The sequence below is a fragment of the Phaseolus vulgaris genome, chromosome 4, assembly GCF_000499845.2.
Source record: "Phaseolus vulgaris cultivar G19833 chromosome 4, P. vulgaris v2.0, whole genome shotgun sequence".
Lineage (NCBI taxonomy): Eukaryota > Viridiplantae > Streptophyta > Magnoliopsida > Fabales > Fabaceae > Phaseolus > Phaseolus vulgaris.
The window spans coordinates 2,483,625-2,585,188 of record NC_023756.2 but is presented as its reverse complement, the minus strand read 5'-3'; the positions used below and the strand labels follow the sequence as shown (position 1 = coordinate 2,585,188).

General features: G+C 30.2%; 11 protein-coding genes across 13 annotated transcripts; 3 read left to right on the top strand and 8 right to left on the bottom strand.

Moving 5' to 3' along the window:
- Positions 1-5,460: 5,460 nt before the first annotated feature.
- Positions 5,461-12,146, top strand: LOC137836837 (alpha-mannosidase 2). The gene is made up of 4 exons (XM_068645596.1): positions 5,461-6,387; positions 7,531-7,680; positions 8,013-8,045; positions 8,954-12,146. The coding sequence occupies exons 1-4, from the start codon at positions 5,845-5,847 to the stop codon at positions 11,684-11,686; spliced, it is 3,459 nt and encodes a 1,152-aa protein (XP_068501697.1). The 5' UTR covers positions 5,461-5,844; the 3' UTR covers positions 11,687-12,146.
- Positions 12,147-14,291: 2,145 nt separating this feature from the next.
- On the bottom strand, positions 14,292-19,548 carry LOC137836836 (uncharacterized). Of its 2 annotated transcripts, XM_068645595.1 has the most exons (16): positions 19,159-19,548; positions 18,952-19,049; positions 18,210-18,310; positions 18,030-18,108; positions 17,860-17,920; positions 17,735-17,781; positions 17,432-17,524; positions 17,196-17,286; positions 16,666-16,714; positions 16,251-16,367; positions 16,014-16,161; positions 15,333-15,425; positions 15,192-15,260; positions 14,962-15,004; positions 14,570-14,679; positions 14,292-14,481 (listed from the first exon to the last, which is right to left on the bottom strand). In XM_068645595.1, exons 1-15 carry the CDS (start codon positions 19,211-19,213, stop codon positions 14,579-14,581), a joined length of 1,245 nt encoding a protein of 414 aa, XP_068501696.1. In that variant the 5' UTR covers positions 19,214-19,548; the 3' UTR covers positions 14,292-14,481; positions 14,570-14,578. The 2 variants fall into 2 exon arrangements, with proteins under 2 accessions (XP_068501696.1, XP_068501695.1); XM_068645594.1 differs by having other exon boundaries at positions 14,292-14,679.
- A 4,379-nt stretch (positions 19,549-23,927) lies between these two features.
- On the top strand, positions 23,928-35,700 carry LOC137836835 (protein NRT1/ PTR FAMILY 5.8). The gene is made up of 5 exons (XM_068645593.1): positions 23,928-24,123; positions 30,995-31,623; positions 32,111-32,328; positions 33,860-34,377; positions 34,760-35,700. The coding sequence occupies exons 2-5, from the start codon at positions 31,569-31,571 to the stop codon at positions 35,592-35,594; spliced, it is 1,626 nt and encodes a 541-aa protein (XP_068501694.1). The 5' UTR covers positions 23,928-24,123; positions 30,995-31,568; the 3' UTR covers positions 35,595-35,700.
- A 2,379-nt stretch (positions 35,701-38,079) lies between these two features.
- Positions 38,080-40,960, top strand: LOC137836597 (GDSL esterase/lipase At3g27950-like). Its single transcript, XM_068645259.1, has 5 exons — positions 38,080-38,341; positions 38,725-38,925; positions 39,629-39,801; positions 39,945-40,215; positions 40,698-40,960. The coding sequence occupies exons 1-5, from the start codon at positions 38,080-38,082 to the stop codon at positions 40,949-40,951; spliced, it is 1,161 nt and encodes a 386-aa protein (XP_068501360.1). The 3' UTR covers positions 40,952-40,960.
- An 8,438-nt stretch (positions 40,961-49,398) lies between these two features.
- Positions 49,399-50,772, bottom strand: LOC137836834 (uncharacterized). 2 transcript variants are annotated; one of them, XM_068645591.1, is made up of 3 exons: positions 50,650-50,772; positions 50,349-50,470; positions 49,399-50,032 (listed from the first exon to the last, which is right to left on the bottom strand). In XM_068645591.1, exons 2-3 carry the CDS (start codon positions 50,455-50,457, stop codon positions 49,824-49,826), a joined length of 318 nt encoding a protein of 105 aa, XP_068501692.1. In that variant the 5' UTR covers positions 50,458-50,470; positions 50,650-50,772; the 3' UTR covers positions 49,399-49,823. The 2 variants fall into 2 exon arrangements, with proteins under 2 accessions (XP_068501692.1, XP_068501693.1); XM_068645592.1 differs by lacking the exon at positions 50,650-50,772 and having other exon boundaries at positions 50,349-50,600.
- A 3,222-nt stretch (positions 50,773-53,994) lies between these two features.
- On the bottom strand, positions 53,995-57,306 carry LOC137836831 (cytochrome P450 82A4-like). The gene is made up of 2 exons (XM_068645588.1): positions 55,412-57,306; positions 53,995-54,682 (listed from the first exon to the last, which is right to left on the bottom strand). The coding sequence occupies exons 1-2, from the start codon at positions 56,402-56,404 to the stop codon at positions 54,041-54,043; spliced, it is 1,635 nt and encodes a 544-aa protein (XP_068501689.1). The 5' UTR covers positions 56,405-57,306; the 3' UTR covers positions 53,995-54,040.
- A 9,032-nt stretch (positions 57,307-66,338) lies between these two features.
- Positions 66,339-69,370, bottom strand: LOC137836829 (cytochrome P450 82A4-like). The gene is made up of 2 exons (XM_068645585.1): positions 68,332-69,370; positions 66,339-67,147 (listed from the first exon to the last, which is right to left on the bottom strand). Exons 1-2 carry the CDS (start codon positions 69,325-69,327, stop codon positions 66,506-66,508), a joined length of 1,638 nt encoding a protein of 545 aa, XP_068501686.1. The 5' UTR covers positions 69,328-69,370; the 3' UTR covers positions 66,339-66,505.
- A 1,755-nt stretch (positions 69,371-71,125) lies between these two features.
- On the bottom strand, positions 71,126-73,741 carry LOC137836830 (cytochrome P450 82A4-like). The gene is made up of 2 exons (XM_068645587.1): positions 72,786-73,741; positions 71,126-71,883 (listed from the first exon to the last, which is right to left on the bottom strand). The coding sequence occupies exons 1-2, from the start codon at positions 73,728-73,730 to the stop codon at positions 71,254-71,256; spliced, it is 1,575 nt and encodes a 524-aa protein (XP_068501688.1). The 5' UTR covers positions 73,731-73,741; the 3' UTR covers positions 71,126-71,253.
- A 5,459-nt stretch (positions 73,742-79,200) lies between these two features.
- On the bottom strand, positions 79,201-81,879 carry LOC137836828 (cytochrome P450 82A4-like). Its single transcript, XM_068645584.1, has 2 exons — positions 80,894-81,879; positions 79,201-80,023 (listed from the first exon to the last, which is right to left on the bottom strand). The coding sequence occupies exons 1-2, from the start codon at positions 81,836-81,838 to the stop codon at positions 79,394-79,396; spliced, it is 1,575 nt and encodes a 524-aa protein (XP_068501685.1). The 5' UTR covers positions 81,839-81,879; the 3' UTR covers positions 79,201-79,393.
- Positions 81,880-87,461: 5,582 nt separating this feature from the next.
- On the bottom strand, positions 87,462-90,018 carry LOC137836827 (cytochrome P450 82A4-like). Its single transcript, XM_068645583.1, has 2 exons — positions 88,999-90,018; positions 87,462-88,286 (listed from the first exon to the last, which is right to left on the bottom strand). Exons 1-2 carry the CDS (start codon positions 89,968-89,970, stop codon positions 87,645-87,647), a joined length of 1,614 nt encoding a protein of 537 aa, XP_068501684.1. The 5' UTR covers positions 89,971-90,018; the 3' UTR covers positions 87,462-87,644.
- Positions 90,019-93,098: 3,080 nt separating this feature from the next.
- LOC137836825 (cytochrome P450 82A4-like) lies at positions 93,099-96,712 on the bottom strand. Its single transcript, XM_068645582.1, has 2 exons — positions 95,694-96,712; positions 93,099-93,951 (listed from the first exon to the last, which is right to left on the bottom strand). Exons 1-2 carry the CDS (start codon positions 96,621-96,623, stop codon positions 93,322-93,324), a joined length of 1,560 nt encoding a protein of 519 aa, XP_068501683.1. The 5' UTR covers positions 96,624-96,712; the 3' UTR covers positions 93,099-93,321.
- Between the last annotated feature and the right edge of the window lie 4,852 nt (positions 96,713-101,564).

Sequence of the window (101,564 nt, the reverse complement as noted above, 5' to 3'; positions counted from 1 at the left end):
TAACTGAGTGTAAATTTTATTTTATGAATCGATTTTATAAAGTTAAGTTATATTTAAAATTCATTACTTAATATAGTATTAGAGTCATTTGTCATCTATCTTACTAAAAGTTTAATGTGCTTATAAGGTCATCCGCTATCGACCTGTTCGGATCATTCGAATATATAGTTTCATGCACAAATTGACAAGTTTCGTCGTGAGGGAATGTTGACAGGTTTCGTCGTGAAGGAATGTTGAGAAATCTCTACATGATATATGTGTTAGACATTTCACTTTATGAGCTGATTTTAACAAGATTGAGTTATTTTCTCAAATATTTTTAAAATAATTCTTTTGTAATTCATAACCAGCATTATTTCTTTTTTTTCTTTTTTCTTCATAATTTACAAACTTCAAATCACATTATCAATATTTCTTTATGCTGTATTTATAATTTTTATGACAATGCAACAAGTGATTAAGGCCACTAAAAGGTTGCTATTACACTTTAATTTTAGCACATTCAGCAGTGTTCTGATAAAATATAATAACATGATGGGACAATAAGTTCATGTATTACCGTTGATAATAAAGCGTTCAACTAAATAATTGTAAGTAGTTGATTATCAATTATAAATTTGATAATTAAAAGATCAAAATTTTAATATACATTAGTGGAATGTCTGTATTATTGAGTTCCTTTAAATCACCTTAAAATATTATAAAATTAGTACACTAGATGACTGAAATATGTTGATTTAATACTTCAAAGTATTTTATTTCTAATCTTTTTAATGAATTACTTTTACATAATTCAAAATTTTCAGTGATTAATTTTGTTTTTAAAATTCGTTATAGATAGGTATATTCTACATATGTATCGTTTTTGTTAAGATGTGAATTTTGATATAGTTCTCTTATATAATAATAATAATACTTTTTTTATGGGATGACGAACGATGATTGTTTGTTGAAGTGTCAGTCTAGTTTAGATGTCAAGTTGCATAATAATGTTTAATATAAAAAAATTTATATAATTTTTGTGTGTATTTACTATTACACTCAAAGTTTTTGTTTGATAGAAATTATTTTAGAATATATATTTATATTAAGAATATAAATTAAATTATTAACTATTTAGTCATTTATTTAAAAAAATTACTATGTTTTTTAATTTTTATCATTTTATTTTCAGTTTCCTCTTTACTTTTCTTAGATTGATTTAATTATTCTTTTCATTATCAAATAGAATCATTGAGAGGGTGGTCGGATGAGAATGTTTAGTTTTGTCTGTGAATATTTTATAAGATAAAAAGATGATATTTTATTAAAATTATTTTTATTTTTTATGGTGTGGATATTTTTTTTTGGGTGATTGAAGCTTATAGGAATATATTCTCATCCTTTCTTATATTAAGGCATCTTTTATAACTATGATAGCAGACGCTTATTAGTTTAGTGGATGATTAATTATTTTATATCTAACCATTTAATTATAAAAAAATTAAATATATTTTTCTATAACACGAAATTGATTTTTATTTCTGATATAAATTTTAAATTATTTAGGTGTTTGTAATCTAAAAATAATTGAAACAAATTTTTTTTATATGTCAAATTTATTTAATTAATGTTACTTATCAATAGTAATTATAGTAATTATTACTAATCGAAATAACAACTAATTTAAAAAAATTAATAATTTAAAAAAATAAAACTAACAATCATTATATATATATATATATAAAAACTCATTTAATTTGTTATAAATAGTTTAAAGTTTGAGTGAGGGGAAAAACTAATTTTTTATTATAATATAATAACAAACATATATTTAATTAATTATAAAATAGGTTAGAAATAAATAAATTACAAATCTTAATATATTTAACCAATTTTGATCACTAGTTTTTTTAATTTCTTAAATTACAAATATTATATCTATAAATTCTAAACACTGAGACTGGAATAATTTTTAAAATCTTAAAAAAAAATCCATTAAACTATATTTTAGAAGGGGTTAAAGTAGAAATTAAAAGACTAAAGTAAGTTTTATTCTATATTTAAGACACAAAAAACAAACTTAAGTTAAAATACAAGGAAATATCTTCACAAACAATATATAGATTCAAGAAATATCTTCTTATCTATGCATTCTGGTCTACATTTTATTTTCTTCTTAACCGTTGAATTTGTAATGATTAAAATATAATTTGTGGTCAATGATCAAATAATAGAAATTTGGACTTTTTTTATTATCAAATTCACAAAATAAAATTATATGAGAAACACATTAAGACTGTAAAAAGCTGCTTTTATTTTAGCTTTTAAGTATTAGTGTCATTCACAATCTTCATTTAATAGATTTAATTTAGATTTAAGCTAAATTGACAATAAAATTAGATGGTCTTTTTAAGATAACACAAACTTGAGGCAATTGCTTCATCCAATAGTTTTTAATCTCTAACTAATTAACTTTTGAAATTTCAAAATTTTCATTCATTCAATAATAAGATGCAGGTTCAAATTTGTTGGTGTAGGAAGTAATTGCCCAAACTTGATTGCGTTGTTCATATGTTTAGGTGGGCCTCGCCCAAGCTAGTCATAATTTATGGGCCTTTTTCTAAATGCACTCACTTTTGCTAAACAGACATCTAAAATTTTCATTCCACTTTTATCTTCATTTGGAAAAATAAATTTAATTTTAATATGTAAAAGGCATGAGCCTTTATTTATTGTTTTATAAGAATAAATAAATAGTTTTAATATTTAAAAAATATATATTTATATAATAAAATAAAAAATTGTATAACCTAATTTATATGTTAAGTTTCATGATATTCAACATGAAAATTTTTTTATAAAAAAAAAATTGTGTATAAAACAAAAAAAAAATAAAGGAAAGCAAAAACAACTTGGAACAATATACCCTTTAGATATAGTGAGAATTCACCTTGTATGTAATTTTAACTCCATCCTCGAAATAAGACAAATCCTTTTTGTTTTACATGAAGATATATCTCATGTATTGATAGAGAAATTGGAATAGGAAAATATTTTTCTCAATGAAAATATTTGTTTGTGCGTGTAAAAAGAAGACTTCATGAAGAGTAGGATGTGATATGTGAAGGAATGTAAACCAAGCTCTCTTCTTAAATCTTATCTTTCTTTGTATTGACTAGACTTTGCATCTAATTCCAAGTATTCGAGTTACCTTTCTTTAAAAAATATTGTGATATTCTGAAAGTATAATAAACCAAAAATATGTTAAAAGATTAATAATTTTCTTCTTCTTATTTTTCCTTTCTATGTTTGAGAAATTTGTGTAAACATATTAAAAGTTTCAAAAACTAATAGATTGTATATTAAAAGTAAATTGTAATTCTAAACATATTTCGCTTATGTTGTCCAAAGTTTCAATTTTAGTTACGACATTTTTTAGTTTGGAATTACATACACCATGTAACAATCAAATTAAATTATCATGACTTTGTATATAAATAGATATACATACATCAAATAAAATAATTACCTAAATATATGGGATTTGCAAAGTATAATATATGTATGAATATACATATGTATTTTATAAAGGAGAAATATTGTTTCAGAATCAGATTAACCTATTTAACTCTTATACTAAATTTTCTTTGTTCTTATTAGTCTCGACAAAGTAATTTCTTTGCGATGATAATCTTACTTAAGTCAAGTCAATATTTGAAAGAAATTGTGTATAGTAGATAAGGTTATTCTAAAGAGATAAAAGAATGTATGTTTATCTTAGGGTATTTACTTATTTATACTATTTATATTGGGCTTTTACTTATACGGTAATTAAGGGAGACCAAATATAGGTCTAAATATTCTTTTAATCATGGTTTAGGGGTTGAGCTTCAATTATCGCAGTTAATCACTTGATTAAACCATAATCTTAAATGTCATATGATTTTATGGTATCTTAACTGGGATGTCAAGGTATCGAGAAATAACCACTACTAGAAAATTGTTGAATAGTGACAAAAATTAATTATAAAAAATTGCGGTCACTATTAGTGACTCAATCATTGACCAAATTAGTGATCAAAGTTGTTTTTATGATTTAATGATCAAAATAGTGACTACAATTTTAGTCACAAAAATTCGGTTACAAAATCGGTCATAGAAAATCAGTTATTAAATTAGCCACTAAATCGCTCACTATGCATCAGTGACAAAGAAAATAGTGACGAAATTTTTTTTGTCGTTGTTTTGGTTAGTGATTGATTTGGTCATTTAGTGACTGGTTTCGTGTCACTATTTATGATTTTTCTTGTAGTGAACGTGGGAGGTTTAGAGTATGCATTTTGGGAGTTGTCGACCTCTTACGTCTTTGGTGGATTATTCTGGTTCGACCCCTACGAGTCTTAGTAAACTTATTATGTGAAAATATGCATAGCTTTGCTACCCCAAGCTCCTGTCTCATTTGGACATTCTCGCTCCTTAGCGCGTCTATCTCTTTGACATTCTTTCTCTTTAGCATCTCAAGTTCCTTTCGCAGCTCCACCATCAATTCCATTTGGGCGGCATGATTGTTCGAGGTCTCTTTTGAATGTGTTTATTATTGTTCATCATGTTTCATGTGTTAACCATGTAACTTCTTTGCAAGGTTTTTTTCAATCCCCCGATGGATGCTAAAATATTCATGCAGAGTCGGATTAAATCCTTATAGTTGATGTGCTCTCACCTTCTCATCCTGCTTAGGCATCCTTGATCTTTGGTCTTGGTTCTCGATCAATATGAAAAAAAATAAAAAAAAAATAATGAAAGATTAATTACCTTTTATCTTATGATGTCATTTATACCAATTGTATTAGAACTCCTACCTATATAAACAATTAGAGTTAGCCTAAATAAACACAAGTAAACAAGTAGACTTTAATATCTTGTTAATCATAATTTATAAATTGTTTATTTTGTAATACTTGCTAATTAGACAATTAAACTCTAATCTAAGTATGATTGAAGATAAGATATTAGATAACCTTTTCATTTTCTTTATATTGTGAAATTTGTAGCTTTAGTCTCTATTTTTGAATTAAGAAGAATTTTATATTAGATGAAGTAAAATTAAATATTAAACAAAATTAAATTCATCACACTGATAAAGGTTATATATATATATATAAACAACTTATATAATGTTTTCTATACTTCTAAATACTATCGTATATCTATCTTGAAATAAATACAAAAAAACAAAATATAATTATTTTAAAAACTGAAAAAATTAAAACTAAAAAATATTTCAGGGATACAAAAATAGAATTTACTTATTTATAAGTTGTTTTAAAAATAAGAAAGTTAAAAGCTGGTCTCCTCATAAGTTAGAATAATTATCTTAAACAAAACTATTTTAACTTGTGATTCTTGAAGAAAAGTTATTTGAGATAATTTGTTCAAAAGGAGAGAGTTTTCTTATTCTCTTATTTCTTTCGAAATATTAGATTTGGTGTCTTAAATTTGATTATTCGTGTCTTGACGAGCCGAGTGCATAGCTTTGGAAAGTTGCCAAAGTGTTGCAGTAGCAGAACACAACATAACACAACATTCGCACCTTCCAAAACCAAAACATATTGACAATTCCAAAGTGCCTCCATCAAAATATTCTAATGAATACCATTTCCATTTCCATTTCCTTTTCCACACACTTCACTCCACAACACAAACACGACCAAAAAACCACACTCCCAGGTCGAAAACTCCCATGATTTGAATTCCTTTCGTTCCAAACCCTTCTTCCTTCATTGTTTTCTCACAGATCGCCACCAAAACCAAACCAAAACCTCCTTTTTTGCACAACCCAATTTCCAATTTCGCATACCAAACATGCCCTCTTCCTCTCGCCGCGGAGCTGCCTGGGCCTCCTCGATCCTCCCATCTTCCAACCCCAAATCAAAGGCACCCAGAAAGGGAAGGCGACGCACGGTGCTCAAAGACTTCATCTTTTCGAATTTCTTCTCCATTGGGCTCGTTATCTCCCTCTCCTTGTTCCTCCTCATCCTCCTCCGATTCGGGGTCCCCAAACCCATTGCGACGCACTTCCGCACGCGCTCCTCACGCGCCCGGAAGTCCTTTGGACGGAGGCCCCTTCCCACCGTCTTCAACACCAGCGCGCTCGCTGGCGCCGGCGCTGTTGATATCACCACCAAGGCGCTGTACGACAAGATTGAGTTTTTGGATGTTGACGGCGGCGCGTGGAAGCAGGGGTGGAGCGTGACGTACCGGGGGAACGAGTGGGACGCGGAGAAGCTGAAGGTGTTCGTGGTGCCCCACTCGCACAACGATCCTGGGTGGAAGCTCACTGTGGAGGAGTACTATGATAGGCAATCAAGACACATACTTGATACCATTGTGCAAACACTGACCAAGGTCAAGTCATATCTTATCCTTGCTTTTTATGAACTTTGGAGTTTGTATTTTTTGAATTATAAATGATTGATTAAGTTACAATGTTTTTCAAATATCAAAGAGGTGTAAGTGTAGCGTTTTTTAAACAATCCATGAGAGTTTTGTGTTGGGTTATAAAAAGGAGGGGTGTGGAGAGGAATTTGACTAAAATTCAAGAGTATTAGTATTGATCCTGCATACACTGTCTTTTTCAAGTACACGCTGGCTTTATTGATTTGTAGAGTAAGCTATTTAGCGACAGTGTAAAGAGTTTTTATGTCGACCACTTAACTGAGATCATCATGTATGATAGGTTTGTTAACTGTGTATACATTGTCATTCAATTACAAATCGTTGTGTGTGACAAGGTTGTTTACTTTCATAATAGAGTGAATTGTAGTGTCTGTGGAAATAAGCTTGTTCACACTTTATACATTATGATCCAATTACAGATTGTCATGTTTGACAAGTCTGCTGACTTTCATAACTGAGTGAATTTGAAGGTCATACTAAGGATGGTTTCTGATTAGTTTGCGATTTAAAAACATTTTCCTTAAAGAAGCTCGATTGTTACACTCTTTATGTGGGTGACTGCAGTTGGTTAAGGTTGGTGTTTGGTTCATGAGAAGTGATGTGAGTGAGGTGCGTATGTGTGGATAGCTTTAGTTTATTTGTTGAGTGATTTGCCATGATTGAGTGAATTTTGTGTTAGTGGGTTGTGACTTATGTTGCGAGTTAAACCGGGGGAGGTTATATGGTACAATTTTTGGTATGTGTTGAAATTAAAGATTTTAATATTATTATTTAAATGTTTATTTAGATGATACAAGTGATTAAGCTAGAGTGAACAACAGAATAGTTGAGTAAATTTGTGTTGCTGGATTGAAGAGTCAACTTGCTGCTTTGAAACTGCAGATTATGCACTGGGTGGTGCATGTGATAACAAAAGTGGTAGACCTTGAAATTTGATAACATTTGCATGTTAGGATGTAGTGCAGGAGAATATAAGCATCAATGAAATGGAGCTTATAAACCTGTCAGTTCCATAGGTAGCTCTTTCTATTTTATTCTTGTGTTTTAGAGAAAGTTATGCTATGATATTGACTGGATGATCGGGGTATGTAGGATTCTCGCCGGAAGTTCATATGGGAGGAAATGTCGTACTTAGAGAGATGGTGGAGGGATGCATCCGATGAGATGAAGGAATCCTTCATCAATTTGGTGAAAAATGGACAGTTAGAAATTGTTGGAGGCGGCTGGGTGATGAATGATGAGGTAATGTTATGTTGATTCTGACACTTTTCTTGTTTACAGTGAAGAGCATACATGTAGTCGTTGATACTTCATTCCTGTTGAGGTAATTATTAAGTCATGAGAATTTGTGGAAGGTAGGTTTTGTGATGCTTGTCATCATATTGTTTTGTTTAAGTTTTTAGAATTTAAGGACCTTCATGTTTGCTCTCCTTTTAATGAAGTTTATGCTCTGGGAACATACATGTCTATGGAATAATTATGTCGAAATGAAAATTCCTGTAAACAAAGAAGATTACCAGAAGCCTTATTGTTTATGGAAAATTGACCTTTTAACGGTTTTCTCATTCCTGCAGGCCAATTCCCATTACTTTGCTATAATTGAACAGGTATGTCGAAAGTTTTGTCTATTTCTGCAATTGTATATATATATATATATATTAGTTATTTCTTAGTTGTTTTGCTATAATTTTTATGTGGTTGATAATTAATTAAGATGAAAGGGCAGTCCAATTATGTTTAGGTTTTCCTGTTGTCAGGCATCATTATGCATGGTATTTGGCTGGCATGCTGATGGATGTAAATGCTTCTAGGTCTTTTCAGTTAATCAGTAAATTTACTTAAAAAACTGACTGGTTATATGAATGTAAAGTTGTGATGTATTTTGTCTTAAAAGTAGATTTGTTCTTGTAAAGATTGTATGTATTTTGTAATGTTATTATTTTAAAACTAGAACTTTTAGTTAGTTTGTCGGAATGCATTTTATCATTTACCTAATAATATAGAGGTAATCAAAATTTAAAATCATTGTTTTGCTCATTTTGTAAGTAACTTAATCAGGTCTTGTAATGTGCCATGTAGTTGATGCAAAAGTATGTCATATATATAACTAAACATGTTTATTTTTACGTGCAATATTCTGTTATATGAGCTATATTTCATGAATTTAGTTTATTATTATAATTGTTATATCAGGCATCAAGTTAGTGCTTGCAAACAGTGATGTCAAATAAGTTTCAACAAACACATAAAGCCTAGGGTACTTTGCATACTATAAATCGCTAAAGAGCATTCCTTTTCTTAATACAACCAAACTAATTATTTATCATTGGACTGCATTCTCAAGTTTGGGCAGTGATGCACTCGGTATTCATTCATTAGAAGAGAAAATTATGTTTCCTTGTTTCGGCTTGTCCATGTGATGTGATTTCATGTGCATATCAAACTATGATCTTTTTACTCTAGTGATTTGTGTATTATTGTGTTTGTGCTTAATCTTTGGACAATTATGTAACAGATAGCAGAGGGAAATATGTGGTTGAATGACACCATTGGTTTTGTTCCAAAAAATTCTTGGGCTATAGATCCATTTGGTTACTCATCTACCATGGCATATCTTCTCCGTCGCATGGGTTTTGACAATATGCTTATCCAGAGAACCCATTATGAGGTGAAGAAGGAGCTTGCGTGGCATAAAAAGTTAGAATACATCTGGCGCCAAAGCTGGGATGCAGATGAAACCACCGATATATTTGTCCACATGATGCCCTTTTATTCATATGATATACCTCATACATGTGGCCCAGAACCTGCTATTTGTTGTCAGTTTGATTTTGCACGCATGCAGGGTTTTGTTTATGAACAATGCCCATGGGGGCAATATCCTGTGGAGACCACTCTGGAAAATGTTCAGGAAAGAGCTCTTAAATTGCTGGATCAATACAGGAAAAAGTCAACTTTGTACCGAACCAATACACTTCTTGTTCCTCTTGGAGATGATTTTCGGTATATTAATGTCGAAGAAGCAGAAGCCCAATTCAGAAATTACCAAATGTTGTTTGATTATATCAATTCAAACCCCAGTTTGAATGCAGAGGCAAAGTTTGGTACTTTGGAAGACTACTTTGTAACGCTGCGCGAGGAAGCAGAGAGAATAAATTACTCATTTCCTGGTGAAATAGGATCTGGTCTAGTTGAAGGTTTTCCTTCTCTATCAGGTGATTTTTTCACTTATTCTGATCGGCAACAAGACTACTGGAGTGGTTATTATGTTTCACGACCCTTCTTCAAGGCCGTTGATAGGGTACTAGAACAGACGCTCCGTGCCACTGAAATCATGGTAGCTCTAATACTTGGCTGCTGTCGGAGATCACACTGTGAAAAGTTTGCAATGGGGTTTTCCTATAAGTTGACAGCTGCTAGAAGGAACTTGGCTCTTTTTCAGCATCATGATGGGGTAACTGGTACCGCAAAAGATCACGTGGTTATGGACTATGGAATGCGCATGCATACTTCTTTACTGGACTTGCAGATTTTTATGTCCAAGGCAGTTGAGGCTCTTCTTGGAATCCGCTATGATAAATTAGACCACAGTCCTTCCCAATTTGAGCCAGCAATAGTGAGATCCAAATATGATGCTCAACCATTGCATAAAGTGATTGGTGTTCACGACGGTACTTACCAATCAGTGGTCTTTTTTAATCCTTTGGAGCAAACTAGCCAAGAAGTTGTGATGTTGGTTGTTGACAGTCCTGATGTTACTGTTGTTGACTCTAACTGGAGTTGTGTTCAGAGCCAAATTTTGCCTGAGCTGCAGCATCATAATAGCAAAATCTTTACTGGGAAGCATCGACTTTACTGGGAAGTCTCTGTTCCTGCTCTGGGATTGGAAACTTATTATATCTCCAATGGTTTCGATGAGTGTGAAAAGGCCAAGCCTGCAAAGTTGAAAATCTTCTCTAAGTCTAACTCGATTGCCTGTCCTACACCCTATTCTTGTGTCAAAATAGAGTCTGATGTGGCTGAAATTGAGAATCAGAATCAAAAACTAACTTTTGATGTAAAATATGGTTTGTTACAGAAGATAATTTCAAAAAATAGTTCCCCAAATATTGTAAAAGAGGAAATTGGTTTGTATTCTAGTTCTGGTGGGGCATACTTGTTCAAGCCCAATGGTGATGCTCAGCCCTTTATTGAAGAAGGTGGGCAGTTGCTGATCTCAGAGGGCCCTTTGATGCAGGAAGTATACTCTTATCCAAGAACAACTTGGGAGAAAGCCCCCATTTCTCATAGCACCCGAATATATAGTGGAGAGAGCACAGTCCAAGGGTTTATCATTGAAAAGGAGTACCATGTTGAGCTTCTTGGCCATGATTTCAATGATAAGGAGTTGATAGTTAGATATAAAACAGATATTGATAACAAGAAGATTTTTTATTCAGATTTAAATGGATTTCAGATGAGCAGAAGAGAAACCTACGATAAGATTCCTCTGCAAGGCAACTACTACCCCCTGCCCTCTCTTGCATTTATACAGGGATCAAATGGTCATCGGTTTTCGGTCCATTCCAGGCAATCATTAGGTGTGGCAAGCCTTAAAAATGGATGGCTAGAGATAATGCTCGACCGTCGGTTGGTAAGAGACGATGGTCGTGGTCTGGGACAAGGAGTGATGGATAACCGGGTGATGAATGTTGTCTTCCACCTAACCATGGAAACCAATGTTTCTGCCACATCAAATTTGGTTTCCACCCCATTCGCTTACAGCCCTTCTCTTTTATCTCACTGTGTTGGTTCTCATCTGAACTATCCATTGCATGCATTCATTTCCAAGAAACCACAGGACAAGTCTGCAAAGCCACCACCTAGATCCTTTTCTCCTCTTGCTGCTCCCTTGCCGTGTGACTTGCACATAGTGAACTTTAAGGTTCCCAAGCCTTTAAAGTTTTTGCAGCAACCAGCTGAAGGTCCTAGATTTGCTCTAATTTTTCACAGACGACATTGGGATTCTTCGTACTGCCGGAAGGGAAGATCACAATGCACTAATCTGGGTGATGTCACTGTGAATCTGTTCAGCATGTTCCAGGATCTTACAGTCTCAAAAGTCAAAGCAACTTCCTTGAATCTCTTGCACGAAGACCCTGAAGTAATGGGATTCTCAGAGCAATTTGGAGATCTTGCACAAGAGGGGCATGTGGCCATATCTCCAATGGAAATACAAGCTTACAAGTTGGAATTGAGGCCACAATAGAGTACTCATTACTGAGTGGCTACTTCTGATTTAAGCTGAACCACAGGGAATTCTTGGACTCATTTAAGATGAATTTATGCTGAGTTTTTTAACTGCACTGCCCCATTGATGGTAGGGATGGATTATTCTTGGACTGCTTTCTCACTGGTGCAGGTAAGAGAATGTCCAAGCAAAGAGGAGCTACATTGGTTGAAGAAGCGTGACAGTGGACTTTTGTAGAGTGCTGTTATGATAACATGATGAAATGAGAGATTGTAGTATCTGCGGCTCCTTGTCTGTTTTGTGCTTTGCTGTAGCATTTGTTTACCTTTTTTCATGGACTTGAAAGATGAGTTTTGCTTTGTCCACTTATGTTATTGTATAACATGTCTCTAACAGACTACGTACATGTACAGATTTATACCTGTGTTGGGGAGAGTGTAACCTTTTTTGGAGTTGAGCTCAACAATTTGCAAAAACATACTTATTGTCCTTCACAACTATTAAAATAATTTGCTGAAAAGATGAAATAACCATTAAGGTTTTTTTTTTTAATAATATTTTTTTCATGTTATGACAGATAATTATTGTTACTTGAAGTGTCAGTCTAGCTGAGATATCAAGTTTCATAATGATGTTTAACATGAGAGCCTAGCTGAAATATTAAGTTAATATGAGAGTTTCTTTACGATGTGTAACATGAGAGCTTCTATATGATATTTAACGTAAAGAGTTTCTATAGAAAAAGAAATAACCATTAGAAAAAGAAATAATCATTAAGAAGTTAGGTCTTGTTATCTGGTGTTGGTCTAGGAATCAATAATAGAAAGTTTTTCTTCAATGTTACATTGCATTAACAATTATGGTAGGGTTTGCTAATATTTTTTAGGTTTTTCTTTTTCATTTGGGTGTTCTTAATTAGTATTTTATGACATTGGTATTGAGTTTGATCTTTTAGTATATTTGGAGTCAAAAGGCATCATTTCTCATGCTTGATAGGTTAAGTCCAATTTTTTTGAGAAAATATCTATTAATTATGTTCTAAAATTTATTAAATTATAATTGAATATGGTTTTCACCAATATGATAATAGCCTATAATTATTGATAAATAGTATTTTTTAAAATTAATCATAGCATTGCACTATTTTATTTTATTTTTACATAAATGTGATAAAATCTAATATTTTTTTAGAATATTTATTTAGCAACATGTTTGGATACATATATTTTAGCCAAGATATAGGAACATCATAAATCTATCTTTCAAAAGTTAAAGACAAAAGTATAAAAGAAATGAAAAGAATGAATTAAATAAGTTTAAGGTTCCTAATATATAATCGATTTTTAATTTCAGTTCCTAATAGTTTTCTTTTAGATTTGGCTACCTAATAAATTATGGATACCGGTTTTTATAAAGTAACAAGTTAAGGGACTAAAACAAAAATTTCACTGATTACTTCAAAGGAGACAACATAATATTGGAAACAAAATATAGAGAAATATTTTTTAGGAACCTAAAACAAATTTAATAATTTATTAGATACGTAATTTGAAAAAAAAAACAATTTATTAGGTACTAAAAAAAAGTAATATATTAGAGACCTATAACTTATTTAAGCTTAAAAGAACATATATAAAAAGTGTGGCAGAAAAGATGATAAGAGAGAATATTTGTTTGTGTTTAAAATCTTAAACTATTAATTATTTATATGGTATTCATACTTAAGAGTTTAATAAATATTGTTTAATTCCCAAATCATTCATTTATAAAATCATGTAATAAAAACTATTAGAATAATAAAAATTGTATGCAAAAAAGGGTGTGACTGTCATTAATTATTTCCACAACAATAATATATTTTTTTCCGAATGTTTCCCAAAGGTGTTGTTTGAAAGTTTTTTAATTTTCAGAAATAATTTTCTAGAATGTGAGGCTTTTGAAAAAAAAATCATTTATTTTACATTACACTAAAAAAAGTGCACAAAAGAAAATATGGGTGTGGAGGAAGCAATTATCATCCTGTTATATCACGAGATTCTTGTTTATATTTTAGATGTTTGGGTCAATCAATGAACTATAATAAAAGACAATTACTTTCTGCACCTGATCAAATAATAAAAAGGCATCCAAATTTGGATTTTCACAACACTTTTCTAAATTCTGAAAATCTTTTGAATGCATTTTTTTATTTACCTTTTCAGAACGGAAAGATTTTAATTTTCAAATTCTATTCCAGAATTTCATTTACAGAACACAATAATCTATTCCAGATTTATTTTATCATAAAGTATTTTTTGAATTTCAGATTTTCAAATCCAAAATGAAGGATAATTACTATTGGGTGAACTTGTCAGATATAACTGTAAATTTAATCAAGATATGAAACTAAACCAGTTAAGACTATGCTTTGTATTCTGTTTGATGTGTTCCAAGTAAATTCAGTTTGTGACATGTTTGGTTACCTTCAAAACTACATTTCTACATTAAAGTTTTACTCAAAATCTCAATTTTATAGAAACAACTTGAGTTGCTTTTACAAACTTAAGTTTAATCCAACTTTGTAAAGTTTAAGCCAAACATGTACTAACTGTTTGCTTCAGTCTAATTTAGCAATGGATTGATGTAACAGTGTAAGCCTTTAGGCTTTGATTTCACCTAAAATTGGTGTAGTTCAGATATTTTGTGGTACCTGCTCCTACAAGATTCTAGTTTAAAGTGTGATTTACACATATTCCATTTGTGTACATAACTCCATAATTAAGCCAAAATTCCATACACTTCTTGTATGTTGTATCTAAGCTTAACTTGCATTCCTAGACCAAACAAATTGGAGAAAGAAATGTTAAAACCAAAATGCTCCAAGTCTTTTTTTTTTTTTTTGGAGTAACCAGTAAAACTCACTTCTTCAGATTACAAGATGATTTCTTCTTGCACACTCACATTGAGAGTCTTATTGGGAAGAACAATGCAGTTGAACACTACCACTTCATCTTCAACAGTTACAGCTTCCCCTAAATGATCATTATCACAAAGGAGAAAAGGAAAAAGGTCACAACTGAAATGGTGTTTATAGGATATAGTTCTTTAAATACTTTTGGCATTGTTTTCTAATCCAAGTTAGAGTTTTACCTCAATAATTTGCAAAATGGAAGTTTTCATTAGGATCAACACAGATTAATAAGGTAAAACTTCAGTTTTATATGTTTAACTGAAGAACATCACCAAAAGTACCAAGATAGCTGTATCATTTTTCTTCATAAACAAAAGGCAATTAAGCAGGCAGGAACTTGTACCTAGGATGGTTGTGCCAAGTCTTGCATCGTAGTTACCATCAGCCTGAACCATTCAATTCACTATAGGTGAGACACAGTAAGCAAGAGTGGTGTAATCATTAAATTTTCAATTGTCTCAGACATGTTGATGGCTTAAATGAAACTTTTCCTTTTGTTTAAAAATTCTCTATATTTTTGCTTTATGCTCTTTTGCATTTGCACCAGTTTAATTAAAAATGTACTGAACTTGCCTGCACATGTGACCATCTTCCAAGTGATGACTTCCATCCAATAATTGAGTTTGTGACAAAAGCATTTTCCTGTCAGGAGAACAAATACATTTGCTTATACATTATAAATACTTATACACATCTAACCTTTGAGTTCCTTACCTTAATTTCAACATCATCCAAGATGATACAACCGCTTAACCTGACGCCAGCACCTACACGAACATTTGCTGAGATAGAAACATTGGGACCAATCTGTTCAAGAAAGAGAACAAAAACATACTTTATATTTCATGCCAAGTATTTGTTCTGGATCCAATTGCAAGGTATGAGACTTAAGTCCCACTAGAAAAGTATTGGCTTTATAAGACTTTGGGGTTCTCCAACTATTGCTACAGTACTACTAGCTTTTGTGGTGTCCTTCTCCTAAGGTTCTTATCACTATTCAGGTCCATATAAACAGAAATTTTGGTTTTCTCCACAATTTTGTTTTTATTTTACTTGCAGCTAACATTTTTATAATTGCAATAATGCAATGTGCACTGTTCATTCAATCTTGGATTGAAAGTCAGAATAAAATTCTTTCCAGCATAACAGTTACCCTAACAAATAAATTCCTAACTTGTATTATGGAATCAATGCACCCTTAAAACAAGTACTTGGAAATATTGCACAAATTCAAGTCAAGTAGTTTTTCCCTTCAAGAACAGATCTATCTTGCAGGTAATTACTGTTTTAGACTTTAGGAGTTTTCAGCAGAAATGCATAAAGGTACTAGAGCTAATTTAATTGTTGTCTACAAAGGTAAAAGTATGTACAATTTTGAGAAGGAAATGAAACTACCTTTGCAGAAGGATGAACTTTTGCAGATGGATGAATATATACATCACCAGAAACTGTTGCACTCTTATTACCATCTCCACTGGCCAAAAGATCAGGTGAAGTATACCGGAATTGGGCAAGATACAATTCTGAGCATTTCAATGACATTCTGTACGTGTAAGCGTATACTTTAAGTTAAACCTAATAATGGTCCAATATTAAATCTTGAGACAGTGTTAAGATACAATGCAACCCTACCCTGGAGTTTTAATTTGCTCCCAGAAATCCATTGTCTCATATGTATATAATTGCTTCTTCCCAGCTAGAGGTGATAATATATCTTGATCCAGTCTTACAAAATCTACAGGAATAGTCCTGAAGGGAAAATGCGTCCATGAGCATCAGAAGATATTGCAGTTTTCAAAGAGGAAAAGATGTGCAACGAAAAGGGTGAATCCTTTGGAACCAATGTGATAAGTGGAGGAAGAAAAGCAATGAGGGTTAGATATTAGTATTACTCTTAAGCAATAATTTAATCCCTAAAAGAGAAAATTGTAGTCAAGTGTAGACTCTTTCACATTTAACTAGCTTCTGAACCAATATCCATGCACCCATTAAAAATAGTTTTGAATTATTTTCAAAATAAAACAACAAATAGTGGTAATCAATCAACCTTGTGGCAGATTGGAGTGTATCAAAGCTGGAGAGACGGCGTAGATTAGCTGCAAAGGTGTCAATAAATCAAGTCAATTTCCAATGGTGCAGCCTTACTGCAAATAGTAAACAAAGTTGATAGATATAGTGAAAAAACCAAAATGCATGCAAGATTTTCAAGTTTCAAGGCATGAATGGCATAAATAGATGTTAGAAATATGTAAAGTTACAAATACACCAAAATATTTTGTAGTTACAAATAGATGTTAGAAATATGTAAAGTTACAAATACACCAAGTTAAATCTTCTGTATCAGGAATCAATTAATGAAACACAAGCCTTTTATGACGGAAGCTTTTCTAAACTGCAATTAACAGAGATCATCCTATGCCTTCTTGGTTCATAATATATACCACTTCCATGCAACACTCATTAGTTAAAATTCTAAAGGTTGAGCCGAGTTAAATCTTATGTTTCAGAGAATCAATTTACGCAACACAATTCTTTTAAGATTCAAAACTATTTAAAAGGTGATTGAAAGAGACCAACCTCTGCCTTCTCGATTAATATATACATCGTCGATGGCAGTAAATATATCAGGGGTGAAAACGTACACACCACAATTTATCAAATTGCTGACCTGCAATTACACAGTGATTAGTTTTGTTTAGGTGTAGTTATAAGCAACACACACACACATATATTATACCAATCAAGATCAAAATTAATTGTGCTTTTTTTCAAAGTAAAAAAATGAAGAGAAACAAACGAAACTGAATACTCACAAATGTCTCAGGTTTCTCAGTATAATGCAGCAACTCATTAGTGGTTGGATCAGCAACCAACTCACCGAATTGGTTAGCAGATTCAGCTGAAACCTGCACAAGATATCCACAACCCCAAAAAGAGAATGAAAGTGGTTTTTTGTGAAGAAATACAGCAATGATCTTTATATATATATATATTGTGTGTATAGAAAAAGCATTGATCTCTAAATCCTTTGTCTGTCTCTGCCTCTATTGATAGGGACATTTTACCACTTTTTTTGAACAGTAAGTGCTATTATACCCATTATCTTATGCACCAACCTTGATCACCAACATTGTCCCCATCCCACCATATCTTTTATGTGCATCTGCAAAAAGAAAAAAGAAATATTTCAGTAGCGACATACTTCTGAAGAACTACATCAGTTTAACAGCAACATACTTACCAAGCATTGCTGGTAGTGGGAAATTGCAGCAAACATCACAGTTTAACAGAAATATATGTGACTGCAATAAAAATGTAGCCACTCTGTTAGAATTTATACATTTATCATTCCAAAGTTAATCAACAATATAACATAAAATGGTAAAAACAGGGAAGAGCATTGTTTCTAACTGGGCTGTCTTCCATGATAATATCTCTGAAGTAGTAAAGGCCACCTGCTGAACCACGCGGTTTATCCTCTTTCAAATATCTAGATTGATATTAGTAACAAACCAAGATCAGGTCCAGAATTTAAAAAAGTTAAGAAACATACTTTCTCTTATTAAAGCTGCATATAAATGCACTAGTCACCTTACTGGTAATTTCAGCCCATTCGAGATTGAAGAGACATATAGAGCGAATTCTCGCTCCTCATAGAATCCAATAAGATATATTTGAGCCAAATTGGGTATCTGTAGGAGACAACACTAGTAAGTCACATGTCCCTTCTCCTTTCCTTTTCATCAGTTTTTAACCAATGGATTCAACCAATGGAAACCAATGTATAGTTTATACACACAAAAAAAAATTATGCAAGTCAACATTGAAACTGAAGTTCCTTCTAGATTTTTTCCCCTCCAAATTTGATTTTTAGACTAATGGAGAACACACACATTGAAATTGGAGTTCATTGTGGTTTTTTATTCTCAATCTGATCAAATTTGAGTACACACAAATGGACTGCATAACAACAATAGAGTCTTGTCTCATTAGGCAAGATTGGCCACATGGATCATACACGGGCGTGCGTGAGCACACACACACAGAAATTGAAGTTCCTTCAAGTTTATTCTATTTATTTTCCATCTTGATCAAATTCGAATTTTAGAGTTTAGACTAACGGTACCATATGCACACACACACAACCAAAACCATATACACACACATTTGAACTTTAGAGTTTAAACTAATGGAGAACATGTGTATTCACTCACACACACACACAAACAGGTATGCAAATCAACATTGACACTGAAGTCCTTTTAATTTATTTTCCCCTCAATTTGATGAGAAACAGTGAGAAGGGTAATTGAGGTGAGGCAAAGAAGCAAACCCTTTTGCAAGCAGAAATAGGATGGTGAACCATTGGCTGGCCAGCCAGAGGGAAAAGGGGTTTGGGAATATTGAAGGAAAGAGGCCGAAATCTGGTCCCTGCAGACACAATTTAGCAAAGCCATGTAAGAAACATAGAGAATCCCAAAATTCCAAACTGGAAAAAGACACTAACTTTGATCAGAAAACATGCAAAGATTTCAAATACCTTTGGTGGGCCCACCCACCATGATCACAGCCACCACCTTCTCCGAGTTCTCCATGGTCAAAACACAGATCTTTACACTCAAAATCCGAGCTTGAGACTGATAACAACAATGGGGTAGGTTGAATTATGGGATTCGAAACACAGGTGACAGTGTTGGATCCAAGGTTGTGCTGTGACTCAAATTTCCATAGTTTGGACTTTTGACTATGAATGAACTCAGATCAGATCCACATAGAATTATGATTATAACTGAACTATGAATACATTGAAATTGAGGTTTGATTTAGTTAAACATTTTGAGAGCTAGACAAAACAAACACGCACGAAACTTTTGTTTCAGAAGTTACTTTGCTGTTATTCTTAATATCTTAAATTTACACAATTTAAATTATAAGATAAAGTTGCGTTTAACTATTGATGTTTTCTTAAAAAGATATCTATTGAAATCCAATTTAGAGATAAAAAAAAATATAATAGATTGAAAGTGATAAGCAATCAAGAAGATTAAATATATAGATAACAAAAAATAATTTGATAGTTGAGAGAAATAAAGTTAGTACGAATTATATACCTTGAAAAAATAAAAATAAAAATGTCTGAAATATTGTAGCCTGAAATAATAATATATATATTTTTAAAAATGATCCTTATGTTTATATTTATTATTAGTTTTAATTGTAATTTATAATTTCTATAATAATATAATAAAGTACAATATCTGAAAAATAAATCACTTCTTAAAATTTCAAACTTTGATTTCGTTATATTAACTATTAACTTAAAATGAGTTTTGAATATTAAAAGGAACAAAAAAATAATAACTTTTTATTATTTTTTAAAAGGTTTATCCGATATGATGAATCTTACAAGGATAAAATTAATGTTGTTGCAATCACTTAATTTCGAAAGAATGATTTTCTTTTTACTTTCTTGTTTTTTTTTTATTTCCTAGAAATTATTTTAAAATACATTTCGAAAATTAAATTATGAATATACGAAAAGGAAAAAATATATGAAGTGTTGTAAAAAAGGAAAAAAGAAGAGTGTAAATAAATCGGCCTTGTAATATTGACTATTGGTCCAGCCCAAAACATACTGTCAGCCCAAAAAGAAATATAAGTCTTAGGCCCTCACAGAGTGCTTATGTAGGGAACTACTATTTGCACTTACCCTTGTTACTAATACACTCCTTACATTAATGTGGAGAAAATCATAGATGAAGCTATCTTATATAAAATTATTCAAAAATATAAACATAAACTTTTATGAGTGGTTATAAATTGATTAAATTCAATTGAAATATAAAATTGATTAAAATTTGAATAAACTGAAAATAGAAAAACTGATTTTTTTTTTGGATCATATTGTAGATTTTATTTTGATAACTAATAAGATCTAATCGAAACTTATATATAAACGTAGTTTTCTATTTTATAAATATAATAATCATGTCTATTTTTTTTAGTTTCTTATATATTTGTAAAATTATCACAACTTTCTCTTATTTGTGAAGAATACATTTAATTAAAGAAGGATATTAGGTTGCGTAAATTTATTTTACGAATATATTTGAAGATTTTTACTACTATTATTTTTTAGATAATTAAACAAATCTAAAATAATTACGTATCTCAATTTTCATTTAGTTTATTCACATTATATTATCTATCAACAAAAAATATACTTTTTACTTGTAAAATTATTCTTTATCACTTATGAGAAAAATTACATATAACATTGAAATGGTTTTTTCCCAAACATTCTGAAATGAGAACTCACTAGTAATAACGTTAATATTAGGGTATTGACAAAAAATTTGTATAAATAATTTTTTAACACAGTAATCATAATTGTTGTAAGGTTATTAACAAAATTTTGAAATGAGTTTGAACAAAATTTATATTTTCTAGATATTCAATTTGATGACTCAATCAGTTTGTGTTCAAATAGATTAGGTTATGGTCTTAAAAAATCTTAATTGACCAATCATTTTTAATAGGTTTAAATTTGAAAATTTTCCAAACAAACCCTAACATTCATTTTTAATAGGTTAAAATCTCACAAAAAATATTTTATAACTAGTAGCTAATAAGTTAACTCGTATTTGACTAATAAGCGCATACTTTATTGGTCAAAAGTTTAAGAAATATACTGAACATATAGTGGTTGGTTTGGGATCTGATAAGTGTTATAATTGAGTAATATTTCATACAAAAAGATAGTAGTTATAATTCAACTCCTAATTTATGAATTTGAATCTCGTTACATATTTTTTTATTATAAGAGGAATGTGAACAATTTATTTTCAAATTTGTGTTAATTACAAGATTCTACGGGAGAACGAAGATAAAATGGCTAAAGGTGAATATACAAGTTAAAGATAAGATGAAAAGACAAAATTGGAAAATTGAAAACTCGTCCAAATAAGATCACACAAGAGAAACTCGCTCAAGACTCACCCAATACCCGTTACATCATCAACTAAGTAAAAGTTAAAATTCAATACACGTTAAAATCATGATTCATGTTAGTTATTGCGAAATATTTCAAAAATAAATAACATCATCATAATTCAAACATGTATATTATTTGATCCAAAATTTAGTTCATAAATAATATAAAATTACACAAAGAAAAAATAAGGAGATGATAGATTTTTGTTCTATTACCAATGGGGTAGGAATCATTGAACTTTTATCCCCACATGCATAAAGATATGTTAATGGGTGATTTTGGAAGGTGAGATTGAGTGTTGTCATACTTTTGAACCAAGAACATCATCACACAACTTTGGAACACAATGATTCTAAAGCAAATTGCATCAATCTTTTCTATTGCATGTTAGAAAATGATTTTAAGAAAATAAGCAATTTTGTTTTGTTCCTTTAGAAGTCCTAAAGGAAAAGGGAAAACAACTTGAAAATGAGAAAGAAAGCACCACATTCTCCATCGTACTTAAAAATGTATTGTTAGAATAAAAAAAATATAGAGATTCAGGGGGAAGGTGTGAAGGTGCAGAGAGAATTGACCCCTATCCTATAACGAGACAAGTTACCAGTTTCAGTTTCTATAACTTAGATAGACCAACCTGATCCGCTTTATTTTTGACAAATCAATAGTGAGTCTACCCAAAATGACTTGAACTAGCCCATTTTACCACTTCTAAAAATAGAATAGTTGCTATTACTTATTCTAAATAAAATAAAATACAATACGTTAAAATAAAACACGATCATGAAATAATTGTGTGAAATATGATATACATATAATTATTTGGTTGGATTATTGTAAGTTTTCATTTTATTTTTATTTCAAGTGTTAATTTCAAAATAAAGTAGAATTAAATAAGATATGACAAAAAATATTTTTAGTTCTCTTTTAACAAAAAAATTAATTATGATATTTAGTTATAAAATATCATAATTTTTTTTTAATTTAACACAACATCCTCGTTATAATATATATGTATACTCATAAATCATCACTTATCAATAATAATAATAATAATGAGTAGTTATTCACTATCTCTATTATTTTCATAATCAGTAATTCTATAGCAAATTTTCAAATAAATGGTATAATCTTATATGGGTTATTCCTACCACTAACACTATTTTTATCACTAATCCTTTTTTATCATGGTCACTAACACTATTACTAATTAGTGATCATTATTATGACTTCTAATACTATTATCATAGTTATCATTATTCGTACTATCACCTCTCTATTATTGGTATAGATATACTTTTATCATCGCAAACTAATATTGTGATTGCTATACATTTGTTACCATTATCCTCTTTCAGTATATTCTTTTAATATATAAACCAATCATTATTTTTTCTAAATGATCACAAATGAAAGCATATAAAACACTTGAGTGCATGCACATCTCTTAGCTAATAATAATTTTACTTTCCCTATAAAAAATGAAATTTCATTTAAAAGTTTCAAATTGTAAATTCAAAATTAAAAAATGATAAAAAAGTGGAATAAATATTAAAAAATATCACTAAATAACAAAAAAATTTAAAAACAATAAATAACTAATAATATCTATATTAATTTTATTTTTCATAAAAATTTATAAATTAATTTCTAAATTATTAGATATTAATTTTAAAATTATTTTATAAATTTCTATTAATAATAGAAATTACTTTAAATACTAATAATTTATAGATAATTAATATAATTGATATAATGAGTAATTATTTTTTATTTTAAAAATTAATAATTTAGTTATTATTAAACAACTATTTTAAATATTTTTTAAAGCATAGAACTAGTTACCATCTCAAGCAACTAGGAATATTTAGTGATCATTCCCCATTATGTTATCTTGTAAATTTACTGAAACAATTACAAATTTAAGAATTTCTGCCAAATTCAAATAAAAAAGCACATTATTATAATAAACTGTCACTCTTTCCATATATCAATACTCAACAATTTTTTTTCATTAAATTAACTCTTTTGGTTGAATTAATAACTAATGTCAATTAGGGCCAATAACATCTCTGGCTACTCTGGTACACCAAAGCTTAAAAATTGTAAAATTAATTATTAATAAGTAACACCATTTTAAATATTCCCTAGTATTTACATATATAATATTACAATGCCTGCAATATGCACATCACACGTTGAACTTTTATGGACATAAGCCAACACATTTTATTTTATTTTATTTTTTATTTCTATATTTTTGTGGAAGTATTCTGGTATGGTACACCATTAATTAAGCAGAAAAAAAGGAAAATTGAAGTTAGAAGAGTTAAATCAGATCTCTGAATTCCATTGACATACCAAGAAGCTTGTGTTGTTGAATATCAGAAAATTTTGTATGATGAATCTTTGTGCTTGTGCAGAAACCAGAGGAGAATTTGCATGGATCTTTTTTATTTCTCAGCATAATTCTGGGGATTCAAAAAGAAGAACATTCTTTCAAGTACTCTAGAGGTAACAATCATCTCTTCATTTTTAACAAACACTCATCAATGTCATTCATTACCTGTGTTCAATCACTCAACATTAGGTAATAGTTTCACCATTTTTGTTTTCTTGTTGGAGTTAATGTTTTCACATCTAAGATATTTACTCCCCCAAATGAAACCCATCTTTGTAAGGATTGAAAAAACGACAATATGTGTAGTAATTTGACATGTAGAAAGTTAATTGCGTTAGTTTTTCATGAAAGGACAGTGGTGATGTAATTAGTTGTTGGAGATCTACATTCATATTAAAAATTAAAAAGTGAACTATTTATAATTTCGTATTATTATGCAACTTGACATTTCAACTAGGTTTTATAAAAGTTTTTGTATTACTATACAACTTGACATTTCAACTAGGTTAACACCTTAAGTAACAATAATCATCTGTCGTCACAAGACAAATGTATTATTATAAAAATATGAAAAACTAGATCAAAACTCATATATTAACAAAAATAATACATAGACTATAAATGTTCGTAAAGAATTCTAAGAACAGATTAAATAGAAGTCTATTATATCAATAAATGCTGATTTCACTTAGAAAAAATGGAATCAACCTAGATATGTTAACAAAAACGATATATAGATAGACTATATCTATTCATAAGAATTATAAAAACAGATTAAATGGAAGTCTATTATACCAATGAAATGATTGTAACTTTAGTTTTGAAGGGTGGTTTCACTCACACAAAACACAAAGTGGAATCAACTAGAGAGTCTGATCCTTTTGATTATTTCATAAATACCCTAATTTGGAACACATTGCCAAATTAAAGACCTCTTGATTGATTGTCCCTTTTGGTGGAAATTAAAGTTGGTGTAGCCTAGAACACCACCTTTTTGAACATATCTTGATAACACCCTTCACAATTATTTGATAAAAAATCCTAAGAGGGCATCACTTTCTGTCCCAAAAGCCTTTCCATTACATGCTTGTTGCATGCATCCTAGTCTGCTTTGTCAGAAAAGAAAGCAATGCACTGCTCTCATTGCTCTTTGTGCAGAGGTACAAGGCTTTGTCAATGGCTTTCATGCTGCATAAGCAATTTCATTCATTCACGACACAGTGTTTGCATTGTTCAATACTTCAGACAATGTCCAATGACATCAAGAGTATGTGTGTTTCCTTTTCCGAATGTTTTTCTCTGTGGATAACACTGGTCTTAGGGATTAGATTAGATCTACCAGAGAAATAAAGCATTTGTTTGTGCATGCAACATACTTGGAAAACTTGTTTGGACTATATGCAGCTTTTTCTTTTGTTTTTCCAACACCTTTTGCTTTATGGAAAATAATACAAGTAATGGAGCAGTTGCGTAATATATGTCAATTAGTGTTGCATTTTCTCTTGTGATTGAAAGACCATGAAAGATATTATAGAATTTTTCATTGACTCAGAATAAAAAAGACACATACATAGTTTACATATTCTGTGTCTCTGTACAAAAAGTCTGGCTGAGTTTGTCTGAAAAACCTAACAAAAAAACGAGTCTTACATTTTACCAATTACTTGATGTTGGTGAAGGTGGCTTTTGGGAGAATGATTGGGAAAAAATGAATAAATATAATGGAGCTATTTTAGAGATATCTCAACCATTCACTACAAGAAAATCATGAAATAGAAACCAATTTTTAGAGACCAAAATAATTAGTTGCAATAGTAACTAAATTAGAGACCATTTTGAAAACTAAAACAAAAATTAGTTTCTAAATTAGTTTCTATTATTTTCTATTAATGTTAAATAGTTTCTAAATTGGTCTCTAATTAGCAACCAAGGTTTTAGAGACTAAATTTAGAAATTAAATAATTGGTAGATAAAACCTTTGTTGCTAATTAGAGACCAATTTAGAAACTATTTAACATTAATAGAAAATAATAGAAACTAATTTAGAAACCAATTTTTGTTTTAGTTTCCAAAATGGTCTCTAATTTAGTTACTATTGCAACTAATTATTTTGGTTTCTAAAAATTGGTTTCTATTTGATGATTTTATTGTAATGATTATACAAAGTCAGCCTAAATCTTATCCTTAACTTTTTACATAAATCAAAACACATAAAACAGAGGAGTAAAACCGATAACATTAAAGAATCCTTATAAAACCCCATCACATATAAGAAAAACCACCTAACATTTTCTGACAGATCTCATGCATATCAAAAACTCAAGACACCAATCAAAATACGAAAAACTTACCTACAGATTTTGTAATTCACTCATAATCAAACCTTTAGTTAGAACAATGATTATGATGTGTTTTTTAGAATTCTCTTTTTTTTTAAGTTACACAAATATATAATAGGTCTAAAGTATTCTTCAAATAACTCATATTTATTTATTATATAAAAAAAATATATACATAAGGTAAGCTATTCAAACTTGTGTACTTTTGATACATATAAATCCTATCCATTACCAATCTCAAGGAACATTCCTTGGCACATTCATAAGATATACTCGTGATGTGTTTAAAAATTATAAAATATGCTGAAACATTAAAAGCAAAGGGAAACTGAGTGGTGGTTTGAATTCTATAGTTGCAGAAGCATATGGTTTGGTATAATATTCACAATTTGCAACCTCAATTTCATCAATAAATTAAAACTTTGATATATAAAGTGACATAAGAATGAGACTCATCATTGATTGGGCAAGAAAAAGAAATGGCATATTTTTATATCTTGTTGCCTTCAGTTTGGTGAAGGAAAAAAATGGGTAAGCGCACTCATGGCAACATAGTGTTTATTTCCTAGGTGTCAACTAAGAAATTTCTGCTCAAACAACAGTAGCAGAAACATGGTGCCATGGTCAAACAAAATTTGGTTTCTAAATTTTGAGTAAAAATTCTATCATATCAATTTTATTTTAATTTATATATACGTCTAATCTAACTTTAGTTGAAACAGAAATTTTATTTATTTATTTTTTATTTTTAAAAATATTTATGAAAAATAAAATTGACAACGGAACGGATTAATTTTTTAAACATGTTATTCTTATTTGGTTCGACTTATCACTATAAGAAAATCAATGGATAGAAACTATTTTTAGAGATGAAAAATATTTAGTTACTTTATTGACTAAATTAGAGACTATTTTTTTTTTAAATTAGTTTCTATTATTATTATTAAATAGTTTTTAAATTAGTATTTAATTAACTACTAAAATTTTAACTACAAACTATTTAGATTTTAAATTTAATTTTTATTTCATAATTTTTTTATAATGTATTTAACATACTGACTTAACCCATCTTGTCATTCCTATGAAAAATAATATCTAAATACCCCCTTATATGTGAGTAAAATAAATTTATTAACTTTGATAAAGACTATCTACAATTATACAAAATAACTAATTGATTAATAGTATAATTAATTTCATATATATATATATTGTTCTCTTTTTTTGCTTTAGAAATTATTATAATTTTGTCTTATCCAACTCAATGTGTCTGAGTTGATTACCACACCCTAAGTTTATGGAAATAATATAAGTTTTGATTTTTATACAACATGTCCTATGAAAAGGATATATAGAAAGCATTAAATGTGGCTAGTTCTAGATTAAGGGTTAACTCTAAAAAATTGAAGCTTGAAAAAATATCTAAAAAGTCTAAAAAAAAGCAAAAACTTAGTTAGGGTGTTAAAGAAAAATCCTAATGCAATAGAATTTAGCAAGGAAAATAATGAACTTAATTAATAAAAGCTCCAAATAGCACTAAAATACCCTAGGAGCATCTAATGTTTTTTGTTTAGCTTCTTTTGACGAGTTTAATTATGTTAAATCAATTTTAAGAATTTTAGTTTTTCTTTTCTTTTCACTTTAGAACAATTCTTTATGATCCTCACACGAGTTTCACAACTAAGATACTCCACAATTTTTTTAATATGTTTCACAAGAAATTAAAGAAAAATGGTGATTTTGTAAGAATTAGTTCTTAAGTTTGAGAATCCTTGAAGTAATAAACTTTGGTTAGAAATATTCTTAGTACTATAGAATAATCTAAATTCTGAGTTCCCAAAGTGTGTTTCTATAGTCCATATATTCATTGAAGTATGGTGAATTTGGCATAACAAGATGGATAACGACTTGAAGGTTATGTAGAAATCAATCAATAATCTTTCAACTTGTGAAGACAATGATGTACTAAAAGAAACCTTACTTTACCTTTAATGGAAATTCATTTCGTATGAGTCTGATAGAATTGATTTTTGAAAAGGAAAAAAAAAGGAGAGAACAAAATTTAAATTTTTAATAATTATTATTAAAAAATAAACTTTAATACTAATCCAATCTTATAAAATTATTTAAATTGACGTTCTCACATATTTATATATTATAAAAAAGTTATTATCTCTAGTCGATGTAGAATCCCTAACATACTTCTTCACACCGAAACCTACGCACTATATATTATGGATGATCTTATAGTGACCCAATAACCGGTGATCTAATAAACCCAACAAACTCTCACTAGGATAGATTTTAAATGACCGAAACCTGCTAACTTGTGTGTGAGACTATATGGATGATTCGATAAAGTGACATGATAAGTCCAACAAACTTTTACTAGGGTACACTTTAAAAGCCTCTGATATTTTTTTATCTGTAAAGAATAAATAAAATAAAATGAGACACTTCAGTGTCTAAACCTTTATACAGAAAGTGGTCAAGGTCAACCTACATAAAATGACTCTGATATTAAAAAGTGAATTTTAAACATAATTCAACCTTGTAAAATTTGTTTACAAAGTAAGATTATCATCCAATTATATATTATGATTTTTTTTATCTCTATGGGGATCTTTAACAGTTATTCTCTAATTTTAAAATTTTAAAAAATTTTAACTACTAATTATATCTTATAATATAGTTATGAAAACTTTAACTCTTAGATTTATGTTTTTTTTTTCAAAAACTGAATTAATTTGCAAACTTTGGTTGGACCAAACATTTTGCTTGCATCATGTGAAGGTGGAAGGTATAAACACACAGTGTGTGCCCAATCCCCACTACAGTTTCGTATCATAATTAAACAAAGTGGTGTCCATCTCACTAAAGCACCAACGTTAAAGACACGAAGAGAGATAGAATGCATGACCATGTTATATCTTCTGTCTGTTTCAAAGCCTAGTTATTTAAATGTATAAATCTTTTGGATATACTTCTCACTAACCTAATTTTTTTTAAACAAATATAAATACAAACAAAAAGTATGATATTATAAATAATTTCATATTAAAAAATAATTTTACTTGCACCAATCTTAAATAATAATAATAAAATTTAATTATAAGTTTTAAAAATAAAATAATAAATAAATAAATCAAGAATGCTTTAATAATTTAAGAAACTGATAAATATAAAAAGAGACACAACAATGGAATATATGTTTACGTCAAATATTTCCTAGCAATATTGGAATAAGAAAAATACCCTACTTTTTTAATTTACCCTCCCATATACCCCTTATATGATCATGGTGCATGTACTGTTTGGTCCCTCATGAATATTGTGTGTGGATATCTTAACATTTTTTTACTTGATAAAGGGTAATTATTACATAATTTAGAACTTTCTGATTCAATCACTTTTTATATATAACATTATATATATATATATATTAATTAGATAAAAGTATTAATGCCATATCAAATGAAGATTGGTTGGATTATTTTTATTAGGATCTGGTATATGAATAATAAATAAACTTAGTATTTATATTTATGAGTATTATCTGAATAAATGAATTTATTTTCTTAAATTATAAAAAAATTATATATCATAGTAAGTCTTTGTTTTCTGTTCTTGTTTTAATAAGCAAAATGATCATCATTTAATAATTTTAGTAAGTGAAGTGTTGTTTCTAATTTTAATAGAATTGAATTGGCTGGTATTTCAAAATTTAGAAATTAATGTAATGCAATAATTATGAGTTTAATGACAATTCATTCAATCAATCAACGAAAAACCACAATTGATACTTACCATAATTTGGAATGCAATTTACTTCAAAAAAAAAAAAATTCTGATACCATATTAAGAAGTGTATCATTTGTATCTTTTTGTACTATGAGATGTTCTTATTTTTAGTCGTATTAGACATCATTTAGGTAGCATAAAAAGTAGGCACACCATTTAGGAATCTTTCTTTCTTTTTGTTTAATATAAGATTGATGATGATTGAGACATGTTTACACGGAATATAATATATGCTTTCATGCATTGCCATTTCTCTAACATTCCTTGAATATGTATACTTGTTCAAGTGATGTAATTGTAGCAAATATAAAGAAAAAAGGGTAGGCCAAACATTGATTGGATTCAGGATAAAAACTAAAGAAGAATAAAATGTTCTTTCACGTATGTTTTACCCGATTTGAAAAATATGTTTTGTTAAGAACATATTTAACTAAAATTTACATTTCACAAATCCTTTTAAATTTACATTCCTCATAAAAGCTAAATCAGATCAAAATGAAAATGAATATGGAAATTCTTTCTAAGCAAATGCTGTCTTATATATTTAGCAAATAAGTCAAATCTATTATCCATCATCTCTTCATTGTTTCCATGCCTACATATATATAAGATTTATTTGGCCATCAAAATCGAAAACTCATTCTGAACAATTCTGCATTAGTAGTTAGAATACTTGAAAAATAAAAGTATACTATTCTGTGGAAGATGACAAAAATAGATTCCAAAGAGATTACTATGGTTAATTCTAAGTCATTTCCCACGTGGAATAGACACCATCATAGGTTGTTACATGTTATAACATAAAATATTTCACACTATTTCATTGTTTGGTTACGTGGATTAGGAAGAGTGGGTTTGGACGTGTTGAAGCATGCAGCAGTCACGTGTCAGAGAAGAGAAGAGTGTGTGTTTGGAAGAATCCACCTGATTATAAGCACGATTGGTTCAAACCCTTTAAAGCAATCATAACGCCATATTCTCAAAACTGAAAATACTTTAACTTTTTCTTATCTGCTGTGTACATGACGGTTAAAAAAAACCAGCTACATGGAACAAATCAACAAAGAAGTAACGTTTTGATGTGGCATGCGTTTTGGTGTGGCATGCTAGGTGTAGCTGCAAAGTGAAAAGCCTAGTGTCCCATTACAAGGAGCTAAAGACAACAATGATCTATCTCCATCTGCTATATATATATGTATAAATATGTGTGATACAATCTCCAAAGGAGTTTAAAGCTGTGTGGTGGTGGGGGTTTGAGCTGAGTGCACAGTGATTTGTGACTGAGTGCCAAAACATGATCATGAGGAAGCACAACGCACTTTGGTTTGTGGTGCTCTTGTTGCTCTCTTAGGCTCTTTTGGTGAAGTTCAGAGAGCAGGTTTGGTTGGTTGGTGCATTATTTGGTGTATCTCTTTCTCATGGCGGGTGCACAGAGACAGCAGAGGCTCAGTAGGTCATGCATTCTTCTCATAGGTAAGCACTTTTTTTGTGTGTCTGCTTTGGTGTTTTCAACCATCTTATTGCACTTGAATTTGCTTAAGATGATTAAGTATGGTAGTTGCTGTTGAGAATCATGCTTGGATGAGAAGAGGGGAGTATCCTAATTCCACTAATGACTTTGTCTCTTGTTCTAAATAAATGTGTCTTATTTACCATCTTTTGAGAATAACTTCCTGAGATGGACCTTAATACTTAAAGGGATTGGTTTGTGATTCTTGTCTTGGGATACTATATTCTCCCATAAAAGGGTATGTGAAAAGGGAAAACGTCCCCTGAAAACTTAGAAGCATAGGAAAGGAGTTGTGTTCTAGCATCTTATAAAATATCAGAAAAAAGACAGAGTCAAGAATCTAGCAAATATTATAATTCTAGTGTTCATGCTCTTTCTGACCTTCTATCAGACCATTTTTGTTTGGGGTTAAAATTTAACTTTGACATGTTTGTTGGTGCACTTTGACAGCCATTGCAGGAATAGAGAGGTTTGCATTCAAGGGGGTGGCATCCAATCTTGTGACATATCTAACTGATGTTGTGAACTTGAGCAACTCATCTGCAGCAAAGATGGTTAACAGTTGGGTAGGCTTTACTTCCATAATGCCATTGCTGGTGGCACCCATTGCAGACGCATATTGGCACAAATATTCCACCATAATGGTCTCATCTTTCCTGTACTTTGTGGTGAGTCACCCTCCACAAATTTGCTTCACCCTTTCACATTTTTATGCATTTGTTAAATTAGTAGGAGGACAAACCTTAAATGCAATTATCTAGGTGCTTTTATGTTTGTTTTATAATTACAGTTAAACTTTCACTTTAAAAGTTTGCATAATAAAGGTTTTGAATTAAAGAACAACACAAGTCACTGAGGTGCAATTTTAATTCTGAGTAGAGAACAGTGTGCAATTTTGTCCTTAGTTTTTTATTCTTTTGCCTCCTAACTTTATTGGCCACTTCGGAATTTAAATATGAAACATGTATGTGGCTGGTAATTTAGAGGACCTACTTTGTGTAACATGTGATTTGGATATCCATTGAGTATGTAAATTGGATTCTGAGTCACGAGCACTCTTGTCACACGAGGATATTTGAGACTAATGACTTCAGTGTTTTGTGGACCAATTAGAGAGTTCAGCAGCCTGAGAAAAGTTATCAGTGTTTTGGACCCTTCTCAAGTAATAAACATTTCACCCTATGTGAACCTTAGTGCCACACATTTTGCTACCTTTGAAATCTGATTCTCTACACCCCACCAAAATATCTTTTCAAACTTTGATTAAAAAATAAAACTGATGTAGAACAAAATTCACACCTGACATAAATTATCAGACACTAAAAATGTCTGATGGAAAATTCCAAGCCTTAGCTTGAACAAAATTTTATAGCTCTGCAAGCTGCAGCATACAATCATAAGTACTGAATTTGTTATGTTTAGCCACATGTGGTTGATAAATGTCCATTTATAGTAATTCAAAACAATGGTATACGTGCAGAATCTTGTTTTGTGTGCATCCACTGTTGGGAAATAAATATAATATTCATGTTACCTTCACTGTAGTAACTCAAAGTTGATACAGTATGTTCTTATTTAGAAGGTTATCATTTTTATGTCCTCTATTGACTTATGAGGACATCTCCATAATTAAAATAATTATTCATTTTTGGACTACCTTCATTTCTGATCTAATAGGAATCAATGACATGCAACTTCATGGAAGTAACTAAGTGAAGTTGTCACCAAATTTCCACTACACAATTAACACAAGGCAACGATAATTATATTATTATAACTGATTTTTGTCTTACTTTAGCTTTAGAGAAAAGCATACCACTACTCCTTTTTTAAGTTATTAAATTAAGAATTATAGCACCACTAGCTAAAAGGAGATCATTATTGAAAAAAATCCTCGGTAAAATAACTTAAAAGTTATTTACCAATTATAGTGCCATGGAGAATTGATTTGATGTCTTGAATTCATATCAGTAGGGTAATTTATTCATCAGAAAGCATAAGTAAGACCAGAGTAAACAGTGAATTTTGAAGGGCTTGACAATTTTTCATATTATTAGTGTGTTGTTTGGTTTTGTTATATTATTATATACATGTATAGTGAAATAGGAAGCATTTTGTGGATGCTTCTGCTAGTAAATTTGAATTTTCAATGTTTGCTTCTTTCTGTTAACTATATTTTGGTTTGTGTTGTCTTCTTAGGGACTTTTAGCATTGACAACAACAGCATTAGCAAGGTCATGGCATCACAGAAACAGGACAATGTCTTCTTCATTTCTCTCTCTTTCTCTCTACTTAATTTCATTAGGCCAAGGTGGATATAACCCATCTCTGCAAGCCTTTGGAGCAGATCAACTTGGTGATGAGGAAGAATTGCCTTGTAGCAAAGATGATAAAAGTTACAACAAAAAGACTCTATTCTTCCAGTGGTGGTATTTTGGTATTTGCAGTGGAAGCCTTTTGGGTGTTACAGTAATGTCCTACATCCAAGACACCTTTGGATGGGTGCTAGGATTTGCCATCCCTGCTATTTCAATGATTATGTCCATTTTGATTTTCTCTGGTGGAAGCCCTATATATCTATATAAACATCATGATGTCGTCCTTCAAGCTAAGAAGCCCCTCATGAACATTTTTCAAACCATAAAAGCTTCTGCATTGAGATGTTTCCATTGGGGAATTACCCTACCAAATGACAAGTCTGAAGTGGTGGAGCTAGAGTAAGTTCCACTTTCACAGAAAGTCACATTTAGACTTAATTGCACTGTTAGTTCCTTGTTATCACTGAAATTCAATTTGATCTACCTATTTCATGATGCAAATTTGGTCATCTACTGTTTTAGTGGTACTATTTTGGTTCATCCTTTAACTTTTTTAATGGTACAATTTTGGTTGATCCAATATTTTATAGAAATGTAGACGTGGCAATGCACATTTATACTAAATATTAGACATTAACAGATGAATTAAAATTGCAGAACTAAAGGACAAAAATTGAATTTCATTAATAATAGGAGTAGCAGAAGTACAATCAAGCTTTACATTTACTACTGTGGCATACTCAATGTGCTTACACATGAATACTTATTTTTCTTGTGTTAGGCTTCAAGAGAAACCCCTTTGTCCTGAAAACTTGGAAAGCCTTAAGGATTTGAATAATGGTCCTCAAAGTGGCATGTATTTGCTAAAAAATGCCAAGGTTATGGTGAGGCTTTTGCCCATATGGACAATGCTGCTCATGTTTGCAGTGATTTTCCAGCAGCCTGCAACATTTTTCACAAAACAAGGCATGACAATGAAGAGGAACATTGGTGCAGATTTCAAGATCCCACCAGCCACACTCCAAAGTGCTATAACATTGTCCATAATATTACTGATGCCATTGTACGACAAAATATTCATACCAATGACTCAGGTGATTACTAGGCAGGACAAGGGTATAAGTGTGTTGCAAAGGATGGGAATTGGAATGGTTCTCTCAATCATAGCCATGATTATTGCAGCTGTAGTTGAGACGAAAAGGCTTGAGATTGGAAGGCAAATGAGAAGTGCAGGATTACATTCAGAGACAGTGCCTCTAAGCATTTTCTGGCTGCTACCACAGTACATTCTTCTTGGCATCTCAGACATTTTCACTGTTGTTGGCATGCAAGAGTTCTTTTATGGTGAAGTTCCCAGGACAATGAGAACAATGGGAATTGCCTTGTACACCAGTGTTTTTGGGGTTGGAAGCTTTGTGAGTGCACTGTTGATTACAACAGTAGAAGTGTATACAAGTTCAAAGGGAATACCAAGCTGGTTCTGTGATGATATGGTTGAAGCACGCTTGGACAGTTACTATTGGCTTCTAGCATGGTTAAGTGCAGTGAGTCTTCTATTGTATCTACTCTTGTGTAAATATTACCATAAGAAGAGTGATTCAGATAGTGAATATTGAGGGGGTCTTTTTTCCTTCCTCTTTACTTTTCAGGTCTTATCTTCCTTTTCAGCTATAGTTTGTTGAACTACTTCACCTCATATTGAATAACAGTAATGTTATGATCCCTGTGTGTTTTCTGTTACCAAGTGTTACCAAGAGTGAAAAAGATAAAAAAATTTGCTGAACTTTTGAAGTTTTGAATGTGAAAAGTAGAAACTCTCCTTACAAAATCCCCAATCAAACTCTTCGATTTTCAGGTCACTCAGTCCTTTGTTTCGGTTCGTGGTCCTCTCGTATGGTTAAGATATCTGCAAATACACTTCGACGCTCAAGTCAGATACAATTATATTCGGATTGCAAGTTCAAAATTAAAATAGTCATTACCTTTTACCTTAACTTTTTTATGAAAAAGGATTAAAGAAAGTTCAATATTCCTCTAATTATAATTTTAATGTGTAATTTGGTTTTACTTCCTAATTACATGTTCTACATGATCAAGAAGTCCAACACCCAAGATAAATAGTACAAAAACTATTGAACATGAACATAAACCATGGATGTGTATTATAACTTGATGCAATGCCAAATTATGATATTTACATGCATGTTCTTATTTTGACAAACTCAAGTGAAGTCATTGATAACTATGATGGTTTGTCGCATCAATAATTATTGACATAGTAAATGCAACAACTTGATCATTAGATGTGGATCAACTTATCAAAAGTTTTGCACTTCATAATACTTTCACCATTTTATCTTTTTCATCATTTAAAGTTTTTCACATAAATTAAAAAAATGTTTCATTTTTTACAAATTTGGACTACATTATTCATATTTCTTATTCATAATTTTCTAGACCATTTACAACTACTTCATTTATATTCTTATTGAATAATCTTCGGTAATACTTTCACTAGAAAATAACATTAGTATTAAACTAAAAGTTTCTTAACAAAGTAAAATAAATAAATATATAGTCTCTCAATTACTTAACTACATAAAATAATATAATTGAAAAAAAAAATGAAATTCTAAAACAAAATTTTGAAACATAAAAAGGTAAAAACAATCAAAGTTTTAAAAGAGAGGAAACCTAACTGATTCATTCAATTACCAATTTTTTACTGACACTTATTTTTTAATTTTGTGAGAGTTAACTCATTCATAACTACAATCACATAATTGATATCATGACACCTTTAATAACAAAAATAAAAAATATATTGATATTTTAATTATATATATTTTTTAAAATGTAATAAAAGATTTTATATGAAAAGACAAAACCTATTTTAGTGTTTTTTTTTTACTTTAAAAGAGTCTCCAATTATTACTATCAACTAATTACAAATTACAAATTACCATAGATTTTTTAAGTACAATAACTATGTGAAGTTAAAATTTAAGATCCATGTAAACTCTACCAAACCTCTCCATTACTGTATTAGATTTCATGCATGATTGAAACAACTATAGTGTTTGGATATGTTTTGAAAGTAAAATAATAATAATAATAATATATTATTATTATTATTATAAAAATGGTAAGTGGGTGGGAGGACATGTACCCCACAATGTCCTAATGTGGATTATCCAATGTCCATAATGGCCAAAGTTAGGATTCTCTTTATTGGTCAATGTTCCTAAAGATTTGCATATAATATAAACTATTCATTCAAAGGAAGGTTCCTTAAGTACACATGTCCTCTGATCAAGGATGTTTGACCATGTTCTTTTGTTGTGGATTCCTTCAAAGCTTCCACAATTAATTATTTAAAGCCTTTAAATTTTGGATTCTATCACTTTTCTTATTACTCTCTTAATATTAAATATTAAAGTAAATGCATATTTTGTGTTTATCTTTAATAGATAAATATTCATACTTTCTCTATTTCACAAATAAATAAATATTTCTTTTAAATCTCATAAATAAAAACTAATTTTAAAAATTACTGTATTAATTAAAAAAAATTAATTTAGGATTTTAGGGTTTCATAGATATAAGGGTTGAACCACTATTTATTAAATCTTTATTGTTGATAAAAAATTATATTAATTTTTTTTATCAGCAATGAATTAATGAAATTAATGGGACAGAGTATTTCAACCCTTGTAGATAAAAAAAAATTATTAGTATCTAAAATAATTTTTATTATTTATAAAAATTATAAATTAACTACTATTTAGTTATTAATTACTTTAGATTTTAGCTAAAAGATAGAATTAACAATTACACTATTTAGTTGACAGCAAAATACATTTATACAAAGATAAACAAAATTTAAACACTTAATATTGTAAAACTTGCTTCATTAAAGGTAATGAAATGTATGAGTTACTTAGAAACTAATCAACTAAGCCTAAAAGAAATGAACAATCTACAAATGTAACATGCATTTGATGAAAGTAACAAATATTTTATAATTTTTGAAACGTGAGAGTGAAAAAGGAACGGTTTATATGTGAACTTGTTTGAGTGGTTTTTGGTGTCTGATGAAGCATGGGTTTGAAGAGAGTGAGATGTTTTGTTTTTGGTTTGGTAGGTTTATTGATTATAGCAACAAAGGGAGAAGATGATGACAGTGATGATGTTGTGTACAGAGGGAAAGAATACTCAGCAATTTACAACTTTGGGGACTCAAATTCAGACACAGGAACATTTTCTGCAGCATTTGCAATGGTTTTTCCTCCCAATGGTGAAAACTTTCCACAAAAACTCCCTACAAGAAACTGTGATGGCCGACTCATCATTGATTTCATCTGTAAGCACAAACCAAATTTTCTGTTTTATCTTTTTCCAAAACAAATATTTATTTATCAGTTATAGTAAATTATCGCATTCGAAGTATTATATGTTTTGGAGGTCGGTGTTCTGCCACGATTTTGTCTTTAAAAGACACTTCAATAGATTAGAGGAGAAAACTGTATATAAATTGTCATTAGTTTCGACTCTTGAACGATGTGAAACTATATTGACGATATCGAAATAAAAACCTTCAAAATATTTTTAGGTTTTGGCATTCTAATTAGATTCATGGTGTGTCATAGTTTCACAAATTTTCTGGTGATGATTACTTTGATAAGAAAGGTTGGTTTCTCCATTTATCTCTTCATTCATGTTCTTTTATAATGTGTGCATATTTAGGTGAAGAGTTGAAGATGCCATACTTGAGTGCATATTTGGACTCCATTGGGTCAAATTTCAGTTATGGTGCAAACTTTGCAGCGGGTGGTTCATCCATAAAACAGACGGGCTTTAGCTCAATTACTTTTGGGCTTCAAATTTCTCAATTCATGCAGTTCAAGTCCAGGACAATGGCCCTCTACAATCAAACCTCTCACACCAGTTAGTAATCCTCCCTCTATTGGACTTTTCTTTTTGCAACTCCATAATTTCTTCTGACATCTCATAGGTCAGGCAAAAAAGTTCATTTAACTCTTAGAAAATATATTTTTGTCTGAATCCGGAAGATATTTCTAGATTGGAAATAGATTTTGGATTATACAATTCAATTTTTTTAAGAAACATAATTTAGATTATAGAATCCAAAAGATATTTATGAAAATATCTTTCAAATTCTATAATCAAAATGTAATTATTTAAAAAAAAATACATAACGGATTATAGAATTTGAAAGGTATTTTCAGATTTAGGAATACTTTTTAATTCTAAAATTCTTGATGTATTTTTTTAAGAAACATATTTCAAATTCTATAATCTGAAATGTAATTTAGAAAAAAATATTACAGATTCTACAATATAGAATGTATTTCTTTAAAGAAATGAGTTGGAGATTATAGAATCTGAAAAGTATTTTTATAATAAAAAAAATACACTAATAAAATAAAGTGTAATTTTGGTATTTTAAGAAGTAGGAGTGTTGGAAGAAACTAGGGAGGTGCAGTTAGTAATCCTTCCTCTCTTTATACAAATCTAAAAAGTGTATCTAAGTTAGTCCAAATTGATTTTAATTTTTTATTTTGTAAGAAGAAAACCATCCATTTTTTAATCATATTGGTGCATGTATATGATGTATTTTGTATAATAGGAGTAGATGCACCTTTCAAAAGTAGGTTACCCAAGTCCATGAACTTCTCCAATGCCCTATACACCATAGATATTGGTCAGAATGATCTAAGCTTTGGTTTCATGAGCTCAGATATAAATTCAATCAGATCAACAATCCCAGATATACTGAGCCAATTCTCTCTTGGATTGCAGGTAATGTGTTATTGCACAAAATTCATTGCCTGAATGAAGATTCTTGATTCAACATTGTCACACCTAATTTAACAGTTCTAGCTTCTCTTTTTGCTGAAACAAATACACAATTTGACCCAACTCTTGTGCTGGTTTTGCTTCAGCAACTTTTCAATGAAGGAGCCAGGTACTTCTGGATACATAACACAGGCCCAATTGGGTGTTTGCCACGAATGAACTTGATGAACAAGCTCACACCTGAAGACTTGGATTCTGCTGGATGTAGAAAAAATGAGAATGAGATTGCTCAGGAGTTTAACAAGCAACTTAAGGACACTGTGTTTGGGCTAAGGACAAAGTTAGCCAATGCCATCTTCACCTATGTTGATGTCTACTCAGCCAAATATGAACTGATAAAAAATGCAAGGAACCAAGGTGAAGATTGCAGTGAGAATTAGTTTGAAATGTTTGGTTTTAGATTTCAGTGAGTTCATCTATCAATGGTTTCATATTTATTTATTCATTATTTGTTAAAAAGTGAGTTTTAAGCCTAACTCAACCTCATAAAATCGGTTCAATGAAGTGAGGTTTGCACCCACTTAAATACTATGAAAGACTCTAATCTCTAGTCGACGTGGGATCTCCAACACACTCCCTCATGCCGATGCTACCAACTCGTGCGTAGAGATATATGTTATGGGTGATCCGATAATGACCCGATAGCGGATGACCTAGTTTGCACCCACTTATGTACTATGAAAGACTCTAATCTTTAGTTGATGTGAGATCTACAACATTATTTTTGATAAAAAAAAAAGACTAAGTTTGAAATGAGTAAATATTTTGTAGTAAATAATGTGTAGCAAAGAGTGTGTATTAAACCTTGTAGCTTTGAATTGTGTGGTTGTATGAGGCAGGTTTTGTTAATCCTAAGAAGTTCTGCTGTGGAACAAGCAGTGGAATCCATGTTGACTGTGGAAAAAAGAAGATGAAAAATGGAAGAGAAGAATACTACAAATGTAAGCATCCATCAAAGTACATTAGTTGGGATGGTGTGCACTACTCTCAAGCAGCAAATCGATGGCTTTCCACTCTCATTTTGAATGCTTCTTTCTCTCATCCACCACTTCCTATAGGGATGCTTGCTTCTAAACCTCAAAAACAGAACTAAACAATGATTTGGAAGAGTTTTTATAAGTTGATAATTTAACATTGAATTGTTCTATATTATAACAGTTAAAAATATTTTGATGGGTGTCTTGAAATTTCGATATGCAAGAAGAGATCTATTAGAAAATGATAAGAGTTTGTGATGATTTGTGGGATTTTTTCCGTTTGTCATCTATGCTCTTTAGTTTTAGGTATTATGATCAGTGTAAGAATCTTTTAAAATTGGTTGTGATTGACTTTGTATAAATTTAATTTATTCATGTTTCTTGCTAAAAATTTATTTACTAAAATATAGATCTATATAAGAAAATTGATTTTTTTTTTTAAAAAAAGTGTAACTAGTATCTTTAATTATGTAATTTTGAAATTAACATTTTTCATTTTGAATTCAACTCTTCTGAATTTTATTTAATTCTCACAAATTAAAACCTTTTAAGAAGTATTAAATTGAGGTGATTGCACTACTTTTGAGATCAAAGATTATCGATTCATTTCTAATTTTATGTTGAATTTAATAGTTATATATTGTTAAAATATTATGCAGTTATTGTAAAAAAAATTGAAAAATTTATCACCTGTATTATATACGTACATTACAGATTGTAAGTATACGATAATGAAAACCCATAGTCAATACATAATTTTTTTTAACTATAACTTATGATACATATTAAATGCTTGGTTAAAAATGTAAGATTTTTTTTGTCAAGCAAGTCCATTTTTTTATTTGAGCCCATCAATTTTTTTGGACTAGGTTGGGTTACAATAGTAACGGAGATTTCTTCCTACACTCCCATATTTAAAAAAAAAAACTCAAATTATTCTTAAAATTTTATTGAATGTTTTTTTAAATTTTAAATGTATAATAAGACAACATTTTGGATCATAAAATTCAAAAGCCTATTTTTTTATATTTTTTAAATTTATAATCTAAAATACAAATATAATCTATATATTTTGAATTATATAATTTAAAATAAAAAATTTATATTCTAAATTGCATATTTTCTAAAATACAATTTTTTTATTTTATATTTTACATTTCAAAATAAAAAATTTATATTAGAATTATATAATTTAAAATATAAATTTATATTTTGGATTGTAAAATAAAAAATTTCAAAATAAAAATTTATATTCTGAATTTCAAAGTAGATAATTTCAATAATTTTAAAATACTGGATGTAGGAAGAAATCATCAGCTACTGGAATAAATAAATCTCCTTAATAACTTTAACTCTGAAACACTGGATATTTGTCTAAAACTATTGGTGAGTGAAAATATTCCTAGAATATTGTAAATATTCACAGGTATACTATAATATTCACAAATATTTTAAATACTTTAAATCGTTTATAGATGAAAAAAATAATTTATTTCTATTATTTTCTTCTAAATTAAAAAAAAATCTCTTTAGTTTATTTTATAAATAAAATAAAGCACTTATAATTAACAGTGAAAATATTTGCCATTCTTTTTAATTTGCTTTTATTTATAAATTTCACCTATATTAAACAAATCAATACATAAAACTTAATTCATTGTATTAAATTATTTAGGAAACATGAAAAAAATGGTCTATTTAACTTTATAAAGTGTTTGGTAGACTAGTTTTTATTTAGATGTGCTTGTTAGCAGTCTAAAATTTCATTCATTAAACTTAATCTTATGTTAAAATATTTAATAATGATATTTTTTTGTAGATATAATGTTTCATCCAAAACAACTATTTCAAAAAAAATCAATCAATCTAAATCATAAAAATACATCAAATCAACCCAACAATATATTTATGCATGCATAAATATTCAAATCAAACCAAAGTTCATTTTTTAATTATTTATGATTCTTAAAATTTGTGAATGCAACCTTAAAACTAAAACCTTTTGTACCAACAAACAAATATTAGCTAAGGATGGTGTGTCGTTTAATAAATATGGGTGCTCAACAACTCAGCCATGTGCAGATGAAGAAATAATGGGACATATATATTTTAAAAGAGGATGTAACAACTCAAACAAATGCACATGAAGAAATAATTTGATGTGTTTCACTAATTATCAGAGCAACAACTTCAAAAAGAAAATTAAGATCATCACATATATGTGGGGAATGAATAAATATTTTTTTGGAAAAAGAGATAAAAAGAAAAGCTATTAGCCAATAATTTTTATATAACTATAATCATTTTAAATTCTGTTCTTTGTCATAAACATGTAGTCTTAAAAAATAATTGTTTTAAGGAGTGCATTTTCTTGAACAAGAAATTTATGTCTTTTAGTAAACATCGAGCATTTAATTTGTAATTTTTATTTCTTTCAAATATTATCACTTACTTTTAATTTAAAATATTAATAAATTATATTAAATAAAATATATATTTTAGATCAATTAACGTTTTCTACTATCAAACTTAATAAATAATAAATTTATTTTCAATTTTACAACTTTGTCCCATAACATAAAGTTTTCATATTCAATTATAAACATTTTTGGTACGGATAAGGAATTCAGATTCATAAATCAAGTTTATGGTATAAATAAAACAAGAGTACCTCTTTTCAACAATGTAATTAATATTACAAATCATATATTAGTTAAACATATCAGTGAAGTATGTGACTTCAAATAATTCAATCCAATATAATATACATTAATTCAATAATATATATCATATGCATAAATACTTTCAAGCATACACAACTCATCACATTTAAAGAGACGTGTTAAGTAAGATGTAGTTTATGAGTGAATGTAATTAGAAAAATACCTAATTTCTTTAGGATTAAGATTCGTTGAGTGAAATTTTATCTACTAAGCGAAATCAATGCATCCGTTGAGTGAGCACGTCAATGCTAACAAGAAATTAATACATTCACTATGTGAGATTTCATTGTTAAACAAAATATTAAACACAATATTGACATATATATAAACTTGAAATTAGGTATGATTGTGTGTCAGAATCTTCTTTAGGTACTTTTAAGATTAAACAACCATGCATTTTGACAAAAGCATCTAGTGAAGTGCGCATGTGTATGTCGACTAATGAATTCAAGATTGTCTTGATATAGTAGCTTGCATCTACCATTTTTTTTAAATTCACTTGTTCTTTATACTTGCATTTAGTGCTTTTGTGAGACTTTGTTTAATCTTTATATGTTGTTGCATTGAGAGTTTTGGTATAACTTGTTTTTACTTTTTTGAAGTTTGACGTGTCTTCAAACTTTATCGATTTATGTTGATCTATTATCTTGTATTATTTAACATTTACATGAGAGTAACTTTTTTTTATAATACATTTAAAACTTATATATGAATATAATTATATATATAAGCTATTTATTATCTAAAATGTAACATTTTTAAACGATTAAAATTATTTATTATCATAAAAGTCATGAGTAATTCTAAAAATAAATTAATTACATTTTTATTATATATAATAAAACATATACTTTTACATTGTAATACTTAAAAATTGAATATTGAACCCAATCTAATTATATAAAATTAATTTATGAGATAAAATTTAGATTTCCTTGTATATGTAATCATATTTCTAATCTATATAGAATTTTAAATCATTTTTTTTCTCCACCACAATTTTCAACCATATAGAACATCGTTCTACCATTTAAATGCAATGAATACACTTGACGAATTGGTGAAACATTAAACTTTGGTAATATGTTTGCATCTACTATCCCTAACCCCCAACAATAATTTCACCCCATTCTTAATGAACCCTACTTTTTAGCTTCACCCATGTTAGAATGTTTTTACTCATCTGTCCTTTTTCATGTCTTTCCTCCTCTCATCACTTCAACCAACTAATTGACACAGACCAAAAATAATAAATAAAATTTAATTTTAAAGATAAAAATAATTAATTACTGTATTAATTAAATTACATACTATTTTAAAAATTAAAAAAATTATTAATATCTAAAGTAGTATCTATTATTAATAAAATTTCTAAATTTATATCTATTTAGTTATCCAAACGTTATGGATTTGTCCAATAGTTGGCTATTTATGGTCATTTTTCGACCTATGTATCCAACGTTACAATTCAGTGTATATATATACTAGTTTATGTTCTACATAAATGATAGAAAAAATCATTTAATACATAATACAAAGAGTACTCTCAACTCATATTTTATCTTATACTCATTATATATTTTATGTTCTTAGTGACTTGAACGTCAGAGTGTCATTGCAGAAGGAGCGCTCTCGTTTCTCGAAGGTTGAATCACTAGAGCTTAAAGAGAGACCACTGGAAGCTCGAGATTCGGTTGAGCAAGAGCCGTTGCCAATTAAATTTTAGCTACCATTAGATACCAATGTAAAAACTATTTATCAATAATAGAAACTAATTTAAAAATCAATAATTTTTTTAGTTTCTAAAATGTTTTTTAATTTAGTCACTATAACAACTAATTATTTTTATCTTTAAAATTAGTTTCTATTCAATGATTTTTTTTTGTAGTATTTAGTCAATATAATGACTAATTATTTTTTATTTTTAAAATTATTTTTTATTTAATAATTTTCTCATAATAATAATATATATTTTTAATCAAATAATAATATCCATACTTTATAGATATGAGAGAAAAATAATTAGTTTTATTTAATAAAAAATATTTAGATTAACTAGTGAGGAGAGAGAAGGCGTTACAGACAAGAGAAGTGAGGTAATGAGAAAGTCAAATAGAAAAGGTAACATTATTGTAAATATGTTAACCTAATTTTCAACCATCAATTCAATGACTACTCATAAATATCTTATATGTTTCCTCTTTTACACACGTGAAAGGAATGGTAACACTGTGCTACAACAGATCTCACTGTTTCTTTTTTTTTCTTCTTAGAAATATTTTTTTAGAGAATAATTTTATAATTTAAAATTATAAAATTTTATCTACAAAGTAAAAAATTAATATATTCATATTTTCTCTCATTTGATTCTTCTTTCATATTAAATATTCAACTAATATTTGATATTAATTTTTAATATACTATAAATATAATAAAAATTAAATTACCTCATCTACATTAAACTTAAAATTATTTTATTCAAACAAAATATCTAAGAAATAGATCATTTATGCTAAAACAATTCAAATATCAAATTTCTCAAAATTACAAAATTCCTCTGTTGTAACAGGAAAACACCAACAAAAATATCATTACCACATTATTATTTAAAATGACTGTTTTTTTTTTTTTTTTTTTTTTATGAACTTTGCAATGTCCTCTTGATTTAACTATTTTCATAAAAATTCGTATTAAAGTTACTAAAATAAGTGTTTTTTCCAATTTATAGTTGCTATTTCAGTCCTTTGGCTATAAAGTAAAGTAACCTATTTTCTGTAATATAAAAGTAGTAACGTATTAATTATTGTCCCTAACCTAAAACTGAAATAAGGTACAAAACAAATTCATAATGAAAGGAAAGAGACAAAAATGTGGACATAAGAAAAAAAGTTAAAGTAACTTTGTTGCCGACACTAAAATTACTTTAATGTTTTGAACAACCTAGAAATTTAAATCTCAATTATGCAACAATGAATCACGTTTAATTTTATCTTCTCCAAATGGGTCCATCAAACACCTAATTATTAATTTTTAACACCAATGATGTCTACATACTCAATGTTTTCCAACATCTAACTAATTACTTTTTAATTAGTCGGTGATAATCACGAAGAAGGATTGAATATTTTAGAGTGGTTCTTATTTATTATCTTTTATTACTGAGAAGAAAAAGTGTAAAAGGATAACTAATTTATGTAATTATTTTAATAAAAATTAAGAAAAAAATATATAAAAGAATTTTCATAAATTAACTAATATATAAATTAATTTTAATTAATAAATAAAATAAGTTTTTAATATTCTTAGGAAGTCATACAAACTTTACTTAAATGTAGCAACAAACATCATGGGGTGGAAGAGATTATTCAAAAGCCAGTTTAGATGTTATAAGAGTTTATGCATGAACTAACATTCAAAGATTTGATTTGAGATAAAACCTAACTTATTAATTAATGGATTCCAGATTATGTTGTAGGTACATTGATACGATCATTAAGTACGATATTATTTGAGAATATGACAACTTTATTTAAAAAAAAATAGCATACCAATACGACAATTTATTTTACTTAAAAATATAATTATATATTTATATAATTTTTTTTTAATTTCTTAGTGTTTTAATAAAACTGATATAAGTTAGTTTGTCATTATTATTATTATATCGGTTATTATTATTATATCGGTAGGAACCAAGCGAACTATGTCATTCAGTATTGAAGGTCGTTTGATCGTCTAGAATTAATGCGTCAAGATAAAAGAAGATACACCTAAATTAGGTAATGTAAGCAAAGATACACATTAAAATATGATTCATAAATGATATAACTTAATTACAAACACAATAAATAAGTACGATTATATAAAAATAAAATATGTTTTTATCAATATATTATCTATTTTTATACAAATCAATTATTTGATCATCGGAGAATTTTTTATGAATTTACTCTCAACCGAAAATTAAAAAACAAATACGATACGAGAAGAAAAAAATCAATAGACGAAAATTATATCAATTGTTCAACTGGCAACTGCTATCTAGCCTTACACAAATACAATTATATACAATTATAAAGTTGTAAAATTATCACCAGTATTTATTCTCTTACAAAATTCATTGAAGAAGCTAAATTTTTTTAGAAAAATTTAAATAAAGGCGATATTATCCACGTTATTTATATAAAAACCTATTTTTATATAAAAAAAAATATTTAAGAAATTTGGATATAAATGTGTTTAACTCACAATCAGAATTTTAGTTTCTATATACAATATTCTTTCCTAGAACTCTGGTGCCAATTCTATTGTGTTTATACATAACCATAAGAATATTTTTAAAACATAAAAAGATCCAATTATAGAAGTACAACAACTCAAAAACTTGAGAATTGTCTTGCACTTCTACTACTATTTTTTTTTTCTGAGTGGAAATATGATTTAGCAGTTTCAAAACAATATACTAAACACAAAGTTAATAAAAAAACTCATTCAAATGTAAATATATAATTTTTAAAATTTATAACAACAAAAAATAATTTCATGATATATCTAGGTCACAACAATTATACATTTATGTTTTATTAAAGTCCTACATGTATAGTTCTTACCTTATTAAAGATTCATTTCCACATAAATAAGAAAAGCCATAACAATATTCTAGAAGATAAATATTGAATATGTTCATGTACAACTAATATTTTGATTCATAATTAAAGTATATATAGTAATTTACATATAAAATCAAGACAACCATTTTAAAAAGTGTTAGTGTAAATCTTTTATAAGTTTCTATTTTTTTATATAAAACTCCACATGCTATCACATGAAAAAGAATAAAAATGAAAAAAAATATAAACAAACATGAAACTAAAATAAATTCATACAATTTTTTTTTTTCAAGAATAATTATTTTCATAAATTATTCATTAGATAATATATTCATGTATATTTTTGGGTTGTTGCTAGTGAAGCTAACACTTACACAAAGTAGGACTACCCTAATAATTAATATCACATTAATCACTTAATTTAGCTCATCCCATTTTCAAAACTTAGGTTACTATTGACTATGAAGGAAGTGGACATGTTACTACAATCCATCTTCATCTAGGTTTGCTTATATTCAATGAAGTTGAAAAACAAGGAAATGTACGTGGGATCCATTCTTATTTGCAATGGAAGTAAGTTAAAGGCATGCACCCTTATGTATACTTATGTACCCTTATATTCATGGTTGAGATGAATTTACTTTTTAAAGGCATTTTAGTAATTGTTTAAATTATCAAATTATCACATATTTTTTATTTATTATACTAGTTAAATTATTTATAACTTTTTCATTCAATTCTTCTTCTTTCTTTAATTTAAATAATTTTAATTTTATTTATTATATATTTTTCATTTTTTACTCCCTAATCTAAACAATGTGTAAATGTTTAATCATATCAATCATTCTAATACAACTTCCACAAATACTTATATCCTTTATAAATTTCAACAAATTGAAATCGTAGAAAGTTTATAATTATTTTAATGTTATTGTTGACCACTTTTTCTATTCAAAATCTATGAAAAAAAATGAAATATAATCTAAAATGTGTTTCCCACACCTTTGTATGTGTAGTCATTATCTTCTTGATAAACAATGTTGGATAACCACACCTATGATGCAATTTTTTTATAACATGGGATGTCTTGCACTTTCTATAGTTTCAACTACATCTATGTGACTTAACATTTGATTTAATTTTCTATATCAACAAGTTTCTAACACCTTGCTTTCAACAACACTCTTTGGATGTCTTATACAAATTCATCTTGTTAATAGAATCCCTTACATGATATTTTACTAATGAGATGTATAATATAAGTTATATATTAATATTTATACCTCCTTCTGCAGAATGCAGATAGTTTTTTTTTTCTGATACAAAATCAAGCTAGCTGAAAGCCTGAGACACACGATTCATGGATCTTCTCTAAAAGGAATACATGAACGTCTTGCTAAACATTCCAAGATCATGATGAAACACAACACAAACCTACACATACAGATATTTTGGTGGTCACATCGACTTGGTGAACGCAGTTGCTACATATATACACACACAAATGGTTGTTCATTGAGGTGGTTGATTCAGAGAAGTGGAGAACCACCGTGTGTTCTGCACAACCCCCTTTATTCATGATTGAAGGCAAAGGCACACCAACACGCAGGTTGGATTTTTCTGTCAAGAGAAAAACACTGACACAGCAATCATGATCAGGCACGGCACATGTAGTAATATGGAGCACACCTTGCCCACTTCAGCAACTTCCAACATTGTCCCTTGTTCTTCTTGTTGGTGTTGTTTTTGTTGGATTTCTTGGAAGAATTACCAAACTCAGATTCATTTCTGTTCAGCATCTCCCACATCACTTGAATGTCCTCATACTCACATGCCCTCACATCATGCCTTAGTTTCAGTAACCCTGCAAATTTGTTTCCCAAACATTCATCTAGTTAAGCAACTTTTCCAGGTTTTTTTGACAACTCCAATTTCCCATAAAACACATTTTACCCTAAAATTATCAATGAACAAAAACAACAACATTGCTCTCCTACATCACATTCCTCAAAATTTCTACCACCATTTCTCCTCCCTGCTAACAAAAATTCATACTTTTTCAAACCAAACTCACCAAACAACCAAAACAGAGCAAGTAAAACCATATGACCATTACAACACATTCAAACCTAAAAAACAGACATTGATGAAAAGAAATTAGAATTATGAGAGAGCTTTACCATTTTTTCGAATTCTGAGACGAGTGGCGACGCTAAACCAAACCCGTCGAACGGGGTACATCATGTTCTGCCACCACTTCACCCGCCGAGAAACCTTCATCTCCTCCATTATCTTCTCAATGCTATATAATTCAAGAGAAATAAAATAAAATGAAAATGGAAAAGATTGTGAATTCCTTTACCCTTTTAAACGAAAAGGAGGAAAGTGAATTCTGGATCAGAAGGGTGGCATTTGACAAAGAGATAAAGAAAATTAACAGAACACGAAATCTGTTAAAACAGAGAGGAACAAAACACTAACTGAGAAATTTTCGAGGTGGTGTCTTTGGTTCCTCGGCGAAGGTGAGGGACAACGCGACGAGGTTGTGAGGAAGCGAACGCGGTTTGTTGTGTTCATAAACTGCTGTTTTCAACGACTGTTGCAACCGACAGAACCATCGTGGGTGTGCCACGTGGCGGACCCGGAACCGTTGCTGATCTGTGAGGTGTTTCGTTGGGATTGCGACATTTGTGTGTGTGGAGAGCGGCTATTGGTGGTTGTTTCCTTTGTTTAGAACAGCCATGTGACGATATTATTCCGACCGGGCCCCACCCACAGATTTTTTCTTGCCATAAATGAAGCATTCGCGTGTTATGAAAAACACCTGATTTTGTATTAATAAAAAACAATAAGATTAAAAAGAAATATAGATTTTAGAACATTTTTTAATTTTTATATTTATTTAGTAACTATAAAAAAATTCATAAAAAAAATTATGATACAGAAGAATATTATTTTGAATCTGTTAAATGTGGTGAATGTTGATGGTCCCAGCACTTTGAGATTTTTATTATGTGATTTTGGGTCCAACGGATGAATAAACAAATCAACCAAACCAAACATTTGCTATCCGTTACAAAATGTTTCATCCAAAAGAGATTCAAACAAAATGAATGGAGAAAAGTTAGATTCAAATTTAACATGAATATCTTATTTGAAGATTTTTGTTTTCATTTTTTTTAAATATTTATCTTTTTAATATGTTTAAATATTAAGTTAAATATATTTTTGTTTCTGTTTTAAATTTTAGATTATCTAAATATTTGTAGTATAGAAATAGTTTTTTTTTGTATTTAGAATAATTGTTAATTTTTTTCAAGTTTTTCTTATGTCTATTATAACTATTTCTAATCATTACAGACAGATTTATTATAATATTTTCATATTATAGTCATAGATGGTGTAATATTTGAAACATAAATTTTACTAAAAAAAAATTAATATATGAACAATTCACTTTTATTAAGAAAATTGTATGTTTAATGAAGAGTAAAAAGTTGAATATACATTCTAATTTGAATGGAAGGAAAAGAGAGATAGATAATGAAATATGGAGCTAATAAATATATATATATATATATATATATATATAATAAATGAACGTAAATTAATAGAAAGTAAGATAATAATACTTTTTTTGATAAAACTTATTTCATAAACAACTACGTGACATTTTGTCTTTTTGTGTACATTGAGATGAGATATTTTAAATAAGCTAATTAACAAACTTGCTTTTATATAAGTCAGTTACTTTGAGTAAGTTTGGATAATTGTTTTGATAAACAAATATAAAAAAATTAGAGATTTATTTATAAATAAAAATATCCTAAGTATAAGTTAAAAATAAATTTTTAAGAAAATAATACGAAACTTTATACGTATAAAAATTAATTTTAGTTTTCAGAGAAACTGATTCCATTTTTTATTTTTTTTTCCACGAAAAGACTAAAAAAAGTCACGTCACTACCGATCTACGTGACGCTGGCGCAGAATTCCAAACGTTCGTACTTTCTGCTTTCCTGACGCTCCACCAAACATTCTCTCAATCGCTTGACACGTGGCTTCATCAACGGTCATCTTTAGCTGTCGTTTACGCTTCCAAAAATCATTTGAAAAACCTTTAAACCCATTTCATTTCTACTGTTTCATCTTCTCTTTGCCTTAGTTTCTTCTGCAAAACCCACGATGCTCTTCAACTCTCTCTAATAAAATAATAATAAAAGTAATACTACTACTAATAATAAATATAATGAACAACAAAATTGTTATTATCATACCATCCAATTATCGTTATTAAAATAAAATAAAATATAATTCTTAAATATATAATTACTATTATCTATTACAAATGAAAATTATAATATATTACTATTATCTATAAGTTCTATTAAATTTGATGACATAAATACCTAAGAAGCCCAGACACGGATACGGGCACGGATACGACACGGACACGGACATGAAGATATGACTAAACTGAAAATTATAGGACACGGGACACGGTTATATATAAATTAAAATGTAGTAATATGTTTTGTTATATGAAAACAATCAAGAAAAACATAATGTGTAACTTTTACCTTTTGGAAATTTTAATATTTTGTTTAGATTTTATCATATTTTATCTGAGATTTAGTGTGGAAGAGAAGATGTATTTAAAACACTGAACCGCAATTTTTTTCTAGCTTTTCTGGCGTGTCTAAGGAGGGAAACGTGCCTCCTCCAGCGTATCCAGAAAGAGGACTATTTCCGGTCAAATAAAAAGCGTCCGACACCGTGTCGGGCACGCTTCCACCGTATGTCCGTGGTATATCGAAAACACCGACGACAACTTTGTGGCCGTATCCGAGCTTCACAGATAAATACTAGAAAATAAATAATATATAAACCCTCAAATCTTCTATAATTTTAAAAAAAATCCAATAAGTAATCAAATTTTGCTATAAACTTTGTCTTTTTCCAATTTTCACATACTAATTATAAGATTTTCTGAAAAAATTATGAACATGAAAATAATTTCCTTAAATTCGTTGACATAAATGCTACGAATAACAAATAGGTTAAAAAAAATTAAGTCTTCAATAATTCTAAATAAAATACAAAAAATAATTACTTAAGTCACCAACTTTTACTACAAACAAACTTATTTTATAATTTTTTATTAATTATTTAATTTAAATTTTTTATTTTTTTCTAAATACAAATAAACTAGTGATTAATTTTAAAATTAAATACTTTAAAATAAAAAGATAAAAAAGAAACCCATTGAGAAGTCAGCTTCTCATGGGTGCAAAAAGAAAAAAAGATAATATAAGAAAGTTGGGGTTGGGAAACCCAACTTGCCACCTTCAATTAAAATAATATAAGGTTGGCATATATGATGTCTTTAGTCGTGAAACATTGATGTTTGAAATAAAGCAAAATAAGAAAATTATTATCGTTTTATCTAGTACTTGAATATGAATTAAATATAAATAGAAAAAAAATACAAACTTAAATTTTAACAACACAATAAGAGGATTTGGAAAATATAAAGAAAATATCAATAAATAAGGAATAAAAAAAGTTAAAATGTGAGAATATACATTGTAATTATACTTTCATCAATTATATATATATATATATATATATATATATATCAATTATATATTTGAAAGAGTTACAAAACTTACAAAGATAAACTACAAATACTACAAGTATTTATGAAAAAAAAATACAAATATATAATAAATATACACCGTTTTAAATAATTTATTAGAGGAACTACAAACATAACAAGTATTTTGAATTATTTAGTAGGAACAAAAAGTACTTTGAATTATTTAGTAGGAACAAAAAGTACTTTGAATAAAAATACAATGTAACCACGTGGTTAATACAAGGATTTGTTGTTTTCATAACAACTAAGAAATAGACGCGGTTTAATAAGAATATCAAGTGGAGTGGCTTTGGTGTTGGTTAATCCAAAGGTTTCAGTCATGTCTATAGTATAAGGTGATGAACTTAAAATTTCAAAAGAATGCAAAAAACTAGCAAGAATGAAATGCACCATTTGAAGTCCAAAGGATACTCCTGGACACATTCTTCTGCCACCTCCAAATGGTAATAACTCGAAATGATGGCCTTTGATGTCAATATCTTTATGAGTTGTAAGAAACCTTTCTGGTTTGAACTCCAAAGGATCTTCCCAAACATTACCATCTGTATGAATCTTCCAAAGATTTGTGATTAGTCGGGTTCCTTTGTTTATATTGTAGCCTTGCAAAGTGCAATTTTTTATGAATTCACGAGGTACCGAAAGAGGAACAGGAGGATACAATCTTAAAGTTTCTTTTACTATAGCTTGAAGATATGTTAACTTACTTATATCATATTCCCTTACGCATTTTTCTTTCCCAATATGAATATCTAGTTCCTCTTTTACTTTTTCCAACACCAAAGGATTTCTTAAAATCAAAGATATTGTCCATATAAGAACTGTATTGCTTGTGTCAGTTCCTCCTGCAATCACTGTCTGCAAATCAAACAAGTTACCGAACGAAAATATTTCAGGGAAGAAAATTAAGGTTATCTTTGAAAAACTTATTTTTTAAAATAACTTAGGTTAAAGTTAATTTCAATTTACAAGAAAAGTTATTTAATTTTATTTATTTTCTAGGAATTATTTGCATGAGTTCTACAATCATTGTATATTTCCACCATCGAAAAAGTAAACAATTTCTAAACTAATGATGTAGAATTTACATGTTTTTTTTTTATCAAAAATATCATTATTTTTCACAAAAACCAAATCTAAGTAGAAAACAGAAAAAAAAATTGTAAGTGGTGGTCCATTGATTTTCATTCAAGCAACACCACAAATGTCCCTTTCCACCATCAATATCTCCATTCTCAACCTCACTACCCTTTCTCCCCCAATCACAACATCACTACTCACTCTCCCAAAAAACACTTATATCTCTCCCCACTATCAAACAAATCCCATATAAACGGTAAAGACGATAAAACACACTTTCGTGAAGAATTTTGTAATGTTTTTACATCATTAACGAAAGTGTTACACCTTATATTTTCATACAACTGATTTTAAACCGACGAAGTAAAATACATATCTTCATATCTGAGGTAAGTTCCTGAGAAAATATTTCAGATTTAATTAAGAACTATGTTGTATTTACGTGTTTAATTTTCTTAAAGTTTCACATTTCAAAAGCATTATAACGTGTAAATTAAACATTCATACCAGTAGGGTGGATTTGATCATGGTATCTGCATCGATCCCATCAATAGTTGTTCCATCAAGCAATGAAATCATTACATCCATGAAATCTTGAGCTTCATCAACCTTCTCACCCAAACCCTTCCTTTTTCTATGTTCCTCTAACTCCTCACCTATAATACTATCCAACTCTTTCGCAGTTTCTTTCATTGCCTTCTCATGCCCTCCAAAATCAAACCATCTCAACCATGGAACAGCATCTCCCACTGTGAACACCCCCAACAGACGCATGAACTCCTCCACAGCCTTCACACATCTCTTTGTCTTCTCATCTTGCAAGTTTTCACCACCAAAATATCTCTTCCCAACGACCATTCGAAGAACCATGTTGAATGAGAGGTCAGAAAACCATTGCTTCAGCTCCACCAAGGCATAGCCAGACTCTCTCTTTTGGCTACACCAAACATTATGCAACTCTTTGATCGAGTTTTGAAGTTCTGAGACACGAACATGCTGCAGTTGTTCCACTCGACGAGTAGTAAGGATTTCTAAAGTTACAATCTTTCGTAACTCGCGCCAATAGGGACCATAGGGTACAAAGCCAAACATGGCATTGTAGCCCATGAGTTCAATCGCGATGAGCTTGGGGCGAGAGGAAACGGCCATGTCGTTTGTGGTGAAACATTCCTTTGCCGTTTCCCAGTTGTTGATTACCAAAGCCCTTTTGGCACCAAGTTGGATGGTGAAAATGGGTCCATATTTGTCAGCCAAAGCACCCAAAGTTCTATGGGGTCTCTTTGAACCACTCAGAAGTGGAAGGTGACCAAGTATTGGCCATGCTCCTGCAACAGTGGGAGCCTCTTTGGTGTGAAAAAAATTGAAGGGATTGTAGAAGAATAAACAAAAGAGGATTAGAGAAAGAAGTGCAATGGTAGTGGTATTGAGGTAGTTTTGAACAAAATCCATTTGAGCTTTGTTAAGTCCAATGGAAGTGGTATTGTTAAATAGATCATTCATTGCTACAGAGGGAAAAGACCAAGTTGATGGATTGCTGAAGTCAAAACTTTCCACTGCAGAAAAGTACAAGATGGTAGAGAAGAGCTTTAACACTAGGATTGAATGATACAAGAGGCTGCAATTTTTTTTTCATTTTTTGTTTCATCACATCATTACTCTCTCATTGATTGTTCAGTGCAGGTGGCAAGGCCCTTGGAAACTTTGAGATTGTTGCAGCTGTCAACCACTTGTATATTGAAGATAAAAGATATTAACCTTAATAGCTTGATATTTATTTGTTGTCTCCTCCAACTGATAGTAATAATTGAATTATAAATGTGGGTAGGTTAAACGGTCTTGTGTTGAATCTTCTAGTGTTAGCCTTCACTCAAGTAATTAGGTTCCAAGTATACGAAAACAACTATCGGAAGACTAAGAACGTGATTATTAAGGGTAATTTGTGCTAATATGATACTCTCTTTTAATTTTGATTATAGTGAAATTTGATTGACTGGTTTGTGTATGTGATTTTTACTTCTCACATTGGAAAGGTTTTTTACATTAATAATTTTGTATTTTTCTTCAATGTATTTTTTGTTGTTGCCATTATTTGTTATTGATCCTCACAAATTCTTACAAGTTGAGGAAATTATTATTCGCTGCTTATTACTATGGTTGAGTAATTATTCCAATCCCACATGAGTTACGTCTTGTTAACAACATCTCATCTAACTTCACATGTGATCCTCCTACTCCAAAATACAAAAACACCAATATTCATTCCAAACTTCAACTCAACAGGAAAATAAACACTCATAATTCTACATATATTATCAAATCACTGTTGGGAATCATAAAAAAATGCAAATTAACAAAACCATATGGAAAAACAACCCTAAAAAAATCATAATGATTGAAAAACAATGATAAAAAGGAAAAAAAATTGTGATGCATCACGGAAGCAAAAGATTAATACGAAGACAGAGAAATTGATTGACCTGAAATGGAGAAGGGTGAATCAATTTGAAGAACGTACCGTTTACCTTCAACCGTTGATCGAACCTCACACAATGTCACTCCTGATTCATAAAGAACGACTTCAGATTCTTGTTTCAGCTTAGGGTTTAGACGTGATTTCTCCTAGTTACCTTCAACCGTTGATCGAAACTCACACAATGTCGCTCTTGGTTCGTAACGAACGACTTTGAATTCTCGTTTTGACTTAAGGGTTTAGAGGCGATTTCTCCTGGTTACCTTGAACCGTTGATCAAAATTCACACAATGCCGCTCTTGATTCGTAACAAATGACTTTGAATTCTCGTTTCAACTTAGGGTTTAGACGCGATTTCCCCTGGTTCAATGTCTATATGCAAGAGTCTTAGTCTCGAGTCCGAACTTCGAGCTCAATGACAAGGTGAATTTCGAGTCTTTACACTACGTGGGCTTAATTATCCACAATTTAAAAACTTGGCCTAAAAGTTATTTAATCACTTTAAAAATATTATTTAAAATATTAGTTAAAGCTTCCGTATTTTAAAAAATGTTGCCTAAAATGCTAAAATTAAATATCCACATTTCTAAAAACGTTGCCTAAAGTAATCACATTTTAATAACTTATCCCACGTTTTTTAAAATGTTGCTTAAAATAAATAGACAACGTTTTTCCAAATATTTTTCACAGAGAAATAAGCCTTACTGCATGGACAACAATAACAAACTGTTACTTATACCTACTTCAGGCAACACTTTTTTACCCGTTGACATGTCAACGTGGCCTAAAGTGAAAAATGGTGTTGTATACTCTATAGAGTTTTTAATTTTTACAAACGATGGGCTTTCAATTGGACCCAAAAGATCAATTCTAAACTAACTTAAGTTCTTTCTTTGAGGGTTAAGTTGATCATCTAGTTCCAATTTACTACTAACTCTTTACTGTTAGTTGCCTGATTTTTGCATAATTTATGCTCTTTAAGTGTCGGTTTCCAATCTCCATGCATCAACATCTTCTTCCAAGCTTCCAAGATCAAAAGCAATTCAAAAATTGTTCCTTTAAATGATCAAAGCACACGTTAGATGATTCAAGCAAAATAAAAACTATAAAATGCAATTTTAATGATATTTTTATTAAAACTATATTATTTGGAAGAAAATACAAATCTAATCTAAAATTAGAAAATAAAAACAAAAAAAAAACCTCAAGAAAATGCAATTACTCTATAAAAGTATTGAAAACCAAGAGTTATCAGTCTATAATGGAACTTAGGATTGGAACAAAAACACCATATGTTATAGAAGATGGGGAAATGAGTTGTATAAGATTGATTATGTGTCATTTCTTCACACTAACCATTGGAATTTAAAATACATATACACAATCCCTTCTATTGAACTACAAGCAATTTACTTTAGTTGGAGCTCTACCAATTGTATCTATTTAATTTTATAAGATTTGTAACAAGGTTGGTTGGGTCATTTTTGTGCGTAATTTTAGGAATTGTGGTTGAGAAGTATAGTGGTGTTTTTTTTTTTTTTTGATCAGCAATGAATTAATGAATAAAAACGGGACACTTGAGGGGTATCCCAACCCTTATACAAATATCAAATACTCAATTACAATCCAGAGAATTAAAAGCATGGAGAAGCTTTCAATTACTCAGCCAAAGACATAAGATTTGTTCCTAAGACAAAGAAAAAAGAAACAGATAAAGTTCCTGCTCTTGTTTATGCACCAGCAGCAGGATTTTCCAGAACTTCTCCAATTCTGATTCTTCATGGTTGGTGCTCCTCCCTGTCAATCTACACTAAAAAAATCCTAGTTGTTATATAAGTTACCTCTCCATTCCTCACCATTCCTCACGTCGAACAACATCCCACCTATTACAACCCTAGGCTCAGCGTCTTTGCATCCCATTACGGGACCTCTGCAGCCCCAGCAAACCCAAACAGCAACCCCAAAACTTCATGTCCTCTTACTGGTCCTATGCCTCTAACTTTTGCTCATTGTGGCCAAACCACCTTTCTGCATAAATCCGATAAATTCCTCTAATGTACCCCAATCACTTCGGCCTACTGTCTGCACCTATTTGAGCATCCTCCAGCACAGAATAACAAGTTTTCATAACTGCACACGTGCCCCACAGAGGTTAAACAAGCCCGACATTCCCAGCTGAAACAATACCTACCAGCCCCAATTACTTAATGCTTTTTATACAGGGGATTGGATTCAAAATCCAGTCCACTAAGGAATAAGAGAAGAAAGAAGAATGGTGCTTTACCCATAACCAGGATTTTAACTGTACCTTTTGAAAAATCTCCTCCACATCCACAACACCTTGCTTGAACACCACCGAATTCCTTTGGTCCCATATGCATCTAACCACTGCTGTCCAAATCCCTTTCCAAACCATATTTTGTTTACTGCTAATCTGAAACAAGTGGAAATTCTCAAAGTGGGTCTTTACATCATTATGTTGAACAAACAGAATCCCAACCCATCTAAAGCACATGAACCAAACACTCATCGCGTGTTTACACTCCAAAAAAAGATGTTGACATGATTCAGCATTAACCTGGCACAGAGCACATAAGGCATTATTTAACATCACCCCTCTCCTACTTAGACATTCTCTTGTTGGTACACTGTTCGTCAGGATTGTTGAAGATGGTTGTTGCTCCTTCAAGATTGTGTTTGATGAAGACATCTATGTACATTACATTTGTATTTTGCTTTGCTTTAAGTATGTCTTAGGTAGTGCTTAGAGGTTGTCTAAGAGTGGGCTTTTTGCTGAGTAACTCACCTCATAACCACTGGCCATGTGATAAGAACAAGCATAAGTTTTCTTAAACTGTTTTTCACATGTTTTACAAAAAACACGTTTACTGCATAAAAATAAATCTGTTCTTTTCTAAATAAACAGATTCGTTTTTACACTGATGCCTTGGCTAAGTCTTGTGAAAATTAGATTTTGTGCATCAGGTATTTTGACTAAGTCTTCTACCTTTCAAAACGACTGAGTTTTATACAGTTAAACTTTCTCTGTTTTCGTTTTGAAAAATAAATCTGTTCATCTGTAAATGAATAGATTCTTTTTGTCTCTGGTGCCATGTCAAGCTTAAACGTTTTCAGTTTTATCTCTGCACCAGAATGGTTGACTAAGTCTCCTCACTTAACAAATTCTCTAACTGTTTTTTGAAAATAAATCTGTTCATTTTATTTTCAATCTGTTCATTTTATAACAGCTTTAACTGTTTTTCAAAAATCTGTTATAAGTTGGTTTTCTATAAAATGCAAACTTGTTTCTGAGTTTAACAACAGTTCATACATTTGCAAAAACAAGTTTTACAGCAAAGAATCAAAAGTTTACAAATGATTAGCATTTGTTCTTCAAAGATTTCAAAAATCACAAAGTGCTTGTTCTTGGTTTGGTTCCAAAAGTTTGGTGTGAGGTGCTGCTACTGTTCTAGCAATCTTGCCTACTGGTTTAAGGTAGATCTTTGTATCCTCAATCAGGTGGAGTCGTTTCACTTCTCATTTCTTGTAATAGTTTGGTTGAACACTCTTCTTGATAGGTGTTCTTGAAGAGTGGGTGTGTGTGTGCTGAAATAGGTTTTTTCAGCAAGAGTACCTAAGTTCTTGTAGGTTTCAAGAACAGTGGGAATTGTACTTGGTTGTACTGTGGTTTAGTGATTTCCACCTGGTGTTGGTGAAGACTGGATGTAGCTCAGTTGAGTGAACCAGTATAACTGCTTGTGTTCATTCTCTCTCACTCTCTGCAATTTCGTTTCTGCATAATTGATAAAACAGCAAAGAAATAAATCTGTTCAATTGAAAATAAATCTGTTCTTTCTGGGCGCTGTGCATATTGTTCTTAATTTCTGGAAAACTGTCTGGTTTTAACAAGAACACTGATAATCTGTTAAAGGCTAATAAAACAGGTTGTATGTGATAGATTGTCTCACTAATTGTCAAGCCCTTAACTGAACCTAAATCACATTAATTGGAATTAAGGTTTGTTGTTTTCTGTGTTTCACTGTTTTTCAATATGATATCTGTGTGTGTGCATCTGGAAAATCTATCTGCATAATCTTGTGATTAATCTTGCTGTATTAAAAGCTTTTCAAACAAAAACAGTGCTGAAATAAATCTGTTCATTTTTACATAATTCGATTTATTTTCTGTAAAACTGTGTTAAACACTGTTTCTGCGAGAAAGTTTTAAAAGGTCAATTCACCCCCCCTCTTGAACTTTGGCACTATTAAACCCAACAAGGATCCTCCACGTTGTAGTCACCAAACTAGGGAAAGCTTTAACCTTCCAAAGGTTTATGAATACCTCTGAGTGTGAGCCTCTACGTTGTTTTGTAAGGCAATCATAAGCAGAATTCACAGAGAACCCATTTCCTACATCATTCCCCCACACTTGGACGTCCTTTTGTTCTCTGCTCAACTTAATCGACGACAAATGCCTCATCATTTCTACTTCCAATTCAGATTCCCACACAAATCTAGGACGCCTCCACCTTAAACACCACTGCCATACCGTTCCAATCCACACTCTAGCCTCCTCCACCTTTTGCCCCTGATTTAAAGACAAAGAAAAAAGCCTTGGGTACATCGATTTGAGATTAAAGTTCCCAATCCATATGTCTTTCCAAAACTTTACTTTGTCCCCACATCCTAGCTTCCACCCGATCTCTTTGTTGAACCAATCATCTCCTCTGTCCTCCCTGCAATCTTTGAACAAGTCTCTCCACCATCATGATTGAAGTTTCACTGGTGACTGTGAAGCATTAGAACTCGATCCATACTTCGAGACCAACAGATCCTTCCACCTAACTTTTTCATCCACTAGGAGACGCCATCTCCATTTAGCCAGCAAAGCAAGATTGAAGTTATGCACATCTCTCAAACCCAGACCACCCTCCTCTTTTGGCTTACATAACTCTTTCCAACTTACCCATGATATCGTCTCCTTCTCCTTCCCCCACCCCCATAGGAACCTCCTTTGGATTCTGGTGATACTTCTACAAACCGTGATCGGTGCTCTGAAAAGTGACAGATAGTATAGCGGGACGGAGGATAAAACAGATTTAATAAGGCATATTCTCCCTGCCATAGATAGGAATCTTCCTTTCCACACGTTGAGCCTTGCTTTAAGTTTGTTTATCACAGGCTCCCAAAACTTCTTCTTTCTCGAATTACCTCCCACTTCAAGACCCAAATATTTGAACGGGAAACCCGTCTGAACACAATTCAAAGTCTTTGTGTAGCAATCAAGATTACTTCTTTGAACATTAATACCTGTAAGTTTTGACTTGTGAAAATTGATCTTCAGCCCTGAAGCGAGCTCATACCCCCTGAGGATGGATTTCAGTGTCACCACGTTGGTGTAAGAGTCCTCACAGAAAAAAACAGTGTCATCTGCATACTGTAGGATACTCAGTACAACCTCCTTTCTCCCAATCTTAAGACCAGAAAGTAATCTGGCCTTTTCCGCTTGCCTTACTATACCAGCCAAACCTTCTGCTACCACTGTAAAGAGGAATGGCGCAAGAGGGTCGCCCTGCCTCAACCCTCTCGAGGGTTTGAATTCCTCCGCAGGGCTCCCATTAACCAGAACTGAATGTTGCACTTTCCATACAACCTCTGGTCCAACCAATCCACTTACTATGGAACCCTAACCTTTGGAGCATGTCGTAAAGGAAGACCCAGCTAACCGAATCGTACGCCTTTTCAAAATCCACCTTCAGACACAATCCACTTCTCCCACTCCTCCTGAGATCCTCCACTACTTCATTACCCATAAGCACACTTTCGAGTATCCCTCTGTTCTTAATAAAAGCCGACTGGCTTTCATTAATAATAGAGGAAAGTACATTCTTCATTCTTCCTGCTAGGACCTTAGAGATAATTTTGTAGGTGGCCCCAACTAAAGAGATAGGACGATACTGCTCAAGCAGGATTGGATCTCCAACTTTAGGAACAAGAGCACTGAAAGAGGCATTACAACCTTTGGGAATATGACCTGTACTATGAAAAGAAGCCAAAGCTGCCATAAACTCTACTTTGATGAACTCCCAGCTTTTCTTTATGAAGAGAAAATTAAACCCGTCAGGTCCTGGGGACTTGGAACCTTCACAAAGCCACACCGCATCCCTAACTTCCTTCTCTGTGAACTCTGCTATCAGCTTTAAATTCTCCTCCTGGTTTAAAGAATTAAACTCTACCGCATCAAGTCTAACACCAAAATCTCTTGTTGCCTCAAACCTTTTTTCAAACAACTTCTTAGCTTCACCACGGATTGTACAAGGCTCTTCACACCACTGGCCCCCCACCTTAACACCTTTAACTTCATTTTTTAGCCGTCTCCATCTTAGAGAAGTGTGGTAAAATTCCGTGCATGAGTCTCCACTCTTTAACCAACTGGCTCTAGCTTTTTGGCACAACAAAGACTCTAGCTTCTTATCAGTCTCCTTCAATCTACTCACCAAACCAATTCTGTGTAATCTCTCATCTTCCAATAACCCTACACTACAGTCTTGGCAATCTAGAGCCTCAAGCTCCAACAAAATGGATTTCTTTGTTGTCTCCAGATTTCCAAAGACATCCCTATTCCACACCTTCAAATCCCCCTTCAACCTCTTCATCTTTTCTTTTATCACTGTGAAGGCATTCCCCTGAGAGGGATAGGATATCCATTTTTCCTTCACCATATGGCCAAAACCCTGTTCCGTATACCATGCATCTATAGATCTGAAAGGTTTAGGACCCTAGTCCTTCTCCACAGATTTCACCACTATGGCGCAATGGTCTGACACCTCCCTACGTTGCACATATTGCTTGCACATAGGCCATGTTTGCATCCAATCTTCGGTAACCAACACCCTGTCTAGCCTGCTCTTAGCCTTGCCATTTGAATTAAACCACGTAAAGGGCTTTCCCACCAAAGGTATTTCAATAAGAAAATTAGTATCAATGAAGCTATTAAAACCTCTCATCTCATTGGATTGGTTGTCCCGCATATTAACTCCTTTTCTTTCACACCGCTTTCTTATGGCATTGAAGTCACCACAGAAGCACCAAACGGAGTCTGCTGAACCCTTCTTTAGGTTTGTCAGTTCCCCCCACAAGGATACCTTCTCACTCAGGGAACAATTAGCATAAACATTCACCACCACACACCTACATTTTGAACCCTTATGTTGGCCAAACACAACAATAAACCCCTTCCCCATCACATGAGAGTCATAGCAGAAAACTTCTTTATGCAACATAGAGAGCAGACTACCACTACCATTGTCTCCTCCGTAATGTACCCATCCCACATTATTATCCCCCCATAAGGAAAAGCATCTTGCATCCGAAAGGACCATCTGTTTTGTTTCCTGAATACATACAAAATCCGCCTCCTCTCTAGTTATAATGTGCTTTAAATATCGAGCTTTAGTACTTCCCCCTAACCTTCTTATGTTCAAATTTACTATCAACATAGATGCTCTTTCTTTTTACCCTCCTCATACTTTTCCATAACCTGAACATCTCTCTCTTCCATGCAATCGTATTCTTTCACAACCTCTTCTTCGTCCCACCTACAGATTATCCCAGATTGCTTTCCAATCTCCCATAACTTAGATGATTCCCCCGAAATTCTGGGCTCACATAATCTCAAATTGCAGTTCAAAAAATCCCCATCAGATAGTGAGTCTGAAGACGTACCAGCTTTGTGATAGGAAGGGCCGTGTTGTTAGGCGTTTTTATTCCCTGACATTATGTATGAATGAAGCACTATTATAACTTTTTGTTAGAGGTTCTATACACCATACTCATGGATATATATTCATATTAATCTATACGGTGTTGGGTATTTTCCTACTTTGTATTAGCCTTTTCTACAGGGTAGGTTTTTGTATATGGCTGAAGTACTCCTAATATTTCTATTTATTTAACTATTTATTGTTGTTGAAAATTGTTTTTCCCCGAATTGATGGTGAGAAATTCAATTAAAGTCACCATAACTAATACATGTTCTCAAAATTATCTTCTCCAACTTGATTTTTATATTTTGTTATCATTTTTAGTTTCTATTTCCTTTTGAAAAGTTTTTAACTTTTATTTCTGCTATAAGAAAATACATTATTATAGGATCGTTCAAACTTTAATAAGTAAAAACAATGCTAATTAGTTAATAATGTGAGATTTGCATTGCACATGTAGTATACTCTAAATCATTAGGATCGTCCTTTGAAGGTCAACACTAAGTAGTGTTTGTTGAATCAAGTGTGTTCAAGCTTTAAAGAATCCAAATCCTTTGAAGATCGAAGGAAGGCTGGATGTGTTTGCTGTTGCTGAGGTGTTTTAGAATAGGATATGGGGTAGATTGTCTGTGTTAATCCACTCTTGATTGAATCCAAAACTTAAGCATTCTCAAACCTTTTAATTGAAAGTTTTTTTTTAAACTAAGTGAAAAATAACCTGTTATTTTGTCGAAACAACCAATTGTTTTATACTTAAGTGTTTTTAGAAAGGTTGAAAACTGTTTTTGATGGTTGACTTGCTGTCAAACCAAAACAACCGATTGATTCGAGCATTCAACTGATTGTTTGTTTTGGGACCATAACAGAAAACTATTTTGTGCTTTGAATGAGCTTTAAATGATTTTATAACTGAATACGCTCTAGTTTTAAATGCTTTGACCAGTCTTTGAAAACAATAAATAGTTTGTTAAGATTATGTAACAATCACAACGTCACTACTCACTCTCTAAAAGAACACTTATATCTCTCCCCTGTATCAAACAAATCCCATATAAACGAAAGTGTTACACTTGCATGAAATTTTTTGTAATGTTTTTACATCATTAACGAAAGTGTTAAACCTTATATTTTCATACAATTGATTTTAAACCGATGAAGTAAAATACATATCTTCATATCTAAGTTAAGTTCCTGAGAAAACATTTCAGATTTAATTAAGAACTATGTTGTATTTATATGTTTAATACTACAAATATTACAAGTACTTTTGAACAAAAATACAAATATATAATAGAGGAACTACAATACTTTGAACTATTTAGTATGAACAAAAAAGTACTTTGAACAAAAATACAATGTAATCACGTAGCTAAGACAAGGAATGGTTGTTTTCATAACAACTAAGAGATAGACGTGGTTTAATAAGAATATCAAGTGGAGTGGCTTTAGTGTTGGTTAATCCAAATGTTTCAGTCATGTCTATAGGATCAGGTGATGGACTTACAATTTCAAAAGAATGCAAAAACCTAGCAAGAGTGAAATGCACCATTTGAAGGCCAAAAGATATTGCTGGACATATTCTTCTACCACTTCCAAATGGTAATAGCTCAAAATGATGACCTTTGACATCAATATATTTATGATTTGAAAGAAATCTTTCTGGTTTGAACTCCAAAGGGTCTTCCCAAACATTACTATCTGTGTGAATCTTCCAAAGATTTGTGATTAGTCGGGTTCCCTTTTTTATATTATAGTCTCTTAAAATGCAATTCTCTGTGAATTCACGAGGTGCCGAAAGAGGACCAGGAGGATACAATCTTAAAGTTTCTTTGACTATGGCTTGAAGATATGTTAACTTACTTATATCAGATTCATTTACGCATTTCTCTTTTCCAATATGAGTGTCGAGTTCATCTTTTACTTTTTCCAACACCAAAGGATTTCTTAAAATCAAAGATATTGTCCATGTAAGAACTGTATTGTTTGTGTCAGTTCCTCCTGCAATCACATTCTGCAAAACAAAATAGTTACCCAACAAAAATATTTAAGTGAAGAAAATCACTAGAAAAAAAATCATTAAAAGCAACCCAATTTAAACATAAAAAATAATTAGTCACTATATTGACTAAATTAGATACTTATTTAGAGATTAAGAAATTATTGGTATCTAAGATAATTTCTATTATTAATAAAAATTTATAAAATATTTTCTAAATTGGTATCTAAATTAATTATCTAGATTTTAGTTACTAATATTTTATATTTTAAATTAGTCTATAAAAGACTAATAGAGACCGATTTAGAATATAAAGTAGTAAGTAGTTAAAATCTTGGTAGTTAATGGTTATATACCAATTTAAAAATCTATTTTATAAATTTTTATTAATAATAAAAACTACTTTCCATACCAATAATTTTTTTAATTTATAAAATGATCTCTAATTTAAACAAATAATAACTAATTATTTTGGTTCCTAAAATTAGTTTTTATTTAATAATTTTGTTATAGTGAATTAAGATTATATTTGAAAAACTTTTTACTAAAAATAACTTAGGTTATACTTAATTTTAATTTACAAGAAAAAAATTTAATTTTATTTATTTTCTACGGAATACTTCATGAGTTCTATAATAATTTACATTTCCTCCATGGAAAAATTAAACAAGTTCTAAACTGATGATGTACAATTAAAAAAAAAATCTCAAAATTTCATTATTTTTCACAAAAACCAAATTTGAGTGGAAAATTTGGTAGTTGTTTTGTAGCTTTTGGAATAATTAACTAGGAGATATAAAAAAAAGTTGAAACACCTTGTAAGTTGTCCATTCATTTTCATTCACCCAACACCACAAATGTCCCTTTCTCTCCCAATCACAACATCACTATATCCCTCACTCTCCCAAAAAACACTCATGTCTATCAAATGAACCCCATATAAACGGTAAAGACGATAAAACACACTTGTGTGAAGAATTTTGTAATGCTTTTACATCATTAAGACGAAAGTGTTATACCTTATATTTTCATACAACTGATTCTAAACCGACGAAGTAGAATATATATATTCACAACTAAGGTAAGTTCCTGAGAAAATATTTCACATTTAATTAAGAACTATGTTGTATTTATTTGTTTAATTCTCTTAAAGTTTCACATTTCCAAAGCATTATAACGTGTAAATTAAACATACGTACCAGTACGGTGGATTTGATCATGGTATCTGCATCGATCCCTTCAATAGTTCTTCCATCAAGCAATGAAATCATTACATCCATGAAATCTTTAGCTTCATCAACCTTCTCACCCAAACCCTTCCTTTTTCTATGTTCCTCTAACTCCTCGCTTATAATACTATCCAAATCTTTCGCAGTTTTTTTCATTGCCTTCTCATGGCCTCCAAAATCAAACCATCTCAACCATGGAACAGCATCTCCCACTGCGAACACCCCCAACAGACGCATGAACTCCTCCACAGCCTTCACACATCTCTTTGTCTTCTCATCTTGCAAGTTTTCACCACCAAAATATCTCTTCCCAACGACCATTCGAAGAACCATGTTGAATGAGAGGTCAGAAAACCATTGCTGCAGCTCCACCAAGGCATAGCCAGACTCACTCTTTTGGCTACACCAAACATTATACAACTGTTTGATCCAGTTTTGAAGTTCTGAGACACGAACATGCTGCAGCTGTTCCACTCGACGAGTAGTAAGGATTTCTAAAGTTAAAATCTTTCGTAGCTCGCGCCAATAGGGACCATAGGGTGCAAAGACCAACATGGCATGGTTGTAGCCCATGAGTTCAGCGGCGACGAGCTTGGGGCGAGAGGAAACGGCCATGTCGTTTGTGGTGAAACATTCCTTTGCCGTTTCCCAGTTGTTGATTACCAAGGCCCTTTTGGAACCAAGTTGGATGGTGAAAATGGGTCCATATTTGTCAGCCAAAGCACCCAAAGTTCTATGGGGTCTCTTTGAACCAGTCAGAAGTGGAAGGTGACCAAGTATTGGCCATGCTCCTGCAACAGTGGGAGCCTCTTTGGTTTGAAAAAGATTGAAGGGATTGTAGAAGAATAAACAGAAGAGGATTAGAGAAAGAATTGCAATGGCAGTGGTATTCAAGTAGTTTAGAACAAAATCCATTTGAGCTTTGTTGAGTACAATCAATGGTAGTGGTATTCTTAAATAGATCATTCAAAGCCAAGTTGATGGCTTGGTGAAGAGGTACATTTTTGTCAAACTATTCTTTTCCAACTCAAGTTTATATAAGAAACTAAAAAAGTTGGATTTTTTTTCAAAACACACGTGACTAAAACTTTTCAAATAATTGTACTTATCTTTTAAGTATTTTATAAATTTGAATATATTTAATTACTTTTAATAAAAAAAATTATTGAATATTCGAAATTTTTAAATTTTTAACTTAGTATTTTTTTTTGTTTAATTTTTTGACATGATTTTTATTTATCTTGTCATTTTATTTAATTATCTTAATGTATTAAAACAATATATTTTTTAATTAATGTAAACGATATTATAATTAATATAAATCGATAAATAAATATTTTTTATTAAAAAGGGATGGGATAATAAAGAATTATCTTGGTTATTGTAAGGATAATGTGCAAAGGCTTTTGAGAAACTTCGCTGAGCTTTAACACTGGGATTGAATCATACAAGGACTGTTTCTTCCTACACCTCTTGATGAAAATACTTTTTAGCCTTCTTGTGTCATCTCTTTAGAGTAGCTTCCTTCTTGTTTCATTATCTTAGAGTAGCTTGAAAACAGACTTCCGGATTATGTAATCTGTAAGCTAAAAAAAACTTTCAAATTATATAATCTGGAAACTAATCATGCACCTGAAAAAAGGCTTCTGGATTATGTAATCCGGAAGCTAATTACAAATTTGAAAAAAGACTTCTGGATTAAATAATCCAGAATATTACATAAGAGTATTTTTGGAAATATGAAAATTTATGGAGGTGAGAGAAGAATATATGAAGGTGGGAGAGAGGAGTATTTTTGGAAATATGAAAATTTATAGAGGTGGGAGAAGAATATATGGAGGTGCAGGAAGAAACAACCCCATACAAGATGAGGCTGCAATTTTTTTTCATTTTTTTGGCAGTTTCTTCCTGCAGCCCGACATTTTTCTTCCTGCACCCCCACAAAGTTGCGCAAAGACAAAACTGTCCCTATATAAACTGTACATTTATAAAAAAATTTGTATTCCAGATTATGAAATCTGGTAAATTTTCGGATTGGCCCTTCCAGTAAATTTTTGGATTGGCGCTTCCGGTAATCTCCCGGATTGGTGCTTCTAGTAGTACATGAATGATAATGTTAATCCAAAATAAAAAAAATGCAAAACATCCATAATTGAAAAAACCATTCCTGATCCGCCAATCCGTAATTCAAAATATGCATTCTGGATTCAGAAATCAATAATTGAAAAAAATCATTCCGGATCCACCAATCCGTAATAGAAATTAGGCTTCCGGAATACCCCCTCATCCAGAATGCAACATGATTCACTTTTGGATTGATGAAGCCGTAACACACTCTTAGATCCTGAAATTGTGGAGGTCAGTTTCGAAATTTACAAATTTGTGGGTGTGCAGGAAGAAAAATGTAGGGGTGCAGGAAGAAAATGCCCATTTTTTTCATTACAGGATTAAATCATACAAGATGGGCTTTGGGAGCTTTGAGATTGTTGCAGCTGTCAACTACTTGAATTTTTTTTCAGATTGTTTTTTATCAACAATGAATGAATTAAATAAAGGAAATACTTTAAGAGTGTTTCAACCTTTATACAAGTTCCAACTTCAAAGAAACAGAGCAAACAGATTACAACATACATTATAATTATACTTTTATCAATTATATATTTGAAAGAGTTACAAAATTTACAAAAGTATAATACAAATATTACAAGTATTACAATAATTTATTTTATTCTTTACTAATAAAAAAAACAAATATTAGAAGTACTTTAAAACGAAAATATAAAATAATTTATCTGAGGAACTACAAACATAACAAGTACTTTAAACTATTTAGTAGGAACAAAAAAGTACTTGGAACAAAAATACAAGGTAATCACGTAGCTAGCACATGGATTAATTGTTTTCATAACAATTAAGAGATAGACGTGGTTTAATAAGAATATCAAGTGGAGTGGCTTTGGTGTTGGTTAATCCAAAGGTTTCAATCATATCAATAGGATCAGGTGATGAACTTATAATTTCAAAAGAATGCAAAAAACTAGCAAGAATGAAATGCACCATTTGAAGGCCAAAGGATGCTCCGGGACACATTCTTCTGCCACCTCCAAATGGTAATAACTCGAAATGATGGCCTTTGATGTCAATATCTTTATGAGTTGTAAGAAACCTTTCTGGTTTAAACTCCAAAGGATCTTCCCAAACATTACTATCTGTATGAATCTTCCAAAGATTTGTGATTAGTCGGGTTCCCTTTTTTATATTATAGCCTCTTAAAGTGCAATTCTCTGTGAATTCACGAGGTCCCGAAAGAGGACCAGGAGGATACAATCTTAAACTTTCTTTGACTATAGCTTGAACATATGTTAACTTACTTATATCAGACTCACTTACGCATTTTTCTTTCCCAATATGAATGTCTAGTTCCTCTTTTACTTTTTCTAACACCGAAGGATTTCTTAAAATCAAAGATATTGCCCACGTAAGAACTGTATTACTTGTGTCAGTTCCTCCTGATACCACTGCCTGCAAATCAAATAAGTCACCCAACAAAAATATTTAAGTAAAGAAAATTAAGATTATGTTTGGAAAACTTATTACTAAAAAATAACTTAGTTTAAAGTTAATTTTAATTTACAAGAAAAAGTTATTTAATTTTATTTATTTTCTAGGGACTACTTGCATGAGTTCTATAATCATTGCATATTTCCACCTTCGAAAAAGTAAACAATTTCTAAACTGATGATGTATAATTTACAAGTTTTTTTTTCAAAATTTCATTATTTTTCACAAAAACCAAATCAAAGTAGAAAAAGAAGAAAAAATTGTAAGTGGTCCATTGATTTTCATTCATACAACACTACAAATGTCCCTTTCTCCCTCAATCACAACTTCACTATATCCCTCACTCTCCCGAAAAACACTCATATCTCTCCCCTCTATCAAACGAACCCCATATAAACGGTAGAGACGATAAAACACACTTGCGTGAAGAATAAGTGAAAGAAAATAGACTTCTTGTGCCAGAAAAAGAAACTGTACTTCTGCTAGAGAAGTTGGTATTTTATAATGTTTTTAAGGTCAGTTTCTGAGAAAATAATTCAAATTTAATTTTTTTTATGATGATAAATAAAATGAATTAAAAAACATACTTTAAGGTTTAAGGATATCCTAATCCGTATAAAAAGTAAAGAGGTTCACACTCCCTATAAGCTTAGAAGATAACAAGAGAATTCTAGACCTCATGCATATAATTCTACCCATAATCCTCATCTCCACTAAACATTGTTATAAAACCAGACCAACCACAATACTAAATACCAAATTTAATTAAGAACTATGTTGTATTTATATGTTTAGTTTTGTTTAGTTTTTGTTGAAGTTTCACATTTTGAAAGCATTATAACGTATAAATTAAACATACGTACCAGTACGGTGGATTTGATCATGGTATCTGCATCGATCCCTTCAATAGTTGTTCCATCAAGCAATGAAATCATTACATCCATGAAATCTTGAGCTTCATCAACCTTCTCACCCAAACCCTTCCTTTTTCTATGTTCCTCTAACTCCTCACCTATAATACTATCCAACTCTTTTGCAGTTGCTTTCATTGCCTTCTCATGGCCTCCAAAATCAAACCATCTCAACCATGGAACAAACTCTCCCACTGTGAACACCCCAAACAGACGCATGAACTCCTCCACAGCCCTCACACATCTCTGTGCCTTCTCATCTTGCAAGTTTTCACCACCAAAATATCTCTTCCCAACGACCATTCGAAGAACCATGTTGAATGCGAGGTGAGAAAACCATTGCTTCAGCTCCACCAAGGCATAGCCAGACTCACTCTTCTGGCTGCACCAAACATTATACAACTGTTTGATCCAGTTTTGAAGTTCTGAGACACGAACATGCTGCAGCTGTTCCACTCGACGAGTAGTAAGGATTTCTAACGTTGTAATCTTTCGTATCTCGCGCCAATAGGGACCATAAGGTGCAAAGCCAAACATGGCATGGTTGTAGCCCATGAGTTCAGAGGCGAGAATCTTGGGGCGAGAAGAAACAACCATGTCGATTGTGGTGAAGCATTCCTTTGCTATTTCCCAGTTGTTGATTATCAGAGCCTTTTTGGAACCAAGTTGGATGGTGAAAATGGGTCCATATTTTTCAGCCAAAGCACCCAGAGTTCTGTGGGGTGACTTTGAACCACTCAACAATGGAAGGTGACCAAGTATTGGCCATGCACCTGCAACTGTGGGAGCTTCTTTCCCTTGAGAAAATTTGAAGAGACCATAGAAAAAGAAAGAGAAGATGATAAGAGAAACAAGTCCAATGGTGGTGGTATTCAGGTAACTTAGAACAAAATCCATTTGAAGGAGTTTAGTGTATCTACTGTTTGGAGGTAGGAGTTGTTAAATAGATCATTCATTGCTTCAGAGGGAAAGACAACTTTTCAAAAGACTAAGTAATTATATAATTATAAATTAAAAATAATTATCTTTAGCTATTTTATAAATTTAATATTTCTAATGTTTTAGACTTAATTATCTGTTTAACTTACATTACTCCTTTAACTTGTTCGAAAAATCATTTTATAATATTTTAGACTTAATACACTTGTTCGAAAAATCATTTTATAATATTCTCTTAACTCAAATTTGGACGTTGACCAAAAGATGATTAATTATATCTATTTTTAACTTTTTAATGTTATTAAAAGTATTGTAAAATGTAACTCTCAGCAATAATACTAATGAATAATTATTTTCAAATTATGCTAACATAAAAATATTTAAAACATATAAGCTTAAGTTTTAAAATGTTAAAACTTTAAATTATTATGCAGTGAATTGTAAATTTGTGAATGATTACTAATTTAAATCATACTTTATAATAGTTTTAATATGAAATTTAAAATGTTAGCTAAAATTTTTTGTACAATAAATTATAAAGTGAAATTGTTGATTTAAACGTGTGGTTAATATTATTAATTGATATTAGTAATTTAAATATATGTTAAAAAAATTCAAAGTAAATTAAATTACTAATTTTATTATTAGATTAACTAATAAAATTATTAAAATATTTAATAAAGATTAATTCATCCACTCTTGTGGCATAAGAACTCTGTCTAATGGATATGTGATGAACTCAGTCAAAGATGTCGGAGAAGTCAAAGATTTTTTTCAAACACGTGTACTGAGAAGAAGAACTTTTGAAATAAATGTAATTATCTTTAAGTATGTTATAAATTTCAATACTTTTAATTTTTTATTGAATATTCAAAATTTATAAATTTTTAACTTGGTTTTCTTTTTCGTTTAATTTTTTGACATGATTAGATTTATCTTGTCACTTTGTTTAATTTTATTCACTTATTAAAAAATATAATTTTTTTATAATTAATATAAAATTGTATTATAATTAATGTAAATCGATAAATAATAAGGAAATATTACCTATATCTTGGTTGGTTATTGTAAGTGATGTGGAAGTCTTATAAAGGCTTTTGAGCAACTTGGTAACACTTCTCCACTTGCTGATCACATGTAGAATCTTTCAATGTCAGAAAAAAAACAGTCAAAAATTTCCACTATACAGAAAAAAGGGTATGCAAGATAGTTGAATATTCCTGAAGTAATATTGAAAAAAGAATTTGTATTATATATGAACATAAAAGAGATTAACCTTAATAGCTTGATATTAATTGAATTATAAATGTGGGAAGGTTAAGGGGTCTTGTGTTGAATCTTCTAGAGTTAGCCTTCACTCAAGTAATTAGGTGCTTAGTATATCAAGTTTCTTCTCATGATAAAAACAATTATTAGAACTAAACGTGAATATTTTTAATTACTTCAAATTCATAGGTTATTGGGTTATGTGGAGTTTACTTAATAAAACATTTCAAATCACTCAAACTTATCTCTCACTTTTAAAAGAAGTTTAACTTTTTTTTATATAATAAAGACTGTTTTTCTTACTTCAAGTAATTAACAAATATATAAAGTAAACTACTTCATTAACAAATATATACTCATTAATTAATAATTAGTTTCTGTCAAAGTAAAATATTTTATTCTAATTAACTTTTTTTTATATTCAAAATCTGAATTTTTTAATTTTTTTATCATTCACGAGTGATCCAATCTTTATGCATAACAATAGAAAAAAAAAATCGTAGCTTATACGAGGAACTGATTAATATAAAGTTTTTAATAAATTAAAGAGCTTAATTAGAAAAATTAATAAGTTTTTAAATAATTGATGTGGAAATGTTTCTTGAATGTACCCTAAATCACGCAACCTAGTGGTCCTGTTATGAGTTCGTTGAAAACTACGTTTCAGAATTTGTTGCTGTCGTGAGTCTCACTTTCTAACTCTATGGAGACAAAATAAAAATATATTTAAAACTTTTTCACGTAAATCCAAAACTGTCCTGAACGGGTGTGGAAAAAAATGGAAGGAGTTGCTGTTTGTTCAAGAACACCACTTTTGGAACTATGCCCATGGTTTCACACATTTATAGATGTTTTTGTTTTACTATGTCACAAAAGCAAAAGAAAATCGAAGATTTTTTTCATAAATAAAAGCTAAAAAAAAAAAGTTATTGATAAGATTTAAAGATGAATTACAAAGCATCTAACCATATCTACAAATAAAAACACTAAGATAAACCGTCTACAAATAACAAGAAAACTAACCATCTAGATTTGGTAAAATATCGAAATGTTTATTTAAAATAATCCATTGGAACACGTCTTTTTCTGTTTGATCGCATTGAAAATAATAAAAGCTTCACCCAAAGCCGTGATTAATTTGGCTTCTAGTCATATGCAACGATGTGTGAAGGAGGTGAGTTTGATTTGTTATCTTCTATGACCAAAAAATTAAACAATACAGATTAAAGTGCAATGTTAAATTTTGTCCTCAATTTAGATAAATGCTTTTCCTCATAAACGGAATCGGAATCGGAATCGGAATCGGAATCGGAATCGGAAGTAGTGGTGTGTTTTCTGCAGGTTTCATCAGGTCCTCCCATCTGGTAAGGTTGGATTGGGGTGTGTGTCCTTGAGTTGCGTTTGGGAGGTGTTTGTGTTGTGTGCATGTCTATTTGGCTTATGATTTCTTCCTGCAGGTTTGAAAGATATAATGTGTTTGTGCAGGTTTTTTTGGTCTTTTCTACTTGGCAGGGTCAGGTTGATGATTTTGTTCCTGGATTGCTGCGGTAAAGGAAGTGTTTTTGATGTATGCTTCTCGGTTTGGTGTTTGAATCTTTATGGTGTTTGAGCTTTGGGAGATTGATATGTGGTGTTTTTGGTTACTGATCTATCCAGTTTGGGAAGTTGTTGTGTGCTTTTTGCAGGATATCTCTAGTTTATTTATCCTCCTCGTAGGATCGGTTTGTTGATGTTGACAATTGATTATTTGGCGTACTTCAGTCTATTGCAAAGTTATTGTTTAGGTGTTGGATGTTGTGTCCTATACTAAGGGTGTGATCTCTTTGGTGAACTAATTTTGGTTTACATTTTCTTCTTGTAGGATCGGTTTTATTGAGTTCGACACTTGGTTATGGCACTTCAGCCTGCTGACAAAGATCTTGTTTAGTTGGTGTGATCTCTTTGGTGGATTGATGTAACTGTATTTGTTAGGTTTCTATATCTTGAACTAGTTTATTGTTTTGGTTTGTAGTGTAATGTTTGTTGGATCTTTGGTTGATAGGATGCTAGGAAACCTGTTTTGAATGTTTTGTATAAGGGTTGAAACACTCATGAAATGTCTCATTTTATTTTATTTATTCTTTGATCATAAAAAAAAATCCTTATCATTGAATTGGACAAAATACTCTATAAAATCACAGGTAAACCGTAAACATTTAAAAAAAATCCAAATTTATTTATTTTTAATAAAAGAATTATAAACATAGGATATTTTATATTCTTTTAGTAATTTTATCTTTGATATATAGTAGATCTTGAAAGATGAACCTGTATCAATTTGATTTCTAAAAATATATTGTCAACTACATTTTTTTTCTTGAAAATATCATTAAAATAAGTAAATGATTAAAATATCTTACATGTAAAACTTTAATAATGTTGAAATATTAAATCAAACCAAAATGATATTTTAATAGTTAATATTGCGGCTACCATATATTACTATCAAACAATATACATACCGAATTCATTTTTTTTATTCATTAAACTAACACAAAAATTAAAATAAAAAATAAAAAAATCTCATATCAGACATTGGAACTTCACATCACACTTCAAATAATAACAATAATCTATCACTACATAAAAAATATATTATTAAAAAAAATGAAATACAAGTAAATATAGGAAATTAGATTAAAATCCATATATTAACAAAAATATACATATATAGTATATATCTATTAATAAAAAGTTTTAAGAAAAGACTAGATAAAAGTCTATTATACCAATAAAATTGTAACACATAACTTTTATATTCACCAAATTTATAAAAATATATTATTTGGTTTATTATTGAGTAATTGAAATGAAATTTAAATGCGATAAACAAGCACTAAAAATAATATTTAATTAAAAACTAATTTTAGAGACAAAAAATAATTAGTTACTATATTGATTAAATTAGAGACCATTTTAGATATTAAAAAATTATTAATTTCTAAATTAGTTTCTATTAATGATAAATAGTTATTAAATTGATATCTAATTGGCACTATTGTGATGTAAGTTGAATTCCCTTTACATCCTGTTCTTTAGGAAAAAGTTCAAAAAAAGTATCAGTAGTAATTGTACTATTGCCTTGGGATGTCCAATTGGTGAATTTGTAGCCAGGAGAAAACCCATACTTTTTTAGACGATTACAAAAAGTGTAGACTTTTCTAGTAGAATAAAACTTTGAGGTTTTAACATTACCTGAAGGAAAACCCACTTTGCGAAACAAACAACCTCAGTATGACCGTATTTACCACAAAAATTGCATGTAATAGTGTGACTACTATTAAGACTATGAAGACTATGGTTTTCATTAGACATTGTCTAAGAGATTTTGAAACCCAATCAAGATTTTGAAAGATAATAGAAAAGATAACCAAGAACAACAAAGGAGGAAATAAAGATCATAGAGAAGCGCAACAGAGCTCTTCGAATGAAGAGCTCTGATACCATATTACAGTTAATGAAGATGAATATTCCTTGTTTGATGTGGTGCATCAAATGGAGCGCACGTAATCGCAATGGAGAGAGGGAGGTTCTAATGAACCCTAATTGCAAATGAAAAGAAGACAACGACTTAAGCATAAAAGAGAGAAACGCAGAGAAAAAAAATACAAAAGAAATTCTTATTTATGTGTGTATTAGAGAGTAAAATACATTGTGTATATATAAGAAAAAGACTAAGATCTAGTTGAAACAGAAAAAGAAAGTTGGGCCAAACAAACAAAGCTCAATAACTTTAAAAAAAAAACTAAAAATGTTAACAAATTTTATTTGATATTAAGATGATGAAAATTCTTATTTTTAGATATTGATAACGAGGTAGGATTAATTAAGTTGAAGATGAACTAATTTGATTGGTTGAAAAAATTGAAAAATTAAGTAGATAGTAAGTTGATTTGTTCAAAACTAAAATAATATAAATTTGGTATATATGATTTCTTGAGTCGATAAACATTGATGTTTGAAAAAAAGAAAATAAGCAAATTATCATCGTTATTTCTAGTATATGAAAATGAACTAAACAAAAATAGTCAAAAATACAAACTTAAATTTTAACAACGCAACAATAAGAATGATAAGAAAAAAAAAATCAATAAAGAATAAAAAAGTTAAAATGGTGAGAATATACGCTGTAATTATACTTTTATCAATTATATATTTAAAAGAGTTACAAAATTTACAAAAGTAAACTACAAATGTTACAAGTACTGATAAACGAAAATACAAATATACAATTTGAGGAACTACAAACATAGCAAGTACTTTGAATTATTTAGTAGAAACAAAAATACAATGTAATCACGTAGCTAATAAAAGGCTTAGTTGTTTTCATAACAATTAAGAGATAGGCGTGGTTTAATAAGAATATTAAGTGGAGTGGCTTTGGTGTTGGTTAATCCAAAGATTTCAGTCATATCAATAGGATTTGGTGATGAACTTATAATTTCAAAAGAATGCAAAAGACTAGCAAGAATGAAATGCACCATTTGAAGGCCAAAGGATACTCCTGGACAAATTCTTCTACCACCCCCAAATGGTAATAACTCGAAATGATGGCCTTTGATGTCAGTATCTTTATGAGTTGTAAGAAACCTTTCTGGTTTGAACTCTAAAGGATCTTCCCAAACATTACTATCTGTATGAATCTTCCAAAGATTTATGATTAGTCGGGTTCCCTTTTTTATATTATAACCTCTTAAAGTGCAATTCTCTGTGAATTCACGAGGTCCCGAAGTAGGAGCAGGAGGATACAATCTTAAAGTTTCTTTGACTATAGCTTGAACATATATTAACTTACTTATATCGGACTCACTTACGCATTTTTCTTTTCCAATATGAATGTCTAGTTCCTCTTTTACTTTTTCTAGCACAGAAGGATTTCTTAAAATCAAAGATAATGCCCACGTAAGAACTGTATTAGTTGTGTCAGTTCCTCCTGATATCACTGCCTGCAAATCAAATAAGTGACCCAAGAGAAATATTTAAGTGAAGAAAATTAAGATCAGGTTCAGAAAACGTATTATTAAAAACAATTTAGGTTAAAATTAATTTTAATTTACAAGAAAAAGTTATTTAATTTAATTTATTTTCTAGGGATTACTTGCTTGAGTTCTATAATCATTATAAATTTCCACCATCGAAAAAGTAAACAATTTCTAAACTAATGATGTATAACTTACAAGTTTTTTTTTTCAAAATTTCATTATTTTTCACAAAAACCAAATCAAAGTAGAAAAACAGAAAAAAAAATTGTAAGTGGTCCATGGATTTTCATTCACGCAACACCACAAATGTCCCTTTCTCTCCCAATCACAACATCACTATATCCCTCACTCTCCCAAAAAAACACTCATGTCTATCAAATGAACCCCATATAAACGGTAAAGACGATAAAACACACTTGTGTAAAGAATAAGTGAAAGAAATTAGACTTCTTGTGCCAAAAAAAAAAAAACTGTACTTCTGTAAGAGAAGTTGGTTTAGGGTTTTGTAATGTTTTTAAGGTAAGTTTCTGAGGAAATATTTCAAATTTAATTTATTTTATCAATGATGAATAAAATGAATTAAAAGGAATACATTAAGAATACCAATAAAAATTCAAAAGGTTCCCACTCCCTATAGAGTCTATAGAACATAATAAGACAGTCATAGACCTCATCCATATATATAATTCTACCCATAATCCTCATCTCCCCTACAACAAGTGTTTCAACACTAAATACCAAATTTAATGAAGAATTATGTTGTATTTATATGTTTAGTTTTGTTGAAGTTTCACATTTCCAAAGCATTATAACGTGTGAATTAAACATACGTACCAGCACGGTGGATTTGATCATGGTATCTGCATCGATCCCTTCAATAGTTGTTCCATCAAGCAATGAAATCATTACATCCATGAAATCTTTAGCTTCATCAACCTTCTCACCCAAACCCTTCCTTTTTCTATGTTCCTCTAACTCCTCACCTATAATACTATCCAACTCTTTTGCAGTTGCTTTCATTGCCTTCTCATGGCCTCCAAAATCAAACCATCTCAACCATGGAACAAACTCTCCCACTGTGAACACCCCAAACAGACGCATGAACTCCCTCATAGCCCTCACACATCTCTGTGCCTTCTCATCTTCCAAGTTTTCACCACCAAAATATCTCTTCCCAACGACCATTTGAAGAACCATGTTGAATGAGAGGTGAGAAAACCATTGCTTCAGCTCCACCAAGGCATAGCCAGATTCACTCTTTTGGCTGCACCAAACATTATACAACTGTTTGATCCAGTTTTGAAGTTCCGAGACACGAACATGCTGCAGCTGTTCCACTCGACGAGTAGTAAGGATTTCTAACGTTGTAATCTTTCGTAGCTCGCGCCAATAGGGACCATAGGGTGCAAAGCCAAACATGGCATGGTTGTAGCCCATGAGTTCAGAGGCGAGAAGCTTGGGGCGAGAAGAAACAACCATGTCGATTGTGGTGAAGCATTCCTTTGCTATTTCCCAGTTGTTGATTATCAGAGCCTTTTTGGAACCAATTTTGATGGTGAAAATGGGTCCATATTTGTCAGCCAAAGCACCCAAAGTTCTATGGGGTGTCTTTGAACCACTCAACAGTGGAAGGTGACCAAGTATTGGCCATGCTCCTGCAACTGTGGGAGCCTCTTTGGATTGAAATTTTTTGAAGGGATTATAGAAGAATAAACAGAAGATGATTAGAGAAAGAAGTGCAATGGTAGTGGTATTCAAGTAGTGTAGAACAAAATCCATTTGAGCTTTGTCAAGTCCAATGCTAGTGGTATTCTTAAATAGATTATGGGTGGTACAACAAATAATATTAAATATATATACTTCATAAATTAATAAAATAGTATTCTAATTATATTTTATTTTATTTTTTAATTTAAAATATTATTGTATTATTATAATATGATGTGAAGTTCATGTTTTCAGTGCATATGGTCTCAAAAAATCTTTTCCATAAATCTTTTTGTTTGATGTGAAAAGTTAATGGATGTCGTGAACTCAACCAAAGATGCCAGATAAGTTTATACAAGAAACTAAAATAAGTTGGATTTTTTTCAAAACACGTGTACTGAGAGAGGAAGAATTTTTCAAATAAATGTAATTATCTTTTAAGTATTTTAGAAATTTGAATATTTTTAATTATTTCTATTAATTATTTATTGAATATTCAAAATTTATAAATTTAGAAATTAGTTTCTTTTCGTTTAATTTTTTGACATGATTTTTATTTATCTTGTTAATTTGTTTAATTGTAGTCACGTAATAAAAGAATATATTTTTTTATAATTAATATAAAATGATATTATAATTAATATAAATTGATAAATAAATATTTTTTATTGAAAAGGGTTTGGATAATAGAGAATTATTACGTTATTTGATTATTGTAAGTGATGATGTGAAAGTCTTATAAAGACTTCTTAGAAACTTGGCCACACTTCTCCACTTGCTCACATGGAGAACTTTTCAAAATCAGAATTTGTATTATATATGAACATAAAAGAGACCTTAATAGCTTGATATTGGTTGTCTTCTCCAAGCTTAAGAATGCAACTGATATTAATAATTAAATTATAAAAGTGGGAAGGTTAAGGGGTCTTGTGTTGAATCTTCTAGCTTTAGCCTTCAGTCAAGTAATTAGGTGCTTAGTATATAAGTTTCTTCTCATGACAAATATATGAAGTATATACTCATTAATTAATAATTAGTTTCTGTCAAAGTAAACCTTTTATTCTAATTATTTTTTTTTATATTCAAAATCCAAATTCGGTAGCTTATGGAGAACTCGATTTATTACGAAGTGGATTTTTAGTCTAACTCAACTCCATAAAACCGGCTCATGGTGAGGTTTGCATCCATTTATATACAATGAAATATCCTAATCTCTAATCGATGTGAAATCTTCAACACACCTCTCTCACGCCGAGAGTGACAGGTCGTGTGCGGGATAACATATTATGGGTGATCCGATAACGGTCCGATAGCGGGTGCCCTGATAAGCCCAACAAACACTAGTTAGGATAAGCTCAAAATGACTCTGATACCATATTACGAAGTGGACTTTAAGCTTAACTCAACCTCTTAAAATCGGCTTATGAGGTGAGGTTACACCCACTTATATATAATGAAATGTCCTAATTTTTAGTCGATGTGAGATCTACAACATGATTTAAAATAAACTTTTTAATAAATTAAAGAACTTTTAAAAAAATCAATAATTTTTTTAATAAATAATGTGGAAATCTTTCTTGAATGTACCCTAAATCTTGCAACCTTGTGCTCCTGTTTTGAGTTCATTGAAAACTTTTTGATAACTACGTTTCAGAATTCGTTGCTGTGGTGAGTCTCACTTTCTCTCCATGGAGACAAAATAAAAAAGCTATATATTTGAAACTTTTTCATATAAATCCAAAACCTTCCTAAACGGGTGTGGAAAAAAATGGAAGGAGTTGTTGTTTCTACATGAACACGACTTTTGGAACTATGCATTTCATAGTTCTAGTTTGAGAAGCAATAGTTTGATGACCATTTGGTAAATTAATAGCAATAGGTTTAGTATTTATTCAAATTGGATAAATAAAATCGTATTGAAACCTAACATAAACACCTAATAAATAAGATCATAAGAGACTATCTAATTATACTATAGACCGTCATTTTTAATAGGGGTGTGATAGATGCGGTAGAAATGTTTGTTTTGATGCAAGAAATGTTTGGTCTTGAATTTTTGCAAAGTCCAGTTGCGCTTTCTTTTCTTACTCTAACTGGGTTCTGAATTCTTTGATATGCATGAGGATGATTCATTTATGTTTTTTTTTTTTTATTTCTTTGTAGATGTTTCTTGTTAAAAATTTGGTAAGGTAATTTTTGTATACAGGTTGAACTACCCCGTAAAAAAAATTCAAGACTACAAATAATAAGAACCCTAACCATGTAAAATATCGAAATGTTGATTTAAAATAATCCATCAGAACACGTCTTTTTCTGTTTGATCGCATTGAAAATAACAAAAGCTTCACACAAAGCCGTGATTAATTTGGCTTCTAATCATATGCAACAATGTGTGAAGGAGTTGAGTTTGATGTGTTATCTTCAATGACCAAAAAATTCAACAGTACAGATAAAGGTGCACTGCTAAATTTTGTCCTCAATTTTTGAAGATAAGGTTTGAAATAAATAAGGTGACTATAAATAAAAGGATAAAGGAGATCCTTATCATTGAATTGGACAAAACACTCCATAAAATTACAGGTAAACCGTAAACATTTAAAAAAAAATCCAAATTTATTTATTTTTAATAAAAAATTATAAACATAGAATATTTTATATTGTTTTAGTAATTTTATCTTTGATATATAGTAGATCTTGAAAGATGAACCTGTATCAATTTGATTTCTAAAAATATATTGTTAACTACATTTCTTTTCTTGAAAATACTCAGTAAAATAAGTAAAAGATTAAACTATGTTACATGTAAAACTTTAAAATGTTGAAATATTAAATCAAACCAAAACGATATTTTAATAGTTGATATTGCGGCTCCCATAGATTACTATCAAACAATATACATACCGAATTCATTTTCTTTATTCATACAACTAACAGTTTTTTTTTTAAAAAAAATCTTATGTTTAACATATGTATGAAACTTGACATTTCATCATATTTTAAATAATAACAATAATATGTCATTAAATAAAAAAATTATTAAAAAAATAAAATAAAATACAAATAAATATAGAGAATTAGACTAAAACTCATATATTAACAAAAATATATATAGATAGTTTATATCTATTAATATTTTTTTTAAATATAAAGAATTAAACTAAAATCCATATTTTTTTTATCACCAAAAAATTAAAATAAATTAGGAGATACTTCAGAGTATCCCAACCCGTATACAGAACCAGAAAAAAGCTTACGATAAATAACACTATCCTAAACCTCACAAAAAAACAACTGCATGAGACACATAATAGAGCTACCTGCATCCTTGAATATTAACAAAAAAAAATATATAGATAGTCTATATCTATTAATAATTTTTTTAAAAAAATACTTGAGTGTCTATAATACTAATAAAATTGTAACACACGGCTTTTATATGCACCAAATTTTTAAAAATATATTATTTGGTTTATTATTGAATAATACGCACCATGTTGGTGTAGGTAACAGAATACAAGAATGGCTAACTTTCGGAGACAAACATAATTTAATATGAATATGGTTGAGACTATTAGAATCACTTACAATGTTTCAGCTGTTAAATAGATCATTCAAAAAAGATTGAAATGAAATTTAAATAAATACGATAAACGATCACTAAAAAAAATTATTAAATAGAAATCAATTTTTTTGACAAAAATAATTAGTTACTATATTGACTAAATTAGTGAACATTTTAGAGACTAAAACAATTATTGATTTTTAAATTAGTTTCTATTATTGATAAATAATTATTAAATTGATATTTAATTAGCTACCAAGATGTTTACTATCAAATTTAAAATATAAATAATTGGTACTTAAAAACTTGGTAGCTAATTAGATAACAATTTAAAAACTATTTATCAATAATAGAAACTAATTTAGAAACCAATAATATTTTTAGTATGTAATTTTTTTTCTAATTTAGTCAATATATTTTTTTGTTTTTAAAATTGGTTTCTATTTAATGATTTTCTTGTATTAGATTTTTAAATAAATAATTTAATTTTGAATGGTTAATAAAGGAGGTGATCCAAATATAATACAATATTTTTTATTGGTTGATGAATTTGAAAAATTGTATAAGGTAATAATTTAAATTATTGATAAAATACAACAATATAAGGTTGAGATGTGTAATGTTTTGAGTAAACGAGTAGAGTTTAATGTTTGGAACAGTATTGTATCCAAATTATGATCGTGGCATTGAGTAAATGAAAATAAATTAAGTGAAGCGACGGGTTTGGAGTAGTTAATATTAAGGATTTTAAATTGATTTTGTTGGGTAAATGAATTTGGTGGTTGGGATTTGAGGGAGATTTGTGGAAGGAGGTTGAAGGCTGGAGAAAGCTGAAAGAGGACAGCTCAAACAATAATGTTTCCTTTTGGTGGAAAGATTTGAAGAAGATTTGGAAGCTGGAGAAATGGGAAAGTAATTTCGATGACAAATTTAAGTGGGAACTTGGTATTGGGAAGAGTATCAAATTATGGGAGGATCAGTGGGTAGGTAATGATATCTTGAAGAATAAGTTTCCAAGGCTTTTTTCTCTTTGTGTCGATAAAGATGTGTTGCTGGAGCATTGTGGGTTTTGGACAAACAATGTTTAGGAGTGGCCTTTGGGCGTGGTGGAGAAGTCTTTTTGATTGGGAGGAGGATCAGGTTAGACAACTTCTAGAGGTAGTGCATGTCTTGTGTCCTATCTTGGAAAAAGTTGATAGGTGGGTTTGGAAAGACGGTAAGTTCCAAGAGTTCTCAGTGAAATCGGCTTATGGGATTCTAAGAGGGGATTCTAAGGGGGATTGTACGAAGATGTTCAAAATATTTTGGAGGATTAAGGCTATGCCTTCAGCTCATGTTACCGCTAGGAGAGTGTTGGACAATAAGATTGCCACTAAGGTTAATTTATTTAGATGAGGGATAAAGCTCAGAAGCGTTCCCTGTTGCTTTTGCGGGTTAAAAGAGGAGGAGTTAAATCATCTATTTTTTTTACTGTAGAATAGTATGGTTGGTTTGGAATCTTTGTTACGTGTGGTTAGGCATTTCGTCAGTTGTCCCCCTTAACTCCTCTCAATTTTAGCAGTTCAAGTTGTGTAATGCTCCTGAGTCGGACAACTTAGGGCTGAAGAGTATTTGGCTTGTGGTGGTTAGTAAGATTTGGTGTCACAGGAATAAGATTATTTTTAAAGGTGGAGTGTTGGATTACTCGGAGATCTTCTCTTTGGCTCAATTGAAGGTTTGGTCTTGGATTACTTCTAAATCCCGTTGCTTGTTTCTCTTATTCTGATGGGTGTCTTGATCATCTGATTTGCCTTTTTTCGTTTTAGTTTGTATGCGGTTGATGTTGGGCCGAGTTAAGCGTGTAACTGTCTGGAATATGTGGTGTTGTAGGGTTGTGTTAGTCTTTTGAATATGGGTTGGATCACCCCTGAAGTGACATATATGATGTCTTGAGTCGATAAACATTGATGTTTGAAATAAAGCCAAATAAGCAAATTATCATTGTAGTATCTAGTACATGAAAATGAATTAAACATAAATAGGTAAAAATACAAACTTCAATTTTAACAAGACAACAATAAGAGTGACTTGAAAAATATAAAGAAAATATCAATAAAGAAGGAATAAAAAAAGTTAAAATGGTGAGAATATAAATTGTAATCATACTTTCATCAATTATATAGTTGAAAGAGTTACAAAATTTACAAAGATAAACTACCAATATTACAAGTAATTTTGAACAAAAATACAAATATATAATAGAGGAACTATAATACTTTGAACTATTTAGTAGGAACAAAAAAGTACTTTGAACAAAAATACAATGTAATCATGTAGCTAAGACAAGGAATGGTTGTTTTCATAACAACTAAGAGATAGACGTGGTTTAATAAGAATATCGAGTGGAGTGGCTTTAGTGTTGGTTAATCCACATGTTTCAGACATGTCAATAGGATCAGGTGATGAACTTAAAATTTCAAAGGAATGCAAAAACCTAGCAAGAGTGAAATGCACCATTTGAAGGCCAAAGGATACTGCTGGACATATTCTTCTACCACCTCCAAATGGTAATAGTTCAAAATGATGACCTTTGACGTCGATATCTTTACGAGTTGTAAGAAACCTTTCTGGTTTGAACTCCAAAGGGTCTTCCCAAACATTACTATCTGTGTGAATCTTCCAAAGATTTGGGATTAGTCGGGTTCCCTTTTTTATATTATAGCCTCTTAAAGTGCAATTCTCTGTGAATTCACGAGGTCCAAAAAGAGGAGTAGGAGGATACAATCTTAAAGTTTCTTTGACTATGGCTTGAAGATATGTTAACTTACTTATATCATACTCATTTACGCATTTCTCTTTTCCAATATGAGTGTCTAGTTCATCTTTTACGTTTTCCAACACCAAAGGATTCCTTAAAATCAAAGATATTGTCCATGTAAGAATTGTATTGTTTGTGTCAATTCCTCCTACAATCACTGCCTACAAAACAAATAAGTTACCCAACAAAAATATTTAAGTGAAGAAAATCACTAGAAAAAATCATTAAATAGCAACCCAATTTAAAGATAAAAAATAATTAGTCACTATTTTGACTAAATTAGATATTTATTTAGAGACTAAGAAATTATTGGTATCTAAGATAATTTATATTATTAATAAAAATTTATAAAATAGTTTCTAAATTGATATCTAAATTAGTTATTTAGGTTTTAGTTACTAATATTTTATATTATAAACTAGTCTCTAAAAGACTAATAGAGACTAATTTAGAATATAAAGTAGTAAGTAGCTAAAACCTTGGTAGTTAATGGTTAGATACCAATTTAAAAATTATTTTATAATTTTTTATTAATAAAAAAAAATAATTTAGATATCAATAATTTTTTTTAATTTATAAAATGATCTTTAATTATATCAAATATTAACTAATTATTTTGGTATTTAAAATTAGTTTTTATTTAATATTTTTCATGTAATGAATTAAGATTATATTTGAAAAACTTATTACTAAAAATAACTTAGGTTATACTTAATTTTAATTTACAAGAAAAGATATTTAATTTTACTTATTTTCTACGGAATACTTCATGAGTTCTATAATGTCAATGTATATTTTTCTTATTATAAGTTTAATTTTCTTAAAATTTCACATTTCAGAAAGTATTATAACGTGTAAATTAAACATTCATACCAGTAGGGTGGATTTGATCATGGTATCTGCATCGATCCCTTCAATAGTTGTTCCATCAAACAATGAAATCATTACATCCATGAAATCTTGAGCTTCATCAACCTTCTCACCCAAACCCTTCCTTTTTCTATGTTCCTCTAACTCCTCACCTATAATACTATCCAACTCTTTCGCAGTTTCTTTCATTGCCTTCTCATGCCCTCCAAAATCAAACCATCTCAACCATGGAACAGCATCTCCCACTGTGAACACTCCGAACAGGCGCATGAACTCCTCCACAGCCCTCACATATCTCTGTGCTTTCTCATCTTCTAAGTTTTCACCACCAAAGTGTCTCTTCCCAACGACCATTCGAAGAACCATGTTGAATGCGAGGTGAGAAAACCATTGCTTCAGCTCCACCAAGGCATAGCCAGACTCACTCTTTTGGCTACACCAAACATCATACAACTCTTTGATCCAGTTTTGAAGTTCTGAGACACGAACATGCTGCAGTTGTTCCACTGGACGAGGGGAAAGGATTTCTAACGTTGTAATCTTTCGAAGCTCGCGCCAATAGGGACCATAGGGTGCAAAGCCAAACATGGCATGGTTGTAGCCCATGAGTTCAGAGGCGAGAATCTTGGGGCGAGAAGAAACAACCATGTCGATTGTGGTGAAGCATTCCTTTGCTATTTCCCAGTTGTTGATTATCAAAGCCTTTTTGGAACCAAGTTGGATGGTGAAAATGGGTCCATATTTGTCAGCCAAAGCACCCAAAGTTCTATGGGGTGTCTTTGAACCACTCAACAGTGGAAGGTGACCAAGTATTGGCCATGCTCCTGCAACTGTGGGAGCCTCTTTCTTCTTTCCCTTACAAAATTTGAAGGGATTATAGAGAAACATATACAAGAGGATTAGAGAAAGAAGACCAATGGCACTGCCATTAAGGTAATCCAAAACGAACTCCATTAAGATACACATTTTGTTCATTAGCCAGTGTGCATATATATATATAGGAATTGTACTAACATAGGTAAGTTTACTGATGTTATTTGAACTGGTATTGATAAATATATTTGACACTGTGGTGAAATTTCTTCTGTTCTTATAGTAATATTAATTGCAAATTTAGAAAAGAAAAATGTCAGACTAATAAGCATATAATAATTTGTATACAACAATAGCGACAAATGTGAACCAGTAAATTTGTTGGAAGTAGAAATTATTAATTGGGTAGGTGCTGAAGATGACAGTATATAGATCATCAAGTGCAACACGTTTATCTTCAACCTAAAAACAGATGGAAAAAGTAGGGTGAGTTAGAAAGTGTTTCTGGTTCATTCCATGATCGACATTGGATTTTAATTCTGGGTTGGTCGATCAGATCAGTTTATTTATATGGAATACTTATGAAAGATCCAGTTTAGGTCACTTTCATTTTTTTCTAATCAAAATTATATATTTTTTTTGTTTGATCTACTCCTAGGTAGAGCTAAAGATTTTAGTCCACTTTAAAAATAAAAAATAAATTTAAATACAAGTCAAATATGCATTTTTAAAATTTAATTTTTAGTAATAAAATTAATTTAATTTTAGAAATAATAATTGGATATTTAATTATAACAAATATAGGTATCTTAAAAGACTATTCTTAATTCCATTTTTCTAATGTGAGTGATCTCCTTTATTTTATTAAGAGCGATGGTAGTCATTTGTTTAATTTGATTAAACTTGTTGTGATTACCTTCTCTAGGATAATATGACGTATGAGAAATTATGTTAGATTTCAGGTTAAGATTGATCTTTTCAGGACCATTTCCACCATTAAGGATTTTACTTACCTAATGTGTAATTCGTCTAAAAGTTCTATAAGGAATGATATGTTTGATTTCAATGTGCTTAAGTTCTTTGATATTAGTACTCGTAATGATAAAGTTCTTCATCCTCCTCCTATTAGATGAGAGTTTCCTTCACTAGGTTGGGTTAAAATTAATAATGATAGTGTTACTAGGGGTTATCCTGGTTTTGCCGCTTGTGGTGGTATTTTATTGGTGGTTTCTCTGCTTTCCTTGATTTTTAGATTACTTTGGTTGTTGAGTTTTAGGGAGTTATATAGGCCTTTTATGAAACTAAAAAGATGGGTCTTACTAGTTTATGACTTGAATGTGATTCTACCTTGGTTTGTGCTGCATTTACTACTATGACTAAGGTTCCTTGGATTCTTCATAATAGGTGGAACACTTGCCTTCATTTCTATGGGAAAATCAGATGTGGGATTTCTCACTTTTTTTTTTTTTAAGGAAAGGAATGTGCTGATAAGCTTGCTAACTTAGGGTTTATTCATATAGAATAATTTAATTGGTTAATAGGCTTCCATCTAGTTTTTTCTTAGAATTCTTTATTAGTAGGGATATATTACCTAAGTATCACTTTTCTTAGGATTTTTGTATATGGGTTTTGGTCTAGTCTCCTCATATGGCTTGTATTTCCTTTCTTTCTTTCTTTTTTCCTTTTTTTAATGATATTTTTTTCATGTGGTGGATGATGATTGTTGTTACTTGAGGTGTCATCCTAACTTAGATGTCAAGTTTCATAGTGATACCAATATTTTTTTTAGTCTCTAAAATAATATCTAATTTAGTCAATATAATAACTAATTATTTTTTTCTCTAAAATTAGTTTATATTTAATGATTTTCTAGTAGTGACAACGATAAGGAGTTGGAAAGGGACCAAGGGGTCCCCTTGCCTTAACCCTCTAGATGGGTTGAACTCAGAAGTTGGGCTACCATTAACTAAAATAGAAACTGAGGAAGAAACCAAACAACACTTGATCCACCTAATCCACTTCTCCCTAAAGCCTAGTTTCTTCATCATATAAAACATGAATTGTCACATCATCGAGTCATATGTTTTATCAAAATCCACCTTGACAATAGCCCCACTCTTACCATGACTCCTAATATCCTCCACGACCTCATTGGTCACTAAAATGATATCCAAAAGCCTTCTCCCCCACAAGAATGTGGATTGAGATTCATCTTAATGTTAGGCATGACTTTCTTAATTCTGTTAGCCAACACTTTGGATATGATTTTATAGAAAATCCCAACTAGAGAAATCAGTTTATATTATCGCAACTTAGTTAGGTCAGAAACTGTAGGAATTAAAGCTATGAAGGATGTTTTACAACCCCTCGGTATTTTCACTGTAAGCCATGTTGCTAATGACACTTTGACTGGTTTGTTAATGAAACTTTCAAGATGCTTGCCATGTTCTTTTGCACAATAAATAACTTTTTGGCATACAATAACTTATCAGGGTGTAGTGTCAAGGGTCAAAAAGCATGTCCAATATGTGAAGAAGACACTGCTTTTCAGCAATTGAAACATGAAAGGAAGATAGTATATCTTTGGCAGTGGAGGTTTCTTAGAAGTCACCATCCTTACCGGAGGTTGAAAAAAGTCTTTAATGGACATCAAAAGACTGTCAGTCTACCAACTCCATTAACTAGTGTTGAGGTTTATGAAAAGGTAAATAACATAGGACACACCTTCAGAAGTCAAGAAAGAAGTCATTTGTGACAAACATATGGAAGAAAAAATCAATCTTCTTTGATCTTTCATATTGGTCGAAGTTAGAATTCAGACATTGTATTGATTTAATGCAAAGAAGAATGTGTGTGATAGTTTAATTGGTACACTTCTTAACATTAATGGGAAGACGATGTTAGAATTATAAGCCTTAAATAAGAGGGGGGTGAATTGTTTTTGAAAGATTTTCGCTAGTATTGAAGGTAGAGTGAAAGACATAGTGAAGAATCAATCAATTAGAAAATTGTTCATCTAATTATAAAACTGTTTTTAGTTTGATTCCAGAAAATCAACCATTTGTTTTTGCGAAACAACCGGTTGTTTAACCATTAGGTTATAAAATCAAAGCTAAAACAGTTTAAAGGGTGTAAGGATAGAGAGATTCACACAAGAAGTTTATATTGATTCACTCTTAACCTAGAGCTACACTCAGTCCTCAGCTAACCACTGAGAATTCACTAAGAGGGACTTGGAAAATATAAAGAAAATATCAATAAAGAAGGAATAAGTATAAAAGAGTAAATGTAGCGAGAATATACAATGTAATTATACTTTTCATTAATGATATATTTGAAAGAGTTTCAAAGTTTACAAAGATAAACTATAAATATATCAAGTACATTGAACGAAAGTGCAAATATATCAAGCACTTTGAATGAAAATACAAAGATAGCAAAGACTTTAACGATATTATAGAAAAAAAGTACTTTGAATGAAAACAAACTGTGACTGCATAACTAACACATGGATTAGTTGTTTTCATAACAACTAAAAGATAGACGTGGTTTAATAAGAATCTCAAGTGGAGTGGCTTTGGTGTTGGTTAATCCAAAGTTTTCAGTCATGTCAATAGGATTAGGTGATGAGCTTAAAATTTCAAAAGAATGCAAAAAACTAGCAAGAGAGAAATGCACTACTTCAATGCCAAAGGATATTCCTGGACACATTCTTCTGCCACCTCCAAATGGTAATAACTCAAAATGATGACCTTTGACGTCAATATCTTTATGAGTTGTAAGAAATCTTTCTGGTTTGAACTCCAATGAATCTTCCCAAACATTACTATCTGTGTGAATCTTCCAAAGATTTGTGATTAGACGAGTTCCTTTTTTTATATTATAACCACTTAAAGTGCAGTCCTCTATGAATTCACGAGGCGTCGAAAGAGGAGCAGGAGGATACAATCTTAAAGTTTCCTTGACTATGGCTTGAAGATATGTTAACTTACTTATATCAAACTCACTTACGCATTTCTCTTTTCCAATATGAATGTCTAGTTCCACTTTTACTTTTTCCAATACCAAAGGATTCCTCAAAATCAAAGATATTTCCCACGTAAGAACAATATTACTTGTGTCAGTTCCTCCTGCAATCACTGCCTGCAAATTAAGAAAATTAAGAATATGGTCATTCACAAGTTCTTCTATAAGGGAAACAAATCATATATTAAAATAAATCTATGTAAAATATTTTTTTAATTCATATATACTAATTTTAGTTTGTAAAAAATTTATTTAATTTCTTCTTCTTATTTATTTCTTTTGTAAGTGTTTGTGGATACATTTACTTGAAAAAATTGCCAATAGACATGATAGAAGAATATTTTACAAGTGTTTACTCTAATCAAATTTAAAATTACTATAGTGTAATTTACGTAAATAAATTATTTATTATATATATTTCACATAATTATAATACTTTATATTTAGTAACTAGTTACTTAAATTATGGATGGCAAAACGGAGTGGGTCGTGTAGACCAGTCCTTGGCCCGCTAAAAGAAATACAGGGTAGACTGGCTATTTCAACTTGTTGACCCGCCTCGCATAACCCGTAGCACATACCGGCAAAGTGTGGGATAAGGCACGTTGACCCGTATAACCCACATTTTTTAAGAATTAGTTTTTTTTATATATACCCCCATGATTTTTTTTGCAGCCACTTATTCTCAAAATTTCTAAAATTATTCATTTCAAATTCTATAATCTGGTATACAAATTTGTATTTTGGATTGTGCAATCTGAAATAATGTACAATCCCAAACACAAATTTTAACTTCTAGATGAAATGCCACATTTCAGAATTAAAGAAAAACATTCAATGAAAAATATCAAAGGATAATTTGAATATTTTATGAACTATGGGATGCAAGAAGAAAGACATGGAGGTGGTGCATGAAGAAACTACAGTGGATCCCTAATTCATAGCACCTTCACAAAATTCAATAATGATTTTTTAATATTTAATGGTGTTTTTTTGTCTTTCTGAAATGCATATCATCATATGTCAAATGCATTAGCATACCTTACTCTTTTTTTATAATAAAATTTAAAAATTGTATTATATATATATATATATATTATTTTATATTACTTTTCAAATTAGAATAGTAATAATGTATTTGCCTTAAAATTCTAATTTTATAGAAAATCAAAACATAATTATAATATTATTTTTTACCTATATCTTATTAGGCATTATCATGAGAATAATATTGTGAGACAATTTATCTAATTCATTTAAATAAATAAAAGATTAACTTAATAAAAAAAATATTCAAAATTTATTTTTTATAATTTAAAATATATATTTCTTATGTGCACATTTGGGAAGCAATCAGCATTAAAGACAAACCAATAAAATCAACATTCATTTTCTATATGGAACAGACCTATATAGGATAGGCTAACCGGCATTCTCGTTCTTTAGATAGACTTTACAATCATGGTATATATTAAACTATACAACCATCACTACAAGAAAATCATTAAATAGAAACCAATTTTAGATACCAAATATAACTAGGTGTTATATTGAGTAAATTAAATACTAGTTTAGAGACTAAAAAAGTTATTAGTTTCTATTTTGGTATCTAATTAGCTACCAAGATTATTTCTACAAAATTTAAAATCTAAATAATTGATAATTAAAACATTAGATACCAATTTAGAAATTATTTATTAATAATAGAAACTATTTTTTTTTTTAAATATCTCTTAAGAAAAAATTTACATACACCAATATAAATATATATATATATATATATTAATTCGTTTTATATGTATGTTGAATTTTGTTGAAATTTGAAAAGATTATAATGTGTGTGTAATGAATATACATACCAGAAGGGTGGATTTGATTACGGTATCTGCATCGACCCCATCAATAGTTCTTCCATCAAACAATGAAATCATGATATCCATGAAATCTTTAGCTTCATCAACCTTCTCACCCAAACCCTTCCTTTTTCTATGTTCCTCTAACTCCTCACCTATAATACTATCCAACTCTTTCGCAGTTTCTTTCATTGCCTTCTCATGCCCTCCAAAATCAAACCATCTCAACCATGGAACAGCATCTCCCACTGTGAACAACCCGAACAGACGCATGAACTCCTCCATAGCCCTCACAAATCTCCGTGCCTTCTCATCATCCACAGTTGCTGCACTGAAATATCGCTTCCCTGTAATCATTTGAAGGACCATGTTGAATATCAGATGAGAAAACCATTGCTTCAACTCCACCAAGGCATAGCCGCTCTCATTCTTGTTGCTACGCCAAAAGTCAAAGAGCTCCTTGATCGAACCTTCAACTTCTGACTCAAAAACATGACGCAGCTGCTTCACTCGCAGAGGGGAGAGAATCTCTGAAACTGTAATCTTTCTTATTTTTCGCCAATAGGGACCATAGGGTGCTACCACAAACATGGCTTGGTTGTAGCTCATGTGTTCAGCAGCAACAAGCTTGGGGCGAGAGGAAACGACTATGTCGTTTGTGGTAAAACATTCCTTTGCCGTTTCCCAGTTGTTGATTACCAAAGCGCTTTTGGCACCAAGTTTGATGGTGAAAATGGGTCCATATTTGTCAGCCAAAGCACCCAAAGTTCTATGGGGTCTCTTTGAAGCACTCAACAATGGAAGGTGGCCAAGTATTGGCCATGCACCTGCAACTGTGGGAGCTTCTTTTCCTTGAGAAAATTTGAAGAGACCAAAGAAAAAGAAACAGAAGAGAAGTAGAGAAACAAGTCCAATTGCAGAAACATTTAGATCCATTTTACCCAAGAGAGAAGATTGTGTATGCGATGCATGCTTGAGGCTACACAAATTGGATTTTAATATCTCTAACTTGTGAGTCACTCTCTGACACTGTTCTTAGGTTTCTAACAACCCTACTATTTTATACAATCTTATTATAATATATATTTATATTTAAATCAATCAAATCAAATCATTTTTTATAGTTAAAATATCATTTCTCTCTTGAAAAGATGAGTTAATATTTGCCGCCACTCATAATTAAAATATAGTTATTTTCTAAATTTGGAAAAATCGTGTCAATAACAAACTTCATAGTGATAATAGACAAAAATCACTCCACTTTTATAAAGATCTCTCTAATTACTTATCAAATCATCTATTTTTTACTCAACATAAAGATAATTTTATAATACTTTACAACTATAATAATATAATAAATGTAAAAAGTATAAATTAATTAGATAACTTTAAATATTATATCACTATAGCAAAATTGTAAAGTAATTATTTATAAAACACAAATTATAAAGTATCACTCCTTCTTAATTAGAGAAAAGTTTTGTTCAGACAGAAAATCATTAAATATTTAGAAAGTAAACAAAATTAGTTTTTCAAATTAATTTATATTATTATTAAATAGTTTTTAAATTGATATTTAATTAGCAATTAAGATTTTAACTACCAATTATTTAGTTTCTAAATTTGGTAGAAAAACCTTAGTTGCTAATTAGATACCAATTTAGAAACTATTTAACAATAATAGAAACTAATTTAGAAACCAAATTTCTTTTTAGTTACTATTGCAACTAATTATTTTGATTTCTACAAATTGGTTTCTATTTCATGATTTTATTATAGTGAATAAAAAAACATACATTTACATTGTTTATAATAATATTTTTAAATTAAAAAATAAAATAAAAATAAATAAAATATTAATTTATTATAGTATAAAAAGTGTAAAAACTGCATAATGATGTCTAACATGAAAACTTTTATTTAAAAAAAAATGTGTTTTTATCATTAAAAGTGTTAATATATCACCACTCTTTTAATTAATACCTTTCACAAATCTCTTACTTATCAAACTAAGTTAAATACGTCTCTTAAATATATTTTTAAAATTTTTGACAATTTTATTAGAATTCTAACAAAATTTTTAAAAGAAAAAACATATTAATTTTTTAAAAATTAAATTTTTATTCTAAAAGATTATATTATAATTATAAAAATAAGAAAAAAAACATTTTAAATCATTCATAAAAAACATTTTCTGAAAAAAAAAACTGAGACATATTAAACATATATTTAATTTATTTTTTAATTTTAAACCTGATTATATTATTATAATAATGTGATGTTAAATATATGTTTTTAATGTGAAATAAATCTTTTCGCATCAACATATGAGCACGAATGACGACGTATTAGCATTAAACAGGTGGCCGGAGAGTTAGGTAGAAACTGCACCACTTAATTACTCTTCCGGACGAAAAATTTCTACCAAACAATAAAGTTAAGAATGGGACAAAAATGCTCACATTTTTCAATGGGACATTTATTCAAACAGTACATAAACATTAAAGTAGTACCTGACTTACCCCAATAAGAATGCTCTAATAATACTGAATAGTATTTTAAAATAAGTAAGTTTTCTATTATTGCTAAAATAATTGAAAAGAGACTTTGTCTCTTGTGGGACATATGAGAACATTGGAAAGATACAAAGAGTCCCCGAGTAAAGATAACACGCACAAATCATGACAAGACTTTTAAAACTTACTAAAAAAGTATAGAGAGATATAATTAAAATTAAGACACGTTATATTAATAGATAAATCGTGTTGGAATTCAAATTTTGAAAATAAGACCTAAATATTAAGATGAAATAATTTAACAACAATTTCAAAATAGCTTTATTTTCAAAAAAAATTAAGAATTCTTTTAATTTGGTATTGTGAGATCATGGATCGAGTGTTATCACATGGTGAAATGGTTTTTGTGTCGATCTATGTAAATAATGGTTATGAACTTATCAGACCGATGATGTGGTGAAATAGTCTATCTCTGAAATTAATGAAAAAGATCTTATTTATTTTTCATAAAGAGGAGAGTGCGTTGATTATGGAGATCGACCGTATATATGTGATTGTAATCAATTTGAAAATATAACTCAAAACAAGAAGGGATACAAAAAGGGAGGAGAGCACTAACTTATATAAGGGAAAGAAGATGACCTGACAAACACTTTAGGGCTAGAAACCATTGTTTCTGGCTTAATTGTACGCTTTAGTAGGGAGACATCCCTCTTGGCTAGAACATTTGGCGTCCCGTGGGGTAGATAAAACTTTTCCTACCTCCACAATATATACGTAAAATTTTCCTTATTCACATAAGGCAGCACACACACCACCCATAAAAGAACTGTTCTAATGTAGTTGATGTAGTTCGTCACCACCATGTTAGGTACACCAACGTTGCCTTTATTTTTTTATGAGCATATTAATTTCTATTTCATCATTATTTGCATCCATGATTGATCACTTTAAGCACACAAATCAAATTGTAATGGAAAAACATGGAATAGATTGATAGTGTAAAATGGTCACATCGTTACACATTCAACTTCATATATACTGTTATTGATTTCATGTTCATGCTTTGTCACATATAATTGTTTGGAAAATTTCTAGATAATTAAAACTCAAAAGAAATATCATTATAAAGAAAGTGCAATCGAATTCATATAAATAAAATAATGTTTTGTAATTCAGTGTCTGGATTCATTATTATGAGTTTATGTCATTGATGCTTTGTTTTTTTTATTCTTTATTTTTTTCAATTGAATCTATAATTATTAACGAATTTGTCAATTATTAATAAATTAGATAACTCAAAATAGTATTTAAATTTCAAAAGACTAAACTATCACTTTTAGATTGGGATGAATAAAAAATATTTTTAATTTTTTAATTCAAGAGTCTATAAAAAAAATTAGAAACTAAAATAGAAAGTAATTTTGATAAGTGTAATATTCAAATCTATTTTTTTATAATATATTAAATTTATATTTTTATTTTTATTTTTTAACTGTGGATACTTGTTGGTAACTGTTCTAAAATATTAAGAATTAGTTTACTTAATGAAATATTATTCTGATAATTATTTATAAACGTCCTATCTTACTTGTTGTGTTGATTGAAATAATTTAGGTAATTAAATAATTAAAGAAATTAAAATAAAATAAAAAAAACCTCTTATTCGACCAACATGTCAATAAAAGAAAACGAAAACTTTAATTTTATGCCATGTTAATAAACTAAAAAATAATTATTGTAAAATTATATATAAATTCGTAAATTTTGTTACAAATTGGAAAATAAATATGCTCATACATTTTTCAATTAGAAGTGAGAATTTATACGACGACAAATTAATTATTTTAAAATATTTTTGGTAAGAATTGGGTAAATAAAATTTTGGAGATACGTATGTATATGTCAAGTTATTGTCTTGATTAAAACCAACGCATGTGGTTTATTTATTTATCAATATAACGTATCCATTCATCCATACCGTTTTCTTCACACGTTTTAAAATTATTTCATATTTTGTTATAAAAAATCGCTATATTACAATGTTGTTAAAGAAAGAGTATAGAAATAAGTGATAAAGGAAAAAATAATGATGGAAGTACAAATTTCGTCAAGTTTTACTTCTTTTAATTTTTATAATTCTTTATCGTAAGTAAGAGTATATACACTACTTCTCTCATATTAGTATAAATCATTGTGTGTTATTCTTCTCTCGTATTCATTACTTCTAACAACTAAAGAAATTAATCAAACTTAAAAACTGGATGGTGTCTTTGATGACAAGTTCATACTTAAAAACAAACCATCAATAAGAAATCTCGTTTTGGAACTGGTTTTAAACATCATCATATCAAATTTGATTTTAAAATGTGATTTAAAGTGTTTTATTGTTTAAATAGACGGTTATTGAAAGCTGATTTGAATCTTGCTTTACAATTTAAAAGTAAAGTCTTTTATCAAAGCACATTGTTGTAGAACCAATTTGAATCTAATTTTTAAAGAAAATTATTTTTTTATACACTGTGAACTTCTAAAAAATACAAATTAAACCTTTTAAAGATTAACTCCAAGAACTGTTATGGCTTAAATTGTTTCTGCTAGAAGAATCCTCAATTGTTTAAATTAGAGATTGAAAAGGCAGCTACAAGAAACAACGAGAGAAAGAGAACAGAAAAACAAAGAGACTATAGAAGAATCCTTAACCATTTTTTTCCTTCCCATTAATATTTTTCAAGAAGAAAGCATTATAGCCAAAAAAAACCACCACCACAACTCATAAGTGTCTAATTTCAGTAATATTTCATATTAAAATTTAGGCACTTAGGAGGATTTATTGCTAATTTACATATAGAATAATCTCTAATTTATGAATTTATACATTTTGTATGATCTTTATTTGAATAAGAGAATTTTATTCCCAAATTTGGTGTTAATTGCATATTTTTAGGGAGGATTGAAGATTTGGAGTAAAGGAGAATAATTTGAGCTAAAAAGATAAAGCTAGAAGGTAGGTCCTAGAATGCAAAGAGATGCAGAAAAAGACTATTTCGCCACAAGAGTATCTCGCTTGAGCGAGAATACGTCAGAAAGATTGGGGTTTTTTTTATGTTTTATCACTTAGCCCATTAGCACGACATAAGAAGCGACCTAACCCTAGAAAATTAGGATAAATAGGGGGCTAGAGGCTCAATCCTACTGTGTCAGATTGAGAGGAAAACACCATAGAGTGAATTGTAACCCAATTAGGAGAATGGAAGGTGCTAGAAGTATGCGTGGCTAATTTTACCATTTTGGATTTGGAGTAATATGCTCAAACTCTTATATATTGAGGTGATATCTTATATATTAATATTAAGTTCTT

Bases quoted from the DNA above. Each gene is read 5' to 3' on its own strand.
- LOC137836829 (XM_068645585.1), bottom strand. From the start codon at position 69,327: ATGATCTATTTAAGAATACCACTACCATTGATTGTACTCAACAAAGCT. The intron at 67,148-68,331 runs GTACGTATGTTT...TTTGTTTTGCAG, and splicing joins TGATCAAATCCACCGTACTG to AATGTGATTGCAGGAGGAAC.
- LOC137836831 (XM_068645588.1), bottom strand. From the start codon at position 56,404: ATGAATGATCTATTTAACAATACCACTTCCATTGGACTTAACAAAGCT. The intron at 54,683-55,411 runs GTATGAATGTTT...TTTGATTTGCAG, and splicing joins TGATCAAATCCACCCTACTG to ACAGTGATTGCAGGAGGAAC.
- LOC137836837 (XM_068645596.1), top strand. From the start codon at position 5,845: ATGCCCTCTTCCTCTCGCCGCGGAGCTGCCTGGGCCTCCTCGATCCTC. The intron at 7,681-8,012 runs GTAATGTTATGT...TCATTCCTGCAG, and splicing joins GCTGGGTGATGAATGATGAG to GCCAATTCCCATTACTTTGC. The intron at 8,046-8,953 runs GTATGTCGAAAG...ATTATGTAACAG, and splicing joins ACTTTGCTATAATTGAACAG to ATAGCAGAGGGAAATATGTG.
- LOC137836836 (XM_068645594.1), bottom strand. From the start codon at position 19,213: ATGGAGAACTCGGAGAAGGTGGTGGCTGTGATCATGGTGGGTGGGCCC. The intron at 17,921-18,029 runs GTTAGAAACAAT...TTTTTATTGCAG, and splicing joins TTATCATGGAAGACAGCCCA to TCACATATATTTCTGTTAAA. The intron at 16,368-16,665 runs GTTGATTGATTA...TTTTCCCTTCAG, and splicing joins ACACTCCAATCTGCCACAAG to GACTATTCCTGTAGATTTTG.
- LOC137836827 (XM_068645583.1), bottom strand. From the start codon at position 89,970: ATGAACAAAATGTGTATCTTAATGGAGTTCGTTTTGGATTACCTTAAT. The intron at 88,287-88,998 runs GTATGAATGTTT...TTTGTTTTGTAG, and splicing joins TGATCAAATCCACCCTACTG to GCAGTGATTGTAGGAGGAAT.
- LOC137836597 (XM_068645259.1), top strand. From the start codon at position 38,080: ATGGGTTTGAAGAGAGTGAGATGTTTTGTTTTTGGTTTGGTAGGTTTA. The intron at 38,342-38,724 runs GTAAGCACAAAC...GTGCATATTTAG, and splicing joins ACTCATCATTGATTTCATCT to GTGAAGAGTTGAAGATGCCA. The intron at 39,802-39,944 runs GTAATGTGTTAT...GTTTTGCTTCAG, and splicing joins AATTCTCTCTTGGATTGCAG to CAACTTTTCAATGAAGGAGC.
- LOC137836825 (XM_068645582.1), bottom strand. From the start codon at position 96,623: ATGGATCTAAATGTTTCTGCAATTGGACTTGTTTCTCTACTTCTCTTC. The intron at 93,952-95,693 runs GTATGTATATTC...CTTAATTTGCAG, and splicing joins TAATCAAATCCACCCTTCTG to GCAGTGATTGCAGGAGGAAC.
- LOC137836828 (XM_068645584.1), bottom strand. From the start codon at position 81,838: ATGGATTTTGTTCTACACTACTTGAATACCACTACCATTGCACTTCTT. The intron at 80,024-80,893 runs GTACGTATGTTT...TTTGATTTGCAG, and splicing joins TGATCAAATCCACCGTGCTG to GCAGTGATATCAGGAGGAAC.
- LOC137836830 (XM_068645587.1), bottom strand. From the start codon at position 73,730: ATGGATTTTGTTCTAAGTTACCTGAATACCACCACCATTGGACTTGTT. The intron at 71,884-72,785 runs GTACGTATGTTT...TTTGATTTGCAG, and splicing joins TGATCAAATCCACCGTACTG to GCAGTGGTATCAGGAGGAAC.
- LOC137836834 (XM_068645591.1), bottom strand. From the start codon at position 50,457: ATGGAGGAGATGAAGGTTTCTCGGCGGGTGAAGTGGTGGCAGAACATG. The intron at 50,033-50,348 runs GTAAAGCTCTCT...ACAAATTTGCAG, and splicing joins TCTCAGAATTCGAAAAAATG to GGTTACTGAAACTAAGGCAT.
- LOC137836835 (XM_068645593.1), top strand. From the start codon at position 31,569: ATGGCGGGTGCACAGAGACAGCAGAGGCTCAGTAGGTCATGCATTCTT. The intron at 31,624-32,110 runs GTAAGCACTTTT...GCACTTTGACAG, and splicing joins GTCATGCATTCTTCTCATAG to CCATTGCAGGAATAGAGAGG. The intron at 34,378-34,759 runs GTAAGTTCCACT...TTCTTGTGTTAG, and splicing joins TCTGAAGTGGTGGAGCTAGA to GCTTCAAGAGAAACCCCTTT.